General features: G+C 35.6%; 10 protein-coding genes and 2 pseudogenes across 13 annotated transcripts; 1 reads left to right on the top strand and 11 right to left on the bottom strand.

The window, feature by feature from the left end:
- Positions 1-11,394: 11,394 nt before the first annotated feature.
- LOC132302492 (uncharacterized) lies at positions 11,395-15,435 on the top strand. The gene is made up of 2 exons (XM_059799377.1): positions 11,395-11,782; positions 15,014-15,435. The coding sequence occupies exons 1-2, from the start codon at positions 11,552-11,554 to the stop codon at positions 15,167-15,169; spliced, it is 387 nt and encodes a 128-aa protein (XP_059655360.1). The 5' UTR covers positions 11,395-11,551; the 3' UTR covers positions 15,170-15,435.
- A 1,090-nt stretch (positions 15,436-16,525) lies between these two features.
- On the bottom strand, positions 16,526-22,657 carry LOC132302490 (glucan endo-1,3-beta-glucosidase 3). Its single transcript, XM_059799373.1, has 4 exons — positions 22,168-22,657; positions 17,690-18,943; positions 17,168-17,195; positions 16,526-16,985 (listed from the first exon to the last, which is right to left on the bottom strand). Exons 1-4 carry the CDS (start codon positions 22,223-22,225, stop codon positions 16,826-16,828), a joined length of 1,500 nt encoding a protein of 499 aa, XP_059655356.1. The 5' UTR covers positions 22,226-22,657; the 3' UTR covers positions 16,526-16,825.
- A 2,055-nt stretch (positions 22,658-24,712) lies between these two features.
- On the bottom strand, positions 24,713-37,255 carry LOC132302491 (cysteine protease ATG4-like). 3 transcript variants are annotated; one of them, XM_059799375.1, is made up of 9 exons: positions 37,114-37,255; positions 35,448-36,031; positions 35,257-35,342; positions 34,999-35,049; positions 34,457-34,833; positions 32,692-32,830; positions 25,460-25,515; positions 25,270-25,340; positions 24,713-25,172 (listed from the first exon to the last, which is right to left on the bottom strand). In XM_059799375.1, the coding sequence occupies exons 2-9, from the start codon at positions 35,908-35,910 to the stop codon at positions 24,985-24,987; spliced, it is 1,431 nt and encodes a 476-aa protein (XP_059655358.1). In that variant the 5' UTR covers positions 35,911-36,031; positions 37,114-37,255; the 3' UTR covers positions 24,713-24,984. The 3 variants fall into 3 exon arrangements, 2 of the variants coding, with proteins under 2 accessions (XP_059655358.1, XP_059655359.1); XR_009480844.1 differs by having other exon boundaries at positions 25,151-25,172; positions 25,460-25,558; XM_059799376.1 differs by lacking the exons at positions 24,713-25,172; positions 25,270-25,340; positions 25,460-25,515 and adding an exon at positions 34,127-34,217 and having other exon boundaries at positions 32,695-32,830.
- Positions 37,256-42,616: 5,361 nt separating this feature from the next.
- Positions 42,617-47,534, bottom strand: LOC132302489 (protein TIFY 6B-like; annotated as a pseudogene).
- Positions 47,535-63,056: 15,522 nt separating this feature from the next.
- Positions 63,057-73,113, bottom strand: LOC132302488 (plant UBX domain-containing protein 2). Its single transcript, XM_059799372.1, has 3 exons — positions 71,910-73,113; positions 66,170-66,448; positions 63,057-63,629 (listed from the first exon to the last, which is right to left on the bottom strand). The coding sequence occupies exons 1-3, from the start codon at positions 72,795-72,797 to the stop codon at positions 63,396-63,398; spliced, it is 1,401 nt and encodes a 466-aa protein (XP_059655355.1). The 5' UTR covers positions 72,798-73,113; the 3' UTR covers positions 63,057-63,395.
- A 1,561-nt stretch (positions 73,114-74,674) lies between these two features.
- LOC132305551 (probable inactive receptor kinase RLK902) lies at positions 74,675-77,215 on the bottom strand. The gene is made up of 3 exons (XM_059803181.1): positions 76,952-77,215; positions 76,437-76,802; positions 74,675-75,344 (listed from the first exon to the last, which is right to left on the bottom strand). Exons 2-3 carry the CDS (start codon positions 76,792-76,794, stop codon positions 74,776-74,778), a joined length of 927 nt encoding a protein of 308 aa, XP_059659164.1. The 5' UTR covers positions 76,795-76,802; positions 76,952-77,215; the 3' UTR covers positions 74,675-74,775.
- Positions 77,216-78,633: 1,418 nt separating this feature from the next.
- Positions 78,634-81,068, bottom strand: LOC132304615 (probable inactive receptor kinase At5g16590; annotated as a pseudogene).
- A 626-nt stretch (positions 81,069-81,694) lies between these two features.
- LOC132305550 (probable inactive receptor kinase RLK902) lies at positions 81,695-84,036 on the bottom strand. Its single transcript, XM_059803180.1, has 2 exons — positions 83,353-84,036; positions 81,695-82,345 (listed from the first exon to the last, which is right to left on the bottom strand). Exons 1-2 carry the CDS (start codon positions 83,708-83,710, stop codon positions 81,777-81,779), a joined length of 927 nt encoding a protein of 308 aa, XP_059659163.1. The 5' UTR covers positions 83,711-84,036; the 3' UTR covers positions 81,695-81,776.
- A 1,817-nt stretch (positions 84,037-85,853) lies between these two features.
- Positions 85,854-88,702, bottom strand: LOC132302487 (probable inactive receptor kinase RLK902). Its single transcript, XM_059799371.1, has 2 exons — positions 87,312-88,702; positions 85,854-86,646 (listed from the first exon to the last, which is right to left on the bottom strand). The coding sequence occupies exons 1-2, from the start codon at positions 88,642-88,644 to the stop codon at positions 86,081-86,083; spliced, it is 1,899 nt and encodes a 632-aa protein (XP_059655354.1). The 5' UTR covers positions 88,645-88,702; the 3' UTR covers positions 85,854-86,080.
- A 3,780-nt stretch (positions 88,703-92,482) lies between these two features.
- On the bottom strand, positions 92,483-95,605 carry LOC132302486 (uncharacterized). The gene has a single exon (XM_059799370.1). It carries the CDS (start codon positions 93,046-93,048, stop codon positions 92,653-92,655), a length of 396 nt encoding a protein of 131 aa, XP_059655353.1. The 5' UTR covers positions 93,049-95,605; the 3' UTR covers positions 92,483-92,652.
- Positions 95,606-109,924: 14,319 nt separating this feature from the next.
- Positions 109,925-112,953, bottom strand: LOC132302485 (plasmodesmata-located protein 6). 2 transcript variants are annotated; one of them, XR_009480843.1, is made up of 4 exons: positions 111,860-112,953; positions 110,746-110,865; positions 110,260-110,324; positions 109,925-110,110 (listed from the first exon to the last, which is right to left on the bottom strand). XR_009480843.1 is itself a non-coding variant. In XM_059799369.1 (3 exons), exons 1-3 carry the CDS (start codon positions 112,584-112,586, stop codon positions 110,314-110,316), a joined length of 858 nt encoding a protein of 285 aa, XP_059655352.1. In that variant the 5' UTR covers positions 112,587-112,952; the 3' UTR covers positions 109,925-110,313. The 2 variants fall into 2 exon arrangements, 1 of the variants encoding a protein (XP_059655352.1); XM_059799369.1 differs by having other exon boundaries at positions 109,925-110,324; positions 111,860-112,952.
- A 5,219-nt stretch (positions 112,954-118,172) lies between these two features.
- LOC132302484 (probable peroxygenase 4) lies at positions 118,173-122,202 on the bottom strand. The gene is made up of 7 exons (XM_059799367.1): positions 122,011-122,202; positions 121,799-121,891; positions 121,596-121,681; positions 119,983-120,077; positions 118,880-119,005; positions 118,542-118,688; positions 118,173-118,389 (listed from the first exon to the last, which is right to left on the bottom strand). The coding sequence occupies exons 1-7, from the start codon at positions 122,054-122,056 to the stop codon at positions 118,374-118,376; spliced, it is 609 nt and encodes a 202-aa protein (XP_059655350.1). The 5' UTR covers positions 122,057-122,202; the 3' UTR covers positions 118,173-118,373.
- Positions 122,203-122,952: the final 750 nt, after the last annotated feature.

The raw sequence follows: 122,952 nt of genomic DNA, 5'->3' as shown, positions 1-122,952 counted from the left end.
TTCCCTTTGAAGGAACGAACGGATTTCTTGACAAGGAGATCTCCGTTTGTACCAGCATTGCCGCAAGTTTCTACAAAGTGTGCGACATGTTGCTTGGGATTTCCTTTTCTGTCAAATTGTTAAAGCTTTGGAGGTTGATACCCAACCGACATTTTTAAAATGTCAATTCTTTCCGTGTAAGGGTTTGAGTACATGCGAGCACTTTGAGGAATGCCACTGTATTATTCGTTTATACAATTCACTATCATGTCTTGAAGTTGTTGGATAGAAAGTGAGGTGACGGAGACAGCTTCAATTGTTGGATTAGCAGACATGTCATTTTAATCGTCAATTGGAGTGGTCTCTGGCATGGAATTAGAATGAGGAATTCGGTCTTTGCTTGACTCAGCATTGTCGTTACGCAATTTTAACTTTTCTGTCAGCGAGGCAATTTTCAGATCTTGCTCCTGGAAAGAGTGTTGCAATATTTCAATTGCACGGGCCATAGTCGTCAATTGTTCTTCATACGAGGTAGTACTCATCATCATGACTGGCATAATGATGGAGTTAGAAAAAATCTTTGGCCTTGGGTGGACTAGCCTTGAACTTGTGACTGGAGTAACCTTTGAGATTGTAGGAACCTTCCTCCTTGCCACGAGCGAGGTGAAACTTGAACTTGTGACTAGAGCAACCTTTGAGGTTGTAGGAACCTTCCTCCTTGCCCCCAGCGAGGTGAAAGCGATATGAGTTTGAGTTGTTACTTTAATAGATTTGGCAGAATTAACTCTCATCGCATCGTGCTATCTTTTTGTAGGAACGGATGATTTGACCATGCTCCACATCATTGAACTTGCAGAGGTGTTTGTACCACTTGACGAAGTTACAACCTTTTTGCCACCTTTTGTGATGGTATTGATGTTGTCCGTCATGACCGCGATGTCTTTGGTGGTATTCTTGCTCTTCGTTTGAATCTTATTGAAAGTCATAGAATCTGACGATGAATTTGTTGAGGGTTTAATGTAGGAGAAAGAGATGAGAGATAAAGGATGTCCCACCGGGTGTGCCAGAAATTTGTACACACAAATTTTGTAGTCTGCAAATAAGATAACAAAATAGGGGCAAAAATAATATTTTATTAAATTAGAAATATTGGAGTACAATCCTCTATAATAATATTCCAAGGAATAAGGTCCTCTGATTCAATCTCTTTTTTGCTGGTTGGATCCAAGGGCTGCACGAGTTTGATCTTGAATCACCGTGGAATTTGGATAAAGAATGACATGTCTTTGGATATGGTTGTTGTTGATCACCGTGGAATTTGATGAAGAACGGCATGATTTGATGTGCTTAGTGTTTTTCACTTTTGAGCAAAGTTTCTGTATTTCTCTTCAGAATCCTGGACTTCTGAATTCTGAATTTGTGTTTCTGAATTTCTGGACTTTTGAATTCTAAATTTGTGTCTGAATTTCTGGACTTCTGAATTTTGAATTTGTGTCTCTGGACTTCTAAATTCTGAAGTTGTGTCTTCTGGATTTCTGAGTCTCTGGATTTCTGGACTCGGAATTTCTGCACTCTGAATTTATGATTCTCTCAATTTTTGAACCCTCTGGATTTCTAAGTCTCTGAATTTCTGGACTTCTGAATTCTGAATTTGTGTCTGAATTTCTGAACTTTTGAATTCTGAATTTGTGTCTTCTTGATTTCTGAATCTCTGAATTTCTGAACTCTGAATTCGTCCCCCTTCCTTCTTCCTTCAGACCTCTATTTATAGGTTTCTTGGATTAATAGGATGATGACACGTGTCATCTCCTAATAAGAATAAAATCATAACTGGGCCGGACCGATTATATTATGATAATTATCCTTAAATATAATTATTCCAAATATATTTTGTTAGGAATAATTATCTTTATATTTAATCATCTGGGCTGAGATAATTAAATAATTTAAGTAGACCAAGTTTGGAGCAATTGTAATACCCCTAAATTTTAAAAGGATATTTCTGAAATTAAATTTATTATTTGATTACATTTTACTTGATTATGTGTCATTTTATTGGATTATTTGTTTAATTTAAATTATATTGTGGTGCTTTAAGTGATTATTATTTAATTTGAATTATTTGTCTAATTTGAATTATTTATGTAATTTGAATTAATTGTTTTATTTGAATTATTTGTATTGTTACATCTATTATCTTATTTATTTGTGATTTTTTATTTAATGGTGATTTCTTTTTGTCTATCGTAACTTAGGGATTACAGTTATAACTTTGGCTTATAATTCACGTATAGGTGAGCCGCCGTAGGTTAAAATTTAGATAGTTTCATGGGCCGATTAGGAGGGGAATTAGGGCTTGGTCTCTAAATTAAACATGGAATAGGGTTGCTGGGATAAACCTATAAATATGTGCATTACCGTGGTTTAGGATTTGGAGACAGAAAAACAAGAACAATATAACAACGTTCTGTAAAACAGAGAGATACAGAAATACAGAGAAAGAAACACAGAGTGGAGTTGAGTGTTATACAGAGTAGTTCAAGAAGGAAGAAGCGTGGTTGTGTGGAACTACAGTTTAGGATATTAACAGAACCTTCAGAGACGGTGAATTAGAGTTTCAAATCTGAAACTTAAAGGCAAGTCTCTGTTCTTCTCTTTCCCATAAATCTGTGTTCTGTGCATATTAGATGGACTACAGGGTTTTAAAGAATGCTTAAATAAATCTTTTATGCATGCTTGGTTGGTAATTAATCTCATTTGTTGAAACTGTGTTGCAAGTTCTTTAAGTTTCTGTTAACTATTTCATGTTGTTTACCTGTGCTTAAGTCTGCTTGTTTGAAAACAACAATGCATATTGTTGCCTTAAAATTATTCTAGGATGATAATTGAACATTGGAACAAGGATTTAAACATACTACAGAGGCCAGGTAATCACCAGAATCAGAGACGACGAAGATAGAACAAACTAGGGTTGCTAAAAGGAGGGAGAGAAGGCTCCCAAACCTCTTAGAGCCGGCTCCTAAAGAGGAGAGCCGGCTCTTGGTGCCTTGGAGCCGGCTCTCAAGGTCCTAGAGCCGGCTCTAGGTGAATTAGAGCAGGCTCTAATTTTTAAAAGAGCATGCTCTCACTTAAATGGTCCAGTTTTTTATCCTTAGGGGCTGTTTGGGCTATTCCGTGTATCTGTGCTCCGTTTTAAATTGTTTAAGTAATGCCTAGGACTGTAACAGACTGGTATGATGATGTAAAAACATTATTTCATAATTGGACTAAGATTTGGAACAAGTGAAAGTTAGGGAAAACTGTAGATTTCTCATTGTGTTAGAGATTTCAATTACTTGCGGATACTTGAAGCTTTTGATATATATAATTTATTTCTGTTTAACTATAATTAAATAGCATTACAGGTATAGTAAATCAGTGAAACCATCTATGCTTGGTTTGCAACAAAATTGATACGTGTGTTGTATTAATTGTATCAATTTTTGGAGTTTGTGAAGGATTTAAATGCTATGTCTGGTGGTAGCAATTTAGATAGTTGGAATGTGATTTTTAGAATCTATAATGATTATTTAATATGATGATATATGTATTAAACTGTATGATGCATATTCTGGATAGTAGAGATAAATAACAAATATTGTTTTAACAATTATGTTATGTGGAGGTTTGTATGCACTGGTATGGGACGGCGGTATACTAGGGATGGATTAGTAAAACACTAAATCCTACCTAACTTGGAGTGAGTTGGATTAACTATAAAAAGTTAAGTCCTACTTACATGGACGGATATGCACCGGTATGGGATGGTGGCATAATAGGGACGGCTCAGTTCAAAACACTGAGACCTACCTATTTTAGGGACGGATTAGTCTAATACTAAGTCCAACCTACATGGAAATAAGATGGATTAACTATGCAAGTTAAGTCCTACTTATAATTAGGTGTCAGGTCAATAAACCTTTTGAATGACATATCTGGAATGGATTTTATATATCTATATTATGGTGCCATGGTATGAGCTTGAGTCTCAGGACCATGGTTAGGGTGCATATATTGCCTAGGATGGATAGCTGGATAGTAGTTGCTGTTACCTGGTAGGTCTAGGTACACATGACCACGTAATGTGCGATTTGCATGGTATCTCTACTCAGGCTAAGACAAACTTATTGGACTAGTGAGCGTCCTATAGTGTGTATTGCATACATATATGGACTACTCTAGATATTGTTGAGTCTATCTAGGATGTATCTGCGTATCGGGTTTATGTATGGATCGTAGTAGAATAGGACTTGCATGTGGGCCTAACCCACTCTCTTATTTTTCAGGTGTTCTTCAGTTCCAGGGTTAGAGCTTGGACCTGCAGAGCAGATACAATCATTCACTCCTCCGATTATGTAGGATTACTATCTTTATTTAGCTTTGGTCTTGTTTCAGTTCTTTTCTCTTCAGTTTGGGATTTTATTAGGGGTCCATGAGATGAATTCCCGAGTTGTAAATAAATGGAGATTTTGGATTATTGGTTTTACAATAATAATCTTTGAGGATTTTGTAATTAGATTTCTTTTCAGCTATATTATTTATTTCTTTTTAAATTCAGTTTTGTATTTCGTGTTCGTTTTACATATTAATTGTTTGGTATCCCTCAGATCTGTGCTCGGACTTGATCACTCATGGCTCTAGAATCGAGGGGTATCACAGCAATTAAATAACTTAATTAAACATTAGGCTCATATTTCTTGGGTCCATTTATTAAAACTAAAGCCCACTAAAATTTTAGTGTCTATAGAAAGGAAAAAATATATATATATTCTCAACACTTTTTTTTTTTTTTTTTTTGTTTCTCAACACCTTTAATATTTTTCTCAACTTATTTAATTTTGTTTTCAACACTTTTTAATCTTTTTATCAATACCTTTTAATCTTATTCTCAACACTTTTAATCTTGTTCTAAAACACTTTTTAATCTTTTTCTCAACCCCTTAAATCTTGTCCTCAACAATTTTTAATTTTTTTCTTAACACGTTTAATGTTGTTATCAATACATTTAATCTTATTCTTAACACTTTTTAATCTTGTTTTCAAAAATGTTGAGATAAAGATTAAAAGGTATTCAGGTAATGATTAAAATGTGTTGAATTAGAGATTAAAGTGTTGAAAATGAAATTAAATGGTGTTGAGAATAAGATTAAAAAGTGTTGAAAATAAGATTAAAGGTGTTGATAACAAGATTAAATGATGTTGAGAACAAGATTAAATGTATTGATAACACCATTCAATGTGTTGAGAAAAAGATTAAAAATTATTGAAGACAAGATTTAAGGTGTTGAGAAAAATATTAAAAAGTGTTGAGAACAAGATTAATAAGTATTGAGAAAAAAAATTAAATAAGTTGAGAAAAAGATTGAAGGTGTTGAAAAAAAAAAAAGGGTGTGTTGAGAACAAGATTAAAGAGGTTGAGAATAAGATTAAAGGTGTTGAGGAAAAAAATGAGGTTTTGATAACAAGATTGAAGGTGTCGAGAAAAAATATTTAAAAGTATTGAGAACAAGATTTAACGTGTTGAAAAAAAGATTATTAGTAAAGGTGATGATAAAAAGATTAAAAAGTGTTGAGAACAAAATTTAAGGTGTTGATAAAAAGATTAAAAAGTATTGAGAACAAGATTTAAGTCTTGAAATTTAAAGAAAGAATATGAGAATCAAAACTCAATTCAATATTATTCACGATGGTATTACTTTCAATTTATAGAGTAATATCTAGCTAAAATAGGTAACTAAATATACCATAATCAGGAAACTAATTACCTACCAATTAACTCTAAATTAAGAAGAAAATAATGCAATCCTACAGTTGTACAATCTGTATAATCTCGGATTACAAAAAATAAAATCTCAACACTCCCCTCAAGTTGGTGCATAGATGTCACACATGCCCAACTTGTCTAAAATTTTTAAAAACACTTGATTTGAGACTGCTTTGGTGAGAATGTTGGTTAGTTGATCCTCCGATCGAATCTTAGGCAACTCCACAATTTTTCCATCCAACTTTTCCTTAATGAAGAATCTGTCTATTTCGACATGCTTTGTACGATCATGTTGAACTGGATTATGAGCAATATCACATGCTGCTTTATTGTCACAATATAGTCAAATCGGTTGCCCAGGTAGATAACCCAAATCCCGCAAGAGAAGTCTTAATCACAAAGTTTCACAAAGTCCAAGCGCTATACCTCTAAATTCAGCTTCGGCACTCGAGCGAGCATCAACATTTTGTTTCTTGCTTCTCAATGTAACAAGATTACCTCCTACAAAAGTGAAGTATCCAGAAGTAGATCGCCTATCATCTATAGCTTCAGCCCAGTCAGCATCAGTATATGCATCTATGTTTTGATAACCAGCATTTTTAGTGAACAAAATTCCTTTTCCAGTTTCAAATACCTCAAAATGCACATAACTGCATTCATATGTTGCTCTCCCGGATCATGCATAAACTGGCTAACAATGCTCGATGCATAAGCCAAATCCGATCTCGTGTGTGCTAAATACATCAATCTCTCTACAAGCTTTTGGTATCTTCCTTTATTAAACTCATCTAAATGGAGTTCTACAGTGAGTTCTATCCTCACCCTTTCTCTTCTTTTTTTTTTTTTTTTTTTTTTTTTTGAGTGATTATTTAATTGAAGAAGGATAATTTGGTTTTTTAAAATAAGATCTTGTAGGACACTTTGAACTGAATAGTAATTCTCAATGCATAAATAATTATTTTATTTAGTCTAACCAAAGTAAAAAACAAAATTTTAAAATAAATTACTTTCTTTTTTTAAACTTCTAACCGAATGTAAATATAAATTTTTCTTAATTCTGTGGAATTCCTTTGGTGTGTGATTTTTTTTTTTTTGGTAAATGTCATTCTCACAATTGTGGAACTTTATTCATTCAATCACGCAATGATCTCATATTGATTGCATACTCTGAATGAGAAGATGATGTTACTCCTCTAAGATAGTACAAGATATTCCACCACTTAAAATCATACAACATGAAAATTGATGCAGAGTAATTCGAGTGAGTAGTTTGAACTTTTATGATAGGTACAGGGTACCTTTTTTTTTTTTTTTTTAAAGTTAGGACAAATTAAGCACCGCAGGAGATTTTCGGGTCATTATTTTGATCTATCTTGAGATTTAGTGAGTGTATTTAATAATATCTCTAACATACGGTACATACCAATAAATTAATGGAGGTATCAAATTCTTACTTTTTAAAGGGAGGTCAAAAGTTTGACTGTGCCAATGAAGATATGCGAGTGACTACCAATTGAGAAAAAATATATACAGTATATCCCTAACGTTCTTTATGTGACAAATTTTTTTGAATGGATTATACTCCCACTTTTTATGGTGGTAGAATTTTAATATTTTTTTATTGTGTTGTTAAGAGTAAATTTTTAAGTTTATCCTTCTTAAAAGACAAAAGAGTATTGTAATGCACTAGTCAATATAAAAAGGGATAGTTTGAGAATGATATAAAAAAATAGTATATCTAATTTTTAAACAGGACATGTATTTTGAGATATCTCAAAATAAAAAGATGGATAAAAAATTTACGGTTTCAAAATACTTGTTCACATTGAGAATTGTGACTCAATGGCTCACAATTTGGGAGTTACAATTCTCACGTTGAACAAATATTTTGGGACAGAGAATGTGGAATCGATAGTAGTACTCTAATATATATATATATATATATATATATATATACTATCTCCGTTCTATAATAGTTATTAATTTCGAAAATTTTGATTCACTACCATTTTTTATTTTTTATTTGATGTCATTTTTAGTCATATTTTTTTAATATACCTACGTTACAGGTCTATTTTAATAATTTTAATTTATAAAAATTATGAGTTAAAATTTTTTAAGTTGGTAACTAGTAATATGAAACGGAGAGAGTGATCTGGTGGTTCTCTGTCTCTCTATTGATTGATTGTTCAAAGTGCTCCAAACCTGTTGTATTGGACAGATGGAGCAAATTGTGAACTTTACCAGTACACCCGACCCATTTTCAGGAATTTTTGATGAAGAAAGTGGCCCACAAACATTTTCTTTTGCCGTGATTTTCGTTGCTTTGTCTGCTAAGGCCAATAGATTGGGCCCTACTTCTTATATTTATGGTGATGAAACTCTAAATTGAAAGGAGATTTGCAGCCGATAATCTTTGATTAAACCCTAACCCTACGTGCGTTCATATAATAATTTTAGTAATTAGTAAGGATGATAATCAGTAAAAATAAATAAATTAGTAAATAAAGCTGATAATGACACTTATAGTGGTATCTTCGAAAGTTCAACTTCAGAAATATTATTAAAAAGCTACTAAACACGCATTAGAATCAGTTTGTCTTACATGCACTTGGCTTCTAAAAAGGACACTTTTGAGAACCTTATTTTGATTTTTTTATGGTGAGACTTATAACAAGTCTTACAGAGACTGTTTTGGAGATGTCAAATAAATTATTCGACATTAATACTAATTTTTAAATATGTAAGAAATATTCAAACCCAAATATGTGATTTAATAAATTAATATATACTTGATATATAGATACGCTTTCTAATTATTATAGAATAGAAAGGAATATATGAGAAATTATATTACATACCAATTTTTGAATAATTCCTAATTGCAAAAATTTACTTCTATTTAGTAAAAACATAAATGAAAGTTTATTAGTACTTCCGAACTTAAATGAAAGAAAAAATCAAAAATTTAATTTATTACTAGTCTTAAAAAAAAATTATAGTGTCCTTAACCTAGTTGTTACAAAAGGAGACTTATTCTACATTGGATCTCGATAAAAAGTGAAAGGGGTATGAATGAGTTGGGTATTAGTCCAACCTGACACATTAAACTTTTAAGTCGGATTGCGAAACATCCATCCATTATGATTTGTCCTACACTAAGGAAGTATTTATAATTATATATATCTATATATATATATATATAGAGAGAGAGAGAGAGAGTGTGTTAAAATCATATAAATCCTTTGTTGTTTACAAAAACAACATATAACTCTCTCAATTATTAAAAAAAATTCCTGAATTAATTATCCACTTTTTGTGGGAGGATAGTTAACTTGTTGTAAAATGACAATAATGCCCTTGATAATATATTTATATTTTATTAAACTGAAAATGTTGATTTTAAACGATAATAATGACCTTCTTGTGAAACTAATCAACTTGACCAGTGGAGTGGTGTTGTTGGGCTATGATTGTTAGTGGTTTGTTTCCAAATGAACTAATACAGGTCACGAATAGAATATTATTGGGTGGAATAGATCACCGGTGGAAAGCAGACTCGTGTATGAAAGGATGGCAGTGGTTAAAAGTCAGAAAGGTAAGTAATTGTGATACAATTGAATGCACTTAGTACCTAATTTCCTGATTAATTTTTCTTGCAATAAGAGAGGCCAATAACTCTTGAATTATTTTGGCTAAGAATGAACTTAGTACCTAATTGCCATATTAAATACCATCGCCCATGATCCTTTGTGAATGGTACAGCTTTTGAAAAGGATTAACAAACAATTCTTGGAATAACAGCTTTTGAAAAGGATTAACAAACTAAAATCCAAGAAATGTTTCTTCAAATATCGCCTATATATATAAGTAGTTCATAGAAACTGTTTGGCTGGACTGGAATGAAGCTCGCCGAAGTTGGGTTTCTTGAAGAAGCTTTCCGTTGGGTGTATCAAGGCTCACCGAATGCGCATGTATGGAAGTATAGCTAGCTGGATGATGATTGAAATGGGTAAGCCTCGCAGAACTGGGTCTCGCCTAAGGATGATAATATTTGACACACTAACACGACACGAGATAAGAGGGTTTGGGATTGAGCTAATCGTGTTCGTGTCGACATGGATTGACCCGCTAACTAAACGTGTCGTGTTCGTGTTTAATCCTATAAACACGATTATGACACGATTAATCCGATTAACTAAACATGTCAGATAAAGGTGTCGTGTTTGTATAAAAAATGACTCACTTAGCTAAACGTGTAGAATAAACATGTCGTGTTCGTCTAAAAAATGACATAAATGTGTCTTTTCGTGACATGTCAAGTCTTGACTCATTTATTAAACAATTTACGCGTGTCGTGTCGTGTCATGTATAATAATCATGTCGTATTCGTGTCAAGGGTCTTAAACATGATTAATAATCGTATCGTGTTCGTGTCGACCCTAATCATGTTCTTGCCGTAATCATGTCGACACGAACACGACACGCCAAAACCAATTGCCACCCCTAGTCTCGTCGATCTTCCTGTTAACGGAGCTTTTAGTTTTGGTTGTTGATGGAGTACGTCAATGTGGGTCTTGCAACAACTTGGTACTTGTCATTGGGTTTAGCTCGCTGGATGCTCAGTTCATATTACCAGTGTTTATGAAGTTTGCATGGACCGATGGACGTCTGCAACTTTGTATCTGTTCACCAGAGATAGTGCATGGATTTGGGAATCCGTTCGTTTCTGTTGTTGTTCAGAAGCTCACCGGATATTGGTTACTGCAATTAGGTCAAGGTCGCTTGAGACGTCGCAGGACTGAACTGGGTTTCGCCAAGGAGGGCTTGAGGTGTCGTCGGACTGAAGCAATCTATTGGGTCTTTATTTAATCAAACCTTCTCACTGGTTTAGTTGCTGAGACTCTTTGAAAATGAGTGCACCGGATAAAAAAGGAACTCACCAGTATCAATGGAAGCTACTGGGTTGAGGTCATTTGAATCGTTGCTGTTGGGTGTGAGCTTTTCGGTTCGGTCACCAATAAAAGCTCATGCACGTCCGTGGAGATTATTCGGGCTTTATCGAATTGGGTCTTGTATTATCGCCGGACTAATCTCTGAAATTTGGTTGGCGTTGTTTGTTTGGAGCTCACATTGGTCACTATTGATGCACATTGAAACACATGGAGTTTGAACACTAATGTTGTTGAAGAAGATAGATTATTTAGATTGAGACAAGGCAATTTAGTCTTTAGGTGATTAAAAGGGTAATATGGTCAGGTTAAAGTAAAATATTATGCACGCGACAATAACATGATTTAATCTTATTACTTTTAGACCAAAAATTAACGGTGAGGAGTGATATGATAGACTTTTTAAAATATCAAAGATAATATGATAGTTTGTTTAATTGAAGTGGTTCGTTGATAGTTTTTGAAAATAATAAGGGTATTTTATGACTTTAGCCCGTATACATATACATATATATATATATATATATATGCTACACCGTACCCAACAGCCTCGTCAATGCAAACAAAACGCATTCATAGACAAAATTTCCTTTTTTTTGAAAAGAGAAAGTTAAAAATAAAAGGCTCGAAAAGGAAAAGCCAAAGTTAACATTACAATCGAGACTTTTGTTGGTGGCTTGTTGCTCTTCTCCCCCACTCTCTCTCTCTCTCTCTCTCTCTCTCTACATTCTCTCACATCGTCTCTCTCGTACTACACCCAGCAGTAGCCACCGATCAAAAAGCAGTTCACAGAGAGAGATGAGAGAGGAATGAGAAGATGGAGGGAGCAGAGGAGGAGTTAGAGAGGAGGAGCAAGTTTTTGAACAGTCTGATACAGAAGAAGAAATCTACAGAGCATCAAGAACACCATGAACGCCTCAACATTCGTGTTCGAGCCTCTGACATGCCCGTGGCTCTGCAAAACAGAGCCTTTAGGTGTGCCAGGGACAACCTTGACTCCACGCCTGCAAAGCTTGACAGTAAAAGCCTCGCTCTTGCCCTTAAGAAGGTAACTCCTACCCAATTTCATGACTTTTCTGCTCTCTCATTTGTCATCTTTATCCTTTTTTTTTTTTTCTTTTTTCTTTTTTTTTTTAAAGGGTTTGGTTTGGATTATTGATCGAATTGTTTAATGGGTATTGATTAATTTTCTATACAAGTGCTCCAATTTTGTTGTTGAGCCAGATTGAGCTGGAACTTTCATTCCTTTTAGATAAATCAATTTTGAATTTTTACAAATAAGAATGTTGTGTAAATTTGTAGGTTTCTTCTTTTTTTTTTCCTTCCCTTTGTGTCCTTCGATTCTAGTCTTTCTTTCTATGTATTAGAAGTTTAGAACAAATGGAATAACGGCTTAATGACCAGAATGGTTTCTGTAAATGGTATGCTGTAAATTTATCTACAGGTGGTCCAATTGTTATTTGGTGTCAGACTGTATTGGAAATGTTTTTTTTTTTTTTTCGGTAATTAAGTAAGAAATGTTTTTATTTTCTCTTGTCTTCCGTGGTTAAAATTTATTACAGTATATTCTAACTTGAATGATATTGAATGCATTGTATATTTTGAATCTTAAAGGCAAAGAGCTTTGGGTAAGTTCGTTTATAGGTGGTTCGAGTGTGCTGTAGTGTAAGATTGAGCGAAAAATACTTATTTTTTCATCGTTCTTGTATGTAATTTTCACTTCTTTATCGAAGGTTTTTTCTTTTCTTTTTTTTTTTTTTAATTTTTTTTTTTATGGATAACATCCCCTCTATATCAGTTGTGATCACACTTTTTAAATTTGATTGTTTAGAGCACATTAAATTGTATTGAGTACCTCCATATGTATGTGGTCCAATTTATTATTACTATTTGTGATTGCTTAACCTCAAATAATTTATTTCCTCTATCTTTAGCAAACTAGGCTTCCTTCTTAAAGGTGGTCCAATTGTTTATGTATGGAAGACATGACTTTAAAAGGTTTCTCTTTTTTCAGCTTTCTCAGTTGAGATTTTTTTATTTTGGGTATTTGGATTTCAATTGAATGTTTGGAATGAGGGTACTGAATATATAAAGAGATATATGGAAATAGATATGTATGTGTGCAGGTGGTCCAAGTGTTCATTAGTGTTAGATTCAGCTAAGAAAATTCTTTACCTTTCTCAATTGTGATATTTACTTTTATCTGAGATTGTTAGTGTTTAGAGTTTACAGGGAAGGCTCTTCGGTAACCTTCACCTAAAAGTGGTCCAATTGATAGTTTTCTGTTTGTGTTAACTCGATTGAAAATAATTTTCTCTCTTCACTTTCATTGTTGTGTCTTTTAATGTTTTAGCTGTGAATATTTCCCATTTTTTGTTGTTGTGGTTGTTCTTGTCATTGTATAATCATAACCATAATTTATATGAATGATTTATTTGAAGTGTCATTGTGGATACACTATAGGATATTGTTGAAATTTTGATGTGCTACCATGAGATGGTTATCAAAATCATGATCCGTTTGAAGCTTTAAAAGTTTAAAGCTTTTTCTTGTTTGGTAATCATCAAATTCATTTAACTAAAATTTTGGTTAAATGTGGAATGGAAACAGCATTTCTTTACCTTGAAAGTTGAAGTTTGGTCTTTCCCCCGTCCACAAACCTACAACCTCATAATCATGTTTGTGGACATGACAATGAACCAGAATATTTTGCTGTATGTCGCTCTTGAGTTCATGATTTTGTTAGAGGATATAAATATTGAAGTGACACCCTCTCTAATAGCTTAATCTTTTAGATAGGATAGTTGTTAACATGGTATTAAAGGTAAAAAGTCTCAAATTTAAACCTCGCCATCACCGTGATAATAAAAAGTTAAAACACATGTTGGACAAAAGGTAGACCACACCTGAGGAGCCTGTTAGAGAATATAATTATTAACATTACACCCTCTCTAATATCTTAAGCTTTTAGAGCCTATGGTGGTTAATAGGTTTATTTAACTACCCCTTATTTAGCTATCTAAAGCTCTTTTACTTATGAGTTATCTTTCTTGATCAAAATTCTTTAAAAGTTTAGGATGGTTTAATTAATTCAGTCCAAGCTTTGGCTTGGAGATGATTTTTTCAAACACACACACACACACACATATATTGTGGAATTTGTTTTCATAATTAGTTAAGATTTTATGTTTTTGTGTGGCTTTATAGTACAATCATCTCAAACATTGTTAGGAAGGCCTAGTGACATATGATATTGACTTCTATTAGCAACTAAATGCTCTCGAATTGGGGAACACTTGTAGATTGTTCATCTTCCTCTTTTCTCCTTGTTATCATACTCTGATGTCTCATATATACTAGTCCCTGTCATAATTGTGTCACTAAAATTATCATTTGGTATCATTCTGTAGCCTCTGTTTTTGGTATCACTTCTGTACTTTGTATACAAACTTTTTTCTTTTTATTTCCTTTTCTTTTCTTTGTTTCACCTTCTTGTAAGAATCTGTGGAAATTTCAAGCAAAGACGGGATTTGACATGTTGGTGTAAGGCTGTACTTCTACAGTTATACTCCCACACCGAAGAAGAAAGAAGCGATTATATTTTATTCTCATTCATTTGAACCAAAGGATATTTTGTTACACATATAAATTTACTACAAGGAACAAATAGTTATACATAGTTTTTTAACGGATGTGATTGTGTATGCCACTCATTCTCATCATAAAATTTAATAACTGGGCAGAAGCTCTGCACATCTTAGGTATTTGTAATTGAAAAACTCATTTTTTACTGTATCACCAAAAATTACTGTCTTATATATATATATATATATATATTTGTGTTCTTCCATGGATGGATTAGTGAATGTTCTTTCTACTATTTTACCAAATATTTTTCATGACTACTGATTTAGCATATACTGGGCATAACCACCTTGATAAACAATAGAGAGATTTTGTATTCAAGTACCAAGCAGTCCACTTCCACTTATGCACATCTAGCTATTTATATTCTATTGCATAATGAAAATTCGGTTTATATTACTTTACAACATCGATTTTGGTTCATTGAATTTTCATTCTTGCAAACTATATTTCATGCTGGCACTAAGAACTTTAGTTCTCATTAATTGTTAGGATACCATCACACCAGCAATTGCTGTGCTGCTTGTTCTTGTTGGAAAAGGGTATTGTTAGGATTGTTTAGAACTCCATTGCAAACCTTGTTGCTTAAGCTACAATACACAAACAGCTGATGATTTTTCTGCTTGATTAACAGGAATTTGACTCATCATATGGTCCGGCTTGGCACTGCATCGTAGGGACCAGCTTCGGCTCATATGTCACACATTCTCTGGGAGGCTTCTTGTATTTTTCAATTGACAAGGTTTACGTCCTTCTCTTCAAAACTGCAGTCGAGCCTATGGACCATTGATGCTACACGATGGCTAACTTTATCTCTGCTGTTTGGATTCCAAAATGATAAATCTGGAACGATGATTTATTTACATGTGAAATTATTGACAGCAAAGTTGATAAAGAACAAACAAGAAAAATTTGCATCTTTACCTGTTATTTCTCTTCCCATTGTACTTGATGGCACGACATACAATTCTTATTTCAACTCATTGTTCTTGTATCAATTTTCTCATGCCATGGACATGTGGTTGACTTGAGTATATGTATTAACTTATTTGTGTCTCTGAAATCACAACGGAAAGGTAAAAGAAAGACAAAAGTGCAATTGGAACACGCTTGATGTTCAACAGTGGATTTTCAACACGATGAAATTGCATCCTAATTTCCTTAAAAAAACATGAAGACCTATTCAATGATGCAAATCACAGTAGTATCTTGATCGCATATTTCTGATCTTGAAAGTATGCTTATGAATTTGGCCGATCAGACTGCAGATAAGGATTTCACCAAATTTCTGTGTACTCAGGAAGAAAAATCATTAACTCCTCAGGTTGGCTTACAAGTTGCACATAGGGCTCAAATGAAGCCATTTAAAGTGTAAAACCACTCTCTTTTTGTCTTACTCCTACATAACCAAGCAATGCGCGTGGGGATACAATTTCCAATCTTCTTCTTGTCAACATTTTATCCCTAACCACATCGTTCTGCAACTTGGCCTCTTAAAACTGAACCTTGAACTTGTGCCATTTCCAGGAGGATGCTTGGTGGTGGTTGTGGTGCTCGGAAGCAGGATGAAATTTTAGTTGCAATAGGCTGGCAGCATTGAACAAGGTCAGGCTAAATCGATGAAAGTAGACAAAGAATTGAGGGAAACAGAAAATTCTGGCAGGTATTTCATTTCATTTGTTGTTCTATTCAGGATAGGAGGCCAACAGTTGAGGCACCTCATGATGCTGCTGCCATCCTCACTAGGCTGGACTAGCATGCATTATAATCCGTGCATCCGATGTTCTATCATTTGTGGAGGACTTCTTTGACCTCCATTGGCGTCTCTTTGGTCACATCCTCTGTAAACATCTAAAACAAACCAAAACGGAAGGCAATTGTTACGCTGCTTCACTCGCCTCTATGTTGCAGCAGGCTCTGGCTAATTTCCTGAGGGAGTCCTTCAAACAGTGAAGACCCTAACTGAATATAGTCCAATAGACAATCGTGGAGAGTAAGATTCATGCAGACAAGCAACACGGTTTAACCATTCCAGAAGACTAGCATTACAAATATGACCACTCATGTTTGGGTCAGCAATGGAGATTCATGTAAGATTCCATTGAAAGTCACTAACTAAATTCGACTCTCCACAACATTGAAGAGAGAAAAAAAAACTGCCAAGCTTCACAAATTCAATTCCAAAGAATAACTAACTTTAGTAGAAATACAAATCTACCTCAACAAGACAATTACCAATGGTGCCCTTCATTTTGTTTGTACAAAATCCAATTGACTACTCAACTCACAATTCTACTTGCCGGCTGTACGAGCAAGCAACCCTGCAACCCCGGACCCTCCTTTCTGGAGGAACAAAATTGGGTATGCTGGAACTTTTTCAAAGGAAGTGAAACCAGATGTTTCAAAGGATTCCAAAGCAGTTAAAAAGTTGCACAGATTCAAAACATCACAAGAAAACTGCACTCCAAAGTAAAGCACCAATGATCGCAGAGCTGGTAAAAGCACCATCACCATAAAAATATTGCGGAAGGCTGTCAGAAGTACTTGAGGAATTCGAAGATGGAGCCAGAGATGTGCCGTTTATGAAGGTGCCATTTTTCCCACTACTACATAAAACAAGAAGCAGAACGTAACAAACTTCAGCAGATTATCGAAAGTCCTCAGATTTCTCGTGTAGAATTGTTAAGTTTGAATTTAGGACTATTACAAGTGAAAATACCAATATATATACCAGATACAATTAATGCAGATAATCAAAATTTACATTGAAAAGATTTCTAATCCATACCTTCCTGGAAATATACATGAACCATGACCTGCAACAATGAACCAAACTTAAGTTACTCTATAGATGGGACCAAATCTAGAGCAACAAAGAAATAGCGTGCATCTACAACAAAAGAAAAGGTAACATACACTGGACAACCAAATTTTTCAAAAGCTTAGCAAAATTCAAATTTCCCATCTTTCTCAATAAGTTTAAAGATGAAGTTATTACTTCCTCTTTTTCCTAGTCAGCTGTCTTAATATATTTGGCAATTTTGTGATTGCTTTCCTGATTTTCTGTTAATTAATTTGCATTTCATGCAGGAGTCACCACACCTCCATATCCAATAAATAGTAATAGCTCTATGACACATCTTACTAAATTATGTCACCCATGTATTTTGGATTGTGGAAGTGTGGTAGCTTTCCTCATTATCAGCACAGTTTTAGCAGAAAGATTGGCTCATCGACGACACTCACAAATAATCCAACTACGTAAATATGTGATGCAATTCTAAAAAGCACCATATTCATGACTCCATACTTGGGTCTGAGGTAGTGATGGTAGCCACTCCATTGAAGTCACAGGTCCCTTCAGCCATAGCCATCCTGTGATAATAAGCATCGAAAGCATATGTTGCATGTGCAACCACAGTATCCGGTTCATAACATGGCTGTCCCTGCAACAAAGGTTTACAATCTACTTTCCCAGGTCCACATGCCCAATCCAAGGCTGCCTGAAGCATCTTTCGGTCAGCGGCATCCCTTGCGACACAATAGGTTTGGTTTGTTGTGTCATTTGCCAACACTGTCCCAGAACCTGTCAAGTGTAGGATATAAACCGGCACCCCATTGGCATCAAAAAGCCCCCAGTTCTTCTCTGAAACTGAACCCGATGCCAAATCTTCATTGTAGAGCTCATAAATGTAGGTACTCACTGCAATCCCAGGGTGTTTCGGAGTCCCTGTGTTGTTAAGAACATGCCTAATGAGGTTGCTGTTGTAAGTGTTAGCATTGTCAAGAGTGGCATCTGGCTCAGATGAATCACCCTTGGAAGGCCAGCCTGACTCAGTCACTACGATGGGGATATTAGTGAAGTTTAAATAGGACATTGCAAAATAAGCAGCATCAACAACAGCATCAAAGACATTAGTGTAGTGCAGGAGCGTGTTAGTATCCACTGCCTCCTTGTTTGGAGGAAGAGGTCTGAAGAGTGCATAGTCCAAGGGGATTGCATGATTTGATTGCATGTAATCATAATAAGGGTACACATTGAGCATAAGATATGACCCAGTGGACTGCAGAAATTTGAGCAAAGGAACCATGACTGGGTCCCAGGAGCGGTTGAAAAAAGCTTGGGAAGGTGGGAAGGAATCGAGGATAATTGAAGAAGAATGTGGGGTGGAAACTTTTATTTGGGAATCGAGATTAGAAGCAACAAGAGCAGAGTGGATGAATTTCAGTGCAGAAACAAGGATTGGAGCAGCATTTGAGAGTGCGGTGAGGACTTCCGACCCAACAGCTATGGCGGTTATGTTGGTAGCAGGTACATGGGCCAAAACATTGCGAGCAACCCAGTTGGCTGCAGTGGCATTGGACTGGCCAATGCCTAGTAGTTGGTCATTCGGAACAGAAACAGTCACACGGATTCCAGTGTTAGCGAGTGCAAGTAGCATGGCTCGATCAGCGTCATATAGCCTGATGTGTCGAATTTGCTGGGCCTTGAGAAGGGCCACCACTTGAGTTGGGCTTGGCATGTCAGAGAGATCTGTGCCTATGTTGACACCAATGAAAGCGTCTGCAGAAAAGGAAACCATGGCAACTTGTTAGTGGAAAACAGTAAATACATTTTTTTTTTGATAAGTAAATACATTATAACCCTGTTTGTTGACCAAGTAAACTGCCACAAATAGCTTAGTTTCTTTAAGGGAATAATTCCTTTGGTAGACAGTGCTGCCATTATGGGCAGACAAATTTGGCATAAGGAAAAAACTGAGACACACTGAATTTACTTGCAATTCTGAAAAGGAATATGCAAACTCTGCACATTTTTATTCCAAACTAAAGACGACTACACCAATCCAAAATTGAAAAAGCAAGGAAGAGGAACTATGCTTAGGTAGAGATGTAGAATAATAAGTTCCTTTAACAATACACATACCACACTATGAACCGATCATAAGACCTTTAGGCAGAAACAGATCAATCAGACTAGTTCAGTAAAAGTACCATATTGCCACAAGCACAACGTCCACCTGAGTTTTTTTATGTTCAGAACATCATGACTACCAACCTTATGACGAATGTTTAGCATCATGACTACCAACCTTATGCTAACAGCAGTAATTAAGGGAAGCATAATGGCTATTAAGTGATAGTAAGTTCACTGTATATGGGAATTAAGTGATAGTAAGTTCATGACGATTTTTTTTTTTATAACAAATCTGATAATCACAGAGGAGACCAGAGAAATTATATAACTCAGTCATATCATTGTTTGCCTTCTTTTTGAAGTGGTTTTGGTGGAGGACAATTATAACAAATCTGATTATCACAGAGGAGACCAGAGAAATTATATAACTCAGTCATATCATTGTTTGCCTTCTTTTTGAAGTGGTTTTGGTGGAGGACAATTATAACAAATCTGATTATCACAGAGGAGACGAGAAATTATATAACTCAGTCATATCATTGTTTGCCTTCTTTTTGAAGTGGTTTTGGTGGGGGACAATAATTAACATCTCTCAAAAGCTGGGTTGTGTTATCTTTATTCCTTTGTTGTCAAGACATACAAAGTAAGGAAGAGGAACTATGCTTAGGTAGAGATGTAGAATAATAAGTTCCTTTAACAATACACATACCACACTATGAACCAATCATAAACAGATCAACTAGACTAGTTCAATTAAAGTACCATATTGCCACAAGCACAACCTCCACCTGAGTTTTTTTATGTTCAGAACATTCATGACGGATGTTTAGTATCATGACTACCAACCTTATGCTAACAGCAGTAATTAAGGGAAACATAATGGCTATTAAGTGATAGTAAGTTCACTGTATATGGGAATTAAGTGATAGTAAGTTCATGACGAAATTTTTTTTTTTTTGGTAACAAATCCGATTATCACAGAGGAGACCAGAGAAATTATATAACTCAGTCATATCATTGTTTGCCTTCTTTTTGAAGTGGTCTTGTTGGAGGACAATAATTAACATCTCTTAAAATCTGGGTTGTGTTATCTTTATTCCTCTGTTGTCAAGACATACAAAATGATACAATCAAAATAGTTGTATGGCCATTTGTGTCAACTAAAGCGGGGAAGAGGGAAAATCCAACAAACTGCAAGATCTTGGAATCTAGGCCATATAAATATGGTTTCCGTATTCCCTACATGTGTGTGTAGTATTCCACATACATAACCTAGCATATTAGTTGTGCACCATAAGAAAGGCCACTCGATGACATCAATATTGTTCCTTTGTAGCTAGTTTTCATTACTATCAACCCAAAGACAAAACTTAGAGTGTAATTACTCAATCAGTCCTCAGGCATGATATTAATGAACATGAGTTCCAGAGTGAAGATCAGAACAGTACGTGGCAAGCAAGATACATATAAAGCTGGTATATGTAGCTGCAAATGAAAATTATTACCGGTTTGGTCCTAGCTTTTGGCCTGCACATTCTCATAGGTTGGGTCTATATGTTATGGGCCTTCCCTTGCTACATGATTACATAGCTGCCTTGTGTTGATCTGTGAAATTTTTCAAGGTCATTTTCGGAGGATCATTTTTCTATTACAGAGAAAGGAACTATTCTTTGTTTGTTCTTTTTTTTTTCTCTTTTTACTTTTTGTGTGTGTGTGGACAGGAGTATGTGTGTGTGAGAGAGAGTTTGTGTGTGTGTGTGCGTGCGCGCGTGTTAGAAAATGGCCCACTATACACTTCTAAAGCATCAAAAGTTCTAAATTAAGGAATATGACAAGACAATTAGTCATGTTTGATGGGCCACCACTGCATTATTAAGTTTTTCTAATTAATTGCTCTAGTATTTTATATTTTAATATTCCATAAAATAACTCTGCAGAGATGACACAGGATGATATCCTATTATATTTAAACTGATTTATACTTCAAAACTCCCTGACAATTAGATCTATCTGTGTAACATGCACGAACCAGTTCTCATAAATGATGGGCTTTTGCATATAATATTGTTGTTGAAATGGACATCATGTTAGTATGTAAACTAGAATGACAACAATACCCTTCAAAGTGACTTGATTGAACCCTCGAATATTTTTCTGTGGTTTTGTATGTTTATATGTAAAAAGGAAAGCAATCTGAGCTGTGCCACACTTGAGGACAGATTGGAGAATTTCAACAGAGGGAAATGAATTTACCACACAGACCCCTGCTTTGGTAAGAACAGAAAAGAGTGCCAAGGAGAAGAAAAGGTGATTCTCTCTCTCTTTCAATGGACACAGAACCTGTATTAAGGTAAAGCAAAAGTATGACTTTCAAACTCTAAACAGTCTCCTTTGCCCTTTTTATCTTGGTCATACTTGCCATCTTCCTAAACTTAATAGCCCAAACAAAATCTTATTTTTGTTCAATCCACGAAAGAGGGGCAGAATAGTGATAAATGACAAAGAATATTTACAAACAAGTAGACTAATGTGAAAAGAGGATTCAGAAATTTTAAACCAATACCTAGAAATAAATATGCCCTAAATCCACTCTAGTTCCAGATTATTCACAATACTCCATAAGCAACACAGATAAATCACAAGAACAGCTCAGTTTCAACAAGGACATGAAAATTTTAAAAGTGTAGATACAAACCACAAAGCAGAAGACATCAATGAAAGGGAGTAAGCAGAGGCATTCAAAACAAATATGTATATGTGCAACAAATTTCACAAGGAACAAAACAAAGTTTGAACAAAAAATGAATACCCACAAAAATGCACACATAAATATACTTAATGGAAGCAAAAAGAGGAAGAAAAGGGCTCACCTTCATCAACAGCAGACGCAGCAGAGAATAATAAAAGAAGAAGAAGCAATATACCCATTTGATTTTTTTTTTTGAATCCCAAACCTTCAATCCAGCAAAACCATAGAAACCCACCTAGGCAAAATCTTGAAGATACCCCAGAAAGCAAAATCTGGAGAGAAAGTGGAGTGAAGAGAGAGAAAAAGGTAGCTCCTTTTGAGGAAGCGGAGAAAGAGAGAGAGAGAGAGAGACTGTGAAAGGTCGGATTGAATGACGATGCAGAGATTTATTGTATTGTAGAAATCAAAGTGGGGGAAGGGGTCAGAGATCAAACGGCTGAGATTGAAAATGTGGTGTTCTCATGCTAAGCCCTCTTTTGAATCTTAAGACTTTTCGTGTTGTTGTTTGGCCATGCCCATGAGTCGTACTGTATGATGAGTCAGGCTTTCAAGCTCTGTTTTGTTTTTGACTCACTCTGCTCTCTCTCCCTCTCTCTACACTTTGTGTGTGAACTGTGTGAAATGCAAATGTAAATGACACGATCGCGAACTACGAGGAGAGTACCCCAGTGTTGCTGACGTGGCAAAGCAGCTGGATCGCATTCAACTGTCTGGACATTTCTTTTTATTTCTGTTTGTTTTGGTAACGCTCTTATTTATTTATTTGAGATTTGCTTATTTATTATTGAAAGGTCATAACTAATAAACCCTCATTAATTAATTGGTAAAAAATTCAACTAACGCTAACGTTATAATATTGTTTTGGTGTTTCAAACCCATAAATTTATATTTATGCTATTCGCTTTGGTTGACGTGAAACCTCATGCAATGAATCATGCAATAACTGTGACACCTCAAAGTTTTTTTTTAAATTAATTAGTTGTTCAATAAACATATTTTAATATTAAGACTAACTTGATTTGAAATACTATGGAACCGCATTGACTAATATATATATATATATATATATATATATATATATATATATTAAGTGAGCGTTTATTCATTTATTTAAAAATTGTTCAAGTTAAACTCAAACTATACCCAATCACTATTCCATCCGAATCTGATGAAGGGCAAATATGTTACAATCACTTTCCCATCCTAATCCGAAGAAAGATAAATATGCCTTTGTAACATTCTCTCCCACCCAAACTCGCAATGCCCTCTTTGCGGTCGGGTCATCCTGCCTTACCCGGGATGGCTCACCCAGACACCTTCCAGGTCGAGTGCTTGAACCTAATTCTGATACCAACTGTAACAGGTGGTCACTTGTCCTTTTAGTCAAAAACTCAAATTATTAGATAATGTTATATACCCATCCATTTATACGCAATCACTTTTTCATCCGGATTCGATATAGGATAAATATCACCTTGTAACAAGAAATCAGTGGGGGTAATTGCCGCCTGTTTTTTTTGTTAGCAATATACTCTATTAATTTACATGTGTGATTGAATACTTGTAAAATTACACCACCACCCCCACTAAAATTATTTTTAAAAATTACACAACTTCCCTCCTCACACAATTTTCTAGCTCATCCCTGCATGCGTACTCAATGTAAGTGCAGCAATATAACAAATTTAATTGAATTTTACGACAGGATGTCAATTAATTGACATGGTCATGAATCTTTCTTCCACTTTTTATATCGAATTTCTTACAGATCTTTTCTTATTATCTCATGTCATGTTAGAAATTTTTTTTTGTTTGTCTCTAACATTCCTACTGTAACTAGTCTTTCTTTTGTTATTTGTGAACCTACTTATCTAAGTTATATATTAATTTACAGTTTCAAATTTAAAGTGTTAAACATCAAAATGTAAAAAAATTATATGTTGGCCTAGATAAAACCAAAACAAGGTTAGAGGTATATAAAATTGGGAAATTAGATTATTGAGACTTTCAAATACTTCTACGATTATTACTTGATACAATAATGTAAATTTGGGTTGGAAAAGTGAAGCTTAAATTGAAAATAAGTTTTCTATGCAAACTAACAACAGAAATTAATATATCATTCAATGAAAAGAATTCCACTCAATTAAAAGACATCCCTAAACTAATTTGAGAGGTGTATTATGCTTGTGTGAGCATACAACGACTTGGTATGCTTAGCTCACCCGATATCTTCTTAAATAAACTTGGGCCGCCGGATACGATACAAACCTTAGCTCACCCGATATCTTCTTAAATAAACTTGGGCCGCCAGATACGATACAAACCTCACCTGAGAAGGCCCACATAGAGCCACATAGAATACTGATGACACAAGTACACCTGAGAAGGCCCACATAGACAATTGATGACACAAGCTGACTTGGTATGCTTAGCTCACCCGATATCTGTCTCAAGTAAACTTGGGCCGCTGGATATGATACAAACAAACCTCACCTGAGAAGGCCCACATAGACTACTGATGACACAAGCACACCTGAGAAGGCCCACATAGAAAATTGATGACACAAGCTCACCTGAGAAGGCCCACATAGAAACTTTTACCAACAGCATGTGAATCCAGCTTCCCGAGAAGGTTCAAAAGGGTCTTCCACAATCTCCAAAGATAAGAAATGGTATAGGAACAATGAAATAGATAATGAATGGATGGCATTACATTGACTTTGTCCATTATATGAACAAGAAGAATGGAAAGACACAGGAAAGAAAAGAAAAGAAAATCGTACACTGATTCTAACTAACAATAATTAACAGACACAAAGGAGATCATTGAAATTGTGGCTATCAGAGGCACTGTGGAGTTGGGTATACAAATAAATTAACGGCTGAGCGAATTATATACAAGCTTAATGTCGTGCCTTCAAACCAAAAGAATAAGTCAAAGAAGTTGCCAATCATCCTCTTGTGAACAGCCTTCGGTGTCATGTACCCCACCGCCATCACTCAAAGTGCCATGGTGACTGGTGGGATTTGACGTATTCCGGGTGTGGGTAACGGTAAATAATGGTGCGTCATTTGATTGATCCGCTAGCTTGGAAGCCCGGCTACAAAAATCACTAAAATCATCTGTAAACCAAAACAAAACATTTGAGATCAACAAGAGTTTTAATCCATAGCTTTGGTTAATTAATTCATGACATCTAGTCACATGCAGCCAGCGTACCTTTGTCTCGGCAATAAAATCCAATTGCCAAGGATGGATCAAGTGAGTCAAGGGAAACATGACGTGCGACACTGGAACAATTGTGTCAAAGATAAGGGAAAAAACACAAATAAAAGAAAACAGAGCAGAACAAAGAGAAGAAAAAACAGAACAATACAAAACAACAAAGCAAATCAGTCTCGGAACGTACTTGCAGTGGTAAGAGGAAGTATCAGCCTCAAGATTATCCCTCCTAACATCAACTACCTGATAATCCACCAGCATTTAGATAATGTACTGTCACTCATGACTGCAATCATGTACAAAAAAAAAAAAAGGGCAATACAAATAAAAAATATTAATACCAGAATAATGAATGTCCAACATTAAGATCATGTATTAAAAGACACAGCCAACATAAATTAAATATTAAAAGTCACATAACAGTGAAGACCAAAAAATTAGAAGCACATTCCTAGACAAGAACAACTAAAGAGAACAAATGAAACAAGAAGAATGACTTGCAAATGCTGACTGGTGTTAAACGATCAATAAGTTACTGTGTTGGTTAAATATGTGTATGTATATATATTTGCTGGAAAATAGACAGGCTTGCCAAATTTCACAAGAAAATAGCAGGAATAAACTACAAAGGACAAAAAGGTATTTCAAAAAACAGAAAAAAAAAAACAAAAAAAAACAAAAAAAAACAAAACAAAACAAAAAACAAAAAACACAATATTTGGAACAATACTAGGATTGCAAAAGCAACATTCTGGACTTGCCATTCTCTACGTAAGCACATATGATTGAGAATTATTATGGATTTTTGTTTTTGACACGGAACAATACTAGGATTCTGTTTAAGATAACCAACATCTCATTAATTTTGTAATGCAATAAAAAGTTTACTTTGATCTTTCGGGAAGCCTTAAAAGGTTTGAGTGGCTGTTTTTTAGTACAACATCAACGTATCCATTGATGTCATTATACAGGGACCAAAACATATTTAATAACATTTTAAAGATTGCCTTTCACTTATTCTCTTTTCTTCTTTCCCACTATTGCCAAGCAATAGAAGTACCCAAGTCCTGTTAAATCTCTTTTCCCAAGTTTTAAACCTCTAATCCCTCTCAATTGAAGTATTTCGAGGTTCACCAGATTGCATGTGATCTATAGGTGATAGTTGATTGCTTATAACTGACAATGAAACAAAATCTTGTCAGTTCAATATATATATATATATATATTAAAAAAAAAAAAAAAAAAGAGTTCTCTACCACAAGTTAAATACCAAGTATGTTAAGTGCATCATGCTAAGCGTCACAGGGGTCAATTCTGAATACGAATCGAGTAGCCTGTGAATGCACTAAGCCAGAAATATGAACAACTTTTCTCTGAATTTTTAACTTAGCTCAGCCAACTCACATTTGCTGCCTAGGACACATAGCAAGTAAAACACTCTCACACACAAGTATAGTTACAAGAATGTAAGGATAAGAACACCCACGAATTTACAGAAGCCCAAGGTTTCCAAACTTTTACTGTTATTCACAAAACAGTACAAGGAAACGTCTCAACCTGCAAAAGCATACAAGAGTCTCTCACAACACTACTCTGTGTCTCACTCTCAATCTGCCCTCTCTACAGAACCCACATTAGCTATATATAGGCAAACTCTCAAAACCGCCCACAACAGCCCACAAAAGTGGTGGATGACACCCCTATCCACCTAGGGTCGTGTTGGCACCCCTTAAGTGTGTCATCACTACATATGCAGTTGACAAGCCCAACTGCTAGCTTGCTGGCACGCTCTGCTCATGCCACCTGTCCACAGGAAGTTGCCCATCATCTGCCACATATTTATATAACTCTATATATCAGCATAGTGGAGGAAAACCGACCCCCAACCACCTGTGTGTTGTCCCCTCAGAATTATGCCACATGCATGGGAAGTTACTCAGCACACCCCCACTCCCCATGATATATGCACATGAGTGGGAAGTGCTAGTAATTGCCCCCCACTTAGCCATCTTCTGTAACCATAAGCCATGTCTAAGTCCCCTGAGCCAACCTTACATATTGGGCCTTGCTTACGCCCATTGCCTTGTGCCCATATCCCTGACTTGACTATGCCACACGTCCATGACTTGTGTGGTCTATGCTTTAAGTAACATCTGAGCCAACCTTGCGAACCTAGCCAGTGCCAAGCCCACTAATCGGCACCCACATATGTCTCTGAGTGCACGGCATACCAAGCTCTGCACGCCCGTGCGCGCACTCTGTTGCGCGCTGCCTCTCTGTATGTGCGTGATGTCTCTGCACGCGTGCTGATGCCTCTGTGCGGGCGTGCTTGCACGCCCACGTGCACTGATGCTTATATGCGCGCGCGCACCTGAACGCCTGCGTGCTCCGCTACACGCTTGTTTGCCCTTTGGTATTTTTGATGCTCCCCTCTTGTGCAACCATCTTGGAGTGGTGCAACATGTACCCATGCACGTTGACTAAGCCCTCTAAGCACGCCATGCCATAGCCCAACTGATGTGCTCCAACGACCCCTACCTAGTATAGTCCTTAGGGATATCAGCACTCTGACAGTAATAAACATTAGGGGTGGCAAAATGGGTCAGGAACCATCAACCCGCCCATATCCGCCTGTCTTTTAATGGTTATGGTTGAACCATATTTAATTTGAGGGGCAAGATAGGTTGGGTAATTTTTAATCACTTAATTTAAGGGTCAAGATTCAACCCATATTTCACCCTTCACATAATAAACACACAACAAACATCTATTCTATATTACACTCAACTCATTTCTCTCTCTAAAATTCTTTCTCACAATCCTCTCTCTCTAAATTTGTCTCTTATCAATCCCCTCTCTTTAAGTTTCTCTCTTTAAAAACTTCTTCTAAAAAAAATAAATAATTAAAAAATAATTTTAAAAATTTTAAAAAATAAAAAATTTTAAAAGCTTCAGAAAAAAAATAATTTTAAAATAAAAAATAATTAAAAATTTTAAAAAATAATAAAAATTAAAAATTAATCAAAAAATTAATAAAATAAATAAATAAAATTTTTAAAAAAAATTACTATTATAGTGTTGGGTTCCCACTTTCCTCCTACTCCTCTGCCCTCTCACGTTATTTATTACCTCAACCTTTCTTTTGGTGTCACCAAAAATATAAATAATTGAATATGATATTACAATTTTACACATTTCATAGGTTTTTTTTTTTTTTTTTAATTTTGTACACTCTACCAAAGACACTGGGTAATGTCCGACATTTCAAGAGTTTAGATAGGAGGAAATTAAGTTTTTAATAATAATTTTTATAACTAATTAAATTTTCGTTAGTTATTTTTAAAATAAATAAATAAGATAATTTAGATTTTTTGAATTTTTTTACAATAATAATACCTTCTTCTTTTTTCTTATAAGTTTCGTACATTTCAATCCATAGAATAAAAAATTTTTGTATCTTTCTTTAAATTTTTAATGCTAATCAAATGCATGTTCAAACATTTATTTACTTTCATTTTATATCTTTCACTATGAATTTTTATCTAAACAAATTATAAACTAATAACAAAAACTCTCATACACACCAGTAAGGCAAAGTTTCCATCATCTATCTACAAGAATGAGATACTGTACTAAGGCCTAAGGGACATGGAACACAAGTTCTTTGCATTAATTGTAAACTAATAACCCAAATATATTAGATCAAAGATTCATGCGGCACTCTAATGTAATGCGTTGTACTTGTACCTCTCAATATAAATGCATATTACCTCCACAGTTAAGTTTTATTTTATTTTTGAAATAATTAAGTTGCGTTTTCTTAAGACACACATGATAAATAATCAAACATATAATATATATTAAATCATGTTAACATTTAACAAAAATAATTAAAAATAAAAATAAAAAAAATAATAATTAATGGGTCCACAAGTCATAACGGGTTGATCCTGCCCATTTTCAACCCGTTCTGAACGGGTTGAATATGGATCTTAACCCATGTTGACCCACCCATTTCAACCCAACTCAAACCCGGCCCAACCCGCCCATTTGCCACCCCTGGTAAACATCACCTATGTTTGAGGAGTCATAATGGCCTTCCCGACCCTTCCCGACATCCAAATTGAGTGTCGTCTGCGCCAACCATCTTCTATGGTCTCAAGGTACCTCACATAAAGTTGCCGAGCCAAAACTCCAAATTTCACTTTTCGCCATTTTATGAAAATGCCACTGGGCACCCCAAGTGCACGCTGACAGCATCCCATGGCTGTCAGGGGACTTATCAAGGTCCAAACCCCGTAACACTAAGGTACCACAATCTGCAAATAGATGAGGGAACTACAATACTAAACCAAACCAGTTTCTCACACAATAAGGTGGTGTTTGATAACTCAATTTAACGCTTAATTTTGAACGGATTAAGCGCTTGTCCAATTAAATGCGTTTGATAACACAATTTGAATATCATTAAAAACGATAAGCCCCACTTAAAATGGGGTAAAATTTTATGCGACAGGGAAAATGTTGAACGTTGAAAATTCAAAAAGATATCAAAAAATTATTTATTTTTTAATTACCCCTTAAGAACTTCATCACTTAAAATTCAGTTATTAGAATTTTTAGTATTTAATTTTCAGTTTTATCCAACACCACCTAAGTGATAGAGAGCAGGGCAGAGTGGACCAGGATAGAATGCCAATAATAATACAAGCTTAATGTTCAAAATGGTTTCAAAGCATCAATGTTCCATGGAATGAAATATGAAGTCCTTTTTAACATTCCAGTCTGGTGAATTGTCTACAAATCTACCACCTATCAACACAAATTACGTAAACTAAGTGTGGTATTAGTTTGAAGCTGATAAACCTAAATCCAAAGCGGTTATTGTTAGCAGATATGATAGCCACGATTTATGGAATAACTTACCATATTAGTAGAGATTTGATTATGCTATAGAATATGCATTAGAATATGCTATTATTTGATTTAATTTCGTTTCTTATAATATGAGCATGTACTTTTTTTATCTATAAATACTAGAGTTGTGAATGAGTAATTATCTCATTCAAGCCTTTATACAATTCTCTCATTTTTCTTCTATATTGTATTTCTACTTGGTATCAGTACCAGAGTGGTCCAACTGCAATGAGGGCATTACGAGTTCGGCACCACCCATTCGGGAATGGTCTAAGTTGACATTGCCCATCCCGGAGGTGTCAATTAGGCAGGGTGGTTCAACTATAAGGAAGGCATTGCGAGTTCGGCACCACCTATTCGGGAATGGTCTAAGGTGACATCGCCCATCTGGGAGGTGTCGAGTAAGTAGGGCGGTCCGACCTCAATGAGGGCGTTGCGAGTTTGACACCACTCATTCAAAAATGGTCCGAGGATACATGGTTTTTTTTTTTTTTTTTTTTATGGTCTGAGGAGACATTGTTGATTCTTTCATCTATATATTTTAAACATGTGAAAGGGAAATGGTCTGAGGAGACATTGTTGGTTGTTTACGGTCTGAGAAACATTGTTAATTGTTTATGGTCTGAGGAGACATTTTTGATTTGTTGATCGGCACTTCATTTGAGAGAAAATCATCGCTAGTCAGATTTGCACTCTATTTGTCACAAGATCTTAGCAGCTTGCAGAAATTCTTACAGAGGGCATCAGCAAGATTGTGTTTAAGAATGCATTGTCCAAGTTGGACGTTTCGAATATCCACACACCAACTTCAAGGGGAGTGTTAGCAAATATGATAGCCACGATTTATGGAATGACTTACCATATTAGTAGATATTTGATTATGCTTTAGAATATGCTGTGATTTGATTTATATTTGATTTAATTTCATTTCTTGTAATATGAGCATGTGCTTTTTTTATCTATAAATATTAGAGTTGTAAATGAGTGATTGTCTCATTCAAGCCTTTTACACAATTCTCTCATTTTTCTTCTATATTGTATTTCTACTGTTACATATTCCTCCCTCCCATGGATTTGCAATAAATCATAGTACATTTCATTTTTAAAATATGCATAACTTGTTCGAACTTCGATATACTAACTTGTTTTTTTTTTTCTTTCCTAGGTAAGGTTAAATTTTATTGATAGAGAACATTAAGCACAACTTGTTTAAAACTTAAATTGTTCTACGGATGTTAATTTATTACTAGAGGTCCAAAATGATTTTTCCTTGGTGTTTATACTGAAGCTATAATGCGAATGTTGAGATGGATGTGTAATAAGATTAGAAAGGATAGAATTAGAAATTATCACTTTCGGAAGATAGTTGTAGTACAGATTGGAGATAAAATGAGAGAAAATTGGTTAAGATGGTTTTGACATGTGCAAAGAAGACATTTAAGTGTGCCAGTTAAGAAATGTGACATAGTCCACATTGAGGGTAATACTAGGGGAAGAGGAAGACCAAAGTTAACGTTGGTAGAGTTAATAAGGATATGATAGCATGTGGATTGAATGAGGCTTTGGCATTAAATAAAGTGGAATAGAAACATAGGATTCATGTAGCTGACCCCAAGTAGTTGGAAAAAAAGGCTTAGTTGTTGTTGTTTGGCTGTACTGGAGCGGTAAAATAAGGCATCATAAAAGTACATTTTCTCTGTTGCTCATAAATAATCGCATTCAATCTGTTGTGCAAGCAGGGAAAGGGAAAATTATAGTAGTCGAGATCCCCAGCCAGGCAGCAGCATACAAAGATTATGCTCCACTTCACGTGTGGAGGAAAGGATTAAAAAAAAAACAAAAAATATATATTTATATATAATAACAAAAGTAGGAAGGCATTCCCTAAGAATCTAACATCAAAACCACCATTTCAGCCTCAAAAAAACTGCTTCAGAATCGGCCAATCTGGGTATCCAACAGAAAGTAGACTTGTCTTGGGTTAGGACAGGAATTTTCTACCTTGTTACCCTCTTAAAAGAGAAAGGATGCCAGCATACATAAGTTTCCCCAACTTTCCAGGAAAGAGAAAAAATAAATCTCCCATAGTCCCCACATTTGACCAGATTAGCAATGAGCACACATCAATATTCATACTAAGTTTATAACCGCAAGAGGAAGTTGGAAACCAAGCGATGGAGATACAATTCGTAGAAGGGTGAGATGAACATATGACACTACTCGGTCATAATACCTAACTTAAGTGGTTCAATTAAGCTACTATTTCTAAATGTTCAAACCTCCACAGATTGGTTTTTCCATGTTTAAGATATGAAGACCAGAAAAACTATAATCTGGGTAAATAGTGTGGGCCATCTGGCTTTTTTGAACATTTGTCAGCATTAAGCAAGTCAATTGATAATGACATGGATGCAATTTTTATGTAGTTATCACCATCTGAAAATGTTAATATAATATAAGGAAGCAAGTAATATGGACAACCCAATTAGGATTATACTGTACCGGCTGAGCTTCATGTGGATCAAGGTAAAATGCTTCTTCATCTTGCACGCCAACAATGTACGTCGAAGCACCAGGTCTACCACCCAAGATGCCAAGGCTCTGGGGAAAGGTGAATGTTGCCTGTAACAATGAAACATACCTGACAAGAAATTAAGACATTAGTTCTACAAAAACATATAAGTAAGAAACTTGCAGAGGGAAAAATTTTAGGCAAATTTGACTTACTTTTAGGTTTCATTTTCCTAAAGGTGAAATAACAGGATTATCCCAAAGAAACAACTAATGCTTTAAATGAAAATATCTTTGGAAGAGATTTGAGGATTTTTTACACCCCCCTCTCTATCTTCTTCCTTTTTCTAATCTAAATCTCTTTGTTTGTGTTTGTGAAGGGAAGGAAGTCAATTCGGCACCATCCCCTCCTCCATTCTCGTCTCCATTTTTTCTCCCTCTTCTTTTATTGTGACCATGAAAGACGTAATGAGTGCCCCTCCCATCTTTCTCTCTTCTCTCCCTATATTCTCTTTATATAATTTTTATTAAAAAAATCAGCAAACTTCATTTGTCCACACTGTGTTTGAAGAAATTATCATGAAAAACCAGGTAACATGCAGCATAAACTTATCAGGTTGAAGGAAAAATTCTATTAAACACCATAAAACCAAGAACTTGGAGTAGCAAAGAAACATTTTCATAGGATAAGATTGTTGTTAGCTGGAATATGGATGTTGGCATGGCTGACAGTGGTAACCCAAAAAAATAAATGCAATGAACTTATCCATAAGAAGTTGGAAGCTCCACATATTTTGGACAAGATTGGAGACGATGGATTGAGAGAGTTTTTCAACTATAACGAAACTAATAACTGCTCCACCAAGACACGTTGAATCTACTGGATGGACAAGCATCAGAGAAAGCTGGACATGATATAAGATATGGAGGAAAAAGTTCAGATATATGTTTTGCATGGCCAGGGCAAAGCCACAACTCAACCTAAATAATAAGTACATGGGCTTTGCCAAATTTTGTTTAGTAGATCAATCCATGTGAAAATCCCATCAGCTATTGTGAAATCCAAGAAAGTCAACATAGACCAAATGTGGGGTTTCTAGAAAAGCTTCATGGCAAGTTTTCCACTGCTTTAGCTTATGAATGACAATGGGAAACCCCCTTATTTTTGTCCTTTTTTTTTTTGTGTGTGTTTGTGTGTGTGTTCAAATTAAAGTTTCTAATCAAGACTCAAACTCTAGCTATTAATAAGAATTTCTCATGAATAGAAAGTCAAAGTTTTCAAAGAACATCAATATCCAACTCAAGCTACTAATAAGACTTTTTTCTTTGACAGCAATCATGAATCATCTAATTGGTTCCAATAAAATAAGGTAGATGAATCATCAAATTAGTTCCAATAAAATAAGGGAGTTTGGTTCATCAGTACCATTTCTCAAAATCCTTTCAGAACCTTGCTGCTCCTATCAGTTTTGGTCAATGTTGGTCTTTTCCTTTTCTTGATTAACCAAGAATGTGTTCTACATAAAACAGTCCACAATGCACACAAAGTTCAAAAGGCCACCTAGCAACATTAGCATAGTAGCACATTTATCTCCAATGCCACAACTACGTCTTCAAATATATATATATTTTTATTTCTGGGGAGAATAGTTTTCCCAAACTAAGTTACAGAACTTCCATAAATTTCCAAGGAACATGAACTTTGGTCAATAACAAGGACTACCATGCTATAGACAAGCATCAAAAGATTACATACCTGGGATTAATTTTGTTAAGTCCTAGAACCAAAGGAACCAACAAAAGAATAGGCGTCCAATCAACTTGGCCTCTAGAAAACTCAAAACAGTGTCTAGAGGCATCATCAATGTAAACAACCGGAGCTCCACCCCTCTCCCCATCTTCATGACCAGAAACAACATAAACAGCCATCGGCAATGACTGGTCAAGCTCAGTTTCCTCTCTCTTACAGCGTACTAGAGTTTCCCACGTGCGACACATGGCATATGGTCCCACCCATGATCCAGCAGCGAGGTCATAAGCCTTTCCAGCTTGAAGAAGATTATGGATAGAGAAAGCTGATGCCTCAGAATCACCAAAAAGGTGCAGTATCTCAAAATAACCACGATCCAGTGGCTGCATGGTTAAAAATTAAGCAATAATATCATACCCACTGGACAACTACATGAAAACTGAGGCATCATGGCCTCAAATTCATTAGATTCTAATTTTAGCAATTAAAAAAACATAATAATTAGATAGGGTGAACAGGAAAATCATATTCTACACAATTTATGTTACCTTATGCAATGATTCTCTCCATGATCTCCCTAATCGGTGAAAAAGTAATGCCTGTATATATATAATCAATCATTCGTCAACTAATTTTGTTAAAAATAATAATAAAAAAATGAAATACAATCTTTGTCAGTCTTATAGATGAAAAAACTGTAGCTCAGTGGCTCAGCCCGAAAATCATACCTCGATCAATTAATGCTCATCAGAAAATCATCTGAAGTAATTACAAAAAAAAGTAGCAGAAATGAAATAGCACTGTACCTGAGCAATAAGCATCTGACTGCTTCGAAGCATACAACCCCAACCCACATCACTGGTATACTTTGAATCTCCAATAGCATCAAAACCTAAGTATTAACAACCAGTCAAACAGTCAATCAATTTATCTGTAACATTATTGTTTGCAATTCAGAATATACATCCAGAAAAGGGACAACCATTTTGAAACAAACCTTTCCGATATGTCATCAAAATTCTTGATGAGAAATCTTCAACAAAAGCAGCTAAGCCATCAGTATATTCTGAATCTCCAGTTGACTCTTCCTGAGATATTTTATAGCACACACCTAAAAGCCATATGTCACTGGTCGAACTAGAAATGCCAGTCCTGTTCATCCCTAGTACACGCTCATGAAATTTCCTCATTGAGCCACCATGCCAAACTCTCTTCACAGCTGATGTCCACCCGTTGCTTCTAGAACTGGATGCCTTCTTTCCACAACTTTTTGACTCGCTGTACGTTTCAAAGATTGAGAATGGAGAAGCAAAAAGCCCTGACCATAAGGAAGTCTTGGAGGGCTTACTGTTACTAGATCCCGGCTCTGAACAAGTGGATTGCGTATTTCTATTTGGGCAATCAGTAGAACTCTTAGAAGAATGTTTTGCACTAAAAGTCCTCTCATAGAAACCTTTCATTACCTAGTCATAACACAGTATAGAATGACAGAATAGGATCATAGGAGCAACTTGAGTTTTGGATATTTATCACTAGTCTGGAGGTAGAGGGTGGAATAAATTCAAAAAGAAGGTAAGACACCTGGAAAGACATGGCAAAATTTGTTGTGAATACCTAATCAGAAAGTAGCAACCATAAGCAAATAAAAAATGCATCATAAAAGCAATCAAATCCTAATATTTTAGTGGTCATGTTTAACAAGTGAAGTTAATGGCAAAAGGCAACATCAAGACACTAGGAACATATATTGCCTTACATGCTTGTTGCTAAGCAAGACACTTGCATTAATAAGGCAATGTGCAAATTCCTGAAAAAAAAAGCAAAAAACTATATATATATATATATATATATATATATATATATATATATATATAGGTGTGAAACTATCACCATCTTCGTCATCCTTGCCTTAATCCCATATGAATGGGGTTGACCACATGAATTCTCTCCCCCCAATCTTTCCTATTACATCTAATTTCACCTACTATTTAACTTTTTAAATTCATTTGTAATAACCTCGTTCCATGTTAATTTTGGTAGCCCTTTCCGTCTCTTACCTTCTATTATAACTAACTTTCCTCGTTTGACCCATGCACCCCTCAGTCTCCGATGTATGTGTCCAAACCATCTAATTCTACTCTCTCTAATTTTCTCCCAATTGGTACTACACCTAATTTTTCTCTCACATTTTTATTAGTGACGCGATCCTTTCATAGGTATGAAACTATCTGCATATATATAATAATTAAAAAGCGAATTGAATTATTATATAGAACAAACTAGCAAATTCAAACAACGTGCAACAAAATTTGAATTGCAGATTGCTTTAACAGAAAGAAGTCAACACAAATAGAGAATATTCTAAGAAACACAACAGATATCATATGTATCAAAGTTCAAATCAAGATCAACTAGGTTTAATCTTGGAGCTGGGTTAGACTTAGAGTTACGAATTATTCTTCAGCAATTCAAACACAAATCCTATAATCTGATCTTCTGTTTTTCTTTAATATATATATATATATATATATATATATATATATATATATATATAGATAGATACAAATTATTCATATATGTATGTAGATACAATCATATATGCATATATAACTATATAGTCTATATAGACATAGAGAGGTGGATGAGCTGGGAGAGAGACGAACCAGACCAGACTCCAGAGCTGTTGGAACCAAGGCCCCAAGCCCTAACTCAATTGCTACATCTTCAAACAAAAGGCGTGACCGAGGAGATATTCCATGCCACTCGCAGACCGGAACACGTGTTAGTAACGGAAATTACAAAAACATTCCTCCAAAGATTCCAACAAAAAGTCCACCTTTTTATGGCCCAAAGGTCTACTCCTAACCAGCCCATTTTAAGTTTTGAGGGGCTTGAGCCCAATACATGGCCGTTTGAACTTAAATAGTCCAATTTTGTCAAAATGGCTTGCTTTGCTCCTGCACACCAATCTATTGTTTATCCCAACAAATCTTTAATCATAAGGCCCATAAGGATTTTTTTTTTTTTTTTCTTGACAAGGATGTTAAAGGGAATGGAGAAGGTGCAAGCACAGACAAACCTAAAAACTCAAGAGGGGGGATAATACTGAATTTTTTTAATAATTTCAGAGGGGCAAAGGTAATATTTCATTAGTATATATATATCAAAATGACAAAAATAGTGGGGCATAATAGTAAAAAAATAAAAAATAAAATCAAGGGGGTCAGTACAACATAGGTCCATCCGTGGGTGCAAGGTTCGAACATAGCTTCCTAAATATGGGGAGCAACCCAACCAGCAATACAGCACTTGCGATCATAATGTAAATCTAATAGGTTTAGAAAGCTTATAATTTATAGGATTAAATGCAAAAAAAAAAACCTTGAACTACAAGAAACCCTCCTGTACTATGAATTTATTGCAATTTGCCCACTCAGGCCACCGGAATGAAGAATGACGAAACTGCCCTTCTAATAAAACAATGCAGTTTCTTATAATCCTTTCCTTCTTCAACGGCTTCGGATGAAATGTCGAGAGAAGCCGAATCAGACGACGTCGTAGAACTTGCAGTCATTGTCGCTTGATGATGACAACAATAAGCCTGGTCATCCCTGATATCGACGACGTCGCTCTTGGGCATCGCCGACAAAGCCCCACCATCACCACCAGAAAAAGCCGAAACGGAGGAGGGAGGTGGAACACAAGCTCCTCTCACCGAGTCCACACATCACTACTATCCTTTGTCATCAAGCTCTATTTGCTGCTGCCCACTGCAGTCTTCTTGTCTCCGCCGGATCCGCCGTCGCCGGATCTATTCTCACCGGAACCGAATTGGTAACCGCAAAGCCATACATCGGAAGAGACAGTGGTTCGTTGTTGTTCGTTATAGAGAGAGAAAGTGAGGGTTGTGAGATCGATTCGAAGTCCAAAATTTTTGATATATATGTGTCTATATGTGTGTATGTAGATATATATGTGTCTGTATGTGTATATATAGATATATATGTATGTTTGTATGTGTATGTATAAATATATATGTGTCGGTGATGGTGGTGGTGTTGGGTCCGATTAGGGCTCTGCAAGGTGTATGTGATGATGGTGATGGTTTGATTTGGTGGTGATGGTGGTGGCAGAGTGGGTTTATGGTTCAATTTGGTTTCACAATTGTTTGTGCATCTCCATTGAATCCGGCTAGCATTTTTCGTTGCTGAGTTTGGTTGCGCAACTAATGGTAGTGTTGTTAGGTTTCAATTAGGTTCTGCAGACAAGCCGAATCGGTGATGGTGGTAGCGTTGCATTCGATTAAGGCTTTGCAAGGTGTCTGCGATGATGGTGATAATTTGATTTGGTAGTGATGGTGGTGGCGGTTGTGGTTCAATTGGGTTTAAAAATTTGGTTCAACATCAATTCTCTGAGTTCTTATTGGTGTTGTTGTGGTGGCGACGATGGTGGTGGTGCTGTATTTGTTACAGATCCGACAAACAGGCGGTGCAAGGACAGCGGCAGCTCGTAGTCACGATTCCAGAAGCGGCAAGGAAGGAACCCACCGGCGTCGAATGAACATGGTGATGAATTAATGGGCAGCGGCGACAAGAAGTGATTCTGATCAGTGCGAGGGCGGAACTTTAATGGTGGCACTAAAATGGCGGCAATTGGGTTATGTGATTGGGTTGCAATACTGGGTTGGCTACAGAACCTTTTTTTTTTTTTTTTAAATTTAACTCATTTCAATTATGGTATTTGATTAATAGGTTTTGTTTGCATGATCAAATTATTAGATGGTTTTGAAGGAAATTCAAAATTTTTGTCAGAATTCGTCCTATGGTTCACAGGTTTTGAGGTATATGCAAGGGACAGCTGATAGTTTTGGTAGGAATTTCAATACCGAGCTCAGCGGTGAGAGGAACTGCTGGTGAGCTTGGAACTGAATCGGTAGTGCTTGCGGCGGTGCTTGGAATGGTGAACTGAACTGATACTGATGGTTAGTTCCGGCGAGCAGAGAGCTCGGCTATGATCATTGCTGGGTTTGATCATTGTTGTTGCAGGGGACAGGTTTGATGGAGACGAAGGGTGTGTTTGACCATCTCGTTTATAACCCATTTATAGGCTTAAATTGGATTGTTTGGTTATAATGGTAGTAAGGGCATTTTTGTCCTTTTATGTGAATAAGGGCATTTTGGTCCTTTATTTTAAACATCCGCATCACGTGATGGCACATGCCATTTGTCAGTCAAAATCTTGCTGGAGGGAGTCATTTGTAACAAAATTGAATAGTCTAGGGGGTTAGTTGAAACTTTTGTAGTTCAAGGGATTAATTGCCGATAGTTCAAGGATTTTTTTTGCATTTAACCATAATTTATAAGAAATGCTTTATTACTCCTGTTTAGATTTCACAAAAGTCTTTATAAAGATTTTATTTTCATAAAATGATCACAATGCTTTGTTTATGGGTTGTTTTAGACCATTAGAGCAGTTGAAGCCCAAAATGTTACAATTTGAGCCTAGGGTTTTAATTTTTGTCAAAATAGCAATAATTGTTAATGCAGACTAACCCCATTTCAATGCCAATTAATTTACCCATCGTAATGATGATCTATCTTACTGCGTTCATGCTCTTGTAACTATTGAATGAAAAGGCTGACGTCACATATCCATGTGATCACTGTTGAGGGTGCAAGCTGAATGCGAGCAAGTAAACTTACTCTATTTGATACGTCATCATGTTTTTTTTTTTTTTTTTTTTTTTAACATAAACTTACTATATATATATATATATATATATTTTTTTTTTTTTTGACCCACATAAACTTATATTAAAACCTTATTAAAACCCACACAGTTAAAATTCATCTAGTTACTTATTCAAAAATAAAAATAAAAATAAAAACAAAAATCATGTAATCACATGGGCATTAGGTTCTCAACAAATGCAACCACGTGACAGTTATTGGCAACCACACATATAGAAGAGCTCCATGTCCATTTCAGGCATTCAACCAATGTCTCTTTGATATCTGAACCTAGTATTGGAGATTCCATTAGCATAGGTTGTGGTGGTAGTGACGGTGATGGTGGGGTTCACTCTCGATCATGTCAAACGCAATTTGATCCCTTCTCGTGTACTCAGACACGGATTTAAATCATTTTTCGAATCGAAATAAGTCATATCCTCAATCAAATTTTCAATATGAAAATGATGCCCATCACATAATAAAAGTAAATCACTATAAACAATCTCCACCTTTGATAAGGTCGTGTATCATTACCCTTTCACATATATTACCATATTAATTTGGTACCGTATCAAATATATATATATATATATAGCAAATAAAAGTAAAATTTAAATCCTTTAAATTAAATATTCTCTAAATTATCATAAGTTGAATTCTAAATATTTACATTTATATTTCTAATATGAATGTAAAATATTTATATTCATATTTTTGTAAATATTCATATTCATAGTTACATTCATATTTTGTAAATATTTACATTTATATTTTACAAATTGGCACGTAACGTTTAAAATTTATCTACTGCTTGTATTAAATTACGTCAATTAATTTTTAAAAAAAATTTGAAAATTGCATCGTTTTGAAATAAAGAAAATTTATCATACTTTAACGACGTTCTCTCTCCTTCATTTTTTCTGAAAAAAGATCACTCCCTATCTCTTCTCTTGTTCATTCCCATGATTGGGGAATAAGCCGGCGATAGTTTATATTTCTCTTTTAACCCGAACGACTTTTCTGAAAAAAATCGCTCATCATTTCCCTTCTCTCGTTCATTCCTATCTTAAAACAAGTCAACAATTGTCTCTGTTTCTCTTTTAACCTGTATGCCACTTTCAAGACAAGTGATTCCACTTTTTCATGAACTGGACAATACAAGTTATTTAATCTAAAATAAAATATGAGATTTTGATTTCATTAATTTATGAACTTTTTTTTTTCTTCCCTTAAATCCTCTGAACCCCAAATTGGAAGATCATGTCTAAGTTAAAATTAGGGTTTGTTTGGTTCCAAATAAATGAAAGGAGACCAAAAGAAAAGGTTGGAATTGATCTTTGTTACAAGATTTCAATAGAGTATATGGGTTTATTTTGCTTTTATGTGTCAAGTGAATTACAAAAGGTTACTATTATATTAGATTCCTGATGTTTAAATTTAATTTTGAAATACATGAAATTATTATTACTTATAATTATTTTTTTTATATTTTAAAATGGTGTAATTTTTAAATTTTTTTAAAAATTAACTAATATAATTTAATATAAATAATAAATTAATTTTAAACGTCAAGTGTTAATTTATTGAACATTTAATTTATGATACCTTAGAAAAGTCTTGATCCAAGCCCATGAAAGTGATCCCGTAGACGTTCATGCAGTGACACACTGTAGTAACGTGACAGCATGAAGCATTATTGATTGTTCACCAAAAAAAGTGGGGTCCACTAAAAGAAAAAGGACAGCCACTCAAAATTCAGTAGTAGGGCTTATCTTATTAAGGATCCGTACGCACGTGAATATTATGTTTTTTGTTTTTTTTTAGCGAACAAACCTAGCATTAAACAGAGAAAAATATTACACGTGAATATTATGTGCCGAGGCGTAATAATGTTTAGTCCATCTGGTAATCATTCCCATTTATAGTAATTGTCGTCCACCCACCGAAATTATTATAGCATTCACGTCTTTTTTTTTTAATTTAATAAATGTAATAATCTAATTAAGTATATTTAATAAATTAATTTTGATACCATTTTAAATAAATTCACTTCAAAAATGAGTTAAAACTTTAAGCTGGCAAGTGAACACTATACAAGTATTACAACTAACACCTAAAACTCATTGCATTCACGCAATGAATTGTAACCATACTGAAAAGGCAATATATATATATATATATATATATATATATAAATGATGATATGATGCCATTGCAGCATGAATAATTCTGGCATCAGAATTTATCATACTGTTTGAAAGAAAATCCATCATCACTCATGTCCGGAGACAGTGATACCTCGTAACCGTTGACAAACTAATTTCACATGGAGGAATCATGATTGAGTTGGAAATTTTATAAAGAAACAAAAAGTGTTGGGATTTAACATTGATTTGTCACAGATAATTTATCCACTAGTGCACTAAAAAACCCATGTAGAAACTGGAAACTTTATTAAATACAAAGCTGAAACAAGTTGAGTTCTAAAAATTAAAAGTCTGACAGTTCAACAAATTCCAATTGCATACATTAATCTCATTACATAAATTCGAATTATTTTCGTTTTTCCCAATTTGTTCCTCAGGCATCATGGCTATTCTCCTTGCTCGCCGCGAGAGAGTCCGAGCCTGCAAGGGAGCTTGCAGAGAAACTCACACCATTGGAGATCCTGGGGTTGAACATTCAGAAGATTTGTTGCTGAGGTTGTAAGGTGCTGAACTCATCACCCTAATGAAAAAAATAAAATAAAATAGATCTCGTCAACCTACATGATCAATCAGCCTAGCTCACTAGGCTAAAACAATTCAACAGAACACTGAACTTGTAAAATCGTCAACTGAAATGTGAGATAGCACCTCATTTTATTAGCAGGACAACTACAAGCTCGACTGAACTATATGTATATCAGCTCAAACACTTCAAAAGAGCAACTATTTTGCAACTTTTTGAGAAGTTATCTAGGTATTTATTTGCCAGGAAAAAGGGCAAAAAAAATACAATATTCATTTACAGAGTTCAGGTTTGAAACCAAAACTTTAGCAAAGTACAGAATAAATCAAAGCAAAAGAAGGTTTGACAGCTTACCGCTCCTTGCGCTTCTCCAGAAAACGAGCCAAGGATGCTTTGCGAGCCTGTGGAACGGCTGCATGAAAAAATTGAGTTGTTTTATACAAGGCACTTGTAACAATTGTAAATATGAATCAGATATTTTAGTATGTGTGTGTGTATATATATAGAGAGAGATTCAGAAATTGGGGAATTATTTTGTGCTGGAAAAAATCAGATATTAAAATACTAATCTAGATATAAATAATGAAGAAAAGATAGTTTTAGTAAAGGATCTGAGTAAAAAAACCACAGATAAATATCAAACAAGACGAAAACTAACAGGGTATTACAATTTTACACATAAAATGAGGTCTATGTGCAAATTAGCACGTAATCTTTTCTTCACAACATTGAGATCCAGAAAGTGTTTTTATCTACGGTCACTCAAGCAATAGACGCAAGAACAAAACAAAGTTGCATAATGAGATCTCGACCATAAAAACACCCCTCCAATCCAGACGTTCACCAGAAGCAAAAGTCAGTAAAACAGTTTATGAGCAATTTTTCAAAGACATGAGCATAATATGGAAATGATTTAAAATCACTGATTTAGATAGAATACAACAACAATCAGAGCACTACTCATCAGCACGTAATACCTGATGATACCATGGTAGTTGCAGCAACAGGGCCTACTGAAGTGACTATTTTTGGAGGTTGTTCCACTTTGTTCTCCGGAGAGGTTGAAACCCCTGTGATCTTAGTCGCCATTAGTTCATTATTGTTAGTAGATCCACTACAAGACCGGCCAACGGGATGGGAAGAAACAGACATAGGGCTAGAGAAACCAGAGCAAGGTGGTGTGTTCATGTGATGGGTCATAAGAACACCATCCCCTGCTGCCATTTTTGAGATAGGTGGCTGAACTTGAGCTCTTGATTGTGCCACATTAGAAGCAATGGAAGACCCGTTCCCAGCTAAGAACATAATAGCCTGAGCCTGGATAAGATGGGCCCGGCAGGGTTATCAAAAGGAAGAAAGGAAAAAAAAAAAAAAATCTCTGCTCATCTTCAAGAAAGAGAAGTGTTATAACCAAAGCAAGTTGTTGGGGGGAGAGAGAGAGAACCTTCTCAGGGGAGATATCATCATAGACATTCACAGTGCCCCCATAAAAAATAGTCAATTGAGCAGGACCACTGGAGACCTTGGAATTGAACCTATAGAAAGACATCATTACATTTAAGGTTTTGTTTTATATTACTTATTCATTTTTCTGCACTTGTTATCGTTTCAACTCTGTGTTTTCTTTAACATATTTATAAAACAGATGACGGACTAAAGAATAATATTATTCATTACCATGGTTGAGTGATCCCCGCAACAGAACCAAGAGAAGGAAGAGTGGAATGTGGACCACTAACAGGAATCCCTCCAAGGAATTGTTGCTTCGTGGTGACACCAGCAAAGTTCTGACCAGCACCAGCAAGAAGATGCCCTGAATGTGCATTGTGTTGCATGGGATAAACCGTCGTTGAAAAATGAGTTCCACCATGCCTCTCTTGATTGGCATTTTTCTATATGGTAAAAACCATTATGACAAAAAGAAAAAAATCATTGATTTGAATAGAAATCTAAATTTTATGATAGTAGAATTAATGATAAAGATAGTTTAAACACTGACAAAGGAAATATCAACCTAATTACTTATTAACTATAAAAGCAATATCCATCCGTTAAAATGATATATGGCAGAATTAATGATAAGATTGTTTAAACACTGACAAAGGAAATATCAATCCTAATTACTTATTAACTATAAAAGCAAAATCCATCCGGTAAAATGGAGTTGTCGTATCACAAAGACTCTGATACTAATAATTCAAATGACATCAAGTTCTTGAGAAACTAAAAGTTTTGTATGCTTTGTTGTAGCTAACAAGAAAGATTGGGAGCAAGGAGAAACATAGTGAAAGAGACGGAAATTGATGAGTGTGAAAAGGAAGTAGAAAAAAGTAGGGAAAGTGGTTGATGATGTAACTCTTACGACAAACGCAGCAAACCCAAGATAAAACCAAGAATAACGACAGAAAATAAACTAAGCCATTCACAAAGAACACAACAGAATTATAAGTGGTTCGGCAAAGCCTACGTCCACGGTGAAGATCCGGCGAAAGTCTTCACTATTCGAAAAATAGGAGATTACAAGTTTCAGCTCTTCACTCTCTTTCTCTCGTTTCAAAATCTCTACCCACTCCAAATCCTAAACACCCTTATATATCGGGTTACAAGAGAGTACTAATTAGGATCCACGACCCACAAGCAAAAAAAGGGTCAAAAAATGTTCCAACGGGTCGCCAGGTCATAAACAGGTGACACGCAATCAGGCACCAAATTCGGGCCACAACATCACAGTAGCAAATTCTGAATTATTTAAAATACCATTTACCCTTTTCATCACTCGGATATATAATAGAAATGGCAAAGATGAACAACAAAAATAAATTGGTCAGATAGCTATCCAAAAAATAGGAGACATTGTTTGGCTTTAATGTTAGTATAGTTACAATATTGACAATAGAAATTTTCCAAGTAATCCTTATCCATGCCACAAAGTTCAGTAAAAGCTAAACGAAGCAGAACAAACTCATTCAAAATTTTACGCCACAAACCAGAATAACTTGATTTCTATAAAATACCTGAAACAACTCCCAAAGTTCCAATATATATTTATTCAAAAGATAGGATAAGACCAAACCTGGATTTCACCAGATGCACTTTCTTGAGCAGTCTTGAAAGACATGAAATGAGGAAGGGCAGATATCTTGTTTGGCAAGGGCCATGGAACCCCTGAACCTTAAAAGTTCCCAAAAGACGAACAACACCCAATTAGTATAGCAAATGCTTTAAAGTTATAGTAATGATAAAGCAGCTAAAATAAAGCAGCCGAACCAGGGAGCAACCTTTGGCTGCTCTATTTCGGCCTCAAAATCATTATTCTTTAACTTACCACCAAACCATCTACTAAATATACAAAAGAAACCCATCTATCATTATAATCACCAGTTGCATAAGGAGACTTCAAAAAATAGAACTATTTCAAACTATCATGGAAGTTGGAACACATATAAAGGGCACAATTTTATCGAGATTGCATCAGGACTTTAAGGCACCAACAAATACAATGTCTGGTCATCTTTTTACGGACTTTTCCATTAATTACAAAAAAGAATTTATTGTTACTTGCTCACGCGCGCACAAATACTAATCAAAACTACCACAAATATAAATTATTATCCGAATTCAGATGGAAATGTTAAAACTTCTCATTGAATATCACGAATTGAACAAACACACAAAATTTGAACAAAGCTACCACAACCATTTCATTACTTGAAAACAGATGGATCTTAACATTTTCCATTCACTTCAAACTACAAAGTCTGAAAACAAAAAAGTAAATAAAAAATAAAATAAAATAAAAAAAATTGTAAATTTTATTAGCTTTCAATTAACCATAATTACACAGAACAAGTTTGTCTACATCTTAATAGAAACTATTCTGGATTAGCAAGATTATCCAACCAATTATAACAAATCCTGCTTATTTGTTCACAATTATTTGGGAACCATAATTTTGTTACAAGCCATGCCAACACTGGTAGTCGAAACATTCAAGAAAATCCAATGTACAACCTCGGCATATAATAGCAAATCATCATCTAAATTATCTACTAAAGCTCAATAGATATATATATATATATGCTTTTTTAATTATTAAAAAAAAAAAAAAAATCCACATTGTACAGAGTCACAATAGCTCACTGTTAAGCTATGAAAGTGATATAAAGGTGACTAATAGGGATGAAATTGAGTAATTTTTACACAAAATAAGACAAATATGCGTGCATACATAGATACAGATAATTTACCTGAGTCCATGCATCCTTCAACAGATTCTTGCTTCACCATAATTACAGATTCTTTGGAATTCAAACCCATAAAATCCCTCTCCATTTCAGAATTCACTTAGATGCAATAGAAAAAACAAACAGAAGTGATGAAAATCCAACTCAAAGTCTGAGTCAAAACCCTCAAAACTTCGCAGATCAAACAGAGAGAAAGCTACACCAAAACCCAAAATAAAAATTACTATCCAACAACCCTTTTGGCAGAATTGAAGTTAGAGAGGGAAAGTAGAGAGAGAGAGAGAGAGAGAAAGCACTCTTGGACGCCGGAATGCTTCCAACCGCAGCAAAAAGCAGAGCTGAGAGAGAGGTTTGTTTATGTGCGTGTGTTTATCGTGTTAGATCAGGACCGTTGATCTTTTTAAATATTATTAATCTGAATGGGTACGAATTACCGGTATATCAGGTTGTCAACCGGCTGTGCCGGTAAGGCACCACGTGCGCGCACACTTAGTTCACACACTACTGAAATCACCACCCACCTGTCGGTGATCCTAAAGGTCTTCTAATAATAATTCTCAGTTTAGCTCGTGGAGCTTTAATTAATAGTCCACGAGGCCTAGGTGCCATGCGATTAAATCGTAGCCGTTGTTACTCCAGCTAAAAATAGTAGCAGTTGGTTGGATAGCCTGTTACTTAGAAATGAATATCCGGATATATGATGACGACATCACACTTTACCCGCATAAAATTAGTCCAACGTGTGGACTGTTATATATGAATTTTGAATTCGGGGAATGGGCTATTGCCCAACTTGAATCGGTTCAAGTGTGACAAAGTTAGTTGACTTTGGACAAACTTTAATTTTGAACTTTCAATTTTGAATAGTCATAACATTTTCATTTTAAATTCAAACGGAATCATTCTTGAGCTCAAATTAAAGAATTTTTGTCAACTTTCTAAGGGTACTAATCTCATTTTCATATTTCAATTTTACTTAGAGTTATTGCTATTTTAGTAAAGTAGTACCAAAAAACCCTTCAAACCGAGAAAGAGTATTTGTGCGAAACTATGAATAACTCTCTTGGAATCTCTTAGAATGTGACGGAATGACTAGAATGGATTGTATATATCTCATTTGACCTAGGGTCAAGTTACTCCTCTTTGATGTATTATGATCGTTTTATCCCTAGTGTGTCTTCGGATTTGGGCAATGACCCGATTAACGATTCGAATCTTCGAATTTGAGTCGTTACACCGAAAGTCGAGCAACTCCGAGTAATTTGTGCGATTGACTAGGGGGATTGCCACCTTGATTTTTTTTTATTTTTTTATATAGTAATATATTCTCTATTAATTTGATTTTTTCAATTATATATCTATAAAATATTACTATTACCCCTAAAATTAAAAAAAAAAATCCCCCCCGCGCGTGTGTGTATATATATATATATATATAAACAATGCAAAAAGATAAGTTTTACAAATTAGTTGTATATAATTGAAATTAAACTGAAAATGATCACAATTCAAAGTCAAAAAGTAAAAAACCCAAAGTGAATTGACACATCTAACCCAGATTGGGTGGGTCTTGAATGGAGAATGGGTCGGTTTTTTGCAACCATATGTGTCAAAAATCATCCAACAAAGCTTAAATGCTACTTCTGCGCCAACCTTTTTTTCTTTAATTTGTGGATAAGAATTAGGGGAAGACCGAGTCAACTGGGTAAGTGGAGTGGAACAAGTTTTCCGCTCACGGACATTAGAAGGTGGATTTTTTAAAATGTACAATTATGGCAATTAAATTATGGAATGTGACATCCAAGCAAAAGAGAGGTGTGCTCTTATTCAAACCAAACTATGTTTGAACATATTTATTTATTTATTAATATATTTATTGAAATATCATCCAATATATATATATATATATATATATATATATATTGAAATTTCAATGTAAATATTTTATTAATATACACCGATATAAATAAACTCGTGCGGCCATGTCCACCTTCTTCAGAGGGTGGATCCAAAATCATATTTAATGATTTCTTGTGCACTCATACTTCTGGCAAGGTATATTATAATTACACGACTTGGTTCGTTTGATTTAAAAATTACTATAAAGACTTCTCTCGTTTGATATTTTTATTGGACGATCGAGATCAAATGTGATTTTATATTTCTATTGAAAAAAAGCATTTTTTTTAACAAACCAATTGTGATTAAAGTGAAGGGCCAAAGCATTTAGGGCCTTAGGATGCATGAAAGTAGGACTCTGCTATTTTCATGATTTTTATTTTTTTAATATTTTAAAAAGTAAAATAGATTAGAAATTATATTAATAAATGCAGGGAGTCAAAATCCGATACTCCAAAATCCACAATCCACCAAAAATACTAACTCACTGAACTATCGAGGCCTCTACATTTTTATGAATTTCTATATGACAATATGTAATTCATTGACATCTATAATATGTTTGAAATTATCCTTCTAAACTGGTTCTTAGATCTAATTCTAAAGGGTTGGTTTCAGTCAGTCGTAAGTCATTTGGGCTTGGTGGTTCCTTAAGTATTATGTTTAAAGTTCGACCTCCCTCGACTGCAAATAATTCATTAAGACCATGCATGTGGGTTAAAGTCCAGCCTTTACCGGACCCATATGGAAGGGATGCTTTTCATAAAGTCTTGAGAATTAGTTAAGGCAAAATTCCGAATACTCTATATACCGAAAAGAAAAATGCATCTTAGATCTAATGTCTAAATACAAAAGAATTTTGATTCATCTCAATGAATGCAAGTGTATATAATTTAGCATGTGTTGATATATAGTATTATAATTAATAGCACATATGTAAAAGAAAAAATAATTTTTAAGGTTAATAGTCAGCGAATCACTTATAATCTTCGTATCTAGTAACTGTTTTTTTTAGACATTTGACTATAGCAATTAATTAAATCCTAAGTATCATTATTCATATAAAAATAATAATTAAAAGAGATAGAACTAGTGGATGATAACCCAAGTGTAAATAATGCAGACATCGAGAAAGTGTGACCTTTTGGATGCGTGCAATTTTTTTTGATTGATTAATGCTAGCTTTTACTTTACATTATAAATGTGGGTGGCTACCAAATGCTACTACATTAAAGAAAACATGTTTGCTAACAATAATTTAATATGATGTCAATGTGGCTGGAGTACACTAATGTGAGAAGCTATTACACTATTACGATCACTATCATTGCTCCACAGTCAAAACACTCCAAAAATAAGTTTACACTACATATTACATCTTTTACGAGAGAAAAACACTTGTAAAATTTTAATTTGGTGTAAATAGACCTTTTACTGAACTATTTAAACTCTAAGTTGATTAAGTTACTTGAACTATTTTATAAATTATATAAAAATAAACAATTTTGTAAAATGACTGAAAATAACACTATTGGAGGATGCCTCTCTCATGCAAAAAAACACCCCTAAAGTTTTAATTTGGTACAAATTGGCCTCTTTAACAAATTTAAACCATAAGTTGACTAAATTATCATTACTGAACCATTTAATAAAAAATATAAAAATAAATACTTTTATAAAATGACCGAAAATGATATTATTGGAGGACGTTAGCAATTGACAAGTAAAGATAAAAATATAAAAGAAAAGTATAAAAGAAAAGTAAAGATAAAAATAAAAAATAAAAAACAAAAATAAAGTGCAAACTAAAGCAAACAAAATTTTTCCGAACTTCGAAAACCAGTGTACACTGATTTTTTTTTTTTTTTTTTTAACAGTGTTAGTATGAAAAAAAAATAAAATAAAGAAGAAAAAAAAAAATTAGTAGAAAAGAGTAAACTGAAATTTCAAAAAATTCAAATCCTTATTTTACAAATTCTAAAAGTTTTAAAAAAAATGTTTAGATAGAGATATATATAGAGAAAAAGTTTCAAATATATATATATATATATATATATATATATATATATATATATATATATATATAATGTAATGTACACATAACACCTCTATACTAATATTATGAAATTAGTAGCATATATACCTTCTTATACATTTTTGAAAGAGTAAAAAGGCAAAACAAGTATTACAACACTAATTTATGTCAGATGGGGTATTTTTGTACAATGTGAAAAAATTAAAAATATTTTTTGTACATTTTTTTAAATAGAGTATAAAAATATTACGCAAAACATACCACTTATCCCTAACAAAAATCATTTAGCTAAGAGTGACTTTATCGGTTTAACGACAATCACCTTGTAAGTTAAAATAACAATTGAGAAAACAAATAGTATCACCTAACACTTTTTTTTTTTTCCTTAATTTTTATTCCAAAACTTTTCTGTTTTTGTTATAATCTTTTCCTTTCTAATTGTTCCTTAATACATGTATGTTAAACTGAATATCTCATCATTAATCTAGACTAATGCCAATAAACATATGTATCGGTTGGTGGAATTATATATATATATCAATCAAGTCATTTACCATTAAGAAAACAATTTGGCCACCCATTATTAAATAATGGGGCTTGTGGTTGATTAGTAGGCCGACGACATGATTGGATTATTACTATTTCAAGAATATATTAGATTTCTATTTATACCAAATCTTAACTTTAGTAAGTGATACTATTATCGTTATAATTATTAGACACAGGAATTAATAGATAATGACTAAATGTCTAAATCATATGTACGTTTGCATCTAATAATAAAAAGTAGGGTAAAATACAAAAAATCCCCCTAAACTATTGGGGAATGAGCAATTAACCTCCTGAATTACTAAAGTTGCAACTAACCCCCTAAATTATGTATTTTTGTTACAGATGGCCCCCTCCGTCACTGTTCCGGTCGGATCTTATCCTGTTTTGGTCGGATCTTACCATTAAAGTCATCATGGGATGGTCACATGACATACATTATAATTTTAATGACTATAATGCCCTCATGACCATGAAAAGACACTAATGCCCTTTATTTTAACTATTAAATCCACACTCCATTGAAACACCCAAACACACCCTTATACTGTTGATCTTCCTCGTTGGAACATAACTCTCATCTCCTCTCTCCCTTCCTCTGTTTATATATATGTGTGTGTGTGTGTGTGTGGCTTAAAAAAAAAAAAAAAATCAATTTTCACACAGAAGATGCATACACGCATAATCGACTCAATCTTTTAGTTCCTTCTCTGCACCAAATATGCAGATCCACCATAAAACCACAAAATTGATCACAAATCAACCAAGCCACACAAATTGCCATTACATAATCAGATAAACCTCCCAGATTAAAATTTAAAAGCTAATCCTCCTTCAAAGTTACGTTAGTTCACCTGTGCGTAGAGTTCAGAGAGATAAATAAGGGTTTTATATGCTACAAAGATTGTATCGATTGGAGAGAGAGAGTTGCGGCGCTGGCAATCTCTTCGTTCACTCTTTTTCTCTAAAAAAGGTGTCGTACCACAGTGTGATTGACCTCTTCTCTTTTAACATATTGTCACGCGCGGTCGGCACGTTGGTTACACCACCATTCACCTGAATCTTAAATCAAAGTAGAGGGCGAACTTGGTTGAGGAATGGAATGTCAGCCAATGAGGTGTCTGGTCAACGGCGACGGTGGCAATTGTCCTAAAATCCATGGCGGCGATCTGTGACCTTCCACTTCTAATTCCAGCGATGGCAAAAAGAAGTGGACCGGATGACAATGACAATGAGCAAACTATTAGGCGAGGACCGGCCACACCACAGCTTGTTGGAAAAATATATGCTTAATGTGACTTTTAAGATATAACAACCCTTATACTAATATGTCATAAGATAATTAACAATATGCTAATAAATCATTAATTAAATATGCAACTCTATATTTAATTAAATATGCAAAATAAAGCAATAAAATAATAATAATATGCAAGGAATGAACCTGGACCGAGGCTAGTATTGGATACTATGTCCTTAAGACAGATTCGCCCCGCTATGGTGCTAACGGACTCAGTGGCGTCTATCTCCCAGGATACAACGGTCTACATCCACCAGTAGCAGCACTACAAACTCGTGGATACGGCGAACCTCCTCCGTGTAATACTCTCTCTGACTCAAAAATGCATCTATATACTATATAAATGCTGAATTAGGTGTAATCCGAACCAAATGGTTCGGACCAATCTTAATATGGCTCGATGAAATTGGATTAGGGTCGAAGTGGCTCGAACCACTTAACCTATGGTTTGAACCCTCTTGGGTTGGGTTCTAGTCTAGAGAGGGAGATAGAAGAAAATGAAAATGAATAACTTGCAAATGATCCAAAGGGGGGTATTTATAGAAATAGAAATGCCTTTTCGGATGGGGTGCGTCTTTTCATCATTGGACACAACCATTGCAATAGGTTGCAATGGTTCACATGGTGTCTATTCACCATTAGACACATCCATTCCAATAGGTTGCAATGGTTCACATGGTGTCTGTTCACCAATAGACACATCCATTCCAATAGGTTGCAATGGTTCACATGGTGTCTGTTCACCAATAGACACATCCATTCCAATAGGTTACAATGTGCCTTTTCGAGTGGGTGCAACTATGGGTTATGATGGTTCGGAAAAATGTGTAACCCTTTGGAAAAAACTAAAAGTGGTTTTTTAATTTAAAAGGTGTAACCCTTTAGAAAAAACTAAAATATGGTTTTTTAATTTAAAAGGTGTAACCTTTTAGAAAAACTAAAAAGTAGTTTTTTTAATTCAAAAAACCAACCACCCAAAAACCCTACTCATTTGTGAAACCCATTTAAATAAGCCCAGCCCAAAATTAGGCCCAATCCAAAATTCCAAAAAAAGAATAATCTGGACTTTACAATTAGGCCCAAGCCCAAGCCCAAATCCTAAACTCAGCTTATTTAAATTTCAATTTGTTTCAACATTTTTTCCATGTGGGACAAACACTTCCCACATTTTGCATACCCATTTAGGCTTATCAAAACACCACACTTTGGAGCTAATTTCTCATTCATCCGGAAATGGATTTCAGAAAGTAAATATACCACGTTCATCTCCTTGCGGAGAGAAACGCGTTTGTCTAGAGATCCGTAAAAAATTATTAGCGGAATTTATTTCAAATCTCATCCAAAGTTTATGTTTTTAATGCCCCCGTTTCCAACAATCCCCCACATGAATGGAAATTTGCGTAAAATGCAAAAGATGATTATGCAGACACTAGAGAGAGTATAATCGAAAAGTTACTGCATCAGGATAGGTGGCTTTTGGCTTTGAACCTTCCCTAGTGTATTGCTATCGGATTTACTGGCTAACCAGTGAACGCGATGTCTTGAACTGTTCAGCCGTTTGTGTAAACCAAGACAATAACAAACACACAGTAGCTTTCCTCACAAAGTTGGTTCTCATTGTTGTGTTCATTTTGGCCCTGAACAAGTCCTGGTATTCAATGAGTGCTCTAGAAAACTTAGCTTTTATAGTTCTCATAGAAGCGGCCCCACTTCACACTCATATAGGTAACTTCTTATTAAGAGTATCCTACCAAACCCCACTTGAATTTTCAAGGTATAAGAGTCATTAAAAGCATAGCTTATCCTGATCATCGCTGTAGGTAGCACTGTCTCATCATAGAAATGGGTAGAAGATTTATATCTTCCCAGTGCTTTTGGTGAGTCACTCAGAATTTCTGTTGTCCCTTTGAACCTAGATCTTGGGATCTCCAGTTAGCTAGGTTGGGTTTCCATTAAGGTGACTCGTTAACTTTCGGCTTTAAACCCCATTCCCCTCGATGAACTGTACAATTGCTCTCTAGTACAACCTTCAATTTTATATATGACCACAAGGTTGCGTTTAGAAATATTACACTCTGCAGAGATTTCTCCAGGTGAGAGCAACTGTATACTTTGTGCCCTAAAATTGCTTATTGTTAGCAATATCATTTTCTTTAGTGGCATAGGTGTAGACTTACTTTGAATTGTCCTCGAGGTGAAATCTATTGACTTCCCTATTTGATTTATTCAAAATTTCTAACTTTGAGTTATATTAAGAACATAGAACTATACCTTTAATATAAAAGACATATCCACTATTGGATTTGAAGTCTTTAATATCCCATATCCAGATTGCATCACTGTTACACCTCCAATTTAGTTAGATACCTCGATCTATGCAATATTGGATTTAGGGTGTATCTCAACTACCCAATTTATTGTTTTTTAGTGATCCGATCCTGGATTGAAAATGTGCAATTAAACACAGTTATTAAGATGCCTTGCAATCTCAACCAATGATATACTTTGGCTAGTATTTATATTTGAGATTTACATCTACAAAAGTTAGCTAGGCTTTTGTTATCATAACTAGTATTATCTCAATCTCACTCTATTGAGAATATACTATATTATCAGATGTTAAATCTTTCATATCAAATATACCAATCAGTATATCATTTATATTTTAAGGCGTAAAATGACTTACGCATCACATTTATGTCATTGTCTCGGTAGTAGCTTTAATCCATTCAAGGACTTATAAGCTTGCACATTTGACTTTTCAACTGGAACAAATAACTCAGCACTTCAACTGAACAAAGAACTCTTCTAGTTGTTCCATAATATTTTCCTCGTAGGAAATAATATGCACTATTGTTATAATAATATAAATGATTTTTGGTTCTATCCTAAAGCTCTTAGGACTTGGAACCCCCCACATTTATAAGTATTTCTGTTAAGATGAGTGACTCGTAACAAATTTCATTTATGGATAATATATCCCCACAACTTTGGGATAATCCTGAAATTTTATCTTTAATGTATTTATTATGATTTTTCAACTATGAAAGTACCATATATTAAATACTTCATCTCATCTACCTTTTCAAGGTTCCATATTCGCTTCTCAACAAGCATATATAACAGTCTCTAGTACATATGTACTCACTTTATCTTTAGCATATTCTTATAATAATTCACCGACATTACCGTGAATTAATGCTAAAGATATTAATTACAATGGGCTCGAATTAATATATTTGATTTTACTTCTTTTATATTTATAAATTGAGTTATTCATATTTAGGTTCATGTTAAGTCAGTCATATTAACATGTTATAACCTTTCATGTGTCATACATCACATAACTCAATCATTTAAGCAAATAATTATCTTATTATTTAAGCTTTGGATACAATCACTACAGAGTGAGCACTCACTTCTCAAGTATTATTACACACTCTTCTCATATCTCACTACTAAATTATGATGAGCACCTACTTTTCAGTTATTACCGCTAGCTTGAAGTTAAGTTTGTTTAGCTAGCAATTCTAGTAGCTCATACCTTTAGTACACACTTATCTAAGTGGTCTATCTTGGTAGTAGAGTAATTTGTTTTGAAGAATATTCTTCAAAAACTACTACTTTACAAGTAATATTATTCTCTCCTACATGAGCAACTATGATGAATAGCTCAAATAGCTTATGGCTAAAATAGCTACTCGTCACCCTCGTGTTCTTTTTTTTTTTTTTTCACTACCAAGTTGAGAGCTAGAACCAACTAACAGATTTTCCATCTTCCTCTTAGGTTCTGTGCACCTCATTAATCATTTTAACTTATAGCTAATCTAACTAGTTTGCAACTTAGTAACATTTTAGCTTTCAGCTAAATTGTACATTATAGCTAACTAGCTTGATTTAGCTTGTCTCAGTGTACTTGCTTACTGTATCCATAACATTTTCCATTAAACACTTTAAAGTTGTTGAAAAATCTTATCTTATTCAGCCCATTCACAGCTATACGTGTCTTTAAACACTAGTATAGATCTTTTTCCCTTGACTATCAGGAGAATTGACATAGCTAGACTAGTCAATTTTTGTCTGTTGTATTAAATACACAAACCAGTCATGAACTCATACAAAATTAATAATATCAAACATTAAATCAACTATATTGTAAAATTAAATTACTATGCACATTAAGTAATTCTACTACATAGTTTAATATTATAATCTCAATTAAAAGTAAGCACTTATATAAATAATATTGAACTCAGATAAATAATATTATACCATATGATTAATTATATCACATAACTAATCTAAGAAAAAAGATTTGTGACTCATTCTCCAATAAACATGCTAGAAAATTAGGACCAAAAGATGTAGACGTTCTAGCCTACAAGAAAATGATATGTACTGATGTTATAACCTACCAAAGGTTTTATGTAACGATCCACTCCACTATATAGTATGATATTGTCCACTTTGGGATCAAGCCGGCACGATTTTGTTATTGGGTTTTATCTCAAAAGGCCTCGTACCAATTGGAGATAACACCACTACATAAAATCACTTTACCTTTCCCTTACGTAGGTGGTGTGGGACTGTGCACCTGTAACTTGCTCAATGTGATAACATGTCAGTGCCTTTTGCACCTACCCACGGCACACCCACCCACAAGGTTGCCACATTATAGGTCTCACTTTAACTTTTCATAGGAGTAAGATCTGCAACCTTAAATAGACACCCCCACACTTTTAAGAATTTATAGAAAGGTTTTTAACCTTTCCATAATTCATATGATGTCACATTTCTAAGGTTTCATCTTTGCTTCGTGGCAAATACACATAACGGTATCTTGTGCAACCAATGATAAAAGTAACGAAGTACTTTTTTCCACCTCTAGTTGGTACATGTTTAAGGTAATGTCATATACTTCATAATATCATATTACAAAATTAAATAATTCAACCAATATTGAATAATTCAATAATCTACTTATATAACATGCTTCAATTTCACATAATATTGAATGCATTAATATTTAACATATTATCATATAATAATGTATATAACATTATTTTATCATATCTCAACTATTAGTATAATATCTACTTATTTATATCTTAAATAGAAACATATAATAAAATCTACGCAAGGAAGGAATCTGTCTTAAGATTGTTGGAAAAATATATGCTTAATGTGACTTTTAAGATATAACAACCCTTATACTAATATGTCATAAGATAATTAACAATATGCTAATAAATCATTAATTAAATATGCAACTCTATATTTAATTAAATATGCAAAATAAAGCAATAAAATAATAATAATATGCAAGGAATGAACCTGGACCGAGGCTAGTATTGGATACTATGTCCTTAAGACAGATTCGCCCCGCTATGGTGCTAACGGACTCAGTGGCGTCTATCTCCCAGGATACAACGGTCTACATCCACCAGTAGCAGCACTACAAACTCGTGGATACGGCGAACCTCCTCCGTGTAATACTCTCTCTGACTCAAAAATGCATCTATATACTATATAAATGCTGAATTAGGTGTAATCCGAACCAAATGGTTCGGACCAATCTTAATATGGCTCGATGAAATTGGATTAGGGTCGAAATGGCTCGAACCACTTAACCTATGGTTTGAACCCTCTTGGGTTGGGTTCTAGTCTAGAGAGGGAGATAGAAGAAAATGAAAATGAATAACTTGCAAATGATCCAAAGGGGGGTATTTATAGAAATAGAAATGCCTTTTCGGATGGGGTGCGTCTTTTCATCATTGGACACAACCATTGCAATAGGTTGCAATGGTTCACATGGTGTCTATTCACCATTAGACACATCCATTCCAATAGGTTGCAATGGTTCACATGGTGTCTGTTCACCAATAGACACATCCATTCCAATAGGTTGCAATGGTTCACATGGTGTCTGTTCACCAATAGACACATCCATTCCAATAGGTTACAATGTGCCTTTTCGAGTGGGTGCAACTATGGGTTATGATGGTTCGGAAAAGGTGTAACCCTTTGGAAAAAACTAAAAGTGGTTTTTTAATTTAAAAGGTGTAACCCTTTAGAAAAAACTAAAATATGGTTTTTTAATTTAAAAGGTGTAACCTTTTAGAAAAACTAAAAAGTAGTTTTTTTAATTCAAAAAACCAACCACCCAAAAACCCTACTCATTTGTGAAACCCATTTAAATAAGCCCAGCCCAAAATTAGGCCCAATCCAAAATTCCAAAAAAAGAATAATCTGGACTTTACAATTAGGCCCAAGCCCAAGCCCAAATCCTAAACTCAGCTTATTTAAATTTCAATTTGTTTCAACATTTTTTCCATGTGGGACAAACACTTCCCACATTTTGCATACCCATTTAGGCTTATCAAAACACCACACTTTGGAGCTAATTTCTCATTCATCCGGAAATGGATTTCAGAAAGTAAATATACCACGTTCATCTCCTTGCGGAGAGAAACGCGTTTGTCTAGAGATCCGTAAAAAATTATTAGCGGAATTTATTTCAAATCTCATCCAAAGTTTATGTTTTTAATGCCCCCGTTTCCAACACAGCTGTCCTCTCCACCGTCGGCGGCCATCATCTGAAGCCAATCTCGCAGCCGTTCAGTCCCACCGGTCGCAATCAAACCCAATCACGGCCCATCACCAGAATCGCGACTTCTTTAGTCGCTGATTCAATGTTGTCCCGAACTAGCCATTTCCACCTGCCGAGCACACCGCTGTCAGTGTTCTGAGCACCGCCGCAAGCTCACCGCCAAGCTTTGCCTCATTCGCCGACCTCCCTGTTCTGAGCTCGCCGCCACCTCCTTCACAGCCGACACCATCAAAGCCGAGCTAGCCGTCGCGAGTTCACCATCACAACCCACTGCTCACCGCCCCAAGCTCTCCACGGCCGACCCAACAGCCAAGCAAACCCATCACAAAATTCCTATGAACCTTGACCCATTGACCCCGGCGAAAGTTCCGAATAGAAACTTCCCATTGAAAACGGAATTGGGTTATGTAGATGCTAGGAGGAGAGAGAAAATGGAGAAGAAAGAGAGAGTAAGGAAAAAGGAGAACAAATCGTTTTGTTTTTTTTTTTTGGTTTATGAAATAATCAATGACCATTCTCAAAACGACGTAGTTTTAAAAAAGGGTAAATTTGTCTTTTAATATTTCCGACCAAGTCACCTACCAGAATGTAACAAAACAATAGTTTAAGAGTTTTTTTTGTAATAAAATCATAATTCAGAGAGATTTTTTATAATTCAGGAGTTTTGTTGTAAAATTCCAATAATTTAAGAGGATTTTTTACATTTTACCCTTAAAAAATATTTGTTACTCGGTATTATTTAATTTTGGGGAGCTTACAAGTTTTTGTCACTATATGTAGAAAGTCATCAACGTGCTGTCCATTTCCGAAAGGCAGAAATTAGAAGGAAACACCTGTGAAAAGGATATATATATAATGCACCAACTTATATCAATATAATATTTGTATTTACAGAATCTACAACCATATACACTGTATGTTAAATTTTATACTGTCTATAAATATATAAGTTGCAACTAATTACACTTTAAGTCCTTTGTCTTTTTAAGAATCTCATTTTCTATTTCTTCTTATTAATATAAGAGTATTTTGGTCATTTTCCTAGTTCTTTAACAGGGAGATGATGGGTTGGAGTTTGGATCGGTAATCAATTATTGTTGTAGTGTCTTGGATTGGAGTTTCGATTCGTAATCAGTCCTGCTAACATATTTGTTTTAGATTATAATCATTGATTAGTGCATTAAAATATAGAACAAACGTGTTAAATTATGTTTTAGGTATATTTTCAACATTATTATTTGTAGTTGTAGCGTCATTATTTTGCATTTAACACATTTTTATTTATGTTGAAATATAAAATAAATGTGTTAAAAATATAAATACAAATGTATTGAAAAACGCTAAATAACCTTATATTTTTAACTTTTAAGAGAGATTATATATAATTTTTATGTAGTGAGAGAGTTTTTTGCACTTTTTTCTATTTTAAAAATAGGAAAATTATTGGGTAAATTACACTTACCTCTCCTGAAGTTTGAGCAAATCTCACATAGATGAAGCGTTTGAGATTTATTACTCTGACCTCCCTAAAAATTATAAAAAGTCAATTATACCCTTATATGTAATATATTTTTATAATACAAAACATATTATAAAATCTAAGAAATATCAATTTTCTATCTCATCCTCTTATTACTTTCTCAATTCTCTCCACCACCATTAGCCCCTCCTAAAAAAAATATTGTAAATAAATTGAAAAATAAGTGTAAAGGCAACTTGGTCATTTTATGAAATTACAAGTTTTGATGGAGATGGGAGGTTGTTGAGCATACACCCAAATCTCGAGGGAGGTTAAAGTAATAAATCTGAAACGCTCCACTTGTATGAGATTTGTCAAAATTTCAAAGGAGGTCAGTATAATTTATCCAAAATTTTTTAGAACGAAAAAAGTTATTATATAATCCTGGGACCAATTACCAATGGATATATGAACAATTATGTAAAAAATGTGTAAGTTTTATCTAACTTTTTTATTTTATTTTATTTTATTTATGTGTCCAATAATAATTAGTCCGAAGTAGAACTAGTGATCCTCAAGCTATAAAAAAATTTCTCCCCAAACAGTCCAAGTAGGGGTAAAATAAATGCTATGTCATGGTAACGTTGGGAAGGACATAAATTTGGTGGGTATAAAGAATACTGCAGAATTTGGCATAGAAACATTTTCTGAATATAATCAATTGGTCAAACTGAAGTAAAAAATGTTACCACCTAGAAGGAGATTTTTTTGTCCACACACATATTTCTTCTATTGGAAGAAATTAAGTTTCACGTGTGTGATGTCAACATGTAGGACACGAAGGAGCTTATCCACAAAGGACTGGTCATGTCTCTGTTATGATTTGATCTCTTATCAATCCCTTGCAATTGAGTTTATTTACAAAAAGTAGGAACATCCATTTTTGATCTGTTTTTGTTTCAATTTTGAGCTCTGATTCTGTGTGTGTGTGTGTGTGTATATATATATGTATCATTATATCCTTTCTTTGACTCTTCTCCTAGCTTGAGTGTGAGACTTGTAGCTCATTTGGAGCCTCATACAATCTTCATGCATAATGAATTCTCTTTGGGTACAAAGTCCTTGAAAACCCATCACTTTGCTTTATTGTTGTCGTTTCTTTCACATGGGAAGCCTCTTTACACACACACACACACACACACACACACACACGCATACATACATGGTATAAAGTCTTGGGAGTCAAAGTGCTTCATTTCCTGCATCGTTTGTGTGTCTATGTGGTGGGGAAGCCCCTTTCGCTTGTGTATTTCACACTCCTCCTATAGTCATATCCAATGAGAGGATACCCATGTGATATGCCGGACCCGCATTTTAACACGTTAAACAATCATTCTAATCTTTCTATAACGTTCATTTCAAATTGGACGAAACATAGGAGATGATTTTGTTACGTGCTAGAATAATCTAGTTACAGTGAAAGAAACATCACATTACATGCAATTGAGGTGGTGGGGAAGCCCCTTTCGTTTGTGTATTTCACTCCTCCTATAGTTATGTCCAATGAGAGGATACCCATGTGATACGCCGGACCCGAATTCTATCACGTGGAACAATCATTCTAGCCTTTTTGTAACGTGGAGATAATTTTGTTCCGTGCTAAAATAATCTAGCTACAATGAAAGCAACATCACATTACATGCAATTGAGAAGAATAACAAGTGAATAAAGGGTTCATAGGAGAGACGTCGGTTATCACAAGACATAAAAATATTCGAATTTAAATGATACATGTGATTCATATATAATTGCACATATACGAAGTTGGCAAACCATCTTAAGAGTCTAATGTGATTTGCCGATGGTGAATTCTTCCTTACCCAACAAAAAAAACAAAAAAAAATTAAATAAATAAAAAGGGGACCTACAACATGACTCCATAAAAAGTGCCTGTAGATATAAGTGCAAGAAAATCCAATCATGTGCTATAGGAACTTACAGCTCTGTAATTGCAAAAATGCTAATTTCTATATCGAAATTATGATAGATAAAAACTAAAACAACAGAGTCTGATCAAATTCAAGGACAAATAAAATACAGTAACACAACTTTCATGTGCATGATTGAGTACAAAATCCACTCTTTTGATCAAATTCAAGGACAAATCAGATATAGAAATCCAGCCTTCATGTCATCTGTGATTTATTTATCCATTACAATTAAAACAAGATAAAAAAAAAAAAAAAAAAACATTCAATAAAGAATACAAAGAATGGTATATCAGGATTTTGAAAGCTCCGAGACCCATCAGTGAATACTAAAACTTATTCTCAAGTCACGTAGCGGCATTCACAGGCAGGGATCTTATGGAGAAACTGCTGAATTAATTAATTGAGTGCTTCAATGATTTCGAGGAGTTCATTAGAGAGACCGGTGAAAACAACAGAGTCTGTTTCAATAGGTTTGAACTTGATAAGAGCTGCAGGAACCAAATCCTCCTCTTCAAGTGTTACGGCTCTCTCCCCCGCTGCAGGAAAATGTGGGATCACCCGCCGTTTGATAAGCACAGGATGTAACAGATCAAACTCCAAACAGGGTTCTTTCAGTGCTGAGCTTACAAACTGAAGTAAATAGATGGAAGTAAGTGAAAAATACTTGAAAGTAAATGCATCTGCATGCATAAATGTACATGAAACAGAAACTAAGCCGAAGTTCTATTAAAATAAGCTTAAATCATATTAGTAACTTATTGGTGGTCAACAGCTAGAAGATTTTGAAGTTGGTAACAAGTGGACTTGTACAAATTCAAGCAGGAATCCAGGCGTCAATCTCAGACAGTCAGCAACGATATTCAGACGTCCAAAAAAAGAAGGGGGGCGCGCGGGGAGGGGGAATTGTTGTTCAGCAAATGATTTGTACAGAAGTCTGAGGCGAAGTTGGTGAAAATATTTCTTTGACATAGTGGATTGTTTTGTTTGGACTAGGTCCCGTGGATTTTTCTCGCCGAGGTTTCCAATGTATAAAATCTGGTGTGTTCTTTCCTTTACTTGCTATTACTTTTTTTTTTTGGGTGATTGTTGGTATTTAATCATAAAATCTAAATGAGTCACTAGATGAAGACGGTAGACCTCTCCACCCTCCCACTAAGTTCTTTAGGTTAACGAGGAATCACTAAGTCAAACTATATTAACTGTCCATTTGTGGAAAAAAAACTATATAACTGTCCATTTGTGGAAAAAAAAACTATATTAACTGTCCACTTCTGCATAGTGCAACTGTCACCATAGTTTCATATGTAATGTGAGATATACCCAAACCTGTTACTAATTATGCTCAACATAAAAGCAACTACAGGTTGAACTATATTTAGTGCCATAAGAATAGATAAAACCTTTTACAAAAGCTCCTTTTATCATCTTAATTCTTACATGTTAGTAAACATTCCCATTACTATACAGCCTAGGTGACAGAAATTTCCGGAAATAAGTTAAAAGGCATAAATCACATGGGCACAATTAGACTAGAGAATTACTATGTTGATTTTGTCATCCAACACTTGCGATTCCTACCTTTACAATGTTTCTCTTCACTGGTCACCTATGAACACACAATGTATTTATTTTTTCTGGTAAGTAACACAACGTTATTCACACATGAAATAAAAAGAACTCTCCATACCCAAGTAATAACTGATAATATTTTTTTCAGTTATGTCAAACACAACAACCAGTTTAGACACCCAACACTACAAGTGTTGGTCTTGGGATGATGGAAGGAGTGAACTAGATACAGACTTGGCATTCTAATATCTTTGAACCCTTTGATCATGGCAAACTCCAAAACAATGATATACATTTGCAAGCTTATTTGACACGTGAAAAGATGATAGGGTATATAAAATATTTAAATTATGTAGAGTTCTATCTTCTCCAAGGAGCACAACACGAGTCTCAGTTAGAACACAAACCCTGCACCTCATTTTTTCCGTTGTGACAGGATATACCAAATTCAAGCTATGAGTTGGTGGTCAAATAATTTAGAGTTTTATTAAGTCAATTCTAAAATTATAACTGTATGTCTTTCTTTCTTATTTATTTATTTATATTAGATGTTCTTAGGATTTCAAGTATGGATTTGGAGCGTCTACTTATCAAAAATATGATTTTTTTGGGGGAGATTTTATTGTTTCTATGTTGGGCAGGGTTGGCTATAAAGTCTAGCTTTATGTTTTTAGGGTTTTGCAAGGCCTATACACAGGCTTCTTTGTGGAAACAAAGGAAGATCTAGAGATGGAAAATTATCATAATTATTCAACAGATCTTTTAGTGATATTTCATTATTTACCACAACGATCTCATCATTAGTATGATAAGTTGCATCGTCATGTTTTAAACCTGTTGAAGAGTAAATTACATAAACCATCAAGAGCTTCCAAAGTAGAAGGTCGAGGGTTTAAGTCTCCACATGGGAAAAGTGAGTGTATGAATTTCTTGCCAAGGTAAGGAAAAAAAAAAAGTGCATTGCATAACATGACATATATCACATGACAACCATATCATGTGATATATGGCAATTGAGCCAATTGATTATGGCACTGACTCAATACCCCTTTTAAAAATAAATAATAATAATAACAAAAATCATTTGCAACAATAATGACTTCCAATATTCTTTTGATACTTTTTATAATTAAAATCTCTCTCTGTGTCTCTCTTTTTCCCTTTTTTCTCCTTTCTTTATGCTTTGCTTCACGAGTTTGAAATCTTAGGGTTTTTCTTTTTCCTTGTTCACAAGAATTAAGATTCTACCTCTACAAAGCTTCCTTTTTTATTCTCTCTGTTTCCACATATTTTTGCTAGAGAAGACCTACGTTATCACCACTTATACATTCATATTCAAGTCAGCTTTTATTGGAGCGTCTGTAATATTAGCTACCTCAAATATACAATGTTTCATGCCAATTGAATATGTAGCAGCAAAATAATATTGTTGGAACAATGGATCACAAATCCAATATATCTCACATGCAGCATCCATTGCATTAGACCTACAGATATGTTGGTATCTCAAACCAGACAAGAACAAAACTTTCTTATGTGCTTGAATTACGAACATTATAATAATAATAATAATAATAATAAAAAGCAACTAAAGGACTAACCTCATAGAGCGCACTGGTCGGCTCCCATGGAGAAAAAAAACCTTGGAGCACCACACCATCAGGAAACTGTACCCGGATAACAGTTTTTGTGTACCTCTTCCTTGCAGCTTTTGCTTGCTTTTCTCTATATGACTTGGGAATCAAAAGCTGAGATTCTTCAATCTTTTTCTTCCTTGCATCTGCTTCTCTTTTCACCTCTTGAGGTGAGAGTTTATAAAAAGAATCTGGCAGCTCAATTTTGGCTGCAACGCTTTCAGGCACAGAAAAGAACACCCGGACCTAGTAAATCAAAAATCATCAGACGTAAATAATGATAGGCACAGACGGATATGATAAGATATAGATCTTAGATGGCATATGGGTCATACAAAGAAAGAACTATACTAATAACAGACAACTACTCCATTTAGTTGATCAAAGCCTCAATCCCACATATTCAAATCAAGGAGGAATTACTTGTGAGGATATTCGTTGCAAAGGCATGTATACGAAGACAAAGCAAAATAAATACTTAGTTCAACTTGATTGAATATCATAGTTATTTTAGGAAGTCAATTCAAAACAAAATAAATATATTTAGTTCAACTTAATTAAATATCATATTTCTTTTAGAAAGTCATTTACTTTTATTTTTTTCTATAATGAGTAATCTATTTCCTTTCATAAATTATTATTATTTTTTAATTCAATTATTAATTATAGTTCATTTAGATATATATTCTATCAAACCTGACTTAAGATTCAACCGGAATTATTGACCTGAATTAACTATCACTATCCTATAGTGGAATAATTTATTGTGTCAAAATGCAAGGACAGGTATGCATGCAAGCATGAGACACAAAGTCAATTATACAGCAAGACAATGACACTAACATGGCTTCATATTACTTAATCTTGGTTTGATGTTCGTGTCATACACCAAGACCCATGTGTATATTCCAGTCATGAGAACTTTCTCCCTTCGTCTCTCTCCTAGATGGACGACCATGTTACATAAAAGGCAAGAAATGAATACAGTTTATTTACTTCAAAACAAACAACCATGTTACTTGCATGTATACATGCCTATTAGATGTCCACAAGTACACACACACAAAATACCTATATGCATAAGTCATAAAGACACTTGCATATGTTGACCCAAAGGTTTTGACCTAAGGGCAATCTAGTAATTTTAATGATTACAAACCATTTATTCGTATTTAGGCACTAATATTTAGATCGAGTGTTGTGCTAGATTTGTCACATTTCCAAGATTAACCTCAATGAAGCAAATAAGATCAAAGTCACATTCCAAGCATTCTATTACACATGAACACATGGACATGGAAATGACAAGTTGCAAAAGTCAAAGCATGAAGCATTTAAAGTTGACTTGGTCCTCAAAGGCCAAGAATACAACTCAAAGATCAAGGAAGAAACCCTAAAGCTGAATGAACAATGCCAAAGCTTGAAGAAAGGGGTAGATAGGTTGGTGAGTGCTTAGGATTCATTTGTCAAAGTATTTATGAAATCTTTTTGAAGCTCATCTCTATAGGACCATGCATAAATCACTTGTATCTTTATCTTTGATCCTTAAACAACCTAGAAGTGGGTCATGAACATTATTCATATATTCACAATTGACTAAATGGAGTACAAGACCAAAGACAGCTTAAAAAGGGGTCTATATGCATATCTGAGGACTTTCAGCCGACTGAAATAGTCAACCAGCAGTATTGGACCAATATTAGACAGTATGCATGCTAAGTTCAAAAGTCATTTCAGCCGGCTGATACATATATCAGCCGACCGAAACCTGCTGGGTTTGAATTCCAACGGCTAGTTTAGCATTTAATACTTTCCTAACAACTTCCAACAACCATTTTATGCAGATTTCTCTATAGATATGGACTGTGCATTTATGGAGAACACACATGAGTTGAGAAACATTTATTAGCATTCATTTGAGTATTCAATACAATCTTTGATTCTCTCTCTCATTTCATACATAGACTTGAGCTTCAACTTGAATTCATATATACTCTAGTCTTGTGAGCTATTGATTTGTATATCAATCTTTGAGAGATATTCTTGTTCATCAAATTCTTCCTACTATTGCAAAGGGTTGGTTTGATCCAAAGGAAGCCTAAGAGAAGGTTTTTCTCTTAGCAAAGGAAGTTTGAAGCAAGTTAGCTTCTTATGAACGTTTGCCTTCCCACCCGAAAGGAGAAGCCATAGTGGATTTGGAAAAGTCTCAAGAGGGACCTTGAGCCGAAGAGTAGGAGTTTCGAACCTCGCTAAATCGGCATGTTATAGTTTGTAATTTATCTTCTCTTATCTCTTTTGAATTGTGCTTATATTGTTTATTGATCTTGCACAATTCAGTTTCAAACACATGGTGGTCACAATGGAGCAACCATACCATTGCACCAAGGCCCGCCATCTCTTTTTACAAAATATACGCAAAATAATGCAATGCTTAAAACAATGACTGATTGCCATTTTACCATTTTTTTGTAGATTTGCCAGCTTACACTATCTATGTTTGTCGTTTACACATCATTCTAATCAAGTAAATGGACACTAACTTTTGGCCTGAGTGGAATTCATTGAGAACTAAAAAATTATAATAAAAACTAAAGGCCGTTGAAAACTTGTCCATGTAATGTATTTAAGAAGATTTGGACTCTGGATTTCAGAGAGATGAGAGATAAACTCAAGACTTGTTATTATATATATATATATATATATATATATAGCTCTGTTACATGGACTCTTCAAAAGTAGTGAAGTACCCGTGTCGGACACATATCCCTCGGACATGGGTATGGGATATTTGTCCGACGCTTTTTGTTGTACATGTACTTAAAAAACATATCCAATCATTCAATTACATTATATTATTACTCTAAAATGAGTTAAAGGATAATATTGAACATTATATTAGATAAAAAAAAATTACTTTACTCTAGAAAATAAAATAAAATAATTAATAAAATGAATATTTAGCCGTGTCCGTGTGTCTTTCTCTTTGGAGATTTGACACATCCGACGTATGGATACATACTTGTGTCCGACACCCGTACCCGAGTCCATGTAACATAAATATAGATAGAGAGAGAGAGTGTGTGTTTAGAGAAAGAAATCACATGGTAAAGCGAAGGATCTCATGATAATGTAAAGAGTCCAAAGGGAAGGTGAGTTTATGTTTGATTAACTCCTTTTAGGGCGAGTCTTTCAGTCATTGGATCTCATTCTCTTTTTCACTGGATTCATATCATAACTATCTCTGTATGCATTTATGTTCACACTTTAATGGTTGAATTTCTATGGAAGTTCCAAAAAGCTTCGCTTTAACACTCTAATCGCGAGACTCTAAGTTTGTCCTTTTGATTTTCTACAGCTCACACTCAAATGTCTACAAAATTAATGGCTGTTAACCTTTCCATAACTGTCCACAGCTTCTGAAATGGCCATCACATATAAACAATTTTAATTTTTAATACAATTGAGAATGACAAAAAAAATCAACTTAAAAATCCAAATTCTGGGACAGTTTCCATCTCTCAAAGGATACACTAGATAGCAATGGTATCAAAGCACACAGAATCTCTGAACGGCCATATTCATCTTATAGCAAGGCTAGTATTAGGAGATATGTCTCTAATAATTCGGGACAATAACGGGTTCTTAACCTGCACCAGCCTTCTACTTCTCAAATAACTTATAGGGGCCAATTGTAAATATCTAAATATATAAATAATATTAAATATGTAAGGGTTAAGTGCAAAAAAACTCCCTATTATATATAAAATATGCAAGAAGCCCCCTGATATTCAATTAACCCCCTACATTATTAAAATTGTGCAAATAAGGACATTTCATCAATTTCCTATTTGAAATGTCCAATATACCCTTATACTGCAATCTGGGTCACTCCATTGCAATCTCTCTTTGGATTGAATTCAAGTACCACCATTGATACAACATCCTCCACCATCTTCAATATATATATATGCGTGTGCGAACGGGTGTGTGGGTGTATATATATATATATATATATATATATATATATATATGAAACACTATAACAAGCAAAACCCAGTGCCCAAATCTATCCCAACTTGGACTACTCTGTTCTGGGTTCTAATTCTCTAAAACAAGAATTAGATGAAGCTTCAAGGTAGAGACTTGCTGCAAATGAAAGGTTAACTCACTTAACACGGCATTGAAGGAATATATACAGCAACTAAATTATGTTCGTCAAGAACAAGAACAAAGAGTGCATGATGCTATTTGAAGACATCAAGAGAATGTGAAAAATCACTGAGAGTGCATCATGTCCGAAACCCTGGTTTTTTTTTTCTTTTCCAGAATATTCTTGGCTTCATGCTCCAATTCTGAAATTAAGGTAGAAGCCCACGATACAGATCCAATAGTCTTATCATCATTGCCCAATTCATAACCGGATGTCAGAGGGAGTTCAATTGAAATGGAACTGCACCTAACCAACTCCATAGATTGATGACCCTTTGAAAGCTCTCTAAGCTGAGCTTCCTGTGATAATTTGGAAGCTGTTTGAGCACATATGATTGAGTTCATTTTCTTTCTTTCCTAAAATTTCTTAGAGAATTTTGTTTTTCTTCTCCCACATCACAGTCACTGGATCAAGAAACTGATCTTCTTGCTAGGAATTTCAGGAGGGTTGTTTCTTGTAGTATCTCTAACAAGTCATGCGTCAAGTGGGTATGATTTGGATATAACCCGTACAGAACTAGTTCCAATATAAGTTGATTCTGTAAACAAAATCAAATGACAGATAGAACAACTGAAGAATCCTCTAATTGGAGAGGAGAGAGAGAGAATTACAGAGGGGGTTGAAGAGAGAGGAGAGAGAAATGGATTAAGAGGGAGAAAATAGTGTTTAGAAATGTATAGAGGGATATATATATATATATAAAGAGAGAGAGAGCGAGAGAGAGAAAAGGGTAATTTCGGGTTTTCAAAAAACATTTGGTCAAAATTGAGGATTAGGGGGTAATTTTCACCAAATGTTATAAAACAGGGATTTATATGCACAAAAGAAAAAATGGTGGTGGTAATTGCACACTTTGTATATGGCAGGGTGTTTTTTGCACTTTACCCAATATTTAATTAATACGTATTATATAGTCCCATATCTTTTCAAAATTCAAATGGGGAGATTTTACCCCACTCAATAAAATGCAAGCATCCATAAATGCACATACATACGCCCATACACGCATAATGAGTGCATTTTTGAATATTAGTAAAATATATTTGAAGCTTCAACCGCAAACTGGAAGAAGGATACGGAAGACAAGTATTTTTAACACTAATACATTTTACATGAAATAATTTTCAAATTTTTATAGGTCAAACAAACCCAATTTAGTGCTCTATACAGAGTGGGAAGAAAAATTATCTTGATGCCTGCAAAATGTCTACTCTAACTCAAACGCCAAGAGCACTAACCCTCAATGTGCAGTTTCTCGTTAGTTTCCCATTGTGTTTTAATATGCTATTGTAATCCAAAATGACACATTATAATTCTAGGATAAAAGCACATTTAGAAGCTTCAAAATAGAAAAAGTAGTAGCAACCCAAAAAGGAACATATAAAAGCATCTAAGCTGTCATATAACAATAACAGCATTAAAGAAATATGAGAGAAACCAAGAATAATCACAGATACTAATTCTTCAGCAGAAAAAAAAAGGTCCAAAACAGTATACCTGTCTATCAACCTTCTTCGGCTCAACCGGTTCATCTATCTTAGCAGGAGCTGTAGAAGGCAAATCTTCAATCTTTTGTGGTTCCAATAATGATATTGCCTTCTTAATTAAAGATATTCGCTCCTTCGAAGGAACTTCCATCACCGCCCACATCTCCCCACCTTCCTCCTGAAGGTCAAAGCCCACACACTCTAACAACTCAATGCCACCGGTAACATCACCTATAGCTTCTCTAATCTTCGGATTTCCAATCCGAATCTTCCGGAACTTTACATTTTCTGGTTCCCTAACTATATTCCGTAAAAGCTTGAGCACAATCTCGACTGATCCATCTGAAGGCGCCCCAGAAACATATGTACCAACACACGTCTCCAATTCACTTTGAGACTCAGCTCCATTTTCAATTCTGACCGATTCCAAAACTTCAGCCACATTATTTGCTTCGGAACTGTTAAGGCAAGTCTCAACATGAGCAGAGACTTCTTCTTCAGATACATATCCTCGACCACAAACAGGACATTCAAATACACTAAGTTCATACCCATTTTTATTTCTTTTACCAGTAGTGATCATCGAGTCAAATGGATCGAACCCATTTGCTGGTTTACAATTTGAGTCCGAATTACTCGGAGCAACAGACCTATTCGTCACCAGATGATCCGAATTCACTGGTTTCTGCGGCAAAGGTTTCAAATTCACCGAAGCAGCGGGCGGTTGACTTGGCCTCGGATCAACAGGGCGGCCGAGGATTGGATTGGGGGGTTCCGACGAAGACGAGCCCAAGACTCTACCTTGGCCTTTGAATCTACCGGAAGAAGAAGAAGAAGATGTGAACGGATTGTTGACTTTCTTCATGAACCCCTTCACCTTATCCTTCACGTCGTCCATTTCGAAACCAAATTTGAATCAAATGAACAATAATTGAAGAAGATATATCACAAATCAAATAAAGAATTGTTCTTCGGAGTTTTACTAGTTGAAGCAAAAGCTGAATCTATGGTAATTTCTAGGTATTGAGACTTTTCGACGAATGAATTGGGGTGTCTTCACCTCAACAGAACCAGATGGTGAAAGGGTATTCAAAGGTAGAGGGTTGAGAAATCTAGGTAAAACTAGGGTTTGCACGAAGTTTCTTGGATTTTCAGAAGAAAATTGTCAGCAATTACGGAGACTTTGAAGAAGAAACCTGAATGCAGATGGGATTGAACGCGGTTGCAGGGTCCAATAAGATCTTGCCACGATGTTTCAATTTTTTAAAATTTACGCTAATAATAATAACCACTTAGTATTAGAAATAATTTTAAAAAATTAAATATAAATAAGTGAGATTTAATGAAAAATAATAATTTATGTGTTTAATACCATTCATGGGAGGATTAAGGAAAAAAAATAAAATGATACTAGTAACTTTTACTTTTGGAATAACAATTAAACTTATAATTAATTATATTCAATTCAAGTGTAAACCCTCCATCTTATATTTTTTAAAATATAATTATATTAATAATTTTAGAAGTTTTAATAACTTCGGCCTTAAAAGACATGTTTAAACTTTTCATTTTTGAAATTGTGATGGTCGGGAATTTACCAGAACTCCAAAATTAACGTGCTTAACCTGGAGTAATACTAGGATGGATGATCGTTGGAAAGTCTTTGGTCTCGGAAAGGCAAAAAAGGACAATATTGTGTCTTGACTAGAGTAAGGTTAGTTATAAATGGTACCATTTTATGATTTTAAGCAGTTTCTTGTTTTGGTTTAATTTTATATGTAGTATTTGGTAGTTAGTTAATATAAGGTTAGGATTGGGGTGGAAGAAATTATATATAAAGCTTTGTAATTTCTAGATTAAATTAGTTTTAATTGAAGAGATTATTATTATATTTACAACAAATAAAATTTACTTTGCAATTCTTTACAATTTGTTTTTCTCTTGCATAGTTTTTTTTATTTCATTTCAATATTGTTACGAAGACTATTTAATTATATCCTCTTAGTAAGGCGGCATCATTAATATACTTTTTAGTTCAAGTGATATTTCTTCTTTGTCACATATAATTTAATTGTATCCTCTTTGTTGCATATAATTTTTTGAGATATACACACACACGTGCGCGTAGAGGTTAGAGTCATAGAGATGATATATTTTGTTGCTCTAAGAAAAGTTCGAACATCTCTTGTATCAAGAAGTGGATTACTGGATTACCTTTGCTTTTTCTTCAAGTCGCCACGCATATAATCTCCTTATATGTATGTACAAACACGCGCACATTACACATGGACCTTTCTTATACTTTATTCTTATGGAATTTTCAAGTCCACAATATGTTATTTTGATTTAAGCATATATATATGTTAAGCCCTCATAAAATCAGTATGATTATAGCCACATAATTAGCACATTTCTCTTTTCGGCATCTTTAAAGTTCTTTTAGTGGAGTGGTAGTTGTGATGATGTGAACGTACTAACGATAGACTACTAGTTAGGAACATTCATAATGATATAGGTGGTCGAAAGTTAGTTATGTCCGACTCTTTTATGTGAGTGAAGAATGACGTTATTTTTACTCACATAAATTTAGTTGAATGTGTCTGACTTTCAGACATTATATCCCGACTTTTATAAGAAAAGAGAGCCTTATTTTAGAATTCAGCATGGCGTCGAAAAGTTGGATAGCCTTACTCTTTTATGTGAGTGAAGAATGATTCATTCCTACTCACATAAATTCAGTTAGATGCGTCTGACTTTCGGACATTGTATTCTGTAGGTGTTTGTGTTAAAAAATATTCATTGAAATCTAAATCATGTAGTGTTTTTTCTGCTGGTTATTTGATTTTGTACTTGAAAATTGCTTGTACAATCAATCCTTATGCCTCAACTCCACAAACCTCCTTGATCCTGTTCGACACTGCAGCCATTGAGGGTCGGTTGTTAGGATATTCGAAAGTACAACAAATTGCAAGTTGTAACATCTGGACCATCTCCTCCTCGGTCTTCTTGTTCCTTGGCAGCTCCTTGTCGAACACATCGAAGATTGGCTTCTCCTGAAACAACAATCGCACCCACTTAGGCAGGTCGAACCCTTTCTTGTTGGAAATGGCACCCAAGGAGGCCTCACCGGTCAGCATTTCCAAAAGCAGGACACCAAAGCTATAAACATCAGCCTCCAGGGAAACTTTTTCAGTATTTGTAACCTCAGGCGCGTGATAGCCCGGAATGAGGTTGGATTTGGATCCAGGTGAAACCAGTTGAGCTATGCCAAAACCCGAGATTCGGGCACTGTAGGATCTGGTCAGGAGAACATTGGATGACCTTATGTTTCCATGGCAGACATTGGGGCCTTGTGAATGTAGATACTCGATGCCACGAGCAACTCCATAAGCAATCCTACTCCTAACTTTCCAACTGAGTCGAGTCTTGTCTGCACCTTTTCTCCCTATGGAGTGAGAAATAAAGGGACAACAATGAAAAAGCTAGACCAGCAAAATGGGATTGTAATTTTGTCTATCATTCTATTTTTTCGATTGAGCGACTATGGATAGACACTTCCTCGTATAATTGGTTGAAGGGTCGTCACTTTCTCTAAAACAAAGAAACATTGAAAACCCAACACACACAATGGTTCTCTGACGGATCACATGAGAAAATGTCTATCTAAGCATCTGTAGATAGCAAACCTCTATATAGTATTATATAATCCGTAAACTTGAAGTTGACAATAAACTCTCTTCTACTTATCTCATTTAATCGTCTAAAGATTATAATTAGAATTCTTTGTTGTTCACAAAAAGGAATTACTTTATAATTTATGAAATATGTGACTTAACACTTTCAACTAAACCAAAATCTACAATTCTTCTATTGATTTACAATCATAACATATGATAAGGTGATTGTCATATTCCATTTTTTTTTTGGTTATCTAACCCTAAATTCTCTATTTTCTATATATATATATAACTTCTTATTCTTCTCTCATACTTCAACATCCACATTGTCTATTCCTACTTTACCAACCAAAACCAGCTGACTATTCAGCTTGCTTTATTTAAAAGGAAAGACTTACAGCTGTACTATATTTGATGATTGGATGCAGAATTTTAAAATCCCCTTTCCATGTAGTGTTGTAGACATGTATCATTATATATTGTGGAATATGGAAAAATATTGTGTGTACCAACAATTGAATACTAATATTTCTATTGATAATAGAAAATAACTACTTAATTAATATATTTTTCATAAAATATGAAGAACAGAAGTGAATTAGTTATACAAAACCACGTGTAAAATCAGCTTAACCACAACAAAGTTTAGGCTTTATATAGTTGAAAGTAGGATATACAAAGCCAGGACAACTAGATTATTTTGCAGAATTTTTAAATAATAAATTATACTCTTGAATTTGGTAACTGAAGATATCCATTATCCAAGTAGATGTATCTATAAATAGGTATATGATCGGTTGCATGGAATTGGAGAAAAAATATGATAGCAAAAGAGGAGGAAGCAAAATCGAAAGGCTTACCATGGAGAAGAGCAGACAAGCTTCCCATAGGCATGTAATCACATAGAAGAAGCCTCTCATCAATATGGCAACAATAAGCTTTAAGAGAGAGCAAATTCTCATGAACCAATTCTCCTAACCTTCCAACCCTTTCTTTGAATTCCACCTCAGGAACATGACCTGCAGCCTTTAACCTGATCACAGCCACAACAACACCCTTTCCCTCCAAATCCGCCTTGTAGCAACTCCCAAAAGTACCCTTCCCCAAAAAGTCAGCTTGAGAAGTTATCAACTCTTCAAAATTAAATGGCCTAACACCCTTCCCAAAGAACACCAACCCATCATTCTTACTATTGTCAACTTCAGCACTCGTAGCCATTGTTGTACCTGCAACTTTTTCGAATTCAAAATTTTGGGATTTACAAACTATAACAAGTGATCTGATAACCGAGTTGATCCCAATACCGAAGATCACCAATTGGGCAAAAATCAAAAGCTAGAGAACATAACTACCTACCCAAAAAGAAAAGACTTACAAGTTACAAGGCAATTATTGATGGTTTTTCAGAATTCTTCTTCCCACTTCTCTCTCTTTGTGGTTCTTTTATTGTTACTATATATACTCCAAAAGTCAACGCACATGGATAAGGCTTAAGGGAGAGTGAAATGGTTGGAAATGACCTTTCTTCTTCCTTTCACATTCTCCCACTTCTTCCCTCAATTTTTTTTTTCTTCCTTTCAATGTCATTCTATGTCCTCTGTTGATTGTTTTTCTTTCCAAATTTAATTGACTGAATGTGTGTGTTCACATTTAAGATAGTACATTCACATTCAGCAACTCAAATAGTCAATCTCATGCTCAAACTTAAATTAATATTTCTTTGTTGGCTGGGTCTATTTGCATTCACACAATCCCTGTTGAACCCATATAAATGTTATACATGGTAAAGCTTTCGCACAAAATAGGCATACAAAGAAAACAAAAAGAGAAGTGTAGGTGCAAAAATTCAACTTTAAAAAGTCAAAAAATAAAAACAACACACTCAATGAAAATAATAAAAACAAATACAAAGCAAAGATTGAGGTTTCAATGTATGTCTTTATTGGAGGTTTATGCCTCTCTTTATACAATTTTTAGAGGTAGAATTGAGGTATGACTCGCATTGCTTCCCCTCACTATTCGTCCACGGTTAATGGTTTCGGTTTCCTTATGCAATTCTTTCATATGAAATTTCTTCCCTACAAGGCTTCTTCTATGATTCCCATTGCTTGCCCCCCATGATTCGTCCACGGTTAATGGTTTCCTTTTGCAATTCTTTCATATGAAATTTCTTTTGCAATTCTTTCATATGAAATTTCTTCCCTACAAGACGACTCCGATAAGAGTCGACTCTTTCTATATAAGAGACTTATTCTATATTTAAGACTCCTTTAATTGTGTGATTGATGGACCCAAGTCATAGATCCTTATTTATACTAGGCCATGGGCTGGGCCGGAGATGCATGTTTGACCTGCATATAACTGGATTGAGGGACAATAGATGAATCCTCTGGGCTTGCCAAGTTGGGCCTTCAAAAATGGGTGACCTAAGAGAAGTAGTGCAAAACCCATCTGCTGACGTGGTTAATTGTAATTGGTGGGGATATTTTTCCCACAGGAAAGAGCAAAAAAAAAAAAAAAAAAAAAAAAAGTGTAGAAAAGAGATTTATTTGAAATAGAAATAAGAATTTAGGCCTACCCAAAAAATAAGAAAAGAAAATATTAGGGTGAAGACACAACATTTTAATTGTGTCTGTGTGTGTGTGTGTGTGTGTGTGTGAGAGAGAGAGAGAGAGAGAGAGGTGTATAAAATGTCTTGTGAGAGTGTGAAGTATTTTAGATAAAGAAGGTAGGTAATTGTAGGTTGATTTATAGGTAAATATGGAATAAATTTTGCCAGAAAAAGTTTCCAAAACTCCAAGACAAAGTTCTTGTAATAGCAACTACTGTTGCCTATTTTTTTCCCCCCTAAATCCAATGGAGAGATTGCTATTAGATGAGATACAGTAAGCACTAATTTTTTACATTTGAAAACCACAAAACACAAATCCAAACCCCTTAAAAAATTGCAAATAGTGGATCTATATATACATAATAATAAAAAAAAAAAGGAACTCATACTAATTGCTTTAACGTTTAAAATTAACAAATTTAATTAATTTTCCCAAACAGAACCAATGATGCTCAATCGGATTTTACTTTTTATTTATAAACAAATGAAATATAATGATCTGTATTTGCTCATATAACAGTAAATTATTACACTCACCTCCTAAAAGCATTAACAAACATGAAAATGAGCCTCTGAACACTCACTATAACTGACCAATGCACTAAGATACTAATTCATCAAGGGTCACGAATACTTCTTCAATCCGAACTCACTGCAGTTCCTTCTCTTTCCCCTATCTTAATCCACGAATTTGCTTGATCCGTTGAGCCACCTCCTCCATGGGAGGGCGTCGATCAGGGTACCGATAGGTGCAGTTAATTGCAAGATGCAAGAGCTGAACCATTTGCTCGTCAATGTTCTGGTGGTCCGTTAGCAGCTCAGGATCAAACACATCAATAGTCCACTTCTGTTGAACCACTGACTGCACCCATCCAGGCAGGTCAAGTCCACTCATCCGAAGAGGCATGAGTTGGGGTCTTATCTGTAAGCATTTCCAAAAGCAGGACACCGAACATCAGCTTTCTGGGAAATTCTGCGCGAATCCGTTACTTCTGGTGCACAATAGCCATTCAGAATGATAGTGGAATTGGAGGAAACGAGTTGGTTTATGCAATACTCGGAAACACATGCGTCGTAGTAGTCAGTGAGGAGAATGTTGGATGACTTGATGTTGTTGGAGACGAGATATTAAAAACATCAACTTTGGATGAGATTTGGAATAGATTCTGCTAATAATTTTTTGCGAATCTATAAACGAGCGTATTTCTCTCCGTAAGGAGATGAACGTAGTATATTTACTTTCTCAATTCCGTTTCCGGCTGAATGAGAAATTAGCTTCAAAATGTGGTGTTTTGATAAACCTAAATGGGTATGCAAAATGTGGAAAGTGTTTGTCCCACATGGAACAAAATGTTGAAACTAATTGAAATTTAAATAAGCCAAATTTGGGCTTGAGCCTAATTGTAAAGTCCAATTATCCTTTTTACTAAATGGAATCTTTGATTGGGCCTTTAATTTTGGGCTGGGCTTATTTAAATGGGTGGTTAGTTTTTGAATTTAAATTAAAAGTTAGTTTTTTTCAAAAGGGTTGCGTCAATTTCTAAAGGGTAAAGTTAGTTTTTTTCAAAAGGGTTGTATCAATTTCTAAAGGGTTGCATTTGTTTTCCAAAGAGTTGCATCTGTTTTTAAAGGGTTATAACTCAAAATCAATAGACATAACTATTCATGTGAACCATTGCAACTTATTGGAATGGATGTGTTTATTGGTGAACAGACACCATGTGAACCATTGTAACATATTGGAGTGGATGTGTGTGGATGTGTTGGTGAACAGACACCATGTGAACCATTGCAACCAATTGGAGTAGATGTGTTAAGTGTGAAGAAACACATATAAATGATTGTATCCAATGATGAAGAAACACACCCAATCCGTAAAGATTTCTTACTTAAAAAACTACTTTTTAGTTTTTTCTAAGGGGTTACACCCAATCCGAAAAGACACATTAATTAAAAACTATTTTTTAGTTTTTTTCCAAAGGGTTGCACCCAATTCGAAAAGGCACCTTGTTGCCTATAAATACCCTCATTTGGATCATTTGCAAATCATTTTCATTTTTCAATTTATTCTATCTCACTCTCTAGACTTGAACCCAACCCAAGTGGGTTCAAACCATGGGTTAAGTGGTTCGAAACACTTAGACCTTAATCCAATTTCTTCGAGCCATATTAAGATTGGTCCGAATCATTTGGTTCGGATTGCACCCAATTCAGCATTTATATAGTATAAATGCATCTTTGAATCAGAGAGAGTATTACACGGAGGAGGTTCGCCGTATTCAAAAGTTTGTAGTGCTGCTACTGGTGGATGTAGACCGTTGTATCCTGGGAGATAGACGCCACTAAGTCCGTAAGCACCATAGCGGGGCAAATCTGTCTTAAGGACATAGTATCTAATACCAGCCTCGGTCTAGGCTCTTTATTTATTATTATTATTTTATTACTTTATTTTGCATATTTAATTAAATATAGAGTTGCATATTTAATTAATGATTTTTTAGCATATTGTTAATTATCTCATGATATATTAGTGTGAGGTTTGTTATATCTTAAATGTCACATGAAGCATATATTTATCAACAGATGTTACCATGAGAAACATTAGAGCTTAGTGAGTGCGGATACTTGATGCCACAAGCAGCCCCCAAAGCAACGCTACTCCTAACTTCCCATGTCAATGGTGCCCTGTCCACGCCTCTGTTCCCTAAAGAGACAAAGAGAAAGCTAAGTCACAATTTGTTTAGGTTATATATATAAACACACATAGAGGATAGAGCCATAGAGATGATATAGTTTGTTGCTCTAAGAAAAGTTTGAACATCTCTCTATCAAGAAGTGGATTACTGGATTACCTTTGCTTTTTCTTCAAGTCCCCACGCATATAATCTCCTTATATGTATGTACAAACACACACACACATTACACATAGACCTTTCTTATACTATATTCTTCTAGAATTTTCAGGTCCACGATATGTTATTTTGATTTCAGCATATATATATGTTAAGCCCTCAAAAAATCAGTGTGATTGAATGATTATAGCCACATAATTAGCACATTTTTCTTTTTGGCATCTTTAAAGTTCTCAGTGGAGTAGTAGTTGTGATGATATGACTACTAGTTAGGAGCATTCATAATAATATAGGCTACCGAAAGTTGGTTATGTCCGACTCTTTTATGTGAGTGAAGAATGACGTCATTCTTCACTCACATAAATTTAGTTAGATGTGTCTGACTTTCAGATACTGTATCCCGACTTTTGTAAGAAAGAGAGCCTTGTTTTAGAATTCAGCATGGCGTCGAAAAGTTCGATAGTCTTACTCTTTTATGAGAGTGAAGAATGATTCATTCCTACTCACATAAATTCAGTTGGATGCATTTGACTTTCGGACATTGTATTCCGACTTTTGTAAGAAAGAGGGCCTTGTTTTAAAATTCAGCATGTTATGTAGTAAATAGACTAGTCATACTGTTTATATCTATCTGTAGGTGTTTGTGTTAAAAAAATATTCATTGAAATTGAGATCATGTTGTGTTTTTTCTGCTAGCTATTTATTTTGTACTTGAAAATTGCTTGTACAATCAATCGTTATGTCTCAACTCCACAAACCTCCTTGATCCTGTTCGACACTGCAGCCATTGAGGGTCGCTTGTTAGGATATTCGAAAGTACAACAAATTGCAAGTTGTAACATCTGGACCATCTCCTCCTCGGTCTTCTTGTTCCTTGGCAGCTCATTGTCGAACACATCGAAGATTGGCTTCTCCTGAAACAACAATCGCACCCACTTAGGCAGGTCGAACCCTTTCTTGTTGGAAATGGCACCCGAGGAGGACTCACCGGTCAGCATTTCCAAAAGCAGGACACCAAAGCTATAAACATCAGCCTCCCGGGAAACCTTTTCAGTATTTGTAACCTCAGGCGCGTGATAGCCCGGAATGAGGTTGGATTTGGATCCAGGTGAAACCAGTTGGGCTATGCCAAAACCCGAGATTTGGGCACTGTAGGAACTGGTCAGGAGAACATTGGAAGACCTTATGTTTCCATGGCAGAAATTGGGGCCTCGTGAATGTAGATACTCGATGCCACGGGCAACTTCATAAGCAATTCTACTCCTAACTTTCCAACTGAGTAGAGTCTTGTCTGCACCTTTTCCCCCTGTGGAGTGAGAAATAAATGGACAACAATGAAAAAGCTAGGCAGCAAAAACGGGATTGTAATTTTGTCTATCGATCATTCTGTTTTCTAGGTTGAGCGACTGTCGATGGACACTTTTTCATATGATTTGGTTGAAGAGCATCACTTTCTCTCAAACAAAGAAACGTTGAAAATCTTGTATTCTGCGATCAATCATATGGGAGAGTATCTATCTAAGCGATTGCAAATAGCAAACCTCTATACAGTATTATATAATCAGTAAGCTTAAAGTTGATGAATTCTTCTGCTTGTTTCATTTATGTGTGTAAAGATTATTATTAAAATTCTTTATTATTCACAAAAAGGAATTACTTTATATTTTATTAAATATATGACTAACATTTACAACTTAACCAAAATCTACAGTTCTTCTATTAATTTACAATCATAACATATGATAAGGTGTGATTGTCATATTCCAATATATATATTTTTTGTTATCTAACTCTAAATTCTCTATTTTCTATATACATATGACTTCTTATTCTTCTCTCATACTTCAACATCCACATGGTCTATTCCAACTTTACCAACCAAAACCAGCTGACCATTCAGCTTGCTATATTTAAAAGGAAAGACTTACAGTTACAGCTGTACTGTATTGGATGATTGGACGCAGAATTTTAAAATTCCCTTTCTCCATGTAGAGTTATAGACATGTATCATTATATATTGCGGAATATGGAAAAATATTGTCTGTACCAACAATTGAATACTAATATCTCTATTGATAATAGAAAATAACTACTTAATTAATATATTTTTCATAAAATATGAAGAACAGAAGTGAATTATACAAAACCATGTGTAAAATCAGCTTAACCACAACAAAGTTTGGGCTTTATATGGTTGAAAATAGGATATACAAAACTATACGATCGGTTGCATGGAATTAGTGCATTGGAATTGAAATTGGAGAAAAAAACATATGATAACAAAACACGAGGAAGCAAAATCGAAAGGCTTACCATGGAGAAGAGCAGACAAGCTTCCCATAGGCATGTAATCACATAGAAGAAGCCTCTCAACAATATGCCAACAATAAGCTTTAAGAGGAAGCAAATTCTCATGAACCAACTCTCCTAACCTTTCAACCCTTTCTTTGAATTCCATCTCGGAAACATGACCTGCAGCCTCTAACCTGATCACAGCCACAACACCACCCTTTCCCTCCAAATCCACCTTGTAGCTACTCCCAAAGGTACCCTTCCCCAAAACCTCAGCTTCAGAATTAATCAACTCATCCAAATTAAATGGCCTAACACCCTTCCCAAAGAACACCAACCCATCATTCTTACTATTATCAGCTTCAGCACTCATAGCCATTGTTGTACCTGCAACTTTTTCGAATTCAAAATTTTGGGATTTACAAACTATAACAAGTGATCTGATAACCGAGTTGATCCCGAAACCCAAGATCACCAATTGGGCAAAAATCAAAAGCTAGAGAACATAACTAACTATCCCCAAAAGAAAAAGACTTCGAAGTTACAAGGCAATCCTTGATGGTTTTGCAGAATTCTTCTTCTTCCCACTTCTCTCTCTCTGTTGTTCTTTTTTGTTACTATATATACTCCAAAAGTCAACGCACATGGATAAGGCTCAAGGGAGAGTGAAATGGTTGGAAATGACCTTTCTTCTTCCTTTCACATTCTCCCACTTCTTCCCTCATTTTTTTTTCAATGTCATTCTATGTCCTCTGTTGATTGCTTTTCTTTCCAAATTTAATTGACTGAATATGTGTGTTCACATTTAAGATAGTACATTCACATTCAGCAACTGAAATAGTCAATCTCAAGCCCAAACTTAAATTAATATTTCATTGTTGGCTGGGTCTATTTGCATTCACACAATCCCTGTTGAACCCATAATTGATATGTACATGGTAAAAGCTTTCAGACAATTAGGATTTGAAAAATAGCGAGCATGGCTATACGAATAGGCATACAAAGAAAACAAAAAGAGAAATGTAGGTGCAAAAATTCAACTTTAAAAAGTCAAAAAATAAACACAACACACTCAATGAAAATAATAAAAACAAATACAACGCAAAGATTGAGGTTTCAATGTATGTCTTTATTGGAGGTTTATGCCTCTATTTATACAATTTTTAGTGGTAGAATTGAGGTATGACTCGCATTGCTTCCCCCCTCCCCCCACGATTCGTCCACGGTTAATGGTTTCCTTATGCAATTCTTTCATATGAAATTTCTTCCCTACAAGGCTTCTTCTATGACTCGCATTGCTTGCCCCCCATGATTCGTCCCCCGTTAATGGTTTCTTTTTGCATACATGATCCCCTTTAACGAAGCGAATAGTCGCTTGCCATCGAGAGAGAGCAAACTGACTGTGGTGCGTGTCGCGCCAATGGATAGGATAACGAGTTTCCAGGGGCCAATTCTATTAAAGAAAGAAGCAAGCTTAGCTTGACACAACCACCGCTAGCTGACAACATTGATAGAGGAAGAGAATGAAGTAGAGGAGAGCTAGTATACGTGCTCAACACAAGAAGTGCACACCTATAGGTTTACCTGATTCATGGTTTGACCTTACCGTTACTTGGGGAGGTATAATGACTCGTACATGAAAGAAAAGAAAGCAGTCTTTCGGGTTAGCCTTGAGATATCTTCGATTCAATTAGGCTCGAGAGATGGAGCTTCTTTCATATGAAATTTCTTCCCTACAACTCCTTCTATAAGACTTCTTCTATAGATAGGACTCTTTCTATATAAGACTTTTCTATATGTACTCCTTTAATTGTGTGATTGATGGACCAAGTCACAGATCCTTATTTGTACTAGGCCATGGACTGGGCCGGAGAAGTAGTGCAAAACTATCTGCTGACGTGGTTAATTGTAATTGGTGGGGATATTTTTCCCAGAGGAAAGAGCAAAAAAAAAAAAAAAGTGTAGAAAGGAGATTGATTTGAAATAGAAATAAGGATTTAGACTTGCCCAAAATAAAAAAAAATTAGGGTGTAGACACAATATTTTAATTGTGTGTGTGTGTGTGAGAGAGAGAGAGAGAGAGAGAAAATTAGGGTGTAGACACAATATTTTAATTGTGTGTGTGTGTGTGTGAGAGAGAGAGAGAGAGAGAGGTATATAAAATGTCTTGTGAGATTGTGAAGTATGTTAGATAAAGAAGGTAGGTAATTGTAGGTTGATTTATAGGTAAACATGGAATGAATTTTGCCAGAAAAAGTTTCCAAAACTTCAAGACAAAGTTCTTTTAATAGCAACTAGTGTTGCCCTTTTTTTTTCCCCCTAAATCCAATGTAGAGATTGCTATTAGAATACAGTAAGCACAATTTTTTACATTTGAAAACCACAAAACACAAATCCAAACCCCTTAAAAAATTGCAAATAATGGATCTATATATACATAATAATAATAAAAAAGGAACTCATACTAATTGCTTTAACGTTTAAAATTAACAAATTTAATTAATTTTCCCAATCAGAACCAATGATGCTCAATCGGATTTTACTTTTTATTTATAAACAAATGAAATATAATGATCTGTATTTGCTCATATAACAGTAAATTATTACACTCACCTCCTAAAAGCATTAACAAACATGAAAATGAGCCTCTGAACACTCACTATAACTAACCAATGCACTAAGATACTAATTCATCAAGGGTCACGAATACTTCTTCAATCCGAACTCACTGCAGTTCCTTCTCTTTCCCCTATCTTAATCCACGAATTTGCTTGATCCGTTGAGCCACTTCCTCCATGGGAGGGCGTCGATCAGGGTACCGATAGGTGCAGTTAATTGCAAGATGCAAGAGCTGAACCATTTGCTCCTCAATGTTCTGGTGGTCCCTTAGCAGCTCAGGATCTAACACATCAATAGTCCACTTCTGTTGGACCACTGACTGCACCCATCCAGGCAGGTCAAGTCCTTCCTCATCCGAGGAGGCATGAGTTGGGGTCTTACCTGTAAGCAGTTCCAAAAGCAGGACACCGAAGCTGTAAACATCAGCTTTCTGAGAAATTCTGCGCGAATCCGTTACTTCTGGTGCACAATAGCCATTCAGAATGACATTGGAATTGGAGGAAACGAGTTGGTTTATGCAGTACTCGGAAACACATGCGTCGTAGTAGTCAGTGAGGAGAATGTTGGATGATTTGATGTTACCATGAGAAACATTAGAGCCTAATGCGTGCAGATACTTGATGCCACAGGCAGCTCCCAAAGCAATGCTACTCCTAACTTCCCATGTCAATGGTGCCCTGTCTGCGCCTCTGTTCCCTACAGATTCAGAGAGAAAGCTAAGTCACAATTTGTTTAGGTTAAAAATCTGAATTCATTTGCTCAACATGTATATAAATAACCATCAAATAGTCCTATTCTTTAGCTTCTCATGTGTGAGCTAAATCAAAACTTAATGCTTCTGGTATGGAAAAAAGTTAGAACGTTGAACACTTGTTGACAGCAACATGAAGGTTTCAAATGTGCATAACCTCATTTGCCTTTGTGGCAAACTATGTATGTACTATGCATTTCATGGTAGTCTTCATCAAGTAAGAGTGAAAAAAAATTCTCTCAAAGATAATGTAATGCAAAGATGAATGACAGGTTAAAAGAAACCCCGAGGGATTAATTATAGGTTACAACTAAAAAAGGGCTGGCCCAATACATGAGATTTCTGTCATTGTGAGGTCTCTAGAGATTCAGATGTACGTAACCTTAACTCTACTTGGAGAGGCTGTTTCTGGTAGTTATAGGTATAGAACTATGGTTGCTAGAAATATAAATTGATGTAAATTCAAAGCAATAAGATTAAGGAGCATATTCATGACAATGCATCAATAACATAACAATTTAAATAACACTTGTTTCTTCATGTATGGAAGAGCAAAACAGAGTATAGCAGAGAGATGGTAAAAGCAGAGTATTGAAGAACAAAGACTCACCATGTAAAAGAGCAGCCAAACTTCCCATGGGCATGCAATCAAAGGCAAGAAGCTTTTCCTCCCTCCCATAATAATATGCTCTTAAAGGCACCAAATTCTCATGAGCCAACACACCAAGCTCCTCAACCTTCTCTTTGAATTCTATCTCATAAACACAAACTTTCTTCAATCTCTTCACAATCACCTGATTCCCACCCGCCAAATATGCTCTGTAAGTACTCCCAAATGTCCCCTTCCCCAACACCTCAGCAGAAGCCCTCAACAACTCCTCCAAACTGAAATTCCGATCCCCGTCCCCAAAAAACACCAACCCATCATTCCCACCACCGCCATTGTTATTTGCAGCTTCAGCCACCGCAGTCTCCGCCTCCGGCCTACTACTTAGCTCTCTCCTTACAACTGGTTTTGGCGACGGCAACGTTTTAACCCGCCGTTGAGTTTTTTTACCAATATATCTTCTCCACAAAATGAACAGAGCTACACAAATCAACAGTGAACCTGTCACCGACCCGACCACAATTCCGGCAATTGCTCCACCGGAAAGTTTGTTTCCATTACCAGGACAAGAGGTAAGTGGCGACCCACAAAGAGAATTATTCAAAAACGCAGAAGAATCAAATTTTCGTAGACTCGATGGAATTGAACCGTTCAATCTATTAAATGAAACGTTGAATTCTGTGACCTGTGGAAGCTCGGGTAGTGACCCAGTGAGTTGGTTGTTCTCTAAATACAGAGTTTTCAACCTGGTGAGGTTGTTGAACTCGGACGATATCTCGCCGGAAAACTTATTGCTGGCGATGTTGAAGCGAACAAGGTTATTCAAACCGAACAGGGTCGCCGGAATAGTGCCGGAGAATTGATTTTCCTGCAAGAAGAGACGACGTAGCTCGGCACACGAACCCAAATCGGAAGGGAGTGGTCCAGAGAGAGAGTTACGGCGGAGGCTGAGGATGCGGAGCTGGGTCAGGTTTCCGATGGATGCCTCGGGTATTTGTCCGACTAGTCCGTCGGCGGGGAGGCGGAGGCGGGTGACACGATCGTTGTCGCAGTACACGCCTGACCATGAACATGGGTTTGGATCGGATTGTTTCCACCGGAGGGTGTTGCCGCGGACGGCGGAGCTGAAGAGGAGGAGGGCTGCTCTGTCGGCGGCGCGGTCAGAGTCGCCGGCGGGAAAGAATAAGATCAAAACCGTGATGAAGAGTAGAGGAAAATTAGAACCCATTTGGACTGTTTTTTTTCCGCAAAACAATAGTGTTTTTGGTGTGAAAACTCTCTCCCTCAAGAGACTGTTTCGTTGAATGCGTGCTAGCGTCGTCGTCTCTTGTTTCATTCTATTTCGTTGACTCGACGGAAAAGAAAGTTTGACCCACGACTGGGTTTGAGTGCATATCTATATATATATATAGTACATATTAAATTTGATGTTATATGGTCTGATTTTGGTCTAAAGTTAGACGCGTGTTTTTTTTTTTTTTTTTTTAATAATTTTTTTCTTTTCTCTGTATTATTATATTTTATCAAGGGATGGGTTATTAATACAAATCACAAATAATTGTGTAAATTAATGGACTTACATGTTCTAAATGGTCAGAGCTTGAGATGGTATTGAGCCTTTGAAGTAACACTTTTGCGTAAAATAATAGTAAGATGAACTTGCATTCATGTCATTAAAACTAAACGAGTTCTTATTTTATTTCACTGTCACCGCTCATCATTCTAGAAAAGTTAACGGTAGAGTTATTTATGAATTTGAATTTTTAGATTTTTCTGGACATAGATAGTCGAAGTGACATTTCAAAATTTACGAGAGGTATAAATTTACTGGATTATTGTCACGTTTCGATTCTGCGCCAAATCTCTAGGCCCGTGACAACTATCAAAGTATTTGCTACCCGTATCATTTAAGATAGAGCAATGTTACAATTATTGACATTGTCACATTGTATAACACATAAAAAAAAGTACGTTAAAGTCCATCATTTCACACCACTTGTCTCTTTATAAGTGTCAAAATGACCTTAATTATATACGAAGTACTTTTAATTTTTGGGTTTTTTTTTTTTTTTTTAGGACCTATGTCACAAACTCGTCAATTACATATATTTTTCTTTAAGTGATATAATTACTCAGTCTCCCACATTGTTACGATTTCTTCAATATTTTTCCCAGTTGGACTTGGACCCAAATCATTGAGATTTAATCATTTAACTTGTTAGTTTACCAAGATTTGAACAATTCATTTCATTTCATTTCATTTATAGTCATATATACATTTCATTTATAATATACACTAAACGTATAACCTACCTATTTCGTATGTTTAACTAGATTCAAACTCAATTTGACAATTCAATATAAGGTTTTTTTTTTTTTTTTTTTTTTTACACAAATTCAATACAAGTTTACTCCCAACCATTTGATACGAAATCTCCAAAACCCCTCACATAAAAGGGGAAGATAATTAGAAATTTCAAGGATAAAGTGGCAAACCCTAGCTTTCTCTATCAATATATCAAAAGGTGTACACGGATTTATATACGACTTGACTTGATACATTTGGAATAATAACCAGAGCCACAAATTTGTTCCCTCTTTCTGGTCAATAAAGTTAGCGTATGAACAAGTCAATCTTTTCCTAGACTTGCATGATAAACGTAGGGTGGGTACATTGAAACATTCAACTGGTTTTGCAAGGAGAGAATATACATATACATACATATGTACATATATACGCGCAGATATACCTTATATGTACACAGTACACTATGAGTTCCATCTACTCAATGGATCATATCAGTAAAAAAATGTAATAATTGAAATAAAATGTCCAAAATTCCTAATTGAAATGTAATTGATCAAATCCAGTTATCATTAAACAACAAAGACATAAAAAGGCTTCAAAGATCATCTAGAATTAATCAAGATAGAGTGATAGACATCTCAACCACTAAACTGTATATTTTTCAAGATTGACCTAAAAGTAGAATATGAGCTTTAAACATTTCAAAACTGTCTCCATCAGTTCGGTTTCCCGCTGATATATATATATATATATATATACATATAATGATTGAAGGCTCCTATAAACCTAACCAGAAAATAAACATCCATAACATGAGCCTGAAACATTGCATAAGATAAGGGTGCAGATGACTATCTAATATCTATGCTGCTTGCCATGTGTTAAACTGTGTATTTTTCAAGATTTACATAAAGTAGAATATGAGCATCAGTTTGGTTTCCAGCTGATATCAATATATATATATATATATATATATATATATATATATGCTGCTTGCCATGTGCTAAAGGCAGCAAGGAATGGGGCATGAGTCCAAAGGTTTCCCATAAAGAGAGTGCGAGGATAAATAAGAAGCACGAAATCACCAACTAAAGAGCATGGGACATGGCAGAGAATGGGCAGGTGTTACACCATAACCTACTAACAACTGTCTGAGGCCTAACATTGCTCCATTTTGGTTTCCCATAAAGAGTACAGGACAATAAGAATAAAGCATGAAATCGCCCACCAGAAACCAAGAGAAGCTGTTCGAAAGGGCAAACCATATCGCAATAAAACTACCATCCAACTAAAAAACAAAGTGACGATCACACACAAAACAGATCAAATAACACCTCTTGCCTTCTATTCTTTATTCTTCTCAATTGACCGAAGGTCCATTTGACATTATTGTATACAAAGTGGCTGCTCTCATATTCGGGTTACGTCATTATGCTTGTGAACAGGCACCATGCAAAGACGAGTCACCTAAATTACAAAATAGGAAATATTGAAGTGTGTATCCAGATTTAGACAAATGTGGAAAGGATTAAAAAGGCTACCCAAAAGCCAAGATCATCAAGGGGGACAAGCCTCGTAACGGTTGATAATGCCTAGTTAGCTTTACTTTCTGTACTTCCAAAATGGTTCTATTCAAGACATCTAATAGCAAAGTAAACAAAGTGCAAAAACAAGCCTACTACAGATTCCAAAAAATACATATACAATTAAGACCCATAAAACTTCACAAAAGCCAAAAGATATGAAGGGCAAAAATCAGTTGAAGGAGAATGACACATGCTTACTCTACTGACAATCGAGTCTCAACCACAACAAATTTACCAGTGAACGCTCTACCAAAGTTTATAAGACTTTCTGGAAAGCACATACAAAATTACCTCTAAAACTCGATCCTCCAAAACATTGTTACTACTTCAAAACAAAACTTAATTTAAGGACACACCACCACTGGATAGTCTAGCATATAACACCTCCGTTTTGTTCACAAAGAATCTATAACTGTCCTAGAGGCCAACTTGACTAAAATCTCAATTGATAATATAATATTGTATCTGAGAGGTCTGAGAGACGATTAAGTAAGAGTTATCCCGCTATCCACTAACATAGAAATTTTAGTCACTCCACAAAACACATGATGCTAATCTTCTTGAATATAACAAAACCTATATACCCCCAAAAGCACTTACACACGTCCCACTACTACAATAAGTTTTTGACAAGATGTGACTTCATTATTTGTTTATAAGATCAAACACTCCAACTTTCTACCATCCAATGTTGTTTCTAAGTTTGAAATATATGGACCTCACAAAGACCATAAAGAGTATATATACAAACTAAACGAAAAATGGTCAAAAAAGAGATGACAAAAGCCTGTTGAATGAGGTTGGAAAACATCCACACGGGGAACAAACAAATCACAAACCTTGATCGTCAGTACGTCTCCCTAACAAGCTAAAAGCCCAAACTACTTGAAGACAGGGCTAGTAAGCTCATAAGCAAGGAGTATATATGCCTTACTAGTAAGTGTTTCATCCAACTCTCCCTTCTCAATTAAATCACACCTTGTTTCAATGAATTACGAATTGGGCAAAGGCTCACTAGCCATTCAAGCTGATGAATTAAATATTCCAAGCAAGCAATTCTTTAAGAATAATCTCGAATAAAATTTCCAATCAATCAAATTAATAAAGCACTACATTTTACATATATGTATGCAGGTGTATGCGCGCATATACAACAGAATTGTAATACTATTACCAACAGATATGAATTTTGTTTCATATGCAATAGACTCAAAAAGAAAATTTCTCAACATAACACCTATAACCCACAAATCAAACACATAGAGAGCTCAAAAACCCACTAAAAAGAAGAAAAGCTTGCATTGATCCAATTTGTCCATAACATCAACACATAACCCAAAAGATTACACATCTACAAGTTAAAATATCATAAATCATATAAAAAAAGACATATTAATGCGAAATTCACCTATCTCCAAACCCAATTGGCTCGAATCAATCAATGAATTAATCAATCCTGACTCTTCAACTTGTCAATGCGCTGATTCAACTGATCGACACGGACGACCAATTGGGTAACAGAGTAGAGAAGCCAATAGAAGATCAGGGCTGAAGCGATCAAGAGGGCATTGCGTTGGCTCTTCATGATGGACTTCTGGTGGCGGAGATGGTCTGTGGGGGTGCACGACTCGGGCGATTCGCAACTCGGGCGAGTCTCGTACTTCCAGTAAATGTCCATCAGCAGAAACAGGCAAAACGGGACCACCGAGAGGAAGGGCTTGAGGAGGTTCCGTGTGACGGAGACAAGACCCTTCTGTAGATGATGGAGGCCGGGGAGGGTGAGGAGGAGGACCATGATGGCCTCTGCGCCCGCGGCGTAGCCTAGAACTACCCACTCCAACGCCATTTCTGAGATTTGGAAAACCCTAGACGCGATGCGTTTGATCTTGTTTTTTCTTCAATGGGAGAGAGGGTGAGTGAGAGAACTGTTGGGAGAATCGCGGGGGATTTTTGATTTGTCCTGCAGAAAGGGAGAGAAAAGTACGCGGGTGACGATCAGAGGTTACAGGAATTGACAGCTGGCAGAATTAAAAAGCCATAATGGCACACGTGGCAGCCACGTCATTAGCGGTTAGATAGAATAGGTCCATTGTTGATTGTCTACTTCTATCTCTATTCGATCGAAGCAATTATCCTCCGTTGATGCCTTCTCTCACTCCATCTTCCATCTCTCTCGCTCAAATCAGGTGACCTGTTGAGCCAGTGGCTATATACTTCACGGCCGACTCTGAGAAACAGGACTGGAGGGTTCAAAAACCCTCGCGCCCAGTTTCTCCATTTAGCAAGACCCAAAGGCTAGGGTTTCATCTTGGGGCGATTTTTATGAAGAGGGTTTCTAGGGGCTTGGGTTGAACCTTTTTCGAGGTCGACCAAGTGGATTAAAGCTATTTTCTTAGAGGTTAGTTCTGAAAATTTCACCCCTTTTCATCTTTCGGTTCATTCGGATTGTGCCCAATTTTTGGGCAACTATGTTGTTTCTTTTCCACGAGTTGGTGTTTATTTATGTATATGAGTGATTTTTGTTAGGATTTTAGGCTTTGTTTGGATTGAGGGAATTGGAGAGATTTGGAGAGAAAAGAAAGGGAAGGATAGAGTTTAGTGTGTTTGGGTGGAGGGAATTGAGAAGAAAAGAAATGATTTGGAAGGATTTGGAGGGATAGGCTATCCCTCCAAATCCCTTCAGCACAGTAAAACCAAATCCTCTCAAAGTTGAGAAGATTTGAGAGGATTTGAGGGGAAAGGATGACAAAGACAGAATTAGCCTTCCAATTTCTATATACAATTTAGGGCAGCAGCTTCTCAATCCTCTTCTCTCGCACCTGCAAAGCGCCGCTCGTCTTCTCTTGATTCTCCAACAAAAACTCACCTGCTTTCTCTCATCAAGGTATTAACCTCTTCTCTTGCGTCTCCAACAAAAACTCACCTGCACTCTCATGGGATCATACATCGTGATCTGAAACCTGGTAATTCCTTCATTTCCAATGTTGGTACATTGAATTCATGCGGTATAAAAATGTTATGCATGAGAAATCGGATTCATGGAAATGTCTTATTCTCAAGCAAGCAAACTTGTATGAACATTCATGTTGAAAGATATCAGCTATGAATTTTTTTTTTTTTTTTAAAGAATTCAAACACGCTAGTTTGTAGCTTTGCATGATGGAATCTATGTAGTTACTGAATAATTGATATAATACCCAATTTATAAAATAGTACGAGGAAAAAGAGTCAAATGCTAGAAAAGGCCTTTGGATTCAATTTCGATATTTTGAAACTGGAAGATCCATCAGTTCACACTTCCGGATCATTGGAGAGTTTCTGAAGTACTTCATTGAAATCACTTCCAATCATTGTTTTTGCTCCCTGTTAAAAGTTCATAGATGCATTTTTATAGGTCTTTGCTGACTTGAGTCATGTTTATGAATCGTTTATATAAAGGCTCTAGAGAGATCAGAGTATGACCAAAGTATGAAATAAAGTAGCAAATGTATATTCATAGATTTGGTGATTTATTTCTATTAATAGTGCTTTCTTTGTATCCAATGTTTAGTAGTTATGCACCGATTCTTGGCATGAAAAGGTGAAAGTTTCAGAGACTTATGTGTGTATTTTGTTTTGTGGTAATGACTTCGTTCTAAAAATTCCGATATTATAGGAAGGACAGATTGGTTCTAGCAAATTGAACACTATTACAGGTACTTGGGAGCATATCGATCTGATGAACAAAATTAATATGGTCATATATCTACTGGAACTATTTTCTTTCTAGGTTGAGTCTAAGGGATTGCAAGTTCTAACTTGATCTATGAACAAATTTGTTGATGTTGTTACCATGAGGTGTAGGTAGTCGTCTCAATTACCAAAAAGAGAGTGTGGGATGTGCCGTTGAATATTCCTTTTACAATCTTTAAACATACATATGTTTATCTAAATAAATAAGTAAATGGAAACAATTGCTAATGAAGAACTTATAAACTACTGCAGAAAACTTAATCTTTACTGCAGACCAGAAAACAGTAAAACTTGTGGATTTTGGTTTAGCAAGAGAGGAGTCATTAACAGAAATGATGACTGCTGAAACAGGGACATATATCTATATATATATATATATATGCTATGCAAACATATCAAGTGATTTTGATGCTTCCAATTCAGTGTATTTGGCTCTGCTTTTTTATTCAACCAGTGAATTTCATTGTTGTAATGTAATAGAATTGTTTTTGTTTTGCAGCTGAAATAGGCCAGGACAGTTCTCTGCCTAACGGCATTGGTGACGCAATCTGTGAAACCCCACAGAACAAGCTTCTTCAAGTGGTGTTAGTTTCTCCTCAGGTATTACATTAACTCATAGTGACACTTATTATAGAGATTGAACTTCTTTAAGGCTAGATGTTTAAGTATGGGGTACTACCTGTTACAGATTTTATAATTGATTTGTTGGTTTTTTCCCGCTTCTCCATCTTTTTGTAGTATCTTGATACTTTGTCGTCATGATTCTCATCTCAATTCAAAATTTGAACAGTTACTGAATCCATTTATTTAATTGTTTCCCCATATTTTCATGTTATGCTCCAATAGGGGATGCAAAGGTACACAGTAGAAACATATACATACGCTAACTCGCTGCACAGAATTTAAGTTTTGATGCATCCCATACTTTGTTGATATTTATTGATTTAGTAATTTTTAGTTGCATCACATCAGATATGTGATACCAACTCCATTAACTACGGGTACATTTATCTCCAAATGCCTCTCTTTTTTCCCCAGCTCAATGTTGTCAACGTTGCAAAATCTGAAAGAATTTGGAACTATACATGTTGATGCCAGACAAGGGTTTAGTTTACAGCAAAATGTCTTTTACTGTAGCATCTGTCAGGAATCTATTTCTCACTGATTTTGCAAATCTGGCAGACTGGAGATTCTTCATTTAGTTAATTCTGCTTACAAAATTCCCTTGCTTCATTGGTGCTAAATGTTTGCCCTATCTCAAGTTACAGGCAAGAGTTCTGAGGCACTCTTGTAATAGAATTAACAAATCTGTTACCCCATATTGTGTCGTAGTGGATATATAAGGTTCTTCTACAAGAGGTCTGAGTTCTGAGGCACTCAGTGTCTGCATTTTTTGCATTTGGAAGCCAAATAAGCACTAAGATGTGTTGTTGTGTTCCATGTATATTGTGATCAACCACTCAGAGTCAGATACTTCTTTACTACATGAGCATCTATCTGTTAGGAAGTTTAAGGATAATAAATGTAGCATGTAAAAGGATATACAAAATATGTATTATGCTAATTGGGAAACAAGTCAAGTTGAGGGCCATCAATCAAGTATGGAGAGGTCTTTCCTTGTTAAATTGCAAATATGTGATTTCTAATAGCATCATATTCGATATTGATTTGTGGTTTATATGCAAGTACTCATGCCATACAGCCCATACCTCTGCTTATTGCATCCTGAATTTGTTAGTTAAAGGTTTAACTGGTGTTCATGGTTATATAAATATATACATATAGCCCAGGTCAAAAAAAGAAAAAAAATTACATATAGCAGGGTTGTCGTTTTCTGTTTTGGCACTTTTTGGCTAGGTCTTTTTGCTGTTTTTGAATCATGTAGACTTATATTGATGCTAAAACATGTTCTCCATTGTTTTTGAAAAGTTTATAAATGTGCATTTACATGTTTGGGTTTGCGGTTTATGGCTCAATTTTTTTTTCCTTGAGTTCATTTTGTTCTACATTGATTGTTTAAACATGATTTTTGTCAGTTTTAGTTGAGATTTTGGGATGTATACAACAGAGTGTGTGTGTGTATGAGATGTTTGCTCATGAGAGTCCCAGTTGTTGGGAAATTAGGCATGTTTGGTTTGTAACTCTTATAACAATTTTTTATATTACAGAAAATTGAACAAAAAATTCTGCTTGGTTCAGTTTTCTGAAAACTCAGTTATAAAAATGTTTGTTTTCAGAGAACCGTCTTTTCTGTTCTCTGAATTATTGAGAATTGTCTTTAGAGTTACAAACTAAGCAAACTCATAATTTCTACTACTTCCGTCCCAAAATAGTTGTCCACCTTGGGAATTGTGAGCTGTTCATTTGATTTGTGTGCATGGATAAGTTCACAATTTTCAAGGTGGACAACTATTTTGGCATGGAGGGAGTAGTTCATTTGATCTGTGTGCATGGATAAGTTGAATGGTGGTGATATGAAGAGGGCAAAAGATGGTGTTTCGGCAGTCTTTTGTTGTTCATGGCGGGGGTGACCACAAGGCAGTTCTGGTTGTGGAGGCCAAACATTTTTCTTTTGCTTGGGTTTGAGGCTTTATGTGCGTATAATGTGTGTTAAGGTGGTTGGGGATGAATTTAAGAAGCTTATCTATGTTATGTTGAAGTGATGGTTTGGTATTAGAATGAGTGAAGTTTGATGTGTGTGTGTGCGCGTGTTTTTGTAATAGTTTCCTAAGTTTTGCTAGTTATGTTTTTAGGATGGCTGAAAAGTGTCAAGGGTCCCAAAAATTAGTCTTAATAACAAAGGTATATATGAGAATGAAAATAATATATATATACACACACACACACACACACACACGCAAGGTGTGTAATGAAAGTTGGGCGCCCCACATGGATGCCTATTACGCACCTGATTAAGAGGACTCTCTGTAGTGCACCATTTTTTGAGCCTTTCCAAAGGTGTTTGAATTTACCCCTTTAGTAAAATACCTGAGGTATCAGGGAGGACCATAGGTAGATCCTTGACAGGATCACAATAGGATTTTGAATGGAGAAGCACAAGGTACTGACTTGACATGTTAGGAAAGTGCGAGGCTCATCACATAGTCCGAGGCCACTGGTTACCGGGGAACTTAAGAACTGGCTATGCGCCCCGGTATGGTAACTGTAACAAGGGGTCATTTGTCCCACATCAGATCCGGATGGAAAAGTGATTGGGTATAAATGGGTGGGTATGCAACACTACCCAACAGTTTGAGCTTTTGGATAAATGGACAAGCGTCCACCCGTTACAGTTGGTATCAGAGCCAGTCCTTAATCCGGTGTCACGCTAAGCACCCAGCCCGGAGGGCGTCCAGGCCTGCAGCCCAAGTAGGCAGTGTGGCCCAAGCCGCAATGAGGGCGTTGCGAGTTTGGGTGGGGGAAGAATGTATTAAGGGGTCATTTGTTCCATATCGGATCCGGATGGAAAAGTGATTGGGTAAAAATGGGTGGGTATGCAGAACTACTCAACAACTTGAGCTTTTGGGTAAATGGGTAAGCGCCCACCCGTTACAGTAACCATAGTGGCCAGGATGGTACCTAAAGGCATAAGAGAGACTAGGAATGTCAAATTTGCCTGCCTCATCGGTTCCCCGCCCCTAATGGGATGGGTATGGGATGTTAAAAAATAATAGGGGCGGGTATGGGTGTGCAAAAGTGAACCCAAATTGGGTTAGGGGCGGAGTTGGGGTTAGTAGAAAAAACCCCGCCCCGACTATATATGCAATTTACATTTAATAATCTTACATTTTCTATACTTTTACTACTCCCCAAGCATCCCACGCGTGTGTATATAAATATATATTATCTGTATTAAAGTTCTACTATTCCCCAAATATCTATATGTGTATACATATTATGTTCTTTAGGGATAAAACCTTATTCCCTTCCATCAATCTATTCTATGCCCTCTGGCCTCTTCCTCTCACTTTGTTCTACACTAGGTTTTTGTAAATTCTGGTCACTCTCCTCTCATTTTGGCTCTAGGGACTACCTTTGGAAGATTGAAAGAGACTACGAAAGAGGACCACGGTATCGCTGTCCCAATTTTTGAGTTTTCTCCACCATTGTTGTAGCATTTTTTTTTGCTTCAAGTGCATCTTTCTTCTTGAGCAATAATTTTACTGGTAATTTCTTCAAAGCAAAACTAAAAATCTTCTATAATTTTAGTTGGTTTTAACATCTTAGATGTCTATTTGTTGTGAGTTACTTGAATATCCAGTGCAGTGTCCTCTGTCTCTAAATATTTATTTTTATATATTTAACCAGTTAAGAACCCTAACACCCGTCCCCTCTCTCTACATATACACACATACATGCAAAAACACCACTTCCTAATATTGAAATTGATTCAAGTCAATTACTCTTGAATGGGTTGTTCCTTTGCAAGCGGGGCGGGACAGGGCGAGGACAGGTAGATCAAACATATATGGGTTCGGGGATGGGATAATACGCCATACGGGGCAGGGTGGGGCGGGAAATGGGCGCCCCGTTGACAACCGTAGGAGAGGCATGATTTATGACACGTTCATACCTTTCTACGCTAAGGCACTATCCAAGAGTTTGTTGGCTATTGTGCACAAAGTGTCATTCCTAAAGAGAGCTCTGAGTATGGTGCCTGACATGCCATGAGGAGAGTGGGAGGGAAAAGGGGTTGTCGAGGCATGGAAGATTGAACTAGGGGCTAGCGAGGGCGGAACGGAAGGGGGCCTTTGACTCACTACTCAGCTGAGGCGTTCGCGTCCTGGCCGGGGAATAATAGAGGAACACGTGGCACATAAATGTGCTGACGTGTGGTGTAGGTCCGTACCTTGACACATGCCAGGTATGTTATAAATAGCCAGTCCAGGTAATGTGACTTGGCAATCATTTTGAGGACTGCCTGAAGATTTTGCCACGCTCTCTGCTACCTCATTTATTCCGTTGCCTAAGTTCTCTCCCCTACCCTCTCTTCCTTTCTTTTTGCCTTTATCTATCTTATGTCAGCCTTGGAAATACCTGCTTCGAGAACCTACTCACAAAAAGAATAAGACATTTCTTTATTTTGTTTGTTGTTTCTATTGAATGGCTTCTTGCAGCTAGGACAATTGCTAAGTTCCAAAAATTAACCAACAAAAGTGTTCCCTTTTGTTCATGATCACGATTGTTACTTACTCTGTTTAATTAGAGAAAATCTCATATTTAGTTTAAGAAAGGATATATATTATAAAAATCGTTGGTTTCATTGTTTTGGTTTGCCTAAGGAGGGGTGGAAATAGGACAGTAAAGGGAAAAAATGGAAGAAAACAAATCTTCCTTCTTCATTTTTTGTTTTAACCTCAAAATTGAATTGAGTTTTTTGCTGCACCTTTCTTTACACGCGCGCGCGCACACACACACATATGTATACTGCTTTGCCTGATAACTCTTTCTCAAGTTGCTAAACATGTGAACTTGTATGTTAAAATAGATTAGCTAGAATATATATTTTCCAGTAAACATGCTCTAGTTCTTACCTCAATATTTGACTTTTAGTACTACTGTACTAGTAAGTTGGTATTCAGTTTCTATCTACGAACTTTTACCTATATCTTCTTTGCTTTGTCTTGATCCAGTTTTTCACATTGTTGCTTTCTCTCTGGTTCATTGCAACATCACCAAGTCGCTGCTCTTTGTTTCTTCTTATAAATTCATTAAAAAGGCTGATTGCAAACCCCTTGATAAACTAATGCACTTCATGATCACCATGACTCTCATTGAGTTCAACCTTCTTTTTTAGTATGTTTTGTCAAGTTAACAATTGTGTTTTAGTGGTCAATTGAAGTTGTTAGTAAAAACTAGCCTTTTTCCTTTTATAAAGATATGAATCTTTATTGAATCGAACAGATACTTGCATTGTTATATAGTAGTATATATTATTCTTTAATCAATAGGAATATGGCATTGATACACCCACTGCACTCACTGGAACAATTTACTTTTCATTAACATTATATTCTAACGTTACATGAAAATGTAGTTTTGTAACTGACCATTTGTTCACTTGGCAAAGGCATCCTCAGTTGCATCCCCACCAAATACAAGTCTGTTCATGCAGGTGAACCTATGTCTTCTTAAACTGTAATAGTTGAGATACTCAAATCTGTCAGGAATTAATTCTTAAAACAAAAATCGAAGTTAATTATCAGAAATTCTCTCTCAATTTCCAAATCTAAGTAGATTCTATTTTAGAATTTTTTTTTTGTTACAATTTTTTTGTTAGACAACTCTTGAGGCGCTAAGGAATTGTAATCTTTGTCCAACAAGGAATTGAGTTGTGGACTCTACAAGTAGATACTTATTCCTATATTATGGTGTAGTGATCCGTGTACTCCACAAGACACACTCTCCCACCATCGGTGTTCTCTCCACTTTACCAACCTGTAAACTATTTCCACCCATCAAACACCATCTACTGCCTGCCACTAGTTAGTGCTACATCTCTTAATTTCATAAGTGAGTTGTCTAAGAAGAATTTTTTAACATAATACAACTCTAAAATAGAATCCCAACTTGAGATACAATTTATAACAATCTCAAGCTCAAATTCCACCAAATCAATCATTGATTCCCACAACAATTAACGTGACTTCAATCTTGCACAACTTTGATTTTCCCCATTGTATGTTGCTGTATTAGTCAAACCTCCAAGGCTCCACCTTGACTACTCGAGCTGCATGCCATCATGATTTTCTAACCATCATGATCAAACAAGCCAATTGATTAACTCCACCTGCAACTAAAACCCGTAGTAGCGCTTGCTGAGAGTCCTTGTGTTTTCTAGATTCTCGCTGAACTTCTCAAGACGAACCTTTAGATCTGATACCACTTGTTGGAATAGTAGAAACACATAAAGCAATTACACACCAACACAAGATATAACATGGTTCGATAAGAGATTCCACTGTAGTTGATGTAGAGATATTACAACCTTAATTTTGCTTGAAAGGTTTACCTTTTTTAGTTGGTGCCTGGAATTCTTCTTCTACTTTTTTCATTGTGTGAAACAAAATAGTACTCTTTATTATTATTATTTTTAATTTTTTTTTATGTATGCTTCGCGGAAGTTACCGTGCTTTTTTCTATGTATACAGTGGTCTCAATTTTCTGAACAATGGAGACTGCTTGTACTTCTTTCTTTTTCCTACTGTTTCATGTTTGATCATCAAATTTGGAATATAAGGGTCATTTACTTGGTGGAGCTTTACTTGAGTTATCCATTGTTTAGTGTTTGTATATGTGTGCCGAATGCTGCATGTTTTACTTAGGCTAAGGTACGACAGCAAGCCCACTTCACCAGAGGGTGGATTCAGAAGCAACTCTTAGGAGGTCGAGGAAGATGCCTTTTGCTATAACTTGCTAACCTATATGATTGTAAAGAGAGAACCTAAGTCACATAAAGCGGGGCGGGAGCAAGAGCAAGAGCGAATTCGAGAGAGAGCACATGCTGAATGTGAGAGCGCCACCTGTAACAGAAGGAGTAGGGCTGAAACGGGAAGGATTGTGCGACTTAGAAAAGAACCCGTAGCACAAGCACAGTGCCCTGATGGGGAAGGCTTTCGGAACCCTTCTCTGTGTCTCTCAGTGTTTTCCAGCCTACCCCATCTCTCTCTCTCTCCCCCTTTTGGATTCAGCTCCGTCATCGCCGCCTCTTTTATCAAAACCTGTTTGATTTTAACCCTTCACAAGAGTAAAAAATAATAAAATGTGAGTTTTTTCTACACTTGGATGAGATCTCATATGTTGAACCGGTCCATCTTGATCAACACCATCAACACCATTATCTTGATCAACACCATTTCCATGAGTCATTAATAATTTCAAAATGGTCAAATATAAATATGCCTCCGAAAATGAATTAATTATATACAAATTGCCTTATAAAAATGAAAGAGAAATAAAATCAATCAAAATAATCAAATGCTTACCGATCCATCTTCACCAGCACAAATGGTATCCTAAAATATCAATGAAGCCAACTGAGTCATGGTTTTAAAATGATCAAATCCTAATGCCTCCACCAATCAAAAACAGTCATTGTCTTTACTACTTAATGTAAATATCACAAGTTTTTGTGGGCCAAATATTGTAGCTTTTCATTATTTTTATGAAATTTTTTTGTGGTAGTAGTCAGCTATCTGTCTTCATTATTTTTATGAACTTTTTTTTTCTTGAAATTAGCATAAGAAATGACCTAGCTAATGCTTTTCATTTGATGCGCCTATTTTAGATTAATTTAGGTATCAGCAGTGCATGATCATGATGCAAGATAAATGTTGATGAATAAAGGGGGAGGCAGACAATGATGAAATGATTCTAGCTGAAGCAGTAAAGACATTAATGGTCTCTCAGTTGTTATATGTTTGTTATATGTTTGTTTTAGTTTGAAGGGTTGAATTATTGACAGGGTTTATTTGGATTTATTTTATTTGATCATTATATATCAAAATCTACACTGGTATTTACAAATTAATTTGAATTCTTTAGTTCAAATGTAGTTCTTTAGTATTCCTTAAATCGAGCTTAAGGTCTACACAAGATTGATTCAAGCCTGGTGTCACGCCCTGCCTATGGAGGTTGTGCCACGCAGGCGACACGCAGACGCTGAGAAGGACGTTGCATGGCAACTGCATGGCAAGTGGAGTTTCTAGAGTCTTCCGGAGTAGTCTAGAGTTCTGTGGAAGATTCTAGATATGTGTAGTATATTCTAGAAGTGTGTGGAAGGTTCTAGAATGTTGTAAATATGTATGGAGATGTGTAGAAAGTGGAAGAAGATTCTAGAGAATCAATCTCCACCATTGGTTAGAATGCATCCTAGCCATCTATTAGGGATGGGAATGCCTATAAATAGGAGTAGGACTTCATTTTGTAACCAAGAAGTCCTAGATTGAGTCTTGAGAGCCTTGTAGAGAGCTTGAGTATTAGCCTTGTACAAAGCATTCTTTGAAGTAATAGAAGTGTTCTTTCCTTGCCAACTTAAGTGCCTTAGTGTGTGTGAGTGTGCAAGCCAAGTGAGGAGAGGGCGAGGGCAACTACAACACTAGTAAGCGCACGAGGGGAGTGTGTTGGATAAGGTGTGCACGGGAGTTAGACTGACTAAGTACTTGCGAGAGTGAAAGCAACGTCTTGGTGCCGCACGGGAGCAGCTAGAGTGGTGCTGAAACTCTAAGCCCGTGACAGTTGGTATCAGAGCAGGTTCGTCAAGGGAGCTTTGTTGGAGTAGACATGGCTAGCGGAGGAGACCACCAAGTCCACATCTTAGAGCAGAGCTTGGAGGAGAAGCTTGCCACACACTTGGTCTACACGGAGACTAAGTTTAATAGGCTCGAGAGAAGGATGGCGGAGCTCTACGAGCTGATTGATAGCATCTCCAACAAGGCGCCAGAGAAGGAAAGGGACTTGCATGATCTGGTAGACGACTTGCGCGTGGAGATTGCCGAGTGCAAGAAGGAGTTCTCCCAGGCGCGTGAGGTCGTGGTGAAGCCAAGGAAGAAGAAGGCGCCGGAGCCCAAGGAGTACGATGGGGCGAGGAATGCGCGCCAGATTGACAACTTCTTTTGACACATGGAGTGGTACTTCGAGTGCATGGAGATCGAGGATGATGAGGAGAAGGTGCAGACAGGCACTATGTACCTCACAGACACTGCCTCTTTATGGTGGAGGCAGCGCTTCACCGGTAGGGGCGCAAGAGCAGTTGATACATGGGAGGAGTTCAAAAGGCAGCTCAAGAGGCAGTTCTACCCTGAGTGCGTTGAGGACCTCGCCATGATCAACCTAAGGCGCCTGAAGCAGAAGGCAAGCATAAGGGAGTATGTGAAGGAGTACTCCAACTTGATGTTGGAGATCCCAGAGATGCCGGAGCGGCAACGCGTATACTTGTTCATTGATGGGTTGCAGTCTTGGGTAGCCACAGAGCTGAGAAGGAGGGAGCCTAGAGACTTGGCATCCGCAATGGCTATAGCGGAGCGCCTTGAAGACTTTAGGCGCGATGACAAGAAGGCCACGTCTCCCAGGAAGGACCACGGCAAAGGTGGGGGAGACCAGCGCTTCAAGAAACGGGGCTCGCCCAAGTCCAGTGATGATTAGTACAGCGACGAGGAGAGACGCCCATGCCATGATAAGGGCAAGGACCATGGAGAGAGGTCCAAGGCTAGTGGCAAATGGGAGCGCCGCGATAAGGGTAAGTGGGAGCCGAAGTGCTACTTGTGCGAAGGGCCGCACATATTGCGACACTGCCCCAACAAGAAGACCATGAGCGCCCTTGTGAAGGATAATGGCAAGGGCAGGGTGGACGATGCGGGAAACGATGAAGATAGGTGCATGGGGGCTATGCAGATGCTGAGTAGCATGGCGCATGACACTAAGAAGAAGGGCAAGGCAAAGAAGGTCGCTGGGGTGCGCTATGTGGATGCGCAGGTTGGTGGCAAAGCCGTGCAAGCGTTGGTAGACATGGGCGCTACACACAACTTCATTACCCCGGAGGAGGCACAACGACTTGGCTTGGAGATATGCAAGACGGAGGGCTGGATCAAGGCCGTTAACTCCGAGGAGGCACGCGTGAGTAGAGTGTGCAAGGAGGTGGAGCTATGCATGCAAGGATGGAAAGGCAAGGCTGACTTCCAAGTTGCGGAGATGGACGACCACGACATGGTGCTGGGGCTGGAGTTCATGGACAGGAACAACGCCGCGCCACTACCATGCCTTGGTGCGTTGATGATACTTGGAGGCGAGGAAGGCAAGGCCGCATGCATGGTGCCGCTCGTGGGCAGGAAGGAGAGTCCAGAGGTGGCAGTCAACACGATGGAGCTCGTGAGGACTTCACATCTCCCAAAGGGCGCTCGTACGTTTGGGCCAAGGACATATGCGCAAGTGCTGATGACCTGCGAGAGGTTAGGTCAGCTGAAGAAACCGTGACGAGGGCGTCACGGAAATGGGTGGGGGAGAATGTCATGCCCCGCCTATGGAGGTTGTGCCACGCAGATGACACGCAGACGCTGAGGAGGATGCTGCATGGCAACTGCATGGCAAGTGGAGTTTCTAGAGTCTTCCGGAGTAGTCTAGAGTTCTGTGGAAGATTCTAAATATGTGTAGTATATTCTAGAAGTGTGTGGAAGGTTCTAGAATGTTGTAGCTATGTATGGAGATGTGTAGAAGGTGGAAGAAGATTCTAGAGAATCAATCTCCACCATTGGTTAGAATGCATCCTAGCCATCCATTAGGGATAGGAATGCCTATAAATAGGAGTAGGACTTCATTTTGTAACCAACAAGTCCTAGAGTGAGTCTTGAGAGCCTTGTAGAGAGCTTGAGTGTTAGCCTTGTACAAAGCATTCTTTGAAGTAATAGAAGTGTTCTTTTCTTGCCAACTTAAGTGCCTTAGTGTGTGTGAGTGTGCAAGCCAAGTGAGGAGAGGGCGAGGGCAACTACAACACTAGTAAGCGCACGAGGGGAATGTGTTGGCTAAGGTGTGCACAGGAGTTAGGCTAACCAAGTACTTGCGAGAGTGAAAGCAACGTCTTGGTGCCGCACGGGAGCAGCTAGAGTGGTGCTGAAACTCTAAGCCCGTGACACTGGTCTCAAATTTTATGGGCTCTGGGCCGAGATTAATTGGGCTTTGTCATGAGTGAGATGACTAAACTTAAGTTGCTTGATACTTGATAGTTGATACCTTTTCTCAAGTTCAATTAGTAATTGGGTTAAGCTTCTGCATTCAAAAAAGGTCTGTACAAAAGTATAGACCCCAAATATCCACATTGGATACGTGTTGAATAGTGATACTCCTTAAACACTCGCGAATACGTGCTTAATACTTCTTAAACTTATTCATGAGTTCATAATTAATTCTCAAGCCAAGTCCAAGTGTTACGAGCTCTAAACCTAGATTAATTGGGTTTTGACATGCATGGTAGTTTGACTCAACTCAGGTTGGTTGATACCTAGAGATGGCAACGGGGCGAATATGAAGCAAGTTTGTCTAAATTCGTACCTGCCCCGTTTAATTGTGGACAAATCCATACCCGTTATGGGTTTTAATGTCACAATCCATTCCCGCCCCATTAAGAGATGAGTGTACCCGTGCCTACCCCGCCCGTTTACATTTTTTTTTTTTTATCTATACAAATAAATTGATAAAATCTATAAATGTTATACAATGCAAATAGTGATATATATATATATGAACACAATATTGTGCATACATTTTGTAAGGGTTTTTTTTAATTAACACAATAAACAAGTGAACAAAGGTGATATCCAGAGTACAAATATGAAGGAAACAGAGAAAATGCTTGGTAAAGGAGGAGAAGAAGACCGATCTTACAAGACTAAGATGGAGGTAAGGTAGATATACATTTCTGATGACAGTCCTTTTCTGTTTTTTTGTTCTTTCATGCGATAGTGCTATTTATAGACTATGAAACATGCTGGTTATTAACCAGCAGTTCCTTGTGTGTCTCGCTCCTAACCATGACCACATGGGTAGTCACATTAAACCTAGGAGCCTAAGATGTCCAATCCTCTTATCGAGCCATGCACTATATTGCGTCTCCCCCATTTGGGACATTAAATGCTCTTTGTTCTTACTTGATCATCAGTTAGCCAAGTTTGTCAGGGCATTAAATGTGATTTTATGGTTTGCTGTCATAATGTATATATTTCCATCATCTCGTTGATCGGGCCTCGTTAGGAGCAGAGACACTTCTTTACTTCTCATCCACCGATCCAAGATCCTTCTATGCTTCCCAATATAAGGTCCCACATAGCTGAGAAGGCCCTACCTTCGTTTTATGCTATACTTGGACTCATGAAGATGTAGCAATTTAAAGGCAAGCTCCCTAGGGCTCTAATGCCTCAGTGTGTTGTGAGACCCGAAGGGGCTTTGGAGGCCGAGCCTTTGAGTCCTAACAACTTAGTATGTTGCTAGGGTTTCGGCTTTTGAGACTTAGTGACCTGGTGTAGTACCATGGTTTGGGATGCTCGAGGTAAGATCCTCGAGGCTTATTAACCCGGTGCGCTACTAGGGTTTGAGTCGCTCGAGGATTGGCACCTCGAGGCTTAGTGACCCGGTGCGCTACCAAGATTTGAGTCGCTCGAGGATTGGCTACTCGAGGCTTAGTGACCTGGTGTAATGCCAGTGTTTGGATTGCTTAAGGGTTGGTTTCTCAAGGCTGTGATGACCTAGTGTGATGCCAGGGTTTAGAGTGCTCGAGAGCTAATCCTTCGAGGCTTGGTTGCCTGGTGCGATGCCAGGGCTTAGGGTGCTTGAGAGTTAAGCCCTCAAAGCTCGGCGGCTTGGTGCGCTGCCAGGGCTTCGGGTGCTCGAGGTTAAGCTCTCGAGGCTTAATGCAATTTTTTGACTTTTCAAGTACTTGCCACGAAGTCTTAGTTAAGGGGTTGTGTTGACTTTTCAATATGCCATGTCAGCAATTGGTGCTTGACACCTACACATTTATAGCACATATATACATCTATATATATATATAAAATTTAAAATTAAAGTATAAAGAGCGGGCAGGACCGGATGTTTCTCAAAACCCATACCCTCCTCGTAATCCACAAAGAATTTAAAATTTAAATTCATACACACCCTTGCAATACATAAACAATTCTCATACCTGTGCCATTAGGAAGGGGGGGCGAGGAGGGGGACTCTGACATGATGGTACAAATTGCCATCCCTATTGATACCTTTGCTCAAGTTCAATTAGAATTTGGGTCAAGCTTTTGCTTTCAAAAAGGGTCTATCCACATGTCAAAATAAATAAATAAATAATCAAGAAAAACTTTCTTTTTTTCCCTTAAAATAAAGAGAACTTTACAAACCTTATCAAGTATCTAATTTGATTCGGTTTAAATTAAGTTTTATTGTCCAAGTTGCAGCACAATCTCTTAAAAAGGATTAGAAAAGTAAAGGGGTAATATTGGTAACAACCCCCACTTTAATAAAAAAATTCCGGGCCAAAAGCGCGCGCAGTCGAGAGTGGTTGAAAGAGAAGATTCCACATAACACTATCATATATTTTTCTCATTAGTATCCTTGTCTCGTTTATTTAACTCATAAATCCATTTTTAGTGTCCTTTTCATTCTTTATAATATTACACCAAATGCCATTTTAAATACAACTAAAAGTTGAGGGAATATTGTCTCAATCATTGTCATGAATCATGATGATAAAAATAATAATAATTAAAGTAGTAAGTTTAACTAATTTTTTGATTATGTTGGTCAATCCCTTATTTTTCGATATCTTGGTCAAATAAGACTCTGTAATTTTTATGAATTGGGATCCCATGTGGTGTGTTGTAACTGGAAAAATTTTAATTTACGAAAACGCCCACACATGTAAGCGTTGAAATCCGTCTTATACTGTATTAATCCTATCTCAATTTTTATATCTTTAAATGAAAGACATATAGAATCACACATGTAAGTGTTCGGATCAAGCTGAAGCGCGTGAACACACATATACAAGAGTTTATGTTTCTAATGGTATCTGATTCGAGCTTGCTTTTGAGTTTTGACACAAAAAGAATGGAACAAAAGTACTTTGTACACCAACATCGTGAAAATGAGGAAATTTCACAATTAATTGAAATCAAATTCAAGAATTATGTTTAAGAATAGCATGGAAAATCTATAACTCTACGGCTCCTTTTGTTTCGGCATAAACTATTTTTTAAAAAAATAAATTTTTTTTTTTCAGTTAAAATATATTTTATTTTTGTTTTTTTGATGTTCGGCAAAGCTATAAGTTAAGAATGGGGTCGAGTCTATCGGATGAGATATATAAAATAATTTTTTAAAAATTAATTAATAAGTTATTTTTGTTAAATTTTAATATTTTTTTTCGTAAATATTTTACGACAATCAAATACTAAAAAATAAAAAAGTATTTTTTAAAAATATTATACATGTAAATAAACGGAGCCTAAAAGTATCCAAAACAATGCATTTATTTTCAGCAAAATACAAAAGTAATGGAATTTTATACACACAAGTAGATAAAGCTAATTTAACTTTGCTATATGAATGTAAGGAATTGGGAATCTGTTGCCATCACTTCCTGCTTTTCACGTGTTGAAGGGCATCTGTCTCCATGCACATCTTATATTCCTTCGTAGCTATATACATACATATATATATATATATATATATATATATATATATATATATATATGTATGTCATCTCAGAGGAAATATGAAGGAAATTTCAAAGAGACAAGGACAGATAACAAAGAAGGGACCATAAAAGAAAAGCGAAACAATTTACCATAATACAAATGCGAGAGAGAGTGCATTTTCTAAATTATCCACAAATTATGATTTATTTACCACCTGCAATGCGGAGGAAAAAATAATAATGAGTACTTTTAATTTTCAATAGCTCATTGGATACAAAGAAAGGAAAGAAGAGTCACCATCCTGAAACCTCTTCTTAGGGACCTATTCAGGAAGTTGGAGGGGACGTATTCGGGAAGTTGGGAGGGGGGTAAAAGTGAATTTAATGTAATTTTTTATGTAATTTGAGGGAGAACAAAGTGAAAATTTTATAGGTATATAATTAAAAATAAAAAAACTTAATAGTAAATAATAGTAAAAAAATTGCCCCAACTAACTTTAATGTGCCTCCATCCCTGCCGCTCCTACTCGAAGAGAGAGTGCAGGTTTCAAAGTAGGCATTTGTGAGGGAGGTGAGAGTGTGAATATTTACTTAATTAAAATAAATAAAAAATAAAAAAAGGGGTCAGATTCATACCTTTCTTCTCAATTTTTTTTAATAAAAAGGATAGGAAAATGACCACGAATGCAACAACAGCTATGACTCCAATAAGAATGGCGAGCGTCCTCTCGGTGTCATTATCTTCATCATTCGAATCTGAAGTTGGGATTTTCACAAATTAAAAAAAACTTTTAAAATCATCATTTACTCTCAAGGAATTTATAAATTAAATACCGCAATCAACATTCTCATTGGCATTGGATTCTTTGATTCCTAAAGAGACATTATTGATTCGAAATAGGGGCTTGTTTTCTTTAAAGGAAGCTTCGTTGTTTGTTGGAGAAAGTTTGAGTACTTTATTTTCCAAAAAAAAGTTACTTTGACAATAAAAAAGTGTAACATGTTTTATACCTCCAAAATATGAATTTAGGATCTTCATGTAGCTTTTTTTTTTTTTTTTTCGATAATTAATCTTCATGTAGCTTTTCATATATTATACTTATAAATGAATAACACGAGAGCTAATTAGAAAGTTTCAATATGTTGCATTTTATAAGGAGTAAATAAATTACTAACTCAATAAAGTGCAGTCAATTTTTGATCAATATATCTATATATATATATATATATATTGTGTCGTGTTTTAAAAGTTAAAACCCACCGCTCAAAGTCACAAACCAATCAGTCATGAGGGAGGACCACAGCCTACCAATCATATCATCACTGACGGCAAATATGTCACTATACTCTTCTAGGGACACTCCACGAAACACACACCAGGCACACATTTTGTTGTGCTCTGGAAATAGGAACTCTTATCATTTATTTTGAAAAATAAAAAAAAATACTGCTAAATTATAAGAACTATGAAGATATATATTTTATTTTCTTATTTCTTGACTTGTCCGTTACAAATTTACAATAAAATAATTATAATAGCTAACTTATTTAGATTAATTATCATGCAAATGACTATTTGGATTTAAGCACTTTATCTCCGTCCCATATTTGTTGTCATGCAAAAAAAAATTTGAAATGGACCACTAATATGAATTGGAGATAATAATTTACAGCTGCGGAAAGGTGAACTCCAAAATTTTAAGTGGATTTCGGTAAATTTCATTTTCTAAAGCAACACATAACAGCTTACCTCTCTTTGAATAGTCGCCACGCTCCGAGTACCGCGCGTAGCACTTGGACAAGAACATGTCCCCCCAAGCCGCCGAGCCACAATCGCTTCTCAGCCGTCCGATCGCCTCCGATATACAATCCTGGCATTTGCTCACACTCAAGTCCTGTACGCACTGCACCACACCCTGTACATTCCCGGACCCACCAACCCGATAGAACTGCCCTCCAGCGGCCAGATACGCCAGCATACCATCACGGCGGGTCAACGAGTCGGAGTCGTACCCAATCGGCGGCCCACATCTCTTAAACACCACAGTCTTGTCCTCCACCCCCAAAAACGAGGTGTTGTCGTACTTCACGAAACACCCGTCCAACTGCAACGCGCCGCCGGTCGAGGCGGCGCAGAGGACGCCGAGTTGACTCACTGAGCGGGCCACGCAATCTCTACAGTCCGAGCTGCTCAGGTCGCCCCGGCATTGGAAGAGGCCGTAGACTACGTCGTTTTGGCTCGAGCCCGGGACGGCGATTTTGAAATTGTTATAGATGGAGATGGAGGCTGAGTTGACCACGGAGGTGAGTATGGAGTTGACGTTGGACTCGTATGGTGAGCCCTGGGCGTATTTTAACCGAGAGCAGCCACCGTATACGAAGGAGTCCGGGGCGGAAGCTGATGGGTGTGTAAGAAGTGAGATGATGACGATAAAGAAACTCGAGAGAGAAGAGAGAGAGAAAGCTTCAACAGACATGGTCGTTAAATCTGCTCTGGTTCTAGAGAGAGAAGCAAACGTAAGCTAGAGAGAGACTTGAGGGATGCCAGGTAGAATTTGAACCTTTAATTTGATGGCAATTTTTTATTTTTCTTGGTAGTTAGCTAACTTAGCTTGATGGGAGATATATATACAATAAAATATATACTAAATGTTTATATAATTATTTACATGAATGTGTATGTGTGTGTGTGTGTATATATATATATATAGTAAGAGGCAATGGTGTACGAAAGCTTAGGGTTGCTTCGTGGAGAGTTTATGCAACTCGAAATGTATAGTTTGATTAGTGAATGGAGGTTATAGGATAGTTATCACTTTGTCATGTGCTGAAAAAGTAACATGTGAAGATGATTATGGAGTATATTTAAGGGAAATGATAGAAAGTCTAGCGGTTGGTGGCATGCCACTGTTGCCATATGACCTTACTGGGGTCATGTTATTTGGTGAGGTGAGTACCTTTTGGGTTTAAATCATAAATTAAAATTGCTATTTTCATCACATTTTTGTAAATATATATATATATATGTGCGTGTGTGTGTGCGCGCGGGGGGTTTCTTGTATTTGCATCTAGTTTATTTCTATAGTAATTAATTCTTACATTTCTTAGAATTTTAGGTAAACAATGGACGGGTAAACAAAAGACTATGATCTCGGAACTACTTTTGGTACAAAGGGTGAAGTTTATCACTCATTTGCAATCAATTATCAATGAAGAATTTGGTTACCATAATAGGAAGTGAGTGAAGTGTAAAATTTCACTTGTTTTGAATTTTATTACTAGTTTTTGACGGGTAAATTTTAGTCCATTATAATAACGAATTGAGTAATGATAGACGTGTTAGTGGAAAAGTACAAAACAACTAGATACTCTAATACTTAGTTGTTCTGGTGAAAACTAATAATTAATGATATTTAAGGAATAATTCCAAACAATTATGAAAAATAAAAATAATAACACACAAAAATACAAGATATACATGATTCACTCAAATCTTTTACTATGTTTATGGAGTGCATCAACTAAAATTTGTTATGAAAAAGATGAAGAATTACAATGAAAAATTTTCACTCAATCTCTTTCAATTGCTCTCTTTTATTGGCACAAATTAATCACATGAATCTCTCACAATTCTCACGATCCGCACCACTCATCACAAACCCTAAAATCTGATTAGGGTTGTATATAAATAGTTCTAAACAATTGAACTCAACTTGCCCCACAAGACTTGCCTTTTGTTGAGTCCAAAATCAATAAGAAAATCAATTTTCGCAACTTCCCAGGAAAGTGAAACGAGTTGCATCAAAATGCAACTGACTGCGTTTCATATACTCTAATGTTTGGATCTCACTGCCCAAACGCAACTGGTTGATTAAAAATACAACCAATTGATCTCACTGCCTAAACGCAACGGTTGATTGAAAATACGACCAGTTGTGTTTTGACAGTAGCTAAAACAAACTTGCAACTAGTTGCCACAAAACCAGGCTCGTGGCTAAAAGAAAGCCAATAAGCAACTGGTTGATTAAAAATACAACCAATTGATCTCACTGCCTAAACGCAACTGGTTGATTGAAAATACGACCAGTTGTATTTTGACAATAGCTAAAACAAACTTGCAACTAGTTGTCACAAAACCAGGCTCGTAGCTAAAAGAAAGCCAATAAATGAGGAAGTTTTATTATTCCAATTCTTTATTACTTCACAAACCACAATAAGATATTGTAATACTGACTAGTTAAGTATCTAACATAGAAAGTAAATGGTGTCACAAAATTTGAGGATCACATTATTTTGTATTTTCTAAAAAATTAGAATTATTAATGATGGACTTCACTCATCAAATGAAACTGCAAATTTTTGTTACCAGAGAATATTTGAATCCCTAGTTTTGCTCTCTCAATAAAAAAAAAAAAAAATTTAAAAAAATCCAAAATAAGATCATTAATGGCCTTTAATTTCACCTAGTGATATAAATCATGGGTTCAATCACGTATTGATGGCACGTGGAATATTAGTACACTTCTTTTTACTTAACATTAAATATTTAAGGTCCCATTGTATAATTATTCTACATTAAAACACCAAACCAACGCACTTTGACGGAGTACTGTTGTTGCTAAAAATGAATACATCGTTTTGTGGACTTCTCTAAGCATCACAATTATTTGACAAATTTCTCTACTACTTGTAGATATCGAAAATCCATCAAATGATAGACTTTTTTCTACCGACCAAAAGAAAAAGATTCACTTCATCATGGCTTCTAACTTTAATGGGGAACACTCTTTTGACCCCAACAGTAATTTTTTTGAATCATATAAAGCAAATTAATATATTAGTCACAAATAATTGGTGGGTTGGTTGGAAGTTTGAAACCTAATTAATTGTATGGTATGGCTTCATTGTTCTTTTATTCCTAAGTAAAGTCAACAATGATTAAAAAATTATTGTTCTAAAACCATCTGCAAATATGTCTCGTAGTTTTATGTAATTTTGGGTGTTCGCCCTAGTAGTGAAATTTTGAAACTTTGTATCTCATAAAGTATTAAATTTTAGATTTGAATTATTTCGAGTGCAATTAATTTTTTAGGAGTTACGGTTACAGATATAATCTGAAGTTTACCCAATTCATTTGGAGAGATTGCTTTGTATGAATCCTATAAATTAGTCGAGATAAAGTCCTGAACGCCCTAGTTATAGGAGAAAAAAATGCCTTGTATTGTCCAAGTTTTCAACATTGGAAAAACCTCAAGTCGGCTAATATATATTACAATTTATATTTAAGCCTAAAACTTAGTTGTTATGCCGTTGATTAGATATTATATATATATATTGTTTTTGTCCTTTTACACTGCAAAAAATATAGTTGTAAAAGAGGATTTGGACCTTTCAACATACAAATTAACTTTTGGGTTGGACATCATCTAGACATGAATGTAAAGATATTAAAATTGATTTGAAGGTGGCAACTAACGTAACAGGCAAAGTCTATCAATTGGGAGTTGTTTTGTAAACCTCAGATTGAATTCTAGCTTTATTTGAGATGCTTTGGTAACAGGTAGGGTGGGGTATATATTCCAGCCTTCAAATCCTTCATGTGGAAAAATTGAAATCCTTCTTGTTAGATAATCATGACACATTTCATAAATTGAAATTTTCGATTAATTAATGGAGAAAAATATCATCATATTTAATAAATTTTTCAATAAAATATTAATTATTACATCTATTTTCAATACGTTTATATCTAATTTTTTAACAAAAAATAAAGTAAAATAAATGTAATATGTTGAAAAGTGTATAACACCACTACAACATAAAATTATAATAGAGGATCCCGACTTCGATCACATGGAGCTAATTCAATGAATTGCTAAAGTATAATTATGTATCAATGATTTTTCAATCACAGTATATAAGACTGGTGGATAAGGCATAAAAAAAGTTGGATTAGCTTTTATGATTAAGAGAGTCAGATCATATGGTTACTAAGGAGGAAAAAAAAAAAGAAAAAGAAGGATAAGAAGTACAAACATCACCTAACCAAAAGAAGAAACATATTATATAAATCTCTCTTAACCATAAACATTTAGTGAGGACTCACAAAGGATAATTAATAATTTCATATGCTATATTAATTACAGTTTCAGACTTTCAGTCTATTAGTAATTTTGTTAGTTGTTACTAAAAACTGTGTCTATCTCTATCATATGAGTCCAGCTATCAATGGTGGTCCACAAAGGTAGTCTTTAATCGTGGGTGTCCAGTGCTCATTGGATGCAAGACCCTAGTCAAATTTTCAACCACGAGTGTATATATGTATATATATATATATCTATATATACATTATATGAGAGACACAATAAGAATAATAGACTTCTTTTTGTTATGTATGATTGACTAAAAGAGCTCCTCAAAACATGCCACTTGTTTTTTAACTCTCTCTCTATCCCCACTTGTGATTGAAGCTTTTTAAGGCACAATGTTGTGGAGGAGCAATTTATAAGAAGTTCCATCACCATAGAAAATGTAAAGTGATGGAGGAAAGAAAGTCACTTTCAATAATGTCCTTATATTTAAGTACTGTTGTTTTATCTTAGTTTTTTGATGTGCCCACGTTGGTTTTTAGATTGACACCCGACCATATAATTGTCATTTTGCTCTCTCCTGATAAGGTCACGAGCACCCCATAGCTCCATGTCTCTCTTCACCTTGATTGACTTGAGCTGAGTCATCTTGGGCCCCACCCTAATTCACTTCCCATTCATGGTTGTTCTTAGACTGATTTGATTACATCTCAATTATGTTCATTTGGGATCAGATGTACGTAACATTATTTTTTTGAGGTGATTTTTAATTTTAAATTGATAACCTCTGGATCGGCGTACGGAACTCTATCAGCCCAAGGAAAATGGAATAGCAATGACACTATATATTCTGTGTTGTGTGTTGATTCATGGCTTGTGGTATACTCTGGAGTGAATTTGTACTTGATCTGCTTTTGCTTCCTTTATTCAAAACAGTGAAAAGGAAATTTCCTACATATCTCTATAAATGCACGGAGTATTCCAGATTTGAATGACGCTGGCAACTGCAGGTGTGGGTTTAACACCCCAACATGGCATGTGAAAAAGCCAAAAAAACGGTCCATGTGACACCCAATCACGTCCACGAAAGCACCTGCGGGACTCCTTGAAGAATTTAGAGGAAACGTTTGACAACACGCTATGTCATCAAAAATCGAGAACATAATACTTGAGTCGATAGAGAAAAACTTTCTTGTGCTCATTACACGGTGTAACGGGTGCATCCAATCGTTCATTACCGCGTGTGCACAAGGACAGTTGGGATGCACCCGCATGGTGCAACAGGCACAATGAAATTTTTATGGAGTCAAAACCAAACCCTAGTATTACACCAAGTCACCAAGGCTCAAAGTCATAACTTTTTAACTTAAATAAAACCCTAGCAGCACACCAAGTTACAAAACTTGAAGCCACAGTCTTCAAGTTCAAAGCCACACCAGGTTGCACCATGCACCCGTTGCATGGTGCAACTGGCACAATGGAATTTTTATTAAGTTAAACCCTAGCATCACACCAGGTTACAAAACTTGAAGCCACATTGCATGGTGCAACTGGCACAATGAAATTTTTTTTGAGTCAAAACGTAACCCTAGCACCAGATTACAAAACTTGAAGCCACAGTCTTCAAGTTCAAATAAAACTAAGGTCGTCAAACCTCAGGACAGGTCTAAACAAAACCCTACTATCACACTAGGTCATTGAATCTCGAGATTGTCTTTATCTCAAGCTAAGGGTGTTCAATACATGTCGAGAAACATTCCGGAACTTCTCGGACATGCAAGGCTACCTTTTGGAACAGCATGGATAATAGGCCTAGTTAAAGAGATGGTGAACCACATGCCTCGACAGAGACCATTACAATCACAATTAATGCTCTCTGAAACAAATTCCAAACTGCTGCTGTTAATTTGTGCAACTATTCCTCTTCAACATGGTTCACTGTTTTATGGAGACAGGTAATTTTGTAATAAATCATGACAAATCAGTCCTATATACTTATTTCAATACATAAAAGAATAGTGTACATTCAAATATTCTTCCTTCAAACAATCAATCAACAAACAGCTTCCACAATTGTTAACACAGTGCTGCACAAGTAAATTTTGGGTCTAAAATCAAAATCATCCATCTTTCAGGGCGGAATTATACGAGAAGATCCAACCGACTTGCCCTTTTTTACACCGAAGAAGAACTGCATCAAACGACATAGTGATCCCGGTATTACTACTTATTTGTTTCACCCAGTTCATATACATTATACAAGTACAACATCTAAACAAGTACAGATATAATTAGACCATAAATATGAGGAGTCGAATATAGATTATTTTCAGTTTATTTTACTCTTTTTTCCCAGCTGAAGCTTTCTCCTTAGCCATCTGTTCAAACAGGCTACCATCGTAAACAGCTCTAATAGTATCTTTCGGGAGCAAACCATTCTTGTCCTTGCAAAGAATATACAAGATCTTCCACTCTACGTAACTTGCAAGCCTGAAATTCATTCAACATCTTTATGCTTTCAGAAATAATCTGACATTGTGTTTGGAAATGAAATTGGAGATTATTTCAATTCATACTTATTATTATTATTTTCCAATTCTAATTCCAATGTGCAAATTTAATGCAAACTAACAAAATCAATCACAATTAAATATGAAAATTTTGAGTAGAAAATAACGAACCATCCTGCATAGTCCTTGGGGACCCTATTCGCCTTTACCATTCCCATCAATTCATCTGATGTCAAAGAATTTGAGTTTGAATGTGCATGCTTGCTGAAAATCTCCTCAAACTTTGAAGGAACGAACCTTTAAAAATGTGAAAACAAAAATTTTAGAAAAAATAAATTTAAGAAATAGTCCAACGCCAAGATAAAAAGAATATATAGTTAATTATAACTGCAAACTAAGCTGGTCCAAATGTAGAATAGACTGTCCCAAATCAACTTAATCTCATTAGTTTATGGTTAGATTTCCCAACATTGATTGGTTTCACAAGTTGTCTCGGTTCAGCCAAGAACGAATTGACCTGACTTAGAGTTTAAAAATTTATTATATCTCATTGTTAGGTAAAAAAAGACATGAGAGAGAGAGAGAGAGGATGGGTGGTTCTGAAATAAGGCTTTTAATAAATAAGGTGACAACTAGAGAAGTTTAGGGTCTGCTTAGTTTGTAACTATGGAAACAGTTTTCAGTTCTTAAAAAAACTGAAAACAGAAAACTATACAAAAATTCTTAGTTTCAAAATCAACTGAGCTTGTGATAAGGAAGAAACAACCGTTTGTGGAACACTAACCTTTTAGACACGAACACTAATCTTTTAGACACAAACGACTAAACCTAACCAATCATCGAAATACAAAAAATTGCCAAATTTCAGGTTCACATAACATCATTCCAAGGGTATAGTCAGTTCCTAATTAATCAATTTCTATATCTAATTCTCATTTTGCCAAATTTCAGTTTCACATAACATCATTCTAAGGGTATAGTCAGTTCGTAATTAGATCAATTTCTATACCTAATTTTCATTTTGTACATCTTTTTCTTGTTGGCTTATCCCATTTTTAATTATTTATGTAGTTCAATTGATCGTATTGTGTAAGCAAAGGAGGTCATTGAAGCCAACAACATAGAACAACAGAGGGTAAGGCAATTCCGAGCAAAAAAGTTGAATTAATATCAAATTAAGGATGAATTTGCTGAGTCTACAGCTGCCATATTCCCTCCAATTTATGTGAGCATGTGATAAAGAGTACAGAATGCGAATGTGTATACACATGTACCTTCCTTCTGTGTCGTAGACACCAGAGTCACTCCCATGCTTTGCTTTCTGGATGTTTTTAACCTCAATCGGAAAAAGTAGAGAAGGGAATTTTCCCTGCAACATACATAAAGTAAAGAATGTATTCGCCAATTAATTATTACTACTTTATGCATACATGACTGCAAAAAATATATATATATTATAAAAAAAATAGAACTTGCAGCATAAGCCATTACGTATCGAATTAGTAACATATAACTAACTACAGTAGACCAAAACAGGATTTTTTTAAAAAAGTGCAGAATTTCTTGCCAGATTGTCGTGCTTGACCGGATTGATTAAAACAGGCCAAAGTAGACCAAAACTGTAGTTTGTAGTTTGTACACCATGGGAATCATCTTAATTCAAGAGTAAGTGATATCAATTAACATTTAAGAGGAGCTCCAAATCTTCTCAAGCTTGTACTTACTTTTCCCTCTAAGTTCTAAGTCTTTACAAATTGAGGTTGATTGAAAGGGAAGGAAAGAATACTACAAAAATGGAAAGAAAAAGAACAAAAAAATGAGGGACTACCATCCTTTAAAACCACCATATTCTTTTTACTTTAAGGAGAAACGGTTTAGCCTTACTTTTATTAGGATCCCTGCAGTACAGTAGCATCGGACGGATCTCAGCACTTACACATGTGAACACTCATGTGTATGCGTGTGTTAGGATCAGTTCGATGCATAAGGATCCCAACTCCTTACTTTAGGTTTTCTTTTTCATTTTTTCACTCTTAAAAAATATTTATGTAATATGTAAATCAATAAAAACAAGAGCAATGATACATCCTTCCAATTCGAAAGATGCCGAGTGAAAAGATTGTGAGGAGGTGTGAGTCTCACTACGTGACATTACTATAACATACACCTCACTCGCATCCTCCCAATTCGAAAGATATATTTCTAATTGCGTGGGTACCTTTTCCATTCCTGATTCCGTCCTAACAAATTGTATTGGGCCATGTCTCTGTCGACACAACTCACTAACTAATGGACGTGACAAGTTGCCAAAGTCCCAATTATCAATGGCAACATAAAGGCAACTAGGAATAACTATATATATATATATATACACATTTCACATTTCATTCATTCGGTAGAGATAATATAAGGAAAGAAAGGATAATAGGAATGATGACTCATTCTTCCTCTTTTACAAACTTTTATGAAGAATATAAGGAAACAAAGGATAATAGGAATGGTAACTCATCCTTCCTCTTTTACAAATTTTCATTCTTCATAAATTAAATTACTACATCACCCTTCATAAATATTTAATAAATCCCATAAATAAAGTTAAGGAACGAGTTTAATGGTAAAAATAATATAAAAAAATATTTTTCCTTTTATCCTAGATCAAATTAAATTATATGTTTTTTTCATCGAACAAAAAGAGAAAAATCTCTTCCTGGGATGCCGACATCCTTTTTTCTCTCCCTTCTATTCAATTTTTTTTTTCCTTCAGGGAGCATAAAGAAAATGTAACAAAAAATGAAAAAAGCAATTGACAACCCAGAACACAAGCTAGCTAATAGTGTGTGGGTGTGTGTGTGTGTATATATATATATATATTAATGAATGGGCTTACAGGACGGGTTTTGCCGCTGAGCCCAACATTGATGAATATGGCAGCAAAAGTAGACAAGAAATATCCGCATCCGATTGCACGAAAACCTGATTTGTACCATTACAAACAAAATCCCAAACAACCCTTTTAGAATTCTGAACAAAATTTGAAGTGTTGAACTATATTTAAATAAAATCAGCAAACATTAATAAAGAAATTAAAACCATGAAATGTCTCTGAAGGATATATAATTCCGTCTTTGTTTATATCAAAGAAAGCAACGTGTTTCTGGAGGACGTTCTGATTTGCGTCCACACCTGCATTTCCAAATATTTTTACTTCAACTTTGAAGAATTAATTACATAAATATGTGACACCATATGTATGTGTGTGTGTATATATATATATATAGGTTTAGTGAAGAGAATTTGCATACCATCGTGTGAAATGCTGTTATTGGAATCAACAGAAGACGATGCCATGAATGATTGTTTAGAGAGAGAAACAACTCTGATGAAATGATCACAAGAGAGAGAGAGAGAGAAATGCGTATGGGAAATTAAAGAAGAGCTCTAACGAAAAGCATAGAGAAAAAGGGGTGTGTGTGGGAGCTTAGTTGGGCTTCAGTTGGGTATTTAAAGGGGAGGAGAAAGGTTTTAAAATATCTATATCTATATATATATATATATATATATATATATTGTATATGTGGCCCCTAATACAAATGATTATTGTATAGAAGGCTATGCTTTAAGGAGGGTTCTCGCAACTTAAACTTTGAAATCAAAACACAACAACGGTACACCAGCCGACAAATGGCTTTTAAGGAAAATGATAAAAGTGTCAAATTCATTTTTAAAGTCGATTAAGGTGTATCTTATTAAATTATAGACCCTGCTTATTAGAATTGTCAAATAAAAACAAAATTGATCGGAATATATAGCATTTCTCATGTTCTAAGTGTTGAGATTTATATGTCCTGACATAGCAAATTTCTTTTTGAATTAAAGTGATATATGTTCCTAACGTTTATGAAATATTTATGTTTTATACAATTGGTGAATTCAATGTATTATATTTCGATTCATTATAGAATTGATAGTGTCCATTTGATTACAAGAGATATTTATATATATGTTTGTGATGGCAATCAATGCATGATATATAAATAGTAATCATAAATGGTTCATAGTCGGTAATTATGGATGGACTCATAATTAATTAAGATTTGATCTGGATCCGCGTTAGGTTGAGATATATTGCGAGAGCCGTCATATGCAATTGCTCCTTATCACCGTCATGTCATTTGACTCTTAAGTATGAGAAAATTATAGACTCTTTTATTAATTAATAATTACTTTGATTTGTTCGGCGGATT

The sequence above is a fragment of the Cornus florida genome, unplaced genomic scaffold, assembly GCF_030987335.1.
Source record: "Cornus florida cultivar Cherokee Brave unplaced genomic scaffold, ASM3098733v1 CherokeeBrave_3.0.0_Hap2_Chr04, whole genome shotgun sequence".
NCBI lineage: Eukaryota > Viridiplantae > Streptophyta > Magnoliopsida > Cornales > Cornaceae > Cornus > Cornus florida.
This window is presented reverse-complemented; position numbering and strand designations above follow the sequence as displayed.

Coding starts and splice junctions, on each gene's coding strand:
- LOC132302492 (XM_059799377.1), top strand. CDS start 11,552: ATGGAGGGAGCAGAGGAGGAGTTAGAGAGGAGGAGCAAGTTTTTGAAC. Junction 11,783..15,013: donor TCGCTCTTGCCCTTAAGAAG/GTAACTCCTACC, acceptor CTTGATTAACAG/GAATTTGACTCATCATATGG.
- LOC132302490 (XM_059799373.1), bottom strand. CDS start 22,225: ATGGGTATATTGCTTCTTCTTCTTTTATTATTCTCTGCTGCGTCTGCT. Junction 18,944..22,167: donor TGCGTCTGCTGTTGATGAAG/GTGAGCCCTTTT, acceptor CCTTTTCTGCAG/ACGCTTTCATTGGTGTCAAC. Junction 17,196..17,689: donor CATCACTACCTCAGACCCAA/GTATGGAGTCAT, acceptor TCATTGTTGCAG/GTCATGGTTCATGTATATTT.
- LOC132302491 (XM_059799375.1), bottom strand. CDS start 35,910: ATGAAAGGTTTCTATGAGAGGACTTTTAGTGCAAAACATTCTTCTAAG. Junction 35,343..35,447: donor TTTGATGACATATCGGAAAG/GTTTGTTTCAAA, acceptor GTTAATACTTAG/GTTTTGATGCTATTGGAGAT. Junction 25,173..25,269: donor ATTTTATTGCCGAGACAAAG/GTACGCTGGCTG, acceptor TTTGGTTTACAG/ATGATTTTAGTGATTTTTGT.
- LOC132302488 (XM_059799372.1), bottom strand. CDS start 72,797: ATGGACGACGTGAAGGATAAGGTGAAGGGGTTCATGAAGAAAGTCAAC. Junction 66,449..71,909: donor CGAAGAAGGTTGATAGACAG/GTATACTGTTTT, acceptor TTGATTTACTAG/GTCCGGGTGTTCTTTTCTGT. Junction 63,630..66,169: donor CGACCAGTGCGCTCTATGAG/GTTAGTCCTTTA, acceptor TATTTACTTCAG/TTTGTAAGCTCAGCACTGAA.
- LOC132305551 (XM_059803181.1), bottom strand. CDS start 76,794: ATGGCTACGAGTGCTGAAGTTGACAATAGTAAGAATGATGGGTTGGTG. Junction 75,345..76,436: donor CTTGTCTGCTCTTCTCCATG/GTAAGCCTTTCG, acceptor CTCACTCCATAG/GGAGAAAAGGTGCAGACAAG.
- LOC132305550 (XM_059803180.1), bottom strand. CDS start 83,710: ATGGCTATGAGTGCTGAAGCTGATAATAGTAAGAATGATGGGTTGGTG. Junction 82,346..83,352: donor CTTGTCTGCTCTTCTCCATG/GTAAGCCTTTCG, acceptor CTCACTCCACAG/GGGGAAAAGGTGCAGACAAG.
- LOC132302487 (XM_059799371.1), bottom strand. CDS start 88,644: ATGAAACAAGAGACGACGACGCTAGCACGCATTCAACGAAACAGTCTC. Junction 86,647..87,311: donor TTTGGCTGCTCTTTTACATG/GTGAGTCTTTGT, acceptor CTGAATCTGTAG/GGAACAGAGGCGCAGACAGG.
- LOC132302486 (XM_059799370.1), bottom strand. CDS start 93,048: ATGGCGTTGGAGTGGGTAGTTCTAGGCTACGCCGCGGGCGCAGAGGCC.
- LOC132302485 (XM_059799369.1), bottom strand. CDS start 112,586: ATGTCTGTTGAAGCTTTCTCTCTCTCTTCTCTCTCGAGTTTCTTTATC. Junction 110,866..111,859: donor TGGCGACTATTCAAAGAGAG/GTAAGCTGTTAT, acceptor TCCCAACTTCAG/ATTCGAATGATGAAGATAAT.
- LOC132302484 (XM_059799367.1), bottom strand. CDS start 122,056: ATGGCATCGTCTTCTGTTGATTCCAATAACAGCATTTCACACGATG. Junction 121,682..121,798: donor TCCTTCAGAGACATTTCATG/GTTTTAATTTCT, acceptor GGTACAAATCAG/GTTTTCGTGCAATCGGATGC. Junction 119,006..119,982: donor GTCTACGACACAGAAGGAAG/GTACATGTGTAT, acceptor ACATTTTTAAAG/GTTCGTTCCTTCAAAGTTTG.